Source organism: Lemur catta, chromosome 17 (genome assembly GCF_020740605.2).
Source record: "Lemur catta isolate mLemCat1 chromosome 17, mLemCat1.pri, whole genome shotgun sequence".
In the NCBI taxonomy this organism is placed as follows: domain Eukaryota; kingdom Metazoa; phylum Chordata; class Mammalia; order Primates; family Lemuridae; genus Lemur; species Lemur catta.
In genome coordinates this window covers 40804944-40911023 of record NC_059144.1, presented here as the reverse complement: position 1 = coordinate 40911023, position 106080 = coordinate 40804944, and the positions used below count along the sequence as shown (strand labels likewise).

The 106080-nt window shown below is 46.3% G+C and overlaps 2 protein-coding genes, 2 long non-coding RNA genes and 4 other non-coding genes across 9 annotated transcripts; 2 read left to right on the top strand and 6 right to left on the bottom strand.

Annotated features, from left to right (window-relative positions):
• Positions 1–10007: 10007 nt before the first annotated feature.
• LOC123622703 lies at positions 10008–18572 on the bottom strand. The gene is made up of 3 exons (XR_006729609.1): positions 18128–18572; positions 16402–16713; positions 10008–10415 (listed from the first exon to the last, which is right to left on the bottom strand). It is a non-coding gene; the product is annotated as an uncharacterized LOC123622703 (long non-coding RNA).
• A 25721-nt stretch (positions 18573–44293) lies between these two features.
• Positions 44294–48217, bottom strand: LOC123622702. 2 transcript variants are annotated; one of them, XR_006729608.1, is made up of 4 exons: positions 48139–48217; positions 45976–46041; positions 45413–45534; positions 44294–44520 (listed from the first exon to the last, which is right to left on the bottom strand). It is a non-coding gene; the product is annotated as an uncharacterized LOC123622702 (long non-coding RNA). The 2 variants fall into 2 exon arrangements; XR_006729607.1 differs by lacking the exon at positions 48139–48217 and adding an exon at positions 47660–47770.
• Positions 45629–45716, bottom strand: LOC123622961. The gene has a single exon (XR_006729698.1). It is a non-coding gene; the product is annotated as a small nucleolar SNORD12/SNORD106 (small nucleolar RNA).
• LOC123622962 lies at positions 46114–46204 on the bottom strand. Its single transcript, XR_006729699.1, has one exon. It is a non-coding gene; the product is annotated as a small nucleolar SNORD12/SNORD106 (small nucleolar RNA).
• Positions 47845–47936, bottom strand: LOC123622960. Its single transcript, XR_006729697.1, has one exon. It is a non-coding gene; the product is annotated as a small nucleolar SNORD12/SNORD106 (small nucleolar RNA).
• Positions 48218–48723: 506 nt separating the features above from the next.
• ZNFX1 (zinc finger NFX1-type containing 1) lies at positions 48724–75489 on the top strand. Its single transcript, XM_045529244.1, has 14 exons — positions 48724–48893; positions 50911–51025; positions 53442–55250; positions 59970–60101; positions 61423–61571; positions 62567–62716; positions 63900–64014; positions 65722–65969; positions 67454–67593; positions 68611–68765; positions 69518–69663; positions 70491–70601; positions 70917–71012; positions 71986–75489. Exons 2-14 carry the CDS (start codon positions 50965–50967, stop codon positions 74422–74424), a joined length of 5751 nt encoding a protein of 1916 aa, XP_045385200.1. The 5' UTR covers positions 48724–48893; positions 50911–50964; the 3' UTR covers positions 74425–75489.
• On the top strand, positions 56682–56743 carry LOC123622938. The gene has a single exon (XR_006729677.1). It is a non-coding gene; the product is annotated as a U7 small nuclear RNA (small nuclear RNA).
• Positions 75490–77055: 1566 nt separating the features above from the next.
• DDX27 (DEAD-box helicase 27) lies at positions 77056–95744 on the bottom strand. Its single transcript, XM_045529242.1, has 21 exons — positions 95559–95744; positions 94532–94678; positions 92349–92408; positions 91930–92095; positions 91311–91360; positions 91101–91187; positions 89870–89975; positions 87492–87665; positions 86716–86866; positions 84665–84764; positions 84387–84528; positions 83401–83554; positions 82642–82723; positions 82356–82533; positions 80796–80902; positions 80505–80607; positions 79057–79151; positions 78839–78962; positions 78368–78455; positions 77677–77751; positions 77056–77558 (listed from the first exon to the last, which is right to left on the bottom strand). Exons 1-21 carry the CDS (start codon positions 95646–95648, stop codon positions 77540–77542), a joined length of 2298 nt encoding a protein of 765 aa, XP_045385198.1. The 5' UTR covers positions 95649–95744; the 3' UTR covers positions 77056–77539.
• Positions 95745–106080: the final 10336 nt, after the last annotated feature.

The window sequence follows — 106080 nt, the reverse complement described above, 5'->3', positions numbered from 1 at the left end:
CTTTCAGCCAGGGGTCGGGGAAAATAAAGATACAGAGTTTTGTCCTATGCAAATTCACAGACCCAGATTTCAAACTCCCGCATTTAGGGGCTTTGAAATCTGTTTCATGGGTAATGACCAGCACTTTATTAATGAAAGGATGAAACAGACTGGAGTAGAATAGAATGGAAATCAGCATGTGTTATTCATAAAAAGGTAAGTACAGGGGCCAGGTGTGGTAGCTCACGCTGTAATCCCAGCACTTCGGAAGGCCGAGGTGGGAGGGTTGCTTGAGGCCAGGAGTTCGAGACCAGCCTTAGCAACATAATGAGACCCTCTCTCTATTAAAAAAAAATAGAAAAATTAGCCAGGCGTGGTGGCACATACCTATAGTCCCAGTTACTCGGGAGGCTGAGGCAGGAGTTTGAAGCTGCAGTGAGCTATGATGACACCACAGCACTCTTGCCTGGATGACAAAGAGAGATTTTGTCTCAAAAAAAAAAAAAAGGTAAGTACAGATTCATGAAACTTTCGTTTCAATTGTGTGTGTGTGTGTGTGTGTGTGTGTGTGTGTGTGTGTGTGTGTGGGCTCGTGCTACAGGTCATGATGGAAAATATGCTTCTTCCTGCAAGTCATAGTCCATCAGCTTTGCTTTGTCCCCCGGCTGCCCTCCTGCCCATGCACAAGTACGCACACGAGATTCAAGCTCAAAAAAGGTTATGCTGTCAGTGGCTGCGCAGCCTCCCCCCTCCTCCGGGAGAGGAGCAGGTGTGGCGATGCCCATGTCCTGAGCTCATCGCCTGTTTGGGGACCTGCCCCTCCTAATGGCCCCATGGCCCCACAGCAAATATTAGGAGGCCTGTTTGTGCAGAGCCAGATAGTAGCATGTCTGCAGGTGCCAGGCTGCGAAGATTTGGGGGTAATGGAAGGAAACCGCCTCTGATGAGACACCCGTAGGGAACTAAGGCAGGCTAGACACTTCCGTGCCTTGTCTGTGCACGTGTGCATTCCTCTCATTCTCATTCCTGGCTGTTAAAGGGGTAGTCTGGGAGAGGAGATTGGTATCAGAAAAACAAAACTTCTAAGGGAGTCAACAGCCAGTCTCCCAAACGGAAAGGAGTTTGACACGCTACAGATGGGAGGGGAAGGACAAATGATTCCATTGTCAAATTAACCCTGTGCTAACAAGCAGGAAATTAATTAAGGGGAAAGATGGGCTTTGGGGTGGGGGTTTCAGACTGCCGCTCAGCCTAGTGGCTCAGAACAGAAACTCTGGGGTCTGAAACATGACAGTTCAAATTCGGGCTATACCACTTCCTCACTGTGTGACCTACGGCCAGTCATTTTCACTCTCTGGAACTTGGTTTTCTAGTCCATAAAATAGGAAAATAATAGCATCTGCTTCAAGGGGCTGCTGGGGACATCAATGAAAAGATGTAGTCAGTCCCAGCTACTCTGAAGGCTGAGGAAGGAGGATCGTTTGAGCTCAGGAGTCCGAGGCTCCAGTGAGCTATGATTGTGCCACTGCACTCTAGCCTGGGCAACAGAGCAAGACCCTGTCTCTAAAAAGAAAAAATATATATATATATATATATGTATGTATAATTCTGAGAAGGCAATCTGTGGGTTTCATTGGACTTCCATTATCTAGTCATATTAGTGACTTTGGAGATGTCCCTTGTTCCAGGCATGGGGCATGTAGAATCCTTGGAGCCAAGGAAGGAGAGGAGCTGGGATTTGAACCCAGGCCCCGGAGCCCAAGCTCTTAAGCACTGCATCACTCCACTAAGCTCAGGGAGTTGGTCCTTGCAGCATTAAGGAGAACCTCAAAATTGCAAGCACGAAACTGCCCAAAAATGATGGATAGCGCTGCCTCTCCCTGGAATAATATGCATTATTTAAAATTTTAACTGTGGATAGTGTGGAGCTATTAAAAATTCTTAAGCTGTAATGTAAAGTTAAAAATAAATAAATTCTAGACACAGCTAAGGCACTGCGTCTTCCAGGAGGCTTTGCTCATCCCTTCCCTCGTCAAAGGCTAGATCGGGCGCTTCCTCCAGGCTCCCACAGCCGCCAGCGCCGTCTCCATCACAGCTTTCACGGCACCAGGCTCTAACTTCCTGTGGCCTCGTGAGCTGGTTAACCCAGCAGAGGTGGGAGCCGGGTGGCCTGGGCTCAAATCCTGGCTCCTCTATTTTCTAGCTGTGTGACCTTGGGCAAGCTATTTCACCTCTCTGCGCTTCATGGACTGGTACAAGTAACAGCTGGTTGCAAGGGCTATAGTTAGGATCAAAGGTGGTGTCTCTTATAAAATGCTTGTCACACTCAATAAATGTCGGTTGCTGTGGTGTGTTCCTCTCTGTCCCAGACCACAGAGGCAGCAATCTCGTCTTATTCTTGCCTGTGTTCCAAGCACACAGCACGGGGCCTCGCACGGAGCAGGTGCTCCGACAGGGTTTGCTGAATGAGTCCAGGCATTCATTCCACAAATACCTACGGAGCACCTTATCTGTGCCAGATCCTAGGGAGACAAAGGTGAATGAGACAGATGTAGTCTGTGCTCTCGTGGGACTTATGTTCTCCTTTGGGGGAGGGGGAACAGCCAATAAATAAGTAGGCAAATAAGCAAGAAAACATAGGCTCAGCGCTACGGAGAAAATGAAACAGGTGCTGTGACACAGACTAACTGGGAAGTGTGACTCCAGATGGCAATCAGGGAAGGCCTCCCTGAGGTGGTGACTGTGAGACAAGACCTGATTGGCAGGAAGGAGTTAGCCACGGGAAGAGGCAGGAGAACAGCCTTTTGGGCAGCGGGCACAGCAAGTGCAAAGGCCCTGAGGCAGGAATGCTCTCGGGAAGCCAGTTAGGCCGGGGGAGGACAAGTGAGGAGAAGAGTGGTGAGTGGGAGGGGGAGCACAGCAGAGCCGCGTCACGCGCACCTCGTCAGCAGGATAAGCAGCCTGGAGTTTACTCTGAGACCAGTGAGCAGCCGTTGCAGGGGTTTAAGCCAGGGGCAACAACCCCATCCCTGCACCCAGGAGCCCCCACACAGTGGGGACTGTCCCAGCCGAAATCTGGAGGCATCTGCTTATCAAGGCAGCAGCCGACCTCAGCCTGGAGGGCTCAGCCCCGGAGTCGCTACTATCCATCCTTGTCTCGGCCTCCTCGCGAGTCAGACTCAAGGCCCATTAATATAAATGAGGCCTTTGCTGACTCAATTTCCAAATGAGTCCAGACGTTCAAGATCTCTATTCCAGGAAATGTGAAATTTATGTAATGAAAATTAAAAGAGAAACTGGGGAAGCGGCTCCTTAAGTGCCTGCTTCCCGGGTAAGTGAACCAGCTCTGTGCCTCTGGCAGAAGATGGATGAACGTGCCATGAAGGGCTGCTGGGAGCTGTAGCCGGCAGGAGGCAAGCCGCACGGTGGCGGGGGAGCCCCCCGGGTCCCCTTCTTTCCCTCGAGAAAAAAGCCACGATAATAATCACTCACGTTCCTTGCTGCATGCTTAGCCCTGTTCCAAGTGCTGTACTTACATGGATTATCTCACTTAACACTCACGACAGCATCATGGGGTCGGTATTACTATTTTCCTCATTTTACAGATGGGGAAACTGAGGCTCAGATTGGAGAAATGACTTCATCATAGTCACACAGCAAAATAGTGGCCACAATGGGACTTGGGTCTCTTTCATTGGTACTTCCACAGACCCTCTTGTCCAGAGCTCAGACCGTGTGAATGGCAGAGTCAGAGAGACCTGGGTTCAAATTCAAGCCCCAACTATGGAGCTGCTGTGACCTGGACAAGCCATTTACCTCCCTCAGTTCATTTATAGTCAGAGCCCCCTTGCCACAGGATTTATCTCTGAATTAAAGGAGATAATGTACAAAGATGTCACGCACAGAATTTTAACTGCCCTCTCAGACTGGTTTTTAAAAAGAAAAACAGTTGCAAACTCATAGAACTGAAAAGTCTTAGGGTAACTGACTTCAGGCATGGCTGGATCCAGGAGGCTGTAAAGCCATAAAGTCATAAGGGATCAGTTTCATGATCTAAAGTCTTATGGAATCAGTTTTTCTCTCTCTCCATGTAATTAATGGACCCTGTCTAGGAGTTCCGGAGCTACGTCATTCTTACAGCTAGAAATCTTGCCGGAAAGAGAGCTCTTTTTCCCAACAGGGCAACAAAAGTCCCAGGATTCACTCTGATTGGACCAACTTGGGTCATAGACTCATCCCATAACCCATCTGTATAGCCAGAGGGATGGGCTGTGCTGATTGGGCCACTTGAGTCACACGCCCACCTCTGGAGTCTGGGGGAGGGGTGCAGAAAGTCCAGGCAGCACCACTTGGACTGTGAGCGGAAGAGCGTAGGGTCCCTAAAGGAAAACTGGGGTGTTATTACCAGAAAAATAGAGAATGCATACCAGGCCAGCACAGCTGCCAGATGGTGCTCATGGCACATAGTAGGCCCTAAATAAACCTATGTTCAATTGAAAGAACAAATATCTACCCCCAGAGACAGTTGTAAAGATAAAATGAACTAATATATGCAGAGTCTCTGGCATACAGTCAGCACTCAATAAATCTCGTCTTAAAGGAACAAAATGTGCTCAAGCAGCGTTTGCATTCTGGTCATGTGCTAAGAGCGTGGATTACATAGATTACAGAAGGAACCCGCAGGAAGGGCTTCCCTCATCCAGCCCAGCCTCCCTCACATTGCCCCAGGGCAGCGCTGGGACCAGCTTAAGGAGAGCCAAGCTCTCGCCTCGGGTATAGAATGTAAGGAGGCACCAAAAACTGAGTAATCAAGATAAGTAATATCTCAGTGCAATATTTTTAAAATAAATATCAATGCAGAATCCCATGACAAACAAAATATCAACGTTTCAAATAAAGACACCCACATACAACATTTGCATATCAATTATATTTAAATATCCAGACATGCACAATATGAGCATTTTCACAGAGACATTTATATATATTTACCTAGATGTGTACACAGGGCCACTGCATTGCACAGCTCCAGGAGCTCCCATTTCATTGTAGTCTGCATGAAGGGCACCCCTGAGGGGTAGGGGTAGCCTCTGCGGCTGAACACGGCGGCCCTGCACGTGAACGAACATGTGCATACATTGCCACCCATGGGTAAAGGCATAACCACCCATACCACCAAGTGTGTGCCACATAACATCACACATGCAGACACGCCAAGAGATATAGCTGCATGATACCCTCACATAACTGCATGATGCTCACGTTCCCACCTCAGGGCCTTTGCACCTGCTGTTCCCTCTGTCTGGAATGCTCTTACCCCAAATAACCATGGAACTCCCTCTTTCACTTCCTTCAGGTTGCGGGTAGAGGTCACTTTCTTGGTGAGGCCTTCCCCAACAGACTCATATCCCCACCACTTTTTAAAATTGCAACACCCCCACACAGCCCTGCTTTATTTTTCTCCTCAGTACTTATTACCATCTGACATATATTTTACTTTTTATCATATTTAATGTCTGTCTACTCCACTAGAACATCAGCTCTACGTTGGCAGGGATTTTCGTCTGCTTTGTTCGCTGCTGTGTTCCCAGCCTCTAGAACAGTACCCAGCATATAGTAGGTGCTCAATAAGTATTTGTTGAATGAATGAAAGAAGCCAGGAAGACAGAGATTCCTGAGAATGAATGAGACCAAATTTCCCACTACCCCAGCAGGAAGGCAGCCTAGGATCAGATGTAGGTTGATCTCAAGACCTAAGGCACACTACGAAGTACATTCTAAGTGCTGATTATCTCATTTAATCCTCATAACAGCCCTGTGAAGTAGTAATACTACTGTCCATCCTCATGTTATGTTACAGGGAACTAAGGCTCTGAAAGGCTAATTCATTTGCCCAAAATGTTGCAACACAGAAGAGGCAAAGCTGGGATTGAAACCCAGGCAGCCTGGCTCCACACAGCCCGGACTCGCGCTCTCTCTCTCTCTCTCTCTCACACACACACACACACACACACACACACATGCACGTACACACACACACACATGCACGTACACACACACACACATGCACGTACACACGTAGCATCACCAGGCCCTTCCAGTCTTCCAGCAACTCTCAGAAATGACAACTCCCTTCCCCCAGACTGGGTATTTGGGGTCTCCTCCTCTACCAGTGTCCCCCCCACCCCTGCCCCCATTGGCCTCACTGCTTCCCAGTCAAGAGCAAACCTGCGTCCCTGGTGACGCAGGAAGCTGTAGGCTGTCCGGTTGTCATGGCGACAGCCGCCAGCCCCTGTAAACAGTCTCGCCTCCGGCTGCCTGACTGGCTCACTCTCACCACCCTCAGGAGCTGGTCCCCGGGCCTCACCCCACACTTGACCCCTTCTGGGCGGCTGCGTGAGCCAAAGGTCCAGACGCCTAACCTGCTTCCCACCTGAAGGATCACAAGAGGCTTGGAAGCAAAAAACCCTGGGTCCCCACCTCTCTTCCTGCCCCTTCTTGGCTGTGTGACCTTGAGCAGTGTCTTTCCTTCTCCATGACTCGGGTCTCTTGTCCCTGCTTTACAGGGTGGTCATAGGGAGTTAATGCGTTCCTTCCTTCATTCATTCATTCAACAAATAATATTTATCAAGCACCTACCACGTGCCAAGCAATGGTCATGGTGCTGGGATACAGCAATGACCAAGACAGACTAGGACCTCTGGGAGACAAGCCAACACATTCTGGGGAGAAAATATCGGTGAACATGTATGACTGTGGGGAACAGGAGAGGGGCTACTTTTCTTAGGGTGGTCAAGAAAATGTTACCTCTCTATGGAGGTAACATTTGAGCTAGACCAGAATGAAGAGATAGGCTTGGAAAGATATGTGGAAAGAAGTATTCTAGGAAGCAAGTGCAGGACGTGCAAAGGCCCTGAGGCAGGGAAGATGTGGCCTATTTAAGGGACAGAAGGCCCTTCCCTCAAAATAATGCTTATAATTCTAGGAGGGCAGGCCCAAGGTGTGGACTCTGGTGCTGCAGGTGTAGGGAGAGAAAGTGAACATCGACAAGGGATGTTGCTCAAGGTGGCGGGGAGAGGTGACCTCATGGCCAGCTGCTACAGATCTAGCTTCCAGCTCCTAGCGGGACAGTCCTCAGACTTGAGATCTGAGCTTCTGCACCAGGACAGAGTAAAGAATAGCAATAACAATACAAGTTCTAGATGCTTTACGTACATTAACTAGTTTAATCCCCACAACCCTAAGAGAGAGGTTACTGTTACGATGATGGTCATCTCCATTTTACAGACGGTAAACTAAGGCAAAGAGCTATTCGCCAAGTTCAATGCCAGTTGACTGGCACAGGTGGATGAATACACACCATGCTGGATGCTCTGCAAATGAGCAAAGGGACTCGGTCCAAAGCCTCAGGAGTGGTGGGGACAGTGGTAGACGTGCCCTGTGCAGAGGACACCAGCTCCAACCCATTGTGGCAGCGCATGGGACTGCAGACTCATGGTGGCAAGATGTTCTAATTTTCCAAAATAAACCAGACTTTTATGTGACCTCTCCTGGTTTTAAAATGTTGACTCCATTGTTATTTTAAATATGGGGCAGTCAAATAAAACACAGCATCATTCGAGAGCTCTAGGTGGGATCAGCTACACAATTTGCAGGCCCCAGCGCAAAATGAAAATGCAGGGCCCCGTGTTCAAAAGCTGAGAATTTCAAGCCGGCGACAGCAGAATGCTGAGCCCAACATAGGTCCCTTCTGAGCGTGGGGCCCTGTGCAAATGCCCAGGTTGCGCGTGCATGAAGCCAGCTCTGCCTCTAAGGTGGGCACTTCCTAATACTTGCTGAGTCAAGTGGAAAGGAGGGGAAAAGGGAGGAAAATGAACAAGGATCCAGCACCTCCTATGTATCAGACGTCGCTTTACATTAATAAAATAGCGAACACTTATAAAGCACTCACCACGTGCCAGGCACCACATGTATTAGTGCATTTAAAGCTCACACCAGCACCAGAAGGTGGGGCCAGTGGGATTCCCGTGTACCGGATGCAGAAATCGGGGCTTGGGGACGTGAAGTCGCTTGGTCATTGCTAACACTTGAGAGAGCAGACCTGTGCCGGCCAGGGGTGCAGGAGAACAAGTGGGGAAAGCAAGAGAGAGCAAGGCAAGGGGAAGAGGAGCCACCCCAGGCCTACTTCCCAAGCTGGGCTGCACTCAGGTCTCTGCCAAGACCGTGTGGAATTTGGGGAGGCCGCCGCACCCCGGAGAAGGGCCCGTGGCATTTCTGAATCATGGTGCCATCCGCCCCGGGTTGGCTCCTCTCCGGCGATCCAATTACTAAATGTAGCCGCATTCTTTAAAAATGTCTTTCCTCTTATGTAATGCAATAGTGACAAACGCCAAACAGATGGTGCTGTGACAAGCTTTTTAAAAGTTGATTAGGAGCTCATCTTTCAAAATTAATGTATGGGCATTTAAACGAGCTTCAGCTGGCCACAGAACTCAATCAAGGATCCATATGGGACAGATTGCTTGACGGACTGGCCGCCCTCACCTCCTTCCTGGCCAGGGTAACTGGCGTGAAAGTTTGCGGAATGTTAATAGCCTAGGTCAGGCTGACCTGTGAGCAATTGTCAGAAGACACCTGGTTTGGACAGAGTGGAGAAATGCCCTGGGCCTCCCAAAAGCCCAAGAAGCTGGAGCCTCCTCCATCCACCTTTAACCAAGACCTTTTTTCCAAACTTCTACATCGTCTTGGAGAGAGCGGACCGTCTCTCCCTGCTCCGGGAGGGAAGCAGGTTAGTCACAAACTATGTCAGATGCTGCCAGCGAGCTGCTTCCCCCCACACCCTTTCTTCCTCAGTGTTCAGGGATGAGCTCATTTCATTCGGAGCCAATTATAGATGGAGAATGCTGGGGATGTGCAAAGAAGCCTTCTCAGAGCCCTTCTCTCCCACCGTCACAGGCTGTTCCCTGCCGGGACAGGCAGGAACAGGAGACTGGGTGTCCGGCCCCAGGTTCAACCCCAGGGTTTGCATTCCTAAGCCACAGCTTGGATCTGTCAAGCGAGGAGGCTGGGCTGTCAGCTAGATGAAGCCTGTTGGCCTCGAGAAGTTCAGAGCTAGATGAGCCCTTAGAGATCATCACTGTTCAGGTGGGGAAAATGGGGCTCAGAGAAGGGAATCGGCTTGCTCAAGGTCCCAGAGCAAGTTGGTGGCAAAGCCAGAGAGGTGGATGGTAGGTTCTCCACCTCCCATGAGGACACCTTTTGTCTGGAATCTGCCCAGCCCCCATTCCTGCTGCTTCTGATGCCTACCCCTGACTTTTCCTTGGAGAATCGACCCTGCCCGACTCAGTCCATGTGGCTCGAGTAGGACTGACCCCCTCCCCCACTTCCAAGGATACCCACCTGCCCCAGCCCAGCCAGTCAGAGCATTTGAATAAGGAGCTGGGATTTCATGCTCTGCAGCTGGGCAGGCAACAATACCTAGCCAGACTTGTTTGGTTGCCATTGCGTTTATTTTTCTGATTTTCTTCTTATTATGGCAACTGATTATTCACTGATACATTCTTTTTAATTCAACAAATATGTATTGAGCATTATTATTGTGTGTCAGGCACTGTTTTATGCCCAGGGACACACAGACGAAAATCCCTGCCCTTGTGGAGCTGACATACTAGTGCAGGGAACCTAAGCAGTAGGCGCAGTGGGTGTAGCTCATGAGTTCGATTCCCCGCTCTGCCACGCACTAGCTGTGCAATCTCAGCCACGTGGCCTAACCTCTCTGAGCCTCAATTTTCTCACTTGTAAAATGGGGATAATAATCACACCTAACTCAGGACCCAGTAACTCAATATGTGTAAAGCACCAAGACAGTGCTTGGCACTCTGTAGGTGCTTAATAAGTGTTTGCTATTCTTATTTATTTTCATTTATAATGGTGATAAAATGTTTCCTGTTTAAGCACATACACTTAAGTATAAGTTTTCTTTTAAAATAAATTTATTGAAGTTAAAAAAAAAAAAGCAGGGGGGTTGGAGAGTCAATTTAAAAAATTAAGTGTACAATAAGGAGAACAGGTCAAAGGCCAGAGAGTGTGTTTAGATGAAATCTGGGAAGTCCTGCCCTGGAAGGACATGTTAGTAGGGCTGTGACTCGGCTGGCACTTAGCGGAAACCTAAAGCTATTTTCAGTGTCAACATGACGACAAGGCTTTCTCCTTCAGTGTCAAAATTGCAGACTTTCTCCCCGCTCGCTCGTCCTGCGGGTTTCCCTGCCATCTCCGGAGGCTTTGGGAAGAGGGCTCAGGACAGCTGGGGGCGCAGATGCTAGATGAAGACGAGGCTGTGGACGGTGGGGCAGGAACAATCCCGGAGCTGCCCCAGCCTCTCCCAGGTCCCTCGGCACCGGGGGTGGCCGGCCGCGTGCCACAGCAACAGCTTGTTCCTGCGAGAGACGGGGCTGGTTCAGGCGAATTAGGACTTCCTGAGCTGCAAGGACACGTGCCTTTGTGGGCCCTCCCCCCACGCTTTCTGACCGCCTTGTATAAAGATGAACACAATCCAGGCAGGATTCATTATTATTGTTATATAGGGTTTTTTCTTCTGGTTTTTAAAAGACATTAAAATTAAAATGGTTTTGTGGGCACTGGGGTCTGGGGGAAGCCAGACTCAGGATGGCCACAGAGCTGCCGACCCTCAAGGCCACATGGGGCGATGCAGAGTCAGCGCTGAGGGTCACCTTGCTGGGCAAACCTGGGCAAGTTGGTTAACCTCTCTGTGCCCCCTTTCCCTCCTCTGTTGGGAGGCAACAGAGTGGAGTGGCTAAGAACACAGGTTCCGGCATCAGGTGGGGTTTGCGACCTGGCTCCCAGGAGCCTCCATCTCCTCAGTGAAAAACAGAGATACCAATAATCTCCTCCTCTCTGAGGTGTTGGGCAGGTTATATGAGATGCTGTATGCAGAGAAAATAATAATAATAATAATAGCAAACCACTTCCGCAACAAGAATAAACACTGTAATGCTACAAATGCAACCACATGGGTGAACCTTGCAAACCTCATGTTAAACAACATTCCAAAGGGCACACCCTGCATTATTTCATTTGTGTAAAGTTGGGGGGGGAATTAAACCATAGTGTTTAGGGACCTGCACCGAGGTGAGTAATGCTCTAAAGGAAACTGCTCAGTGGATTACCATGAAAGTCAGGATCGTGGCTTCCTTTATGGGGAGGAAGGGGCTGAGGTTAGGAGGGGACCCAAGGGGATCCGGGGGGCTAGCCGGGTTCTGTTCCTTGCCTGGGAAGTGACTACCCAAGTGTGTCTCCTTCCCAAACATTTGTTAACCTGTTCATATATTTTTTTAGCCAATTTTCTGTAGATATAGTTCAAATCTTTAAAAAATAACAATACCCCAGGTAGAGTGCAGTGGCATGATCATAGCTCACTGTGACCTCAAAGTCCCGGGCTCAAGTGATCCTCCTGCCTCAGCCTCCCGAGTAGCTGGGACTACAGGCATGTGCCACGACACCAGCTAATTTTTCTATTTTTAGTAGAGATGGGGTCTTGCTGTTGCTCAGGCTGGTTTCGAACTTCTCAGCTCAAGCAATCCTCCCGCCTCGGCCTCCCAGGGTGCTAGGGCTACAGGCGTGAGCCACCGTGCCCGGTCAACTGTTGTAAGCTTCTAAGCACAGCACCCGGCACATGATAGGTGCTTCATAAACTATAGCACTTAAAGGTATATTATTATTGCCATCATCATTACATAAAATGGAATTAATGTCCCTTGTCTCAAAAGGGCTTGTGAGGCCTGAGAATACGTGTGTAAAGCACCTCCTTGGTGCCCGGCACACAGTAGGTAAGCGGCTCATGGCAGGTGTTCCCTCTGCTTGTCCCAAACTCAGAGACACTTCCTGGGCTAAGTAAACCCTCCTGCAATCCCAATGGACAAGCTAATCCCTCTCCGGGCCCATGCCCTTTCCGTGCCCGCTCTTGCCAGCTGCCCACGGAAAGAATCCGGCTGGCAGCTCTTCTCCCTCCTCGCTTTGATCCCCCCGCTCTTCCCAGTCCTTCCTGGTGAGCTCATGCCCCAATCGGACCTCCTGTCACCTGTTCTGTGAGCCTGGCCCCGGGTGGGGAGCGGGTAGAGCTGCCTCTCTCTGACACAGCCCTGGCTCTCTTTTCCGTTCCTCCCCCTCCCCGGTGGAGGCCGGGGTCTCTGAGACCCCCATCTCAGCCTCACAAAAGCGCCATGTTTCACAGGCCAGAGTATTTGCGTCTAAAGAGGAATTTGGGATTAAGCCAATAGGCTGAGAAGTGGTAATATTATTGGACATTTATTTATTGGGCATCTACTATGTGCCAGGTTCATCACACCCGTTAGGTCTCGTTTTCACAAAGTAGGTTTTGTTACACCTATTCAGAACAGACATGATGACAGCAGCCACCGTTACTAAGTATCTACAAGGGGTCAGGTGCTGTGCAAAGGGCTCAGGATCCTTCCCACACTCCTACGTGGTGGGGACGATCAGAGTCAGGTGGAGGCCTGGCCCAGTGTCACACAGCTGGTAAGAGACAGAGGTGGAATTTGAACCCAGATCTGCGCAGCCCCCGTGCCTCTTGTCCAGATACATCTGTTCCTATCGCCCCACCTGCAGGCCCTGCTCTAGGGGTGCAGCAAGCAGGACAGCTTAGTTTTAAAAGGAAGCAAATGGTCAGGGCTGTCTCCATAAGAAAAGGGACCACAGCTGCTTTGCCCACTGCAGTCCCCCCAGTGCCCAGAACACTGCCTGACACACATTCCATAACGAGTGCTCAACAAACACTAAATGAATGAATGAATGAATGAATATAAAGAGCTCAGAATAATTCCCAGCTCATAGTAAGCACGCAATCAATGTTTGCTATTTTTATAATTAATACGTGAAGTGCTTCCTGAGACGCCCTGCCCTTGTGGGAGCAGCCTAGGGGGCTGATGTCAGCCAAATCCGGGTCAAATCCTGCTGTGTGACCTTGGCTAAGTCGCACTGCCTCTCTGAGTTGGATTCCCCATCTACAAAATGAGAGCAACCAAACTTGGCTTTTAAGGGCCTTGTAAGCATTTAATGATGAGGCCAGCTCCCTTTTCTTGAGTGCTTTCTGCATGCCAGGAGCAGTGCTAAGTCCTCAGCTTGCACAATCTCACTTAGCCCTCGCCCCTGCCCCTGGGGAGGCCATCTTATTACCTGCATTTTCAGATGAGGCACTTGGGGATCAGAGAGGTTATGAGATTTGCCCAAGGTTACACTGCTGGAAGTGGCAGAAGCTTGGCTCCTAACTAGCTCGGACACTAGGACCAGGATCCTGCTGGGCCCTGCCCTGGCCAGGGAACAGCTTCTGTCTCCTTGGGCACCGTCTCAGGCAGCAGAGAAGCCCCAAGCTCTCCAGCCACACCCACCCATGCCCGAGTCCCACCGCTCACTCTCTGGCCTCACCGCCGTCCCCATAGCAGCGCCGGCTCCTGGCGTCCTGGGCAGGCCATTCACACTTCACACAGACCGTGTGGCCCTGGGTCAGATACCTTGTCCACTGGGCATGGGGTGCCTTCACCTGCCCACAGCTCCCTGGAATGGACCCCAATCGGAACTGGACACAGTACCTACAGCCACGCAGGGAGACACCAGCCCAAGCACCCGTGAGCATTTATAGAGCACTTACTATGTGCCCAGCTCTGTCTAGGCCCAGGTGGATACGATTTCTCCCTGATACAGAAACCTTTTGGGCAACTCAATTCGCATCAACATGTTGCATACAACAACACTCAGCTCCTGCTTTTAAAGTGAACATCACTGAGGGCTCACCACGTGCCAGGCAGGCCCTGTTCTAAGCACTTTTTCCAAAAGACTATATTTCTCCTCTGTCTCCCCCATTAGAATCCCAGCTCCAGAAAAGCAAGAATTTTCCATTTGTTTCGTTTATTGTTGGGTCTAACTCCTAGAATTGTACCTGGCTCAGTAAAAGTTTGCCAAAAAATCATTTGGTCCAATGGAATAGGGGAACCCCATGAGGCGGGTGTTGCCCCAGCTTCCAGATTAGGAAACTGAGGATCAGAGAGACAATTCACCCAAAGTCACCCAAAGTCATACATGGTGGTGCCTGAAATGGAACCACTTAAATTGAAAAAAGCCTAAATGGACACTGCTAAGCACCCCATTACATTTTTCAAAAGACCCCATTTTTTAAAGTATTTACCATGAGAATGATTTAAAAGGGAAGCTCCCTATTCTAGAGTGGGGAGAGGTACAATGAACAATATTTGGGTGACAGGCACTCTTATAACCATGACTCAAGCATGATAAAAGCGATTCATGTAACCAAAATTCTTTGTACCCCGTAATACTTTGAAATAAAAAAAGAAAAAAAATTATCCCAAATTAGTGCTTTCATAAAATAAAATTTTGAAAACAAGTATTTTCAACAACAATTTAAAATGTTTAAAAATAGAGTGGGGAGAGCTTATTTCTCATTCTGAAATAAGATCCAATTTGCCAAAATTTTACTTCTACCCGACTTTTTCTACAAGCAGCGGTAAATAGCGCCCCCTGCTGGGACAGCCGCATCTTGTCAAGGACACGGGGATGACGCTGTGTGGAGCTGCTGCCCCCTGGTGGCCGCAGCCTCTGGGAGGCCAGGGGAGCCCACAGCTGGCTTCTTCCAGGGGCAGCCCAAAAACCTGTGCCCAGTCCCTTCCTCCCTGGGCCGCCCCCGTAAATCCTCAGGAATCTGTCCCCTACCAGAAGCCTGTGACAACTGGAAATTTTGTCTTCCCAACACATTTTCTCTTCCCCTTTTGGTGGTTTATTTGGGGGAATCTTGCTCTCATCCTAGGAGGTTCTGGAGGGGCAATCACTCAGGGTGCCTGGTCCTGGCCCCACACCTGCCACTACAGTGGGCAGATGATTGGAGTTGACCAATCGGAGTTCTCCATCTTCCTGGGCACAGTGATTGGCTCAGGGATGGGCTGAGGATCCAGGCAGGACCAACCAGAGTCTCCTCTGGAAATGATGCTCTGAGACTGGAGAGAGGAAACCTTTGGGGTTGCTAAGGTGGGGGCATGTGGGGCTGCTTCTCCCCACAATATCCCCAAGGTGACCATCTTGGCGACTACAGGAACACAGCCTGCTTGAGAATGAAGCCAATCCACGGAGAGAGTGAGGGAAATAGAGAGAATGAGAGCAGATCCCAACATTAGGTGCACTCTTGGCGCCAGCCATGCTTGAAATGATACTATTTCAGAACTTCCTTCCCAGTTATGTAAACCAATAATTCTCCTTTTCACTTGAGGCAGTTGGAGCTGAGGTTCTGTCACTTGCAATCAAAAGGATCCTAACTAACATAGTTCTTCTGTCCCTCTCCATTGCTGCTGACTCAGTTCAGACCTTATTCTTTCAATTGATATTTACTGAGTACCTATCACGTGCCAAGCATCGTCCTGGAAGCTTAACCTCATCACCCCCATCCTGCAACATGCTGGTCTGTCCCCAGTCCCTGCAGTCTACGCTTCAGAAGGCAAGAGGGCTGCCACCATGGTCCAAACCACCTTCAACTCTAGCCTGGACCACTGCAGTTGCCTCCTCATTGGTCTCCGGATTCTCCCCTTGCTTCTCTGCAATCTATTCTCTCCCCACACAGCATCCGAAGGGATCCTGTGAAAACCTAAGTCAGATCATGTCACTCCTCTGCTCAGAACCCTGCCATGACTCCCATGTCATAAAGGAAAGTCCCCAACCCCTTACCACAGCCTGTAAGTCCTCTGTGATCTGCACCCCCTAACCCTCCATTATATTTCTGACCTCATTTCCTACCTCTCACTCTCCCTGCACTCCAACTACACTGGCCTTGCAGATCCTCAAACACACTAGGCATACCCTGCCTCAGGACCTTTGCACTTGCTGTTCTCTCTTCCAGACAAGCTCGTCTCCCAGAGATCCTCCTCCAGATCTTAGTTTAATTGTCACCTTCCCAGTGAGGATGTCCCTGACACCCCCACTCCCTTCCCCGCTTTATTTTTGTTTTCTTTTTTTATTTATAGCACTTAGCAGCATGTGACATGTTATTTATGTGTTTGTTGTATTCCTCCTTCCACTAGACCGTCCATCCAATGAGGGCAAGTATTTCTGTCTTTTTTTGTTCCTTGGTGTAGCCCCAAGGCCTAGTACATACAGTGTCTGTCCCATTGTAGGCACTCAATAAATGTTCAATGAATGAAATTGAACGGAGACCAATTATTGAAGACTTTAATATCCATGTTCATGAGCTTACAGATGTAACAGGGTAAGAAATGGGGAGATATTGAAGTTATCAAAGTGAGAGAGAGACATGGGAAAGGAAATTTAGTTCAGAGAAAAATGTTCACGAATTTTAGTTTGACCTTGGGTTCACTGGCTTCCACTTACCCTCCTGTGACCTGCTTCTTGGGAACACCTGGCTTTCCCCGCTCTTTCCCATGGCTTCCTGTGGTTATCAGAGCAGGGACTGTGGGCCAAGGAGAAAACAGTTAGGCAGGACAGCACCCCAGGCTGTGGCACTATGGGACACCAGGGCCGGGTACCCCTGGCATCCGAGTCACTTACTTGACAGCCTGAATGAGACTGTGAGATCTCAGAACCTGGCAGGTGGTCCCCACAGAGTCTTTTACAGTGTTGGAAGTGGGATCGTATTTATCTCCAACACTTCAGGGCCTGGTGCATGGTGGGTCTCAAAAAAACCTGTTTGAATGATTTGATGAATGAATAAGTGAGTGATTAGGAAAGAGTAGATAAGAGCTGGGCATGGTGGCATGCACCTGTAGGCCCAGCTACTCGGGAGGCTGAACTGGGAGGATCACTGGAGCCCAGGAGTTGGAGGCTGCAGTGAGCTGTGATTGTACCATTGCACTCCAGCCTTGGTGACAGAGTGAGACCCTGTCTCCAAAAAAAAAAAAAAAAAAAAAAAGCATCAATAACTAAATAAATGGATATGGATGGCTGAAATGATGGAAGAAAGAAAAAGAATGGATGGATGGTGGATAGACAAATGGGAAGATGGGAGGATGGAAGGAGAGAGAGAGATGAGTAGAAGAATAGACAGAGAGATGATGAATGGAAAGAAGGACGGATGGAGAGTTGACAGGGGAATGGATGAAATGGATGGATGGATAGATGGGTGGCTGGATGGATGGGAAGACAGAAGGAAGGATGGAAAATGGCTAGATGGATGGGTGGATGGATGGATAGACGGATGGATTGATGAGTGAGTGGATGGAAAGATGGACAGATGGAAGAAAGGAGGTTTGGGGGATGGACTGATGGATGAATAAATGAATAAATAAAATTATTCTATTGGGCCAAATTCCAAGTCTCTCTCTTTCTAGATCAGAGGAGAACATAGAGGAGGAAAACTGATAGTTCACAAGAGGTTGGTAATTCCTTAGGAAAATGAAAAAGCCATAGGAAGGAAGTCTCTACCCCTTCCCATTCCTAGAGTGATTGATCTAAATTAAAGATTTAGTGTTGAGCTAATGCTTGTGACCTAGGGGAGACCACACCAGGGCATCCCAGACTCTTGTCCCTGCTTCTACCACAGGGACAAGACTAAGCCTTTATCATAACACACTGAATACCCAGCCTCCCTCCCTCTTCTCCTCCAATAGCCATAGTGCTCCTTTAGTGCAGCCTAAAACAGTTAGGAGACCCCAGATGAGCCCAGGGTCTAGTCCTGGCTCCCTGCTTATAGCTGAGTGGCCTTGGTCAAGTTACTGCACCTCTCTGAGCCTCATCAGCAAAATGGGGATAATATTGGCAACTGCATCGTGGAGTTATTGTTAAAATTGAATAAGATGATATATGATTTGCACCTGGAACATAGTAAGTGCTCACCAAGTGGCAGCTGAATTACTTCCCTTGCTCACTGTTCCAGCCACGAGGCCCTGGATCTTCATGACTGCTCCCTTGACTCTGCTTTGAGAACCATCTCACCTGCACATTTTAGTGCTTGTCCCTTCAGCATCCTACGAGACTAATAGCTGCATAGGAGTAGCCCACAGTGTCAAGCAACTCGCTGAGTACCTGCCTTGTGCAAGACCCTTTACCAACAACCCCTGTCCACATCGGTGACTAATCCGACCCAAGAGGACAACCTTACCATTCGTATTCTACTGAAGGGGAAACCGAAGCTGAGGGAGGTTGTGAAACTTGTCCGGTCACATGAGTGGTGAGTAGCAGAACCGGGACCCTTAGACCCCCAGCTCCAATTCTGCCATCTTGTCTGTGCTCTTCATTGCTGTATCCCCTGTCCCGGAACAGGCCTGGCAGAGTGGGTTCAGCGCTACCAAGGATCCACTCCAGGAGATGAAGTGAACTCTATGCAATGCCCCAGGCTTGGCCATCAGAGTATTCCACCACCCTGGCCATACAGATTGGTGCAGCAGTGGACACACGACCCAGGTCAGCCAATGAGACTTTATCCTAAGACATTGCTGTAACTATGGGGAAAGAGACCTTCCCTTCCAGCTGCTATGTTGATTGGAGGGAAGCCCGGAGCTATCAGAGACTATTACAGGGGAGAGCCTGCCAGAGAATGGGGCCAACCAGAGGGAAACAGAGCCTAAGACATGGAAAGAGATTCCCAGGCAACATTGTTTGAGCTCCTGGATGCAGCCATGCCTGAATGCAGATCCTGGAATTTTAGTCACATGAGCCACAAGTTTTTGCTCAAGTCAGCTTAGTTTGGGTTTTCTATCACCTGCATTCAAACAAAGTCCTGACTGATTCACACAGAGAATCACTGCAGAAAGAAGACATTGAGAAGCCCAGTGGAAGTCAGAGCTTCTTCACAAGGTGAGGAGAGGGGATCATGGCAAAGGAAGGCAAAGTCCCACCCCAAGCTCAGGCCCCACCAGGAACTCACAGAGGGCCCTGCAGTCCAACCAGACTGTTCCCCCCTGAGTGCCGCCCCTGGGACCCACCCCTACTCACGCAGGGACTGCTGGCACTCCACTCCCTGGTGGCTCCAATACTCCACGCAGCCAGCCCGTTCTTCCAGAGGGGGGCAGGGGACACCCCCATTCCTCGGCTCCTGCAGGACATGCCTTTGGCGAACACGGTAGGAGACCTGGCAGGGCTTGACACAGCGACTCCAGCCACTCCACCCTGCCACAACACAGGAGACCGCTGGAAGAGAAGGTGGTGTCTCAGGGGCGGCTTGCATGGGGTTTGCTGGCCAGTAGCCAGGTTCCTCCAAAATGCCACACTGAGGGCTAGAACTATTGCAAATCCCAGTTCTTGCCTTTCTTGAAAGTTCCCCTATGACAACTGTTGATGCATCCACCTAAACTTAGAATTCCACGTGTCATTTATCCATCCTCCTGCTGACTATCATTTAGGTTGTTTCCATCACTCATTCCTTCAATAAACATTTCCTGAGCATTTACGGCAACTGATTCCAGCTCTCTATGCCGCAGTTTCTTCTTTTGTCAAATGATGACAAGAACAGTATCTACCTGATAGGTAGATAAGGATTCAGCCAGATATGACACATACAGCATTTGCCCCTGGCACATAGCAGGTGCCTAATGAACACAAGCTATTCCTCTACAGCAGGGAAAATGAACCTCGGCCACACCGTCAACAACCTGGAGTGGAAAGAAGCTACTTGCAAAAGGATACACACATCCAGTGTCACGCTACTTACATAATCAGATGCGAAACCTGCAAAAGAGTCCTGTCGTATTTAGGCATTCATACAGCTGTAGTAAATACATACACAGTCAATCCTCATTATTTGCACATTTTGTATTTGTTAATTCACCTATTTGCTAAAATTATTTGTAACCCCCAAATCAATACTTGGAGCACTTCTGTAGTTATTCACAGACAAGGGCAGAGCAGTGAGGGTAGGAGTTTGAGACCAGCCTGGGCAACGTATTAATAGCAAGACCCTGTCTCTACAAAAAAACAGTTTTTTAAAAAATTAGCCAGGCCTGTAGTACCCGTAGTCCCAGCTACTAGGCAAGCTGAGGCAGAAGGATCGCCTGAGCCCAGGAGTTTAAGGTTGCAGTGAGCTGTGATCACGACACCGCACTCCAGCCTAGGCAACAGAGCAAGAGCCTGTCTCTTTAAAAAAACAAAAAACACATAACTACTGTGAATCACAAGAATTTCCTGCATATATTTATATACATAAACACACACACACATACACAAACCCTTCCATGCATGGGTTCCTAAACACCAGAATCAGCACAGTAATCATCTCTGAGTGGGGGAAGAAGGGAAACATGGGTGCTCTAGTGGCATCTGGCAGGGTTTGTCTCTTGGCTTTTCCTCGGGGCTTGCTGTATTACTCTCTGACTGGTGTATGTCCAAAACATTTCCTCGTAATAGAAGTAAGGGTGGGTTCCCTGTCCTTGAGGTACTCCGTGTGCCTACCACAGGTGGTATTTTCTGATGATGTCGCCCCTGGGACCTTCACGTCTTCATTCCAAGTCCACAGTCCCAGGTCAGGGCTGGAGCAAAGCAGACAGGGAGGGCCGTCTGGCAAAAACAGAATCCGTGCACTTCCCCAGCGAAAGAATTTCTGCGGCTGTGCCAGCGTGTCTTGTCAGTGGCACGACACACACATTTCCCGAATACACAGGTGGCTACCAGTGTCAGAATTAATTCGCTCATTCCTCGAATATTTGCCAAGCATCTCCTGTGAGCAGGGTGTGAGAGAGGATGCAGCGGTGAACAAGAAAGGCAAGGTCTGTCTTCAGGACAGACATCGCCAGCTGTGAGACGTGTCCCCATTCCGCTCCATGAAAATGTGAGGGGAAAGAGTGTGGGCCCGAGGTGAGGAAATGGGGTTATTGTATGGTGAAAACAGCGTTGTTTCTGGCACCTCGGGAAGTCGCATACTCTTTGCATAGATCTCAGAGGTTTAAAAATTTCTTTTCTTGGAGCAAACAGTTCTTCAACCTGCCCACCTTGGCAGAGTGGAAATGCTCAGCGGGGAAGAAGGAAGAAAGAGGGAAGGAAGAAGGGGAGGAAAGAAAAAAAGGAGAGGAAATAGGGAGGGAGGGCAGGAAGGAGGAGGAGGGAGGGAAGAAACCAAGTGTGACAACCTGAGAATCATCAGGTGCTGTCATCATCTGCCTAATAATCACTCAATTACGTCTCTGGGGCTGAACCAAGCAAGTCACGTATGTGGCTCCATTTCATCCTCACGACAATCTCACGAGGTTGTGCTCTCTCAGGTCCCCTCTCAGCCCTTCCTCACCCTGCCCTGTGGTCCGGGAAGCCCGCACACCACCCAGCCTCCCTGGCCCCCACTGCCACTAGAGTTGAGCCAATGGAGGGAGGGGACCAGCAGGGATCAGAGGTGGGAGGAGAGTGCAGCCAAGGTGTTTATAGCCCCCACTTGCCGGGAAAGGGGGCCTTGGCCATGGATCCTGCTCTCACCAGGCTCCAGTAACACCACGTCCATCTGCGCTCCTGCTCCTACCTCTGTGAACAGAATCCTTCTTAAATTATCTTCCATTATACCCTCCCGGGGGGACCACCTGTCACCTGCCAGGACCCCAACTGCTAATGTGTTTGCACTGCTGTCAACCCCACCTCACAGATGAGGCACCTGGGGCTTAAGAGGCAAAATCCCTAAATCGAACCAAGGATTTGGAGTCAGACAAGCCTGGATTTGAACCATAGTTTAAAGCAGGGTTGTTGTAATGACAAATGCAAAGCACTGAGCATATCGTAAATGCTCAGTACAATGGTGGTCTCTATGCATTCCTTTGACAACTATTTAGGTCCTACTGTGTGCAGAGCACTGGGCTGGGTGCTGGGAACACAGAGGAGCAAAGCAGGTAAAGCCCCTGCCCTTAGGCGCAGCAGAGAAAACAGACAATGAACAATATAACGTGTAATAACGTAATTTCACCCAGTGCCCCATGCTTTGAGAAACACAGCAGATTAAGAGTGACAAGGGTGGGGTGATAAAAGATTATTTTAGACAGAGGGGTCAAGGAAGACCTCCATGACAAAGGACATGTGGGCAGAGATCCCAAGGAGGTGATGGAGGGAGCTGTGTAGGTATCTGGGGGAAAGTGTTCCAGGTACAGGGAACAGACAGTGCAAAGGTCCTGAGGCAAGATCAAGGTTGGACGTGGAGGGACAGTGAGGAGGCCAGTGTAGCTGCAGCAATATAAGCTGGAAGGAAAGTCGTAGGAGGTGGCATCAGAGAGGGAGGGGGCAGAGAAAGCACGCAGGGCTTTGAGGACTATTGCAAGGAGTTTGGATTTTATTCTAAGCAAGATGAAAAGCCATTGCCGAGTTCTGAGCAGAGGTTTCATTTAAGGTTTCCAAGGATGTCTCTGGCTGCTGGGTAGGGGTGAGCCCAGAAGCACGAGACGGCTACTGCAGTTATCCGGAGAGAGAGGATCACCAAGAGCAGAAGGAGACGCCAGAAGAAATGACTTTTGTTGTCACCGGAAGTGTTCACAGAGCGGCGGGAAAACCTGGCAGGGAGACTGCAGACCAGATTCAGGCACTGGCTGGGCAGCTGGACCGAGCGGGATCACCAAAGCCCTGCAGACGCCACCCTGCACGCGTTCTGCACAGTCACCAAGCAGCATGCGCGTGTGAGAGGGAACAGTCATCAGCTGTCCCGCAGGCCCAGGGTCGCAACCGCGGGACATCTGTGTGATTCTGCGTGCTGTGTCTGCCCCCTCCACTAGAATGCCAGCACAGAGACAGCGTCTTCCTCTGTCCTGTTCCCTGCTGTAGGCCGTCGCCAAGCACAGCGCAAATCTCGCTTTAGCGACAACAAAGGAAACACAACCGCAGGCTGACATTGCAAAAAGGTACCACCAGATGGCGGTGTTTCTCAAAACAAAGCCCGGCTCACTTTTTCTAAGCAAAGGGGAAATTCCAGCTTATCAGCCTAACAGAGGGGCCCAGAGGAGCCCTGGAGACCCAGATAGCATCGAGCCACCCGCGCCTGCTGGGGCGGGACCGAATTTCCGCAGTCGCCTTGGAATCGCTCGCCCCTGCCCGACAGGCCCGGGCTCCACAGGAAATGGCTTCCTGGGCTCCCCAAGCCGCGCCTTCTTCCCTGAACCTCACTGCCCAGCCCCTGGCCACTTGCCCTGCTCACTGTCTACCAAAAGCATTTTCTAGAATACAGGTCTGGCCTGTCACCTGAAATGTTGTTGTTTTAAAATAGAGATGGGGGGGTCGTCTCACTATGTTGCTAAGGCTGGTTTGAACTCCTGGCCTCAAGCGAGCCTCCCTGCTTGACCTCCCAACTGGTGTGAGCCACGGCACCCAGCCCTCTCTTTTAAACATAAATTCCTCAAGGATGCTCCAGCGGTATGGAACGGTAGACGGCTACCCTGAGGTCACTGTCCTCCCTGATATTGGAAAGTTGGATCATACCCACTTTACAGGGTGACGGAATTTAGATTTTTGTCTCCATTGGATATGAAAAATGTACTTCTGGGATTTAAAACAGAGCCCTCCCCACTAGTGACTCAACTAAAACAGCGCCAAATTTCGAGCCCCGGGGGCAACACTCTGGAGCGGCCTTTACAAGGAAAGCCTGGATGCATCCAGTGGCCATGGCTGGCACGGGACCACAGGGGACTTTATCAGGCCCCTCCACCTCCTTCACACCTGCTGGCATTTTAACCTGCTCCCCGCCTCCTAGTTCTCCACCCTCTGGAATCACGTGGCGCTGCGCCCGCCTCCACCCCTGCGCCCACGCCCTCTCCAGGCGTCCGCCCTTCCCTGGGTTCCTCGTCATCCTCTCCGCCTGCCTTGTGACCCCTGTGCCCGCAAGGCAGCACATGCGCCCCCTCCTCCCTCGGCGCCCTCTGTGCCCCACACCGATGCCCCAGCTAGGGTTGCCAGATAAAATACAGGACGCCCAGATAGATCTGAATTCCAGAAAAACAACCAATAAGTTTTAATATAAATATAAATTCAATATTTCGGACAAACTAACCCTAAAGAAGTAATCGTTGTTCATGTGAAATTCAAGTTTAACTGGCTGTCCTGTTTTTTTTGTTGTTGTTTGTTTTTGAGACAAGTCTCTCTCTGTCGCTGGGGGCGGGGCTAGAGGGCAGCGGCCCAGTAATAGCTCACAGCAACCTCAAACTCCTGGGCTCAAGCGATCCTCCTGCCTCAGCCTCCTGAGTAGCTGGGACTACCCGCGCGCCACCGCGACGGCTGATTGTTTTATTTTTTGTAGAGATGGGAGGGTGGCGGGGAGGGCGGGGGGCAGGGTGTCTCCCTAGGTCGTGCAGGCTGATCTCGAACTCCTGAGCTGAAGCCATCCTCCTGCTTCAGCCTCCCAAAGCTCTGGGATTACAGGCATGAGCCACCACACCCGGGTTTGTCCAGTATCTTTATTTGCTAAATCTGGCACCTTACCTCAACCCAAGCGCTTCCCGCCTCCGAACCCTCCAAGCCCCCTGAGCCGCCCCTTACCGCGTGCCCCAGAGGCCCACCCTGGTGCCTGCACCCCACCACTCTCGCCGCCTCCAAGTCCCCAAACGCCCATTTCCCTTCCGGCCCCTGCGTCCCGCACCTGCGCCACAGCCCCCACCCTCACGCCGCCCTCCAAGTTCCCCGCGCGGTCCTTGCAACCCCTTCTCCCAAACACCCCACAACTCCCCAGGCGTCCCTCTCCATTCGAACCCTCAAGCCCTGCAAGCTCAGGTTCATGCCCTGCGCATCTTTCTCCGCCCGCAGCTCCACGGCCCATCTTCCCTGTTACTTCCTGAGCGACTGCGACACCCCCCTTTGCCCGCGCCCCCACCGTGTCCTGCCTGCCCTGCGATCCCTTCCACGCGCCACGCGCCCCTCCCCTCCCCGCCCCACCCTGCCCTCGGCTCGTGTGCCCCCTCCAATTCCACAGCGCCGTGGGTGCGCGGCTCCGGCCGTCCGCGGCACCCCCACGCCCCCAGCTCCGCTCTGCTCAGAGCGCTCCGCGCGTGCCTCGCCCTTCCCGGGCGCACCTGGGCAGACGCGCGCGTAGTCCGCGCAGCAGTCCCGCGCCGCGCCGCACGCCTCATCGCAGAAGCAGCGCCGGGGCCCGTGGGCGAAGCACATGGGGTCGCGCCCTGGGCAGCAGCGGCCCAGCGAGGCGCACCCCTGCCAGGGCGAGAGCACGCCTGGCGGCCCCTGCTTCCAAGCCACCGCGGCCAGGACCAGCCCCAGCGACAGGATCGGCGCCACGCCACACCGGGCCATAGCCGGGCTCAGGCTGGGGACCCTGACGCCAACCGGGACAGATCCTACGCGGCCCGCCCTGAGCTGGGCGGAGGTTCGAGGGCCCGCCCCTCCCCAGACCCACCTCCCACCTGTCACCGAACTGACATCCACCCCCATTCGTACTGTCCAAACTTTGCACAGATCCTTGTGGCGATGAAATACCAAGATAATGATAATAATTACCGCGACAACTTGACAGCTTCCCAGAGTTCGCATTGCCTCCAGGTTCCCGGGAGATAGAGACGATACAGAGGCCATCAAAGCAATATACTATATTATGATAGATAACAGTAGTGTGTTGATATAGCAGTAATAACAGTAATGACCACTATGCTATAATTGTAATAGCAATAATGTCTACAATAACTGCCAATATTATTAAAATAGTAGTAATAGCTATAATAATTGCCAAGTAAGACTATACAATATGTATATGTACTAGAATTCAGTTTGTGGCCCTAAATCTATTAAAATAAAAAATATATATGAAAAAATAATAATCGCCAGGTAAGGAGCCAGGGAGCCAGGCTCTGTGTCATCAGTGTTGCCCAAACCTGAGTCCCTTAGATATCCCTTCAGTTTTTTGCCATATTCCTACGACCTTGACTGTTGTTTCCTGGATAAGTCTCTTTAAATGGACTCACTTTTTTAAACTTAAAAAGATTTATTCTTTTAAAAAAAAACCCTGTATCATTCAAGAGAATGAGAAGACAAGCTACAGACTGGGAGAAATTATTGGCAAAAGACACATCTGATAAAGAACTGCTATCCAAAATAGACAAAGGGGTTTTAGAACTTAAAAAAAAAAAGACCCCATTTAAAAAATGGGTAAAAAAACTAAACAGATACCTCACGAAAGAAGACATACAGGTGGCAAATAAGCATATGAAAAGATGCTCAATGTCACATGTCATTAGGGAATTGCAAATTCAAACAGCAATGAGATATCACTACAAACCTATCAGAATAGTTCAAATCCAAAACGCTGGTGAGGATGTGGAGCAACAGGAATTCTCATTCATTGCCAAGGGGGATACAAAATGGCACAGCCATTGGGGAAGGCAGTTGGGCAGTTCCTTAGAAACTAAACAGACTCTCACCATAGCATCTGGCATTCATGCTCCTTGGTTGGAGCTGAAAATTTATGTCCATACAAAAACCTGCACATATGTTTACAGTAGCTTTATTAATGACTGCCAAAACTTGGAAGCAACCAAAGTGTCCTTCAGTAGGTGAATGGATAAACTGTGGTAAATCCAGACAGCGGAATATTATTCAGCACTAAAAAGGAATGAGCTGCCAGCTGTGGTGGCACACACCTGTGATCCCAGCTACTCAGGAGGCCGAGGTGGGAGGATTGCTTGAGCCCAGGGGTTTGAATCTGGCCTGGGCAACATAGTGAGACCTCATCTCATTAAAAAAAAACTAAATTAAATTAAATTAAAAATGTTAAAAAAGAAATGACCTATCAAGCTGTGAAAAGACATGGAGGAAACTTTAATGCATATTACTAAGTGAAAGAAGCCAATCTGTAAAGGCTACATACGGTATCATTCCAACTACATGACATTCTGGAAAAAGCAAAACCATGAAGACAGAAAAAGATCAGTGGTTGCCAGGGGTTGCGGGGAGGGAGGGATGAACAGGCAGAGCACAGAGGATTTTTAGGGCAGTGACACTATTCTGCCTGATATTATAATGGTGGACACCTGTCATTACACATTTGTCCAAACCCATAGAATGTACAACACCAAGAGAGAACCCTAATGTAAACTATGGACTTTGGGCAATTATGATGTGTCAGTGGAAGTTCATCGATTGTAACAAATGTGCCACTCTGGCGGGGGATGTTGATAGTGAAGGGAACTGAGGGGTCAGGGGGCACGCAGGAAGTATATGAGAACTCTGCATATTTTCTGCTTAATTTTGCTGTGAATCTAAAGCTTCTCTAAAAAATGCAGTCTATTTTAAAAAATAAAAGGAAAAGGGCAAAAAGATATCACTACCATAAATGGAAAGCCAGCAATATTTTTCATAAATAAGAGAAGGAAGGAAGGGTAGAAAGACAGGCAAAGAGTTGCAAGGATGAGGCTGTAAGTGAGCTGAATCCTCATGTATTGGAGCAAAAATCGATATATAACATCTAAAGCTGATGAATCAATGAATGGCCACATAAGCACATTAGTTAGCTCTATGGAAATAACAGCTAGAAGAAATAGCTACAAAGGCTAGAAGTGGTTGCCATGACAATTAAGCATAGGAGGATGCTCAGCTTCCTAATAATACATTTCAAACATAAAAGTACAGAGATACATTTCTTACAATTCCATAGTGGAGATCAAAAAGGTTGATTTTTATTTGAATAGAATTGGGGAGGGTGCAGGAAAAGGGGCACTTGAGTATGAAGTTGGCAAACAAGTATTAATACATCAGTGTCATCTCAGTTTGTCAATTCCTATCGAAATTACAAAAGCACGTACTTTTTGACTCAGGAATCCTTACAGATAGAGGCATGGGTGTGCAGGAAAGTATGAGTACAAGGTTATCTGCTTCACTGTAGTATCAAAAGGTTGACATCAACCTCAATGTCCCTCAGTAGGGGCTGGTTAAGTGAGTTATGGTCCATCCCTACAATGGAATATTGTGCCATCTCCTAAAATAATAAAGCACTTATTTGCATACTGATATGGAAGACCTCTGAGATACACTGTTCAGTGAAAAAGCAAGGTGCAGAACAGTACTTGTAGCATGTTGCCCTTTCTATTTATTTATGCATAGCATATCTCTGGAAGGAGATGTAATAATTGGTAAGAGTGTTTGTCTTTGGGGAGAGGAGCTGAAGGGTGGAGGTGGAGGGAGGGAGACTTACTATTTCTCTTTATTTTTATGTACCTTTTGAAATTTTTACATTCCTTGGATTTTCTATTTAAATAAATGTGAAAGAAATATTAAGTGATTATCTCTGGAGAACTACACAGGGAGTGGGAAGGGAAGGATGGTTGCTTTTAATATACAGTTTACATATTAATATGTAATCTACAAAATTTTACAAAAAAAAAGGTTTGCAAACATTTACAAAGTGGGGGAGGGAGAGAGAGATCTGAAAGAGAGAGAAGGTCCCTGTCAACACAAGTGTCAAGTTAGGGTGCGCAGCCCCTCCTAGCCCTGGTGTTTCCCCATATCAAGGCCCAGCAGCTTCCTGTAAAGTTCCCAGCCTCCTTTATCTGATTTCTCTCTGTCCTGCCAGGTTTGAAGCATCCAAGTAACTTGTGACCCAGTTCCCAGAAAATCTCCCTTGCTGTCCTTTTGTAAGGGCCCTAGGGACAGCAGGATACTTGGCAGTTGCCACATCTCCAAACACAAAGAGAAACTATTCTCCTCTCCACTGAGCAGGGAGAGGGGACCTGTCAGAGTGTGAAGGGCTGCCCAGCTGAGGGGGAGCAGTCTCTCTCCGTGGATCTGGGTGAGGGTGTTGGTCAGTCTCCCTTGACTATTCACTTCTTTTCTTTTTTTTCTTTTTTTTTTTTTTTTGAGACAGGGTCTCACTCTGTTGCCCAGGTTAGAGTGCGGTGGCATCATTGTAGCTCACAGCAACCTCAAACTTCTGGGCTCAAGTGATCCTCCTGGCCCGGCCTCCCAAAGTGCTGGGATTCCAGGCTTGAGCCACCATGACTGGCCCACTATGCATTTCTGTCTCAGTTATCTACTGCTGTAGAATGAGCCACCCCAGAACTTAGAGCCTTAAAACAACAATTTTTCATTACTTCTCATAGTCCTGTGGGTTGACAGAGCTCAGCCAGGTGGTTCTTACTTGGTGTCTCATGCAGCTGAAGTCATCGCAAGGCTCAATCAGGTTGGATGTCCAAAATGGCTTCTTCACTCACACGTCTGGTGCCTTAGCTGAGATGGTTGGAGCAACCAGGGGCTGGCTGGGCATCTTTTCCTTCTACATTGGCCTTCCCACATGCCTAGCTTGGGCTTCCTCACATCATGGTGTTCTCAAAGTTAGTCAGACTTCTTTGATGGCAACTGGCGTATCCCAGAGCAGTGTTCCAAAAGACTAAGGTGGAAGCTGCCAGGCTTCTTACAACCTAGCCTCCGAAGTCAGGCTCACCACTTCTACCGCATCCTATTAGGTGTGTGGGTCCACCCAGAATGAAGGTGGGAAGGGCCGCCCAAGAGAGTGAGCAGCCGAGTGTGTGGTTCTCGGTGGGCCATCTACGGAGGACAGTTGTTGCAGTGGTGCTTGTCATTCAACACTTTCTTCTCTTAGCTCTCCTCCTACCTCACCAGCCACTCCTTCTTGGTCTCTTTGGGTGGTTCTTCCTCATCTTCTGGCTTCGTATTAATTAAGTGCCACCCAGCTCAGACCTGGGCAGCTCTCTCTACCAACTCCCTTAGGGAGCTTATCCAGTCTCACGCCTCTGAACACTTGTAAGCTGACAACTCCCAAATTTACATCTCCAGCCTGGACCTCCCCACTGAAGTCTAGACTCCAATCTCCAACAGCCTACTCAACATCTCTGCTTGGATGTCTCACTGGGACCTCAATGTTTGCAGTTCTAAAGCCACCTTTTACCCTAAGCAAAAGAAACACCCCATCTCTACAAAAAATAGAAAAAATTAGGCAGGTGTGGTGGCATGCACCTGTAGTCCCAGCTACTTGGGAGGCTGAGGCAGGAAGATCACTTGAGTTCAGGAATTTGAGGTTGCTGTGAGCTAGGCTGAGGCCATGGCACTCTAGCCTGGGCAACGGAGAGAGACTGTCTCAAAAGAAAAACAAATCATTATTCTGAGTGACAGAAGCCAGGCCAAAGTATACATACATACATGCTGCATGATTCCATTGACATGAAATCTAGAAAATGCAAACTAGTTTATAGTGGCAGGAGTAGTTCAGGGATGGAGGAGATGGCAGGAGGGAGGAATTGCAAAGAGGCACAAGGAAACTTTTGGAGGTGACTGGATTTGTTCTCTGCCCTAATTGGGGAGACAGTTTCATGGGTGTATGTCTAGTGTAGTCAAATTATACACTGTAAATATGTGCCGTGAAGTGTATGTACTTCAGTTATACCTCAATAAAGCTGGGGAGAAAAACTGAATCTAAAGAAAAATCACACACACAAAAAAAACAAACAAGACACATATTTGGAAGAATACACACCAGTCAAGTGTAACGGTTACCTTCAGAGAGTGGGAAAGGAGGCAAGAGCTGTCGCTTGTTACCTTACACGCAGCTGTCTAGTTTGTTTGCAACAAGCATGTATTAATTATGAGTTTAAGGGAAAAAACCAATACAGCTTTTGCCCCCAAGCCTGGGCGTAGCATTCAGGGGAGCTATCACATGCCTGGAAACTGACCAGGTCATTCTGCCAAACAAAGACACCTCCTGGATTGAAGCCAAGGGTTTCTGGGGGCAAATTCCCATCCGAAGACAATGAAAAATGTGCTCCCTCAGAACAAGGACTTTATTTACACCTTATGTCTACCTTCCGCACTGGGGCCCACACAGAACGATTGCCCAGGAAGATAATGGAGTCATTCATCTCTGTCGGGGTTGGGCTCCTCCCACCAACTTCCCATCTGGGTAATCAAACCAGCTGGCAGCCCTGTTATCAGTCTCCGCGGCGTCTGCGGGCAGGGGAGTGGGCACCTCCGGACGCCACACTGGCTTCTCCAGAGAGGCAGGTTCTTGGGTGCCTTCGGGAGGAGCAAACTGAGCCCATGCTGGGGTCCTCAGTCCTGCCCGACTAGGAAGGAGGCCCAAGACTCAGGCCAGGGTGGACCTCCTGGCACGTCAGAGGACTGGGAACAGATGTCTGAGTGTCTACATTTGTGTGGCTGCCCAGGTATGTGCTTCTGTTTTTCTAACTGCACCCTAACAAGATCCCTGGAGATTTGAACGCATTAGTTGACACACCTGGCTGAACATGAGAAATGCATGGAGAAGGTTTTTCATGATACCAATGCCTGAGATCTTCTGCCAGAGATTTTGACTTAATCAATCTGGAATACGATTGGGAGACATCACTGTTTTTTAAGGTATAACATACTCTTATTAGAGTGCATAAAGTGCACAAGCTTTAAATGGATAGCCTGATATTTTTTATACATGTGTACACCCATGGAACCACCACCCAGATGGTGGCATAGAACATTCCTAACACCCCAGAAAGTTCCCTTTTGCGTGGCCAAGGTAGGGTGTATGTAAGACTATGTAGTACTTCAGTGTGTATCAGAATCAGCTGCAGACCTTGTTAAAGCCAATTGCTGGGCCTCACTCTTAGTCTTTTTAATTCAGTAGGTCTGGGGTGCAGCCCCAAATTTGCATTTCTCACAAGGTTCCCAGGTGATACAGGTGCTGCCTGCTGCGGGCCCAGCCCCTCACTTAGAGACTGTTCTGAGCCAATCACAGGCATTCTACTCCCCTTGCCAATGACTGGCTTAGGCTTGAGCACGTGGTGCAGGTCTGGCCAATCAGATTCAAGGAGAGGGTAGGGGGTGGAGCTTGTGAGGCAACGTTCTGGTAAAGCCTATTAAAATGATGCCCATGGACCAAAGGCAGGGGAACTTTTCATGTTGGAAGGCTGAATTAATTTAGCTGTAATTGAATAAGGCCGCATTCAAGAAACTTCAATTAGATATACTTTAAAATGTACATTTTGTGAAAATCTAGGTACTTAATAATTGCAAAAAAATGAAAACTTTGTTAATTTTAAAGTTAATTAACCTTTTAATGACATTGTTGTGTCTGCTTTTTGTTGGAAAGCATTTGAATATTTGGTTACAGCATGGAGGTCCGTAGTTTCGGTTGATCCTCTAGATTTTCGGTCCCCAACCCCTGGGGGGTGGACAGTACCAGTCCATGACCTGCTAGGGACTAGCTGCAGAGCGCAACTGCCCCCACCCCAGCCCTGTCCGTGGAAAAAAATTATCTTCCATGAAACCAGTCCGTGGTGCGAAAGGGTTGGGGACAGCTGCTCTAGATGGCTATCAGTCATTTGTGACTTTAAGGGCATCTTGATTTGGGTTAGGTAGGAGAACATAGATTCACAGCAATAAGTAGTTGAAAAGCAAGAAAGCATTTTTGGGGCATGGTGCTGAAAGTGTGGGTATTTTTCCATATTTCAGTTGGATCTTTCTTAGCATCAAACAATGACTTTAAAATGTCACCTACTGGGAGCTCAATCAATTCCATCTGTAGTTCATTAGATGCCTCGGTGATATCAACTAGGTGAGGCTGAAATGCTAATTTGAGTGTAATGTCATGATTCTCAAAGTCAGTGAACCTTTCATTGTATTCTCTAATTAACAGATCTATAACAGCTGTGTATTTTTCAAATGATTCACATATACCATCCTGCTCCTCAACGACCTTTGCTAACTGGGGAAAGTATTCATCTGAAATTTCCTTTTGAAGAAGTATTTTGAAAAGGTAGCTTTTTTCAAAATTTTTGGATTTTTGCCACATATCATATATAGACTTAGTTTTACTTTGCAAAGAAATATTCAAGTCATTTTGATTTGACATGATATCACACAGAAATCCTGCATTCCTATAGAAATCTTCTTTCAATAATTCACATTGCTGATTCTGTTCTTCTAAAATTTATCTATCTGTTCTCACAGAAATAAAATTTTGGCTAACACCTGTCCCTGCAATAGCCAACACACTTTAGAACGATACACCAAATCCACACCAAATACATCATCATTCAACTTTAGCATGTTACCAAACTGACAATACCATGTTGCATTTGCACTAATATAGTTAACAATACTTATAACTTGTTGCAAAGTGTCACTTAAAACAGTAGCTTTAGCACAGAGATTTTGCTGATGCAAGATACAATGAAAAGAAATGGGAGCATCTGGATCTGTTAATACTTTTTTTTATCTGGTTTTTCTGTCATGGAAGGTACACCATCTGTACATGCACTCACTAAATTTACCAAATTCAGTCCAACTTCACGACATTTATCTTGAGAGCTGTTGAAGATATCTATTCCCTGTGTTCTGTTTGCAAGAGTGCCCAAAGAGAGTAACTCTTTTTTTTTTTTTTTTTTTTGAGACAGAGTCTCACTCTGTTCCCCGGGCTAGAGTGCTGTGGCGTCAGCCTAGCTCACAGCAACGTCAAACTCCTGGGCTCAGGTGATCCTTCTGCCTCAGCTTCCCGAGTAGCTGGGACTACAGGCATGCACCACCATGCCCGGCTAATTTTTTTTTTTTGTATATATTTTAGTTGTTTGGCTAATTTCTTTCTATTTTTAGTAGAGACGGGGTCTCGCTCTTGCTCAGGCTGGTCTCGAACTCCTGAGCTCAAATGATCCACCTGCCTCGGCCTCCCAGAGTGCTAGGATTACAGGCGTGAGCCACCGTGCCCGGCCGAGAGTAACTCTTCATAGCAAAGAAAATCTTCTGTCATGACCCAAATGAAGTAAAACCTGTGCAGAGTCAGAAGTATCACTTGATTCATCCAAAGCAACTGAATAATATATTAACATATTTTCCTTTTGAAGTATTGCATGGAGTTCTGTTAAGTTGAAGGCTAATTCATGCTGCTGATCAGTTATGGTTCTCCTTGAAAGAGGCAGTTGTTTGTACTTTGAAACGTTAGCGGGGTCTAAGCACCCTAGAACTTCAGCAATACATTCTTTCACAATTTCTGCATCACTGAATGGCTTCCTTTTTTTCCCCTGAGTATATAAGCTACTTTATAAGTTGCTTCAGTGACATTATTTCCAGGTCTTATTGCTGCTTGAAAGAATTGCCTTTGCTTTTGCTTTCATCTTTTAATTTCTGCAATACATCCTTTCAAACCTCTCCCTCTAATTTAAAATATTTCTGGTATGGTCCAAGAACCAGCAGGATCCACAACTCCTGGAAGCTTGCTAGAAATGTGGACTCTCCAGCCCCACCCAAGACCTACTGAATCAGAATCTGCATTTTTAACAAGATCTCCACATTAGGATCTGAGAAGCACTGCTTTAACCTACACAGCAGCACATATGCTTTGGATTTTCTGAGCCTTTCTATGAGCCCCATCTACTAATAGCTGCATGAAATCATGTTATTCTTAATCATATGAAAGCAAAAAATCATAGACACAGCATACAGAAGCTCCCCAGCCAATTTTCCCATACATCTCATTGAGCAGAACTAGGTTGTGTGTCTTAGCTGCAAAGGAGGTTGGGAAGGTGAGTGTCTGGCTTCATCTGCTTCTGTCATGGGAGAGTGGCTCTGTCCTCTGCCAGTGAGGACATATGGGAGGGAAAACCAGCTGCTGGGTAGACACCAGAAGTGTCTACATTTCCAGACGGAGGACAAGGCTCAGAGGTGTGAAGTCACTTGCCTAAGGTCACATAGCTAGAAAGTACCTGCCACTTTGTAGGAAAGTGGCATGAATTTTTATAAATAAGAGTGCCCAAGTCAGTTAGTGCCATGAGCTTGAACCCAGATCCCATGAAGTCCAGTATGGTGATCTAGCCACTTCCTCAAGCTGCCTTCCTTTTGCCTTGTGTGTGTGTCTATCTTAGATAATAGGTTTTTTTAAGGACAGAGCTAACTCAGGGAGCAATAAGGTATCCATGTGACTTCCTGTGTGGCTGGCCACAGTCAGAGAGAGGAGATGGATGCTTGATACAACTGGAATTTTCCTAGAGGCCTTTGGATGCCACCCAATTCAAAATGCGTATGGCACCCTCAGACACACAGGCAAATGTGATTTTCACCATGTCCTGCCAAATGTCTGGCTGGCTCCACTGGTAAACGATGAAGTCCAGGGTGGAGCCAGCTGCTTGACTTTCTCTAAGTGGTTAACTTTCCAGCTCAATTTCCCTTCCTGGCAGAGAGTCTGGGAAATTGGAGCCTCATGAATTAGAGATGAGGACAATTTCTGCTAAGCAAATGAAACATGTTGAGTGTTTACAGAGATATGTCTGGAGTCTTAAATTTTTATTCCACCTTAACTCGAGTCCAGGTCTGGTAAGTGTTTGTTTAACTGATGTCAGTTATATATGTCTGGAGCTCAAGTTTATCAGCAGCTAGGGTAGAATGTCGGACCCAATTGTGTGCAGCCTCGCCAAGTTCACACCCATCTCAGAGCTTTTGCACTCTCTGTTCTCTCTCCCAGAATGCTCTTCCCTTTCAGATTTTCTCATGTCCAGCTCCTTTTCGTCCTCCAGCCTTGGCTCACATATCATGTTCTCAGAGAGGCCTTCCCTGAATTTTGTAACCAAAGTAACCCCCCAGTCATTGTCTTTCCCATCTTTCTATTTGATTTCATTTATAGCACTTATTACGGTCTGAAATTACCTTCTCTCTGTATTTATTTGCCTGTTTGTTGGCTGTCTCCCCAACTAGAATGAAAGCATTATGAGATCAGAAGCTGAATATTTCCTGGCTCTATCTGCTGAGAGGCCTAGGAGCAATGACAACCCAGCAGCAAGGAGCACACCTTGCACCCGGATCTTGGCTTTTCCAATAAAACAAACCAGGGCTCCTTGAAAAGATGACTGATTCCAGAGCTGGAATAAGGAAAGTACAAGTGACCCAGTTAATATCAACACTAACAGGACAAATTGATATCATGCACCTCCTGGTATTCTGTACCAAGAAGGACACAACATTTCTATGTATTCTTGAGGCAACACTAGACCTCATGAAATTTACATGGAGGAAGATTCTACAAAATAACTAGCCAGTACTCTAAAAGTGTCAAGATCATGAAAGACAAAATGAAAAGAGACAGGACAATGAAATGTAACATGTGCTGTTAGACTGGATCTTACACTAGAAAAAGGTTATTAATAGAAAAATTGGCAAAATTTGAATGACTTCAGTGATGGGTATATTAGAAGCATAGCCTTCTCCACTATGTGATTCAGCCATGTAACAAAAAAAAAAAAAAACCCACTTGTACCTCCTATTTAAATAACATTTATTCATTTAAATAAAAAATAACCTGGCCAGAAGTGGTGGCTCATGCCTGTAATCCCAGCACTTTGGGAGGCTGAGGCAGGAGGATCGTTCGGGGCTAGGAGTTCAAGACCAGCCTGGGTAACATAGCAAGACCCCGTCTCAAAAATAAAATGAATAAATCTGATTGTCTTTTTTTATTGTTGAGTTGTAGAACTTCTTTAAATATTCTGCATATTAACACACTATGCCCAGCTAATTTTTCTAATTTTAGTAGAGACAGGTTTCACTCTTGCTCAGGCTGTTCTCGAATTCCTGAGCTCAAGCAATCCTCCTACTTCAGCCTCCCAGAGTGCTAGGATTACAGGTGTGAGCCACCACACCCTACTGTGTCTTGATGCACAGAAGTTGTTAATTTTGATATAGTCCAACTTATCTATTTTTACTTTTGTTGCTTAAGAATCACCTTTTATTCCACCTTGTTTTTAAAATTACAATGTGTTAAAAGTGACACTTATAGAAGAAAGTTAGAAAATACAGATGAGCAAAAAATAAATTTTAATTTAAAAATTACCCCCAAATCTAATATATAGATAGATACATACATACATAAATATATTGTTAAGTGTATGGACTAAGACTTATGTGTTCCCAAGCACACATTTTGGTTTTTAATCACCATTACTATTCCCCACTAAAAGAAACCATGGCTCCTTGGAGATAATAGCTGATTTCAAGCCTGGAACAGGGACAGTACAAGATCAGCTGGGACATCTTGGTGTGCCAGAAAATAAGGACACTTTCAAAAATTAATGTGGTTACTCAAAAGGATGTAGGAGCCAGCTTGAAAGGGTCTTTACTGGCCAAAGTTGTGGCAATTTGAGCACCAAAAAAGGATAACGATAAACTAATCCATGTTGTCAGAATTCAGGATAGTGGTTACCTTTGAAGAGGAGGGTGGAGTTGTGCCCTGAGAAGGACCTAAGGGGGCAGTTCTGGTATTCTACTGGTGTTCTTGGTTTTGGGGGGAGTTTTTTTTTTTTTTTTTGGTTTTGGTTTTGTTTTGAAACAGGGTCTTGCTTTGTTGCCTGGGCTACAGTGCAGTGGCATCATCACAGCTCACTGCAAACTCAAACTCCTGGGCTCAAGGGATCCCCCTGCCTCAGCTTCCCAAGTATTAATAGCCGGGACTACAGGTGCACACCACCACGCTAGGATAATTTTTCTATTTTTTGTAGAGATATGGTCTCACTCAGGCTCAGGCTGGTCTTGAACTCCTGGCCTCAAGCAATCCTCCTGCCTCAGCCTCCCAAAGTGCTAGGATTACAGGCATGAAGTGAGCCACCGCACCCAGCCTAGCAGTTCTTAATTTTATGATCCTCATGTTTGCAACACGGATGCATTCACCCTGGGAATTCACCAAGCTGTATGAACTGTGCTTTTCTATATGTCTGTTATACTTCAATAAAAATATTATTTTAAAAAGAATTATTAAATGGGTTAAAACATGCTGAATTAATAGAAATGATGAATCCATGAGTCAAAAATGAGGAAGTCAGAAAAAAACATCATGTGTCCCCATTGAGGCTGATATTAAAGCATCTTACTTTGAAAAGTGATTACTAAGGGGAAAGAATTCAGCATTTTCCCACCCTGCCTTTCCAGTAGGAACCGTATCTCGGAGTAACCAAAATGAATCCAGATGAATCCAGAAGGTGAGATATTCTCCAAGACAAGCCCAGGTGGTGAAGGGGGAAAAAAGGATGATGCTAGATTAGAAGACATTAACTATAGACCTAATTCTGTTGTCATCATTTTTTAGAGCGTTGTGTGTCCACTGGGGGAACCGGACAAAAGCCACAGGACATGGGGCTGTTGACACAGAGGGGACAAGGGTGAGGAAGGGATCCAGAGGCACAAAGGGAGCATCAGCAGAGCCATCTACGTGTAGCTGAGGCAAGTCACTTCCCTGTGCCCAATCTCAGTTTCCTTATCTATAAAATGGGGATAATGTTACCTCCCTGGAAGACTGGAGGTGAGGAATAAATTATTTAAAACATGTAAAATACCTAGCGTGAAGCCTAGTGGGAAATGTTTTAAAAGGCAGTTGTTATTGTTGCAGTTTTTGTTATTATTATAACTCAAGTGGGAGAGAGATCAGGCTTAGGGAGGTAAGTTCAGACTTGACTGGAAGGTAGGACAGTGAGAGATCTTTGAGACAGCCTAGCACACACCTATAAAAACACTGCAACAATCTGGGCAGAGCCCAGAGTGACATCCAAGTCCCAGACTGAACATAGGGCCATTTTAAGATCAGGGGAAAAGAATGTCCTCGCCCACTTGGCCCACTCCTTCCCAGCCCTTCCTACCCACACACTGCAGCCGTCTATTTTAGCAAAAGACCATTTGTTTTAAGGAGCCTGCCAAGGGAGAGGATCCAGGTTCCTCCTTTTTTCTCTTTTTAAAAATGCCACAGATATAAATAAGCTCAAGATGTTCTGTTTCTGCCACCTTCTAAAGGGACCTGTGATTAATTAAGATCAGGACCATGGGAGGGAGTGACCCGAGCAGTGGCCAGGTTGGGCCATAAACGCTGCCAACTGCACTCACCCACCCTTTGAAGCCAGTTTGGAAACCAGCCACTGGGAAACCCTACAAACCCCAGTTCCCCCCAGACAATCTTGGAGGAAAAACCCAAGTCAGCAGAGAATCTGAAAGTTACTGGGAAGGTCCAAGGTCCACAGAGGCTGCCATCATCCCAAGCCAGGTGCTCCGGGAATGCGGTTGCCAGGGTAAAAAACACAACACACAGTCAAATTAGAATTTGAGGTAAACCAATTATTTTTTACTATGTCCCAAATATTGCATGGGACATACTTATACTAAAAAATTATTTGTTGTTTATCTGAAATTCAAATTTAACTGGCCATCCTGTGTTTTATCTGGCATCCCAGCTCTGGAAGGACAAGGGCAGTGCTGAAAATGACACAGCTTAAGTTACAGGTCTCAAACTGGTGGCCTGCAGGCCACATGAAGCCCACAATGTGTGTTGCTCGGTCTTCACAGTTTATAAAAATTGGAAAAGGTTGCCAACATTTCAAGGATTTCTGGTTTCTTTTAAAATGGGACACTCCAACCATGCTGGGAGTAGTTCCCCCACTATGAGAGCATAATGGAGACATTATGAAGTGAAAGTGAAGTGAAAACTGATTATTGATTTGTTAGGATGGAGAGACTGTGGATAAATTCGTTTTGGGGCTGTTTGTTGCAGGATGAGTCTAGAGGTCACGTGATCAGCAGCCCACACCTGGGGAATGGGCACTCTTGCTGCTCCCCAAAGTGCTGGCTGCAGAGTCTGAAAATCTGGCCCATCTGCAACATCCCTGCCAGGCCCACTTGGACTCCCCGTTTCCAAACCCAGAATGAAGGGATCTCCCCATAGGCTGTAGAAATCAGTGTCCACAGTGCCCCCTGCAGACATAGGCTAGAGCCATGAGTCCTGAGAGGGACCCCACTCCATCTTCTTTGGCAATTGTGTGGCCACAATTAGGAGAGGGGCACATAAAATCTAGGAGGAGAAGAAAGAGAAGCTTGAAAGAAACTAAAAGCAGCAAGCATTTGAGAAGCTCTTTCTATGTTCCAGGCAGAGTTCCAAGTGCTCATTTACTTCCTTAAAATACCCCTGTAGGTAGGTACCATTATATCCCTGTTTTTCAGATGAAGAAATTGAGGCTCAGAGAGATGTGAATCATTGCCCAAAGTCAATAGCTAATATACAGCAGAGCCAGGATTCAAACCCAAGAAGTTCCAGAGCCCTTGTTTGTTTTTAACATTTTTTAAATTGTCATACAAGGCCGGGTACAGTGGTTCATGCCTGTAGTCTCAGCACTTTAGGAGGCCAAAGCGGGAGGATCACTTGAGGTCAGGCATTGGAGACCAGCCTGGCAACACGATGAGACCCCATCACTACAAAAAATGGAAAAATCAGCCGGGCGTGGTGGCACATGTGTGTAGTCCCAGGTACTTGGGAGGCTGAGGCAGGAGGATCCCTTGAGCCCAGAAATTCGAGATTGCAGTGAGCTATGATGATAGCACTGCAAGCTAGCCTGGGTAACACAGGAAGAAACTGTCCTCCACCAAAAAAAATTGTCATACAATAAAATTGACTTTTTCTTTTAATGTACAGTTCTATGAATTTAACACATGTATAAATTCATGTAACCACCACCACAATCAGGATAGCCCGGAAACTTCCCTGTGATATTCCTTTATATCCACACCCTCCACCCATCCCAACTTCTGGCAACCACTATCATCTGTTTCCCACGGTCACAGCTTTGTCTTTCCCAGAATGTCAAATAAATAGAATCATACAGTATGTAACCATTTGAGGCTGGCTTTCCTCACTCAGCATAGCACCCTTGAGGTTCATCCAAGTTGTTGCATGTATTGCTCGTTCATTTCTTTTTACTCGGATGAAGATGGCTATTACTAATTGAGTACTTACCTGTGGCCAAGTGCTACCCTAAGCATTAAATGAGATAATAGATCCAAATCCAACTAGTTACACAGCAGTGAATACAGAGCTCCATAATCAAATGTCTTCTCTTTAATGGTCTTGACATCAGGAACATCCATTAACTAAATCAGCCAACTGACCCTACTTAATTTCTTGCCATGACATTCAAAGCTGTTTTTTGTGGCCCCAGCTTATATTTCCAGACTTTTGTTCCTCTTTGAGTGTTCAATTTAACATGTTATGTCCAAAACTGAATGCTTAACTCTTACACTCCCAGTCCCCACAAGTCTGAGCATCCTATAGTCTTCTTCCCAAGTATTGGCAACACCAGCAGTCTGGTTGCTCAGGCCAAAAACCTTGGAGTCACCCTTGGCAACTTGCTTTTATTCCCCATATGAAATGGCAAGTCCTATTGGTTCTATCTTCTGAAGCTCACCCCCTCTCTACCACCTTCATTGCTACCACCTCCTTGGTCCAAGCCACCATCATCCAAACTTGGAATACACATTGTCCCCTATAATCTGTTCTCCAAATGGCAGCCAGAGTGATCTGTGAAAATGAAGATAACAACTGTTCTTGTTTAGAACACTCTAGTGTCTCCCCAGTTCACACAGTAAAAGCCAAAGTCCACATTAGGGCCTACACGATCTTCCCCTCTTTTTTTTTTTGAGACAGAGTCTTGCTCTATTGCCTGGGCTAGAGTGCCGTGGCATCATCATAGCTCCCTGTAACCTCAGACGCATGGGCTCTAGCAATCCTCCCTAGTGGGGGGGGGTCTCAATTTTGCTCAAGCTGGTCTCGAACTCCTGACCTCCAGCAATCCTTTCTGCCTCAGCCTCCCAGAGTGCTAGGATTATAAGTGTGAGCACCTGGCCCCACTTCTTTTAACTTCTTAGTTTTATTTATTTATTTAAATAGATTTAGGAAGTACAAATTGTTTTTTATTACATGGCTGAATTGCCTAGTGGTGAAGTCTAGGCTTTTAATATACCTGTCACCTGAACAACAGTATACATTGTACCCAATGTACATCCCCCTTCCAGCCCCGCCTTTTAATGTAACAGTCCCTCTTTTTAATGTAAGTATCTCTATTAATAATAACAGTAACAATGGTTAATATTTACTGAACACTTACTACGTGTTTTTTGTTGTTTTTTTTTTTCTTGAGACAGAGTCTTACCCTGTCGCACCGGGTAGAGTGCCATGGCATCATCACAGCTCACTGCAACCTCAAATTCCTGGGCTTAATCGATCCTCTTGCCTCAGCCTCCTGAGTAGCTGGGACTACAGGCGTGGGCCACCACATCCAGCTAATTATTTCTATTTTTGGTAGAGACAGTGTCTCGCTCTTGCTCAGGCTGGTCTCAAACTCCTGACCTCAAGCAGTACCCCCACCTCATCCTCCCAGAGTGCTAGGATTACAGGTGTGAGCTACCACGCCTGGCCCGAACCCTTATTATGTGTTAATCTCAGTGCTTTACGCATAATAAAACATTTATTCTGCCAACATCCCTATGAGGCGGTTTGTATTATTAACAATGCCATTTGACAGTTGAAGGAACAGAGAGGCTCAGGGAGGTAACACTTGCCTAAGGTCACAAAGGTGGTAAGTGGCAGAGCCAGCACTTGAATTCTGTTAGTCTGGCTCTTGCATTTGTAATTCTTGGCTTATTTGCAGCATATTACTTAAATGCAGTCTAATGGATACAGGAAGGAGCTAATTTCTGGCTCTTGAAAGTTCGAATGCTTTTGCTGGACCTCCCTGCTTATGCCCACATGGTTGATGAGACACCGCTGAGGTTAGAAACGGTCCCAAAGGCCGGGCGCGGTGGCTCACGCCTGTAATCCTACCACTCTGGGAGGCCGAGGCGGGTGGATCATTTGAGCTCAGGAGTTCAAGACCAGCCCGAGCAAGAGCAAGACCCTGTCTCTACTAAAAATAGAAAGAAATTATCTGGCCAACTAAAATATATATATACAAAAAAAAAAAATTATCCGGGCATGGTGGTGCATGCCTGTAGTCCCAGCTACTGGGGAGGCTGAGGCAGTAGGATCGCTTAAGCCCAGGAGTTTGAGGTTGCTGTGAGCTAGGCTGAGCCAGGGCATTCACTGTAGCCTGGGCAACAAAGTGAGACTCTGTCTCAAAAAAAAAAAAAAGAAACGGTCCCAAATACCTGCCAGCCAGGGGCCTGAGAAGCTCCCTTAAAAGTTCTCAGCCACCCCCAAGTCTCTTGGTTTTGCTGTTGTTGCTTCTCCGAGCTGTGGGAGCAATGGGAGGCCTCCGGTGCTCAAACCCTTTGCATCCCATCTCCCGAGCTTCTTCTCCCACCACAGTCCCACCAAACATTTGATGCTTCAGTCTCATATTGCCTCTTTGTCCTCTTAGCTGAGGAATCTTGGGCAAATTACTTTACCTCTATAAGCCTCAGTTTCCTTGTCTGTGAAATGGGGTTCATTGAGTGCTTGCCATGTGCTTATATTGTATTAACTATTATTTCATTTAATCTATACCCCAAGCCTGTTGATTATTACTCCATTTTATAGATAGGAAAACTGAGTCTCAGGGAGGGTTAATGACTTACTTGATATACCTTGGAAGGGATGGAGCTGGGATTTGAACCCTATCCTGGGCCCCTAATTGCTGTGCTCTACTGCATTGCAAGGGCTTTTGCTTAAGACCCTTACCAGCTGCATAGATGAAATCATAAGCATTTCTGGGAAGCTGTGGGGATAAATAAGGGATCCACAGAGTGTCTTCCAGAATTTCAGCTGGGAGGTGGTATTGTCTCCCCCACACCTCACTCATTTGCTGGGAACACAGCAGTTTTACAGATGGTTTGGAGCTGGGCTTAGTGCTAGCCTCTGGCAGACAGCAGTAGCATTACCAGTTCTTAGCTCCAGATCTCCCATCTGTAAAATGGGTATAACATTTCCTTCTTCCTGGGGTTACTGTGAAGATTAAATGAGATAATAGATCCAAATGCTTAGGGTAACTAGTTAACCCAAAACTCAGTGGCTTGATGTATTTGCCTCCACTATGGGAAGGATCTGCTTATGAACCCAAAATGGTTGTTGGGAGGATTGTTCCTTGCACACCGATAGTCAAAGGCCACCTTCAGTTCCTTGCTATGCGGGCCTTTTACATGGCAGCTTGCCATGGAGAGTGAGAGTCAGAATTTTATTACCTAGTCTCAGAAGTGACACTAGGTCCAGCCCACTTAAGGGGAAATTTTTTATGAGGACTACTGGAAGCAATTTTAGAAATCCAGAGTCCCAGCTTTCAGAGGTAAGATTCTAAGACCATATTGAAAATCCATGCAATTTCAATGATAGTCATAGTGTAACTTTCCATGATTAAACACTAAACTGATGCTCTACCTGTCCCTGCCCCTGGACTTCTAGCCAAGTGTGCTCATTCTTAGGTTTCCAATACGGAAACCTATCACTAGCATTTGATATATGTACAGTATCATGCCTGTCCACAGAAAGCGATTACCCCCTAGACTGATTCTCCCATCAGGAACCTGGGACCAGTAAATAACCTACATGAAACATGTGGCTACCTGGTTGCTACTTATTAGCCCCATTAATGTTTACCACCAACGGCCAAATACAACAGCATTTTGACTTTAAAGATTTTATTTTCTTTTTCCAAGTAGGAAGATTACAAAGTTAGAAATTTTACCAAGGTCTAACAATAATTGATTTTCCAAAGAATGGGCACAGCCTTTTGAACTCAGGCTGCATACACAATAACCTTGGGCAACTGCTTCACTTTCAGGAGAACAGGGTCAGTCTTTCTTTCAAGAGGCCTTGTCTTGTGTTCCAACTCCAGTTAAAGGAACTTTCTAAGAAGAAAAAAGGTAGATTACAATCAGTGCTCCATTCTGGTCTGAAGTACTACTACTTGCTGGGGGTATGGGTGCATGTGCTTCAGACTGGGTCATCCCAAGTCATCCACTAGGTGGATATACAATCTTGTACATCATGCACCAGACCAAGGGAGCTGGGAAACTTTCAAGTGACACAACCCAAGTGCAATGTACAAAAAAGACATTTTAGGGGCAAATGGAGATATTTGAATATGAAATGAATAGCAGACATTAGGGAACTATTTAAATATCTCAGCTGTGAGAACCAGTTACACGGGGACAACAGTCTTATCCAGGGATGGGGGAACCTATGGCCAAGGCTGGTTATCTACACATAAGTTAGTCTTTAGGGATTAAAGGCCGTGAAACCAGCTTGCTTTCAAGTGCTAAAACTACGCACATTTATATACCCAAAGACAAAGTGAATGAGAGCAGTGTCATTAACTACAATTTAATTTCTGCATTTAAGTTTTTCATTAAAAAGCTGTAGAGTGAATTATCAAGAACCAAGTGTATTACAGCAAGCAACAACACTACTCAAGGGGTGGAGGAAAACTGTCACTAGTTTGCTTATTCCCCTTCCATTAATTAAGGACACTAGACAAGTCAGGGAATGACATTTAAAATAGTGATTGATTTGGTAAAAATAGCTTCCCCAGTAGCATAATTCATAAAAAGGTGCATATGTCAAGACAAAGTTCCTTTTTAAAAGATCTATTAGTACCAACAGGCCAACATTAGCCCTCGGAAAGACTTAATTTTAATTCTATCTTATACCCAACATGGAAATGAGTTCTGAAGTTATACCCAAATAGGCAAATAATTTTGCTATGGAAGTTGACAGCTAAAAACAAAGCAGAAGCCTCACCTGTTACAGGACATGCTGAACAAAGCCAAGGGAAGATAAGGCTGACATCAACACACAATGTCACACATGGCTTCTGACTTACAGGACGTTAACAGATGATGCCAAAGTAAACCATCCTCATGCTAAAAAAAAAAAAAAGCCAACAGAGCAAGCTTAACTCTCATATAAGAAGAGAGTAGGCTAGTAGGCGTAAGCAGAAAGCAAGGTATCTCTGTGGCCAATGCATCAGACAAAACTGGCTAATAGTGTAGATCAACAGGGTCGATCTGATGGGGAAAAAAGTTAAGTCATCAGCTGCAAAGGCCAAATTTCAGTCCGAGTAGAAAAAGAAAAGCAAGCTAGGCATGTTGATGCATGACTGTAATCCCAGCTACTAGGGAGGCTGAGGCGGGAGGATCACTTGAGCCCAGGAATTTGAGGCTGCAGTAAGCTATGATCAAGCCACTCAGCCCGGGAGACAAGAGACCCCATATCTTAAGGGAAAAAAAAAAGAAAAGCAGCCCCTCCCCCCCCAACAGATCCTATGTCTATTCAGCCAAGGAAGACATGTGGGCACCACTTACCAATCCTTTCCCACATCCAGACTCATCCTGGTCCATTTAAAAGTCTAGTTTCTGCCAACAGCAAACCTGAGATGAAAACAGAGATGAGCTCCCATCAGCTAGATACCCAAGGGAGCAGGGTGTGGAGGAGCTGCTCAAGCTGGCATATCAGACAGAAACTGGCTTAAGGAAGTTAGATCAACATGGTCGATCTGCAGGGGAAAAAAGTTCAGTCATCATATACGCCAGCAGGAGGCTCTTGAGCCCTAGAAACCCTGAGTGAGGAATAAGACTTAGTTGGTATGCTTCCATAGCTGCAAATTCATTCAATATTTGAGAACTTCTGTGTTGTATACTGTTGTTGGCAGTGATATAACAGCCAACACACCCTTGCCTTAAGAGTTTACACTCTCTATTTGAGTATAGGCCATATGATAACAGACAGCATGGCTGGCAAGTTAATAGTTAGCTTTTACTGAGTTGAGAAGTGACAACAGTTTCTGAGCAAGTGTTAGCAGGTTTTTATCACAAAAACCTGACCAAAGAACAATCTGTGACAACAAGCTTCCAAAAGTGTTCCCAAGAAGTCTAGCCCTTAAGTGCCTCAATCCTAAGCTCCAGCAAAAAAAAAAAAAAAAAAAAAAAGCCATGCAGTTGGGAATTGGCTTGAGTGGCTAGCTCAACAGAAAACCACATTTGGCTTTCCAAAATATGTCAACTCATTATACATACCCTTGGAAAGAAATTTAAGTGCCCAAGGAAACAGACATGAAAGAATGGAATCCAAAATTGTGCTTTAAGTGGCATTAAAAATACATTAAACACCTTTTCACCAAAGTTACGCCACTTCAGTCATTTTCTCTTAAAGCTGTTTTTTCACCAGGAACCTAAGTCCAATAAGTAAATTGTAAGGATAATAAAACAAAACAGGCGGGGCGCGGCGGCTCTGTCTGTAGTAGTCCTAGCACTCTGGGAGGCCGAGGCGGGTGGATCATTTGAGCTCAGGAGTTCAAGACCAGCCTGAGCAAGAGCAAGACCTTGTCTCTACTAAAAATAGAAAGAAATAGCTGGACAACTAAAAATATATAGAAAAAATTAGCCGAGCACTGTGGCACATGCCTGTAGTTCCAGCTACTTGGGAGGCTGAGGCAGAGAATTGCTTGAGCCCAGGAGTTTGAGGTTGCTGTGAGCTAGGCTGACGCCACAGCACTCTAGCCCAGGCAACAGAGTAAGACTCTGTCTCAAAAAAATAAAAAATAAAACATACAGCACACTTAAAAAAATTACCTGGTAAGCCAATAAAAATGAGCTTAATTTGCCTGTTATTCTAACACTTTGGGAGGTGAAGTTCGGAGAATCACTTGAGGCCAGGAGTTCGAGACCAACCTGAGCCAAGACCCCGAGACCCCATCTCTACCAAAAAATAGAAAAATTAGCCAGGGGTGAGGGCATGTGCCTGTAGTCCCAGCTACCTGGGAGGCTGAGGCAGGAGGATCATTTCAGCCCAGGTCACTGAGGTTACAATGAGCTAGGATCAGGCCACTGCACTCTTCCCAGGGAAAGAGTGAGACGGTGTCTCAAAATGGAATAAAAAAAAAAGCCAAATTAGTCAAATCTTCAAGTTTTTTCCCAAGTTTGCCTAAGCTAACTAAGAGGTTCTTCAAAGCATGTGTTTCATACAATAGGTCAGGAGACAAATGCTTACCCTAGAGGTCGGGAGACCGAAGATTGCACATGTCTGCACGTGGCTCCCTTGGAGGCCCAGCGGTCACCCCTGCTCCAATACATATTCTGTACACTCTGACCGCCCTCTAACCTGTGCACCAACAAAGAAAGGGTATCAACCACCACCTTCCCACGGTCAGAAAACAGCGCTAGGTCTTTTTATAGGCCGGTGTATCAGAAAAAAACTGGCAAGTGTTGTAAGACATCAGCATTGTCGATCTGATGGGGAAAAAAGTGAAGTCATCATTTACACCAGCCAAGGACTCCTCAGGCCCGTGCAGAAAGGCGCGGATTTTTCCAGCTCTAACTCATCTTGCCCGCGGCCCTAAGGCCTATCTGAGGTCAGAGGTGGAGGGCCACGGCGAGGGGGAGAGTAGGGCCGACCGCAGCGACGACGGCACAAAGAGAATAAAAGAGGACCAGAAATTTCGAATGGAGAACTGTAGGATTTCCACTCACCACACACAAAGCGGGGTTCCCCGGACTGGACGACATCGTACTAAGCACGGTCGTTAACAGACAAATACACTAACCGCGCTGCAGAAGCAAAAGAAAGAATGGCTCCGGGACTGCCCTTATATAACCAAAGGAGGCTCCGGCGCCTGCGCACTGAGGCCGAGGCGCCCTGCTTCCCGCCCGCACCGCGCGGGGCCCCCTGGGAAACGTAGTCTCCCAGCGGCCCATCCCGGGGCGCTCTAATGGTTGTCAAGGCCGCGTCAAGCCCTGCCCCATTCCCTGTACACAGGAGGCCACCCAGGCTCGTCGGCCTCGCCGCCATGTCGCGCTTCACACGCGCCAAGCGGCCCGCCGGGTCCGCCCTCCTCCGGGGCCGGCTGAGGCCTGCGGCGGCCTTGGGCGCATTTAACCCGCCCGCCGCCGTCCCCTCCTCTCGGCCGCGCTCGCTCGAGCCCGCAGGCCACGCCGCTGGGGGGAGCTAAGGCAACGCCCGCCCTGAGGGCGGAGGTGTCGGCCGTGCCTGGACCCGGCCCCCCGCCAGCCGCCCCGAAACCCCCGCCTGCTCCTTCTCCTCCTCTTCCTCCTCCTCCTCCTCCTCCCTTCACCACCCCTCTGGCCTCCCGCCCGGCTCTTCGCCCCGCCCAGGGCTTGCAGGGAAAGGAAACCGAAAGTGCGCGGCAACGGGCGGGGTCGCCGACCTGTCCCGGCCGAGAGCCCCAGCACCAGCCGGCGGCGGGGAGTGGACGCGCCGGAGCCAGGTGAGTGGCCACCGCCCCGGCCCCGCACCCGCCCCTGCCCCGCGCCGCCCCGCCACTGCCCGCGCTCCTGCCCGTGCACAGAGCCCCGGCGCTCCCTTCACGCCCTCGGAGCCCCTGGCCCTTCTCCCCAGCGCCCCTTTCATCCCCGCAGCCTCTGGCGTTCCTTTCACCCCCCTCGGAGCCCCAGTACTCTCTTTAGCGTCCCCCATCCCCTCAGCTCGCCCAGCACCTGTCACGGCGTCTGCCCATCCCGGCGCCCCGGTCACCCGCTTCTGCCCCTGGCCTCACCATCTCGGTCCCCTGTCCCCCACCCCTGTCTTCTGCCGCCCCCTGCTGCTACAGCCACCCCTCGTCTCTCTCTGGCCTCGCCTCCTATCACCTCATTCATGCCCCATCTTCCACAAAACATCCTCAGCGCCCCAGGTGCTGCCCCATCCCTACTCGAGTGCCCCCCCCGATGAACTGCGCCCCACCCTCTGCTTTCCGAGGCCCCCATACCTCTCCAGTTGTCCCCCGAGTCCGCCGCCTCAGCCTGAGGATGGCACCTTCCTTCACAAGGCACCACAACAGCCTGGCTCTGCTCTCCCTTGACCCCATAATACTTCCCTCAGGAACAGGTGTGCCCCCGCCTCCTCCAGGACCCTGAAGACCCCCCCAACCCAGCTCTTCTGACCTCTTGCCTCCACCTCTGTCATCCTACCCTGGTAACTACCATTCTCCTCTAATCCTGACCCCTGTGCCAGCTTGACCATCACTGATTTTCTTCTTCCTGCCCTTTAGGCCTTGATTCCTCCCCCCCCCAAAAAAAAAAACACTTTAGTCTGTTTTTATCACAGCATTTCCTGTTCCTATACTCCCTTCCTTTCCTTCTTGCCTTTTCTTTCTAACATTTCTTTTTTTTTTCTTCCATTTCTTTTATCCCAGGAAATTTCTAGGTTTCTATTTTAGTATCTTTCAACAAGAGGAAGAAGGAATTTTACCCTCAGAGAATTTTTTAAAACCCCAAACTCTAAATATTGAACCTGGGCCATGAGAGCTGGGTTTGATAAGATGAAGGAAGAGACTCACCAGAAATATTCCCAAAGGGAAGGAAAGGGACTCCTTTTTCTGATGAGGATAAAAGCTACCCCTCATATAATGCCAAATCTATTCACAGTTTCCAAGTATGAATATTTTAAAAAGTGAAGACAGTTTAAAAAATCCAGTTTGCTGAGGACTCTGAGTCACCTACTTTTTCGCTAGCCCTAGGCCACATGATGTTTATGAGTTGGATTGAGAAGTTCCCTTAAAGGGGCTTCCTCTTCCTCTTATAGGACCAGTGTCAAAAATCATCAAGATAGAAGAAAGAGGAGAAAGAAAGAATTGGTGATTTCTAGCTGATCCAGAGAAAACAGCACCTCGCAGATGCCAAGCCTCCCGGTTATTGAAACATGTAATTTCTTTCTCTTAATTCAGTAGAGTGGAGGGCTTAATCATTTGGCTCCGCTCCAAAGAGTAGGATAAGTGATAGCTGCTCACTAATTATTTATAAACTATAGAATACTGCAAACTATAGAGTACCGTGGAATATAAATGCCAGATAGAGTGGTGAGTACATGGTTTGGGGTTAACAAAAATGTACTCCTTTTTGCCCTGACAACAGTATTTGTCTGCTTTATAAGAGAGGAAAATGAAACCTAGCAACCAATTAAGTACCTTGGCTAAAGGCATAAACCGAACAGTAGTTGTGAATGAGAATTGGTGACATTCCCTCTTCCCCAAGAAAGTGCAAGGGTAAAGGGAAGGGGAATTTCACCCTTGGGGAAAATCACCCAAAATTGTGAATTTAATGTTTTGTGTCACAACTGGACATTCACAGAGTTGAGCACTTGTGCTCTTGATTAAAATCTGCATTTAACTCTTAGTTAACAGATTGTTAAAATGTTAATAGAGGCAGAAAGCGCTGGCTTGATGGTGTTTGGGTTTTTGCTGCTAGATGCTGTGTTTCAAGGGCACTGATAACTCTGAATCTGTGCAGTTTTCCAGATAACTGAAAGTAACGTGAACACGGAGAAATTCAGGTGACTCAGACATGGAGGAAAGAAGACCTCATCTGGAGGCCAGACCCAGGAATTCTCATACCAATCACAGAGGTAAGCAAGGTTTCCTACCTAATGAGAAGGAAATTCTAGTAATATGAGAAGAAAATTAGGTTCTGTATGAATGAGCAGGCCAACCTCATATTGCCTGCATCTCTCAAGTAGAGAATTCCTTAGCTATAGTATGAATGACTCTGAAAAACAGACAGACCTCCACTTTCCCTAAGAGAGCTGATGAATGGGTATAGTTACTTTTGCAAAAATAGTAATAGGGTTTCAGAAATGGAAATAACTCTTGGTGTAGAACAGCACTATCCAATAGAAACATAATATAAACCAAAAACAATTTTTTTATTTTCTAGTAACATCATTTTAAAAAGTAAAAAGAGGTAGACACCTTTTTCGGCCTCTACCCGTCTGCACCCAGATGGTCAAAAATAAAAAGTAAAAAGAAACATGTTATTTTTTAATTTAATACTAATTTTAAAAATTTAATACTTTCACGTCTTATTTAACATAGTATAACCAAAATATTATTTTATTATAATTGAATTTATTTCATTATCATAATACTTCAATAATTTTAATAATATTTTTCTTTCTCCCAAATACTCAAGTATTATCATTTTAAGATATTATCAACATAAAAAAATTTTAATGGGTTATTTAACTTTCTTTGGTATTAGTCTTCAAAATCCCATGTGTGTTTTATACATCTTAATTCAAACTAGCCACATTTCACATGCTTAACAGACACATGTGGCTAGTGGCTATTGGAAAGTACAGGTCTTGAGTCCTAGGCATCAAAGCAAAGTTAGTTCCAAGAGCATCACTTGACTAAAGGAATTGTTCTGTGTGCTCAGAACTTGCTAAAACAAAACAACCAAATGCTTTCCTGCTTTCCTTAAGTTTACAACATGTCTTCTGAGTTTTAGCTATGGAACAAATGAGGAAGAACCGTGGGATTTTATTTTATGAGCTATGTGAATGTTGAAAGAATGGGAAACAATACAATTTTCCATTATTTGAAAATATAAAGTCTTCTAATCAGACCAAAATATTAAAAGTAGAACTTCTGATATTTTAGGAGTTTGAAAAGTAAATGTGAAAGTAACAATTATAAAAATTTAGAGTTCAGTTATACAGCATTTATAGTTTACAAAGTATTCCTTTATGTTGTCACATTAAAATTTCTGTACAAAGTACAAAACAAAAAAAATGTACATAAATGGGTTTAGCATCTAACCTCATGAAATGGGTATGATCATCTCAAATATAATGTGCATGTGAAGCTTTCATAACATTCTAAATCATTAAATCATTGTATACAGTCTTACTTGTTTTTAAAATCTCCACATCATTCTTTTGAGTCAGCAGAATCGGTTTTAGCGAAAAGGAAAGTGAAAAAACTGAACTTCAGATATGTTGGGCAAAGTCATTTATGAAATGGTTGGCAGATCAGGGAAGATGAGTTTGGCTTCATCCACAGAGTGATGTTAGCTTTCCTGTGTGTACTGGGTGTGTTCTCCTTACCACTCACCTCCCACACCCACTTCCTGTTTGAGGGTTGGTAATTGATAAGTACTGTTTGGATGAACTCGTGCTCTAGAAAGGAAGAAAGCTTGAGTTTCATTTTTCAGTTTCCTGAAACAAAACTTAAGTTTCATTTTCCAATTTCCTTCAGTCTATTAATTAGCTCAAAAACATCTTGGTAAAGAAAGTCTTACCTTTCCCTTTCCAATTCAGACTTCATTTGCTGATGCTAGGCAAAGTTTAGGTAGTATTTCCCTTTGTGATTTTGTTCCACTTGATGTCTCTATTGCCTGTTATAATTGTTTAGTGGTAGAACCAGTGGCTCCCTTAGAATCAATAGGGTATTCCCAATAAAAGATTATTATTACTGCTACTAAGTAATAACTAACATTTGCTGAGAGTTTTTTGTGTGTCAGGTACTATACTAAGCATTTTGTAAACATGTCATCTTTACAAAAACCCAGAAACTGAAACTTAGAGAAATTATGCAACATGGCCAGGGTTATACAGTGAGGAAGTGACCAAACCAGGATTTGAACCAGGTCTGTTTGGCCCTGGAACTCATGTTCTGACTATTGTTTGGTATTGGCAAGAGATTACAAGCAAAGAGCTAATCTTTTCAACCCTCTGATACTTAAGTCCCAGATTGTGAGGATTAAATGAAATACTATATGTATTCATTCTCTAACATATATTAAGCACTGAATAAATGTTCATTCCTTTTCTCTTTTGCATCCTTTGGAAAAAGTGCTTTCATAATCTATACAGCAACAATAATTATCTTTCATTTATTATACAACTTGGTAGGAATTTTTCTTTCCAAATAAAACCTGAGTTCCTTACTTGTTTTGGAAAAGTAGAGCATGTTCATTGCTATCCAACAGGGTTTCCTTGCCCCTTGACTCCTGTGCTTACCCAGTATTCCATTTGTGTTTAGGGCCTGTGGTTGGAGAATTACCACCAAGAGCTAGAAATCAGGCCAATAACCCACCAGCCAATGCTCTCAGAGGAGGAGCCAACCATCCCGGAAGGCATCCTAGGACCAACAACCATCCTGCTCTTTATCGGCAAAGAGAAGAAAGATTTAGGGCCATGGGCAGGAACCCACATCAGGGAAGGAGGAACCAGGAGGGACATGACAGTGACGAAGCTAGAGGCCAAAGACATGATCAGGAGAATGATGCCAGGCGGAGAAATGGCAACCAGGAGGATAGGAACCACAGACCACCATGGTCCAGTGAAAACTTTCAGCAATGGCGGACCCCCCACCAAAAGCCTGCAGAACAGTCACAGCAGGTGAAGAAACTGGGCTACAAGTTTCTAGAAAGTCTTCTGCAGAAAGACCCCTCTGAGGTGGTCATCACACTTGCCACAAGTTTAGGGCTGAAAGAGCTCCTGTCTCACTCTTCCATGAAACCCAACTTCCTTGAACTCATCTGCCAGGTTCTTCGGAAGGCTTGCAGTTCCAAAATGGACCGGCAGAGCGTTCTCCATGTACTGGGCATATTGAAGAACTCCAGATTCCTCAAAGTCTGTCTGCCAGCTTATGTAGTAGGGATGATCACTGAACCCATCCTTGACATTCGAAACCAGTATCCAGAACACATAAGCAACATCATCTCTCTCCTCCAGGACCTCGTAAGTGTCTTCCCCGCCAGCTCTGTGCAGGAAACTTCCATGCTCATTTCCCTCCTGCCAGCTTCTCTTAATGCTTTGAGAGCCTCTGGCGTTGACATAGAAGAGGAGACAGAGAAGAACCTGGAAAAGGTGCAGACCATCATTGAACATCTACAGGAAAAGAGGCGAGAGGGCACTTTGAAAGTGGATACCTATACCCTAGTGCAGCCTGAGGCAGAAAACCATGTTGAGAGCTACCGGACCATGCCCATTTACCCTACCTACAATGAAGTGCACTTGGATGAGAGGCCCTTCCTTCGCCCCAACATCATTTCTGGAAAATATGACAGCACTGCTATCTATTTGGATACCCACTTTCGACTCCTGCGAGAAGATTTTGTCAGACCCCTGCGGGAAGGCATTTTGGAACTTCTCCAAAGCTTTGAAGACCAATACCTGAGGAAGAGAAAGTTTGATGACATCCGAATCTACTTTGATACCAGGATTATCACCCCCATGTGTTCATCATCAGGCATTGTCTACAAGGTGCAGTTTGACACAAAACCACTGAAGTTTGTTCGCTGGCAGAATTCCAAGCGATTGCTGTATGGGTCCTTGGTGTGCATGTCTAAGGACAACTTTGAGACATTTCTTTTTGCCACTGTGTCTAACCGGGAGCAGGAAGATCTCTGCCGAGGAATTGTCCAGCTCTGCTTCAATGAACAGAGCCAACAGCTGCTAGCAGAGGTCCAGCCCTCTGACTCTTTCCTCATGGTGGAGACAACTGCATACTTCGAGGCCTACAGGCATGTCCTGGAAGGACTCCAGGAGATCCAGGAGGAAGATGTCCCCTTTCAGAGGAACATTGTAGAGTGTGACTCTCATGTGGAGGAGCCAAGGTATTTGTTAAGGGGGGGCAGATATGATTTTGCTCCCTTAATAGAGAATCCCTCAGCCACTGGGGAATCTCTGAGGAATCCTGAGGGCTTGAGACGTTCTGGGATTAATGTCTTAGACCCTAGCCAGTGGCCCTCAAAAGAAGCCCTGAAGCTGGATGACTCCCAGATGGAAGCCTTGCAGTTTGCTCTCACAAGGGAACTGGCAATTATTCAAGGACCTCCCGGAACAGGTAAGACAGAAAATTTTTCAGAGCCCATGACATCTGCCCTATGAGATAGGCAAAGGAGGTTTGACCTGAGGTTTCTAGAATGTCTCATTTAGAAACATTTCCCTGAAATGGGCATAAAAGTTGTTTATAAAGTAGCTGCTTATAGTGATTTTCCAGTGGGGACCCATTGGCATGCATAGTAGTAAACCAAAATCACAAGATTAGAAAAGACTGCTAGAGGTCAAATTTAGGGAGATGCATTATCTGTGCTTCACCAAAGGATATATTAATTTGTTGAATTTCATATTATTTTCAATTAAATAGTATCAAATATATAATACCTATGTGCTAAGCACTGTTTACCTGCTTTATGTATGTTAACTCATTGCATCCTCACAACAACCCTGTGAAGTAGAAAGTAGAAACCATTATTAATACTATTTTATTAATACTAGGCTGAGTGAGGTGGCTCACACCGGTAATTCTAATACTTTGGAAGGTTGAGGCAGGAGGATTGCTTGAGCCCAGAAGTTTGAGGCCAGCCTGAGCAACATAGCGAGACCCCATTTCCACAAAAAAATTTTAAAAATTAGCCAAGCGTGGTGGTACACACCTGTAGTCCCAGCTACTACTAGGGAGACTGAGGCAGGAGGATCACTTGAGCCCAGGGGTTGAGGTTGTAGTGAGCTATGATGACGCCATTGTACTCTAGCCCAGGTGACAGAGCAAGACCCTGTCTCAAAAAAAAACTTTATGTAACAGAATAGTGTAAGGTTTTAAGAACGGAATCCATGGGAGGGGCAGCGCAGTTTAAAGTCAAAGTATCTTTTCTGGTTTTGGCACTAAATGTAAGGTTTTTTTGGATTGGCCAGCGCCAGAGAAAGAAAGATGAGCAGAGTTAAAAGGGATAAGTAAAGAGGCTTTATTGGGACATTTTTGGGTGGGGGTAACAAGTCCCAAGAGAGAGACCTGGGCGAGCTTTACGGGACCTATGGAGTGAGACCAGATAAGTCGTCCCCCCAGAAGTCTGTGTGGGCTTATATATGTTTTTAGGGTTGGGGGATGGGAGTTTTTCTGGAGGGATAGTTTCCGAGGGAAGAGTGAGGAATTTTTTTGTTTTAGTTTTAGGGCGGGTATTGAGGAATAGGAGGGGCTTTTTCTTTTTTCATTAGGGAAGGGAGGGATGCCTGCCACCAGCCTTACAAATAGAAAAGTTCTTTCTGATAAGCAACACCCATATCATGGAAAAATATGCATGATTTAAAGTGATATTTTGAGGGCTTTAAAGGGAATGAGGGGAATGTACCAGCTTATACTCCCACCAAGAATGACTTAGTGTTCCTATTTCCTTACATCTCTTCCAGCATTGTTGTATGGTATTAGTCTTTTTAATTTTTGCTGATCTGAGAGGTTAAAATTTTTGGTTCATTATTAATTTTATGTTTTAATAAATAGTGTTATAGCTCTTTTAGAATTTGTCTAGTAGGTTTTCCAGTCCTCACGGGAAGACCCCCCCCCCCAAAAAAAAAATTTTCTTAAATAAATAAATAAATAATGGTTCATTTTTATTTGTTTGTTTGTTTTGAGACAGAGTCTCACTCTGTTGCCCAGGCTAGAGTGCCGTGGTGTCAGCCTAGCTCACAGCAACCTCAAACTCCTGGGCTCAAGCAATCCTTCTGCCTCAGCCTCCCGAGTAGCTGGAATTACAGGCATGCACCACCATGCCCAGCTAATTTTTTCTATATATTTTTAGTTGTCTAGCTAATTTCTTTCTATTTTTAGTAGAGACAAGGTCTCACTCTTGCTTGGGCTGGTCTCAAACTCCTGAGCTCAAGCGATTCTCCTGCCTTGGCCTCCCAGAGTGCTAGGATTACAGGCGTGAGCTACTGCAGCTGCCCATTTTTTTTTTAAAGGTCCTTATCTCCCTCCTCCCACCATCCTAGTTAGTTCCCTTCCCTAAAGCAAACAATGTTATCATATTCCTGTGTATCCCTCCAGAGATATGCTCTGAATATTCAAACAAATGCATACTTACATTTATTACTTCCACTTTCTTTAAACCTGCTGTGCTCTAAACACTACTCTGCACATTGCTTTGCTCCCCTATAAAATATCTTGGAGATCCTTTCGTATTAATACATATATTGTTTTACTCTTGTTTGTGACTGCATAATATTCCATTGTGTGGGTAGATCACAGTCTATTTAACCAATTCTCTGTGGGAATATTTACTGTTACAATCAGTAGTTTATTGAATAGCCTTTTGTGTGTGAGTCATTTCACACACAAACAGAATATATCCAGGAGAGAATTTCCTAATTGGGTCAAGGAGATATACATTTGTAATTTTAATAGATATTGCCAAATTGTCCCCTGGCAGTGTGTATCACAGTGGTTACTTTGTATTTGTTGAATTAAAAATGAGATTAGACATCCTTTCTTGTGTTTAGTAGCTATTTATATTTCTGCTCCTGTCATATTCTTTGCTTGTATTTCTGGTGAATTTCTTCTTGTTATTGATTTGTAGGAGTTTTTTGTATATTCAAATATGCATATTACAAATAATTTCCAGTAATGTTAGCACTTGAATGAGGACTCTAATTCCAAGTTTAATAATCATTTCATACTGTTGTAAGATACACACGCCTACCTGTGAGTATGGGCGAAAGTAGTAAAGGGGATCATTTTGGGGTGGAAATTCCAAAAAGTATTTTACTGTAAGGGGAAGTAAGCAATGGGACGGGATAGAGTAAATATTGAATTAAAAAAATTTCTTGGCCTGGTGCGGTCGCTCATGCCTGTAATCCTAGCACTCTGGGAAGCCAAAGCAGGAGAATCGTTTGAGCTCAGGAGTTTGAGAGCCCAAACAAGAGCGAGACCCTGTCTCTACTAAATATAGAAAGAAATTAGCTAGACAACTAAAAATATATAGAAAAAATTAGCCGGGCATGGTGGCACATGCCTGTAGTCCCAGCTACTTGGGAGGCTGAGGCAGAAGGATTGCTTAAGGCCAGGAGTTTGAGGTTGCTGTGAGCTAGGCTGATGCCACAGCACTCTAGCCCAGGCAACAGAGCAAGACTCTGTCTCAAAAAAAAAAAAAAAGATTTCTCTTTCCTACTGAGATCCTTATCTCATCCAGTCCTCCAAACTAGAAACCTAGGAGTTATTCTTTTCTGCTCACTCCCCACTCCCCATCCCTGCCAAATTATTACCAGGTTCCAATCAATTTTATCTCTGAAACTTCTCCCCAGTCTACCTGTTTATCTGCTCTCCATTGCTGGAGCCAGGCCTTGATCTTCACTCCGAAGACGGCAGGAGTCTCCCAACCAGTCCTCTCCATTCCCTCTTGCCCACTCTTGCTTAATTGTCACTTCCCCAGGAAAGCCTCTCCCATTGACTAGGCCAGAATCACAGTTATATGTTTTCTTGATCCATATATTTCTCATTTATCACATTTATGATTTTATATTTGTTTGTGTGATTAATTATCTTTCTCCTCTACAAGTCTGTAAGGTCCAGGAGGGGAGAATAAAGAACCATGTCTGTTGTATCTCTTGCACCTATCCCAGTGTCTGACGCCTGGCAGGCACTCAATAAATATTACTTGAAGAAAAAAAACAAAAGGAAGAAATTATTACTTATCATGCTCTTCTGAAATCTGATTTTCTTGTATCACTACCTCACTTAACTTTGGGTTTTTTGAGGACAGTGGTTATTGTACTCAGCCTGACATAATGTTAGAATTTAGCAGTTTGTAGCCTAATTAATTAATTAATGGCCAGTTACTAAAGAACTGATAACTCTAACTCCAATGTTGATTTCTAAGAGTTTTCGCTTCCTATCACAAAGGCAAGTCCACCGTGGTATATGAAAAGCATTTCTAAAGAAGTTGCCCCATAAGATTGGAAAAAAAACATATGTGTCATCAGTAGATTAGTAGGGAAGTGACTGAAAAATACCTACAGCTGTAAAAAAAAAAAAAAGATGAGAGAGAGAGGGGATTTTCTTTCATGTACAGATAGAGAACTACCTCCGAAATAACATTAAGTGAAAAAAACAAAGCAAGATGTAGAACAGGGAAAATAGTCTGCTACTATTTGTATCTCAAAAAGAGGGCCGGGCGCGGTGGCTCACGCCTATAATCCTAGCACTCTGGGAGGCCAAGGCGGGTGGATTGCTCGAGGTCAGGAGTTCGAGACCAGCCTCAGCAAGAGCGAGACACCCCCCCCCCCCCCCCCCCCCGTCTCTACTAAAAATAGAAAGAAATTATCTGGTCAACTAAAATATATATATAGAAAAAAATTAGCTGGGCATTGTGGCGCATGCCTGTAGTCCCAGCTACTCGGGAGGCTGAGGCAGTAGGATTGCTTGAGCCCAGGAGTTTGAGGTTGCTGTGAGCTAGGCTGACGCCATGGCACTCACTCTAGCCCGGGCAACACAGCAAGACTCTGTCTCAAAAAAAAATAAAAGGAGAAGGCTAGAAAAAGAATATATGTTTGTATTTGTTTATATATGCATAGAAAGACTCTCTCTGGGAAGTTATACAAGAAACTGGTATCACTGGTTGGCAGATGTGCAAGGAGGACTTTTCACAATATGCCCATTTGTGTTTCTTGTGTCTTAAACCATCTCAATGTATTTCCTTTAACATTTTTTTTAAATGATTTTGCTCTAAGTAATTAATTACTCCTTTTAGAAAGTTTCTAAATTTTTTTTAACTCCTTTTTTCTTATTTTCTAGGCAAAACCTATGTGGGTTTAAAAATTGTTCAGGCCCTCCTAACCAACGAGTCTGTTTGGCAAATTAGCCCCCAGAAGTTCCCCATCTTGGTTGTGTGTTATACGAATCACGCTTTGGACCAGTTTCTAGAAGGTAATGTCTGTAGGCAAAATTGTTCTCTAGCAAGATGTTTATAGTTGAACCATTGCAACTTTAGTAACTTTCTACTGGTCTTTGAATAAAGTCCACATCCTTATCATGATCTGCAAGGCTGTGTGTGATCTGTCCCAGCCAGACTCTGAACTACATCTCCTATTTCTTACTTTGTTCTCCCTAATTCCAGCAACACTGGTTATCTTTAGTCCTTGAATTCCTCTAGCTTCTCTCTTGGCTGGTGCTGTTCCCTGCCTGGAATGTACTTGTTTCCCTCTCCCTTTCTCTTCATCTTGAGCTCATCCAGCCTGGCTGGTTCCAACTCATTTTTCCAGTCTCACCTTAAATCTCTCTTCTTCAGGTGGACTTTCCCTATTGCTCCAAACACAGTTAAGTCTCCTTTTGTGGTTTTTCTTTTTTTATAGTCTGTTTTATGTGTCTCTACTCTAGATGATAAACACCATAAGGGCTGGTCCTTTTCTTGCTGTATTCACAGATCCTGGCACATACTAGGCACTCCAATGCTAATTGCATTAATGAATAAATAAATACGTGCTTTTCATTTTGCTTAAAATAATTATTTTCCATTCTTCTACACCCCCTTTCACCTAGATAAATCTTCTTTATTCTTAGAGTCTCAGTTTAAATATTAGATCCTCAAGAACAGATCCCCAACCCACACCACCCAGATTAGGTAAGGTCCCCTGCTATCCACTGATGGCATCATGTACCTACAGTACTTACTACACTTTCACTGTTGTAATAAGTTGTTTAATGAGTATCTTCTCTGCTAGACTGTAAGACATGGGAACAAATCAGGAACTGAGTCTGTGTTTTTACTGCTACATCTTCAGAACTTGGAACATCCCTGGAACATATAAGCAATTGGCATATCTGCTGAGTGAAGAATGCTTAAAATTACACTTGCTTTGTGCTGGGCCCTAGCTAAGAGATGTAAAGATATTCTTTCCTTTATCCAGACTATAGCCCTGTAAGGAAGATATTGTTGTCTCCAAATCACAGAGAAACTAAGACTCACGTAACTTGCCCCAGGTTTACACAGCAGTAAGTGGTAGAGCCAAGATTTGGGTCCCCTATTGTCTGATTCCAAAGCCAGTGCTCTTAAGCACTGTGCTTTACTGCTCTGCAGGTCACATCTTCTCTGGGGCCTTCTCGTTCATTAATGGGATACATTTCTTGTAGGCACAAGTTTGTTCCCTAAGGGACCAGCTGAGACAAGATCCCAAACACACATGGCTTTCATCTGAGAGAACCCAGCATAGCTCCTCTCAACCCTACCATACTCCACTTTACTCCGCAGGCATCTACAAGTGTCAGAAGACCAGCATCGTGCGGGTGGGTGGAAGGAGCAACAGTGAAGTCCTGAAGCAGTTTACCTTGAGGGAGCTGAGGAACAAGCGGGAGTTCCGCCGCAACCTCCCCATGCACCTCCGAAGGGCCTACATGAGTGTGAGTCCCAGCTCTGGAATATCTCAAGGGGACCTAAACAAGATAGTGACTTTCTGGGTAGGCAGCCCAGTGTAGATATGGAGGTTCCTCAAAGCTCTGAAGAACACAGGTTCCTTTCAGCATTCCATTCTGCTGGTCCCTTGGCGTGACCTTTGCCATAACAATCCAAGCTGGAGAAAAGACAAAGAAGGGCACAGTGCCCCTCCCCACCCCTGCCAGGACCTTAAGCTCCTTCCCCCAAACCACCCACAGCACTTCTGATTACAGCCCATTGTCAAGGAAATGTGCCCAGCCAAAAATCTGAGTTTTAAATACTAAAGAAAAGAGAGAAGCCAGGCATGGTAGTGCATGTCTGTAGTTCCAGCTATTCAGGAGGCTGAGGCGGGAGAATCGCTTGAGCCCAGGAGTCTGAGGCTGCAGTGAGCTATGATTATGCAATTGCACTCCAACCTGCACAAAAGCGCAAGACCCTGATTTTTTTAAAAAAGAACAGATACTATGAGGCTTGAAGTCTCTGCCACAGTATCCTTGGCCTATTTTTCTGTTGTACATGTTTAGCATCCAAAATGCTCTAAAACCTAAAATTTCTTGAGCACCAGCATGGTGTTCAAAAGAAAGGCTATTGGAGCATTTCAGATTTTGGATTTTCAGACTTGGAACTCTCACCCAGCAAGTATAAATGCAAATATTCCAAAATCAAAAAAATCCAAAATCTGAAACACTTCTGGTCTCAAGCATTTTGGATAAGGGATACTCAACCCGTGTTGTTTCCTTTTCTTACTGATTGGTGGGAGTCTTTTTAGACATTTTGGATACTAATCTTTTGGTTTCAAGACCACAATAATGTGCCTTGGGAAATTGCTTTGTTGACTGATCTATTTATTTATTCTCCGTTCTCACTGTTCCTGTCTTAGCTTTGTTTTCCCTCAAGGCAGGGTCTGAGTTTGGGGGATAACGGCATTTCCTCATCATTTCTTCCCCTCTATTCTTGGCAGATTGTGACACAAATGAAGGAGTCAGAGCAAGATCTTCACGAAGGGGCCCGGACCTTGGAGTGCACCATGCGCGGAGTCCTACGGGAACAGTTCCTGGAGAAGTACATCTCCCCCCAGCATTGGGAAAGCCTCATGAATGGACCGATGCAGGTAGGGGGATGCAGGTAGGGGTCATCCTGGGGGACATAAATATCTCCCTTGCCTCAGGACTAGGGGGGAGCCTCCAGCAGAAACAGCCATCCAAAGCTTTAGTTATTTAGTAAACTGAGGGTGCTACAATGTGAAAAGTTCCCTTTCATGATGAGAGGAAGCTGAGTGTACTGAAATAAGACTCTGGAATTAGATGGCAGGATTTGAGTCCTGGTGTTACTCTGGGCAAGTTATCTTATTTTTCTGTACCTGCTTCCTCTTTATTAAAGTGGAGATAATAAGAATTAAGTGGAACCATATGCAATTGCCAATATTTATAAATCTGACTTACAAAATGGTACCTTCTTACAAATTAGCTTAATTCTTATATGATTATTTGTATAAGTAAGCTAATATTTGTAAACTTCTTGATTTAACCAGTGTGCTATTAGTGTTTGTTAAGTGAAATAAACAAAATTATAACCAGAGGCAACCTAGCACATATAGAGAGCTTGGGAGCTGGGCATAGTGGCTGTAGCCTATAGTCCCAGCTACTCAGGAGGCTGAGGTGGGAGGATCACTTGAGGCCTGGAGTTCGATCACCTGAGGGATAATAGCGAGACCCCCCATCTCAAAAAGAAGAAAGAGAGGTTAGGTTGGGAGTTAGACCTCAGTCATGCAGACTGTGTGACTTGGGCCAGTGTGATCCCCAGCAGTCACATAAGGATAATAATGCCTGCCTCCAGAGGATATTGTAAGAAGTAACTGAGACAATCTCTGTAAAGTGGCTGGCCAGGGACCCAGTGAAATGGTAGTTCTGTTATTGGGTTGGTGATTTCCAGGGTTACAAACCCAAAAGCTTAGAGAGGTCAATCAGGTCCTATAAATAAGTGAAGCAGCCTAGATGTGAAACATTAGGAAGTAGAAAGGAGTATGGCAAACTGGAAGAGGGGTGGCAGCAACCCAGCTCCAGCCATTTGTTGCCATTCACTAATGGAATGGCTCATTGTTGCCATAGCTCCTGATTTTGTCAAGAGAGGCTAGAAACTTAATAATTTTTAAAATTCTGTCAAGTCATGTTAAATGTTCCAGTTGCCCAATGGATGCCAGTTTGCAACCTCTGAATTTTTGATCGTTTAGAGAGACCCTGCCTTCACATTGGTTGTCATAGAATCCTCATGAATGATAATTCTTCCTTCCTCAGGATAGTGAATGGGTTTCTTCCCAGCGTTGGAAGCATTCCATGATGTTGGAGTGGCTTGGTCTTGGCGTTGGTTCTTTTACCCAAAATGTTCCTCCAGCAGGACCTGAGAATACAGGTAAGAAATGCGTGTCTTCCTAGAATCACATCTTAAGGTAGAATATGGTAAAGACCAGAACAGCAGGACTTAAGTGTAATGCCCAGAATACATAAAGAGCTATGAATCAACCAGAGAAAGACAAATAGCTTAACACAAGGAAAACAGAAAAAAGACTTAATAGGCACATCACAAAATAGGAAATCCTACTGTTCAGTAGACATATGAAAAGCGCTCATTAGAAACTAGGGGAATTAAAACCATAATGAGATGAGACCGGTGCAGTGGCTCACACCTGTAATCCTACCACTCTGGGAGGCCAAGGCGGGTGGATCGTTTGAGCTCAGGAGTTCAAGACCAGCCTGAGCAAGAGCGAGACCCCATCTCTACTAAAAATAGAAAGAAATTATATGGACAACTAAAAATGTATATAGAAAAAATTAGCTGGGCATGGTGGCACATGCCCGTAGTCCCAGCTACTTGGGAGGCTGAGGCAGGAGGATTGCTTGAGCCCAGGAGTTTGAGGTTGCTGTGAGCTAGGCTGACGTCATAGCACTCTAGCCTGGGCAACAGAGTGAGACTCTGTCTCAAAAAAAAAAAAAAAAAACCCACAATGAGATACTATTACATGCCCACTAGATTGACAAAAACTTTAAAATTTAATATAATCCCATGTTGATGAGAATGTAGAGCAGTGGGAACTCTGATACATTTCTAGTGGTGATATTTAAATTGGTACAACCACTTTATGATAGCAGGAGAATAGAAAAAAATCAAATGTCCATCAGCATTGATCCATCTACAATGGATGGATCAATTTCAGTCTACTCAGATAATGAAATACTGTACAGTAGTGAAAAAGAATGAATCACAGCATATAGAGCAACATCTATGAATCTCAAAAACATACTGAATGAGGAAGGCAAGTTACAGAAAAATATATACACTAGACAATATGTTATTTAGAGATACGTAGAACGTATGTGGTAACATTATTTTCTTTTAAAAGGGGAAATAAGTAATATAAAATTCAGATTGGAAGGGCCCACAAAGGCCTTCAAAAAAATTTAGTAATTTTTCTTCTTTCTTTTTTTTTTGAGACAGAGCCTTGCTCTGTCACCCTGGGTAGAGTGTAGCAATGCCATCATCATAGCTCACTGCAACCTCCAACTCCTGGGCTCAAGTAATCATCCTGCCTCAGCCTCCCAAGTAGCCAGGACTATAGGCATGCGCCGCGATGCCCGGCTGATTTTTCTGTTTTTAGTAGAGATGAGGTCTTGCTCTTGCTCTTGCTCAGGCTGGTCGTGAAGTCCTGAGCTCAAGCAATTCTCCCACCTCGGCCTCCAGGAGTGCTAGGAATCCAGGCATGAGCCACCACAGCCAGCCTAGTTTTAATTCTTAAATTGAGTAGAAGGTACCTGGATATTGATTTTATGTATTTTTTTTATCCTTTAAATTGTATATTCTCCTTTGTGTATTTGATACAATTAAAACTTTTCTTTAAAAGGCATACATTCATATGATTTTTTAAATGTAACACATGCAACAAAAAGTATTTAAAGAAACCTAAATGTTCCTTCTCCTCTCATTCCTCCCAGTTTTCTTTCCCAGAAGTAACTACTTAAACCCTTGGGAATGTCTTTATGCATCTGAGCTCTTATAGGTGCCCTCTTCCATCCCTTAGCTTCAAGAGTCTCCATCTCTGTCCTGCCTGTTTTCCTTTCTTAGCCCAGGCAGAAGGGGAGGAGGAGGAAGATGGAGAGGAGGAGGCTTCACTGATAGAGATCGCAGAGGAGGCCGACCTGATTCAAGCAGACCGGGTGATTGAGGAGGAAGAGGTGGTGAGGCCGAGGCGTCGGAAGAAGGAAGAGAATGGGGCAGACCAGGAGTTGGCTAAAATGCTTCTGGCCTTGAGGCTAGACCACTATGGCCCCGGGACAGAAGCTGGACAGGAGCAAGCTGAAGGAGAGTGGAAGGTAAATTCACTTCCTTGGGGCCCTTGAAAGCCCCAATGGAATGGGAAACTGGAGTTCACTTATTATTGCCAGGTGGTTGTGGGTTAGACTCTGTTGAAAGAGGCCTGAGAGTATTCTGACCACTTCAGTTTCCCCCCACTTCTAATACAATATATTCACTTCCTTCTCACAATTAGCTAATATACCCATATTACAACCTACCCCCCAGTATAAGATGAGTCTGATTCCCCAGGATATAAAAACTACAGCTCTTCAGAGGGGCCTTGGCAAGAAATGTCAACTTAGAAAGGCAGGAAGCAGGTAGCCAACTGCTTCTCTAGAACTTTTAGAAGACTGTAACACATATGAGTTGGGTCAAACATTTAACGGTCTCAGCGCTTTGTGCCTTCAGGGGTGTTATCTTCTTTACTTCAAATAAGTCTGTGAATGTACATTAAGATTTTAGAGGATTAAAGTAAAACAATGAAGCAAACCCTCCAGGCTGGACGGAATACTCATCCTTCATTCACCCTGGAATTTGATACTAAACCCAGTTGTCCTCACAATTTACCGTGCCATGTGTTACTATGATGATAGAGGACTAGATACTCAAAATAACACTTTGTAAACCTCACTGGCAATTTAGCAACTTTCAAGGGCAACTTTGGATACAGTTTTCACCTGACTGCTGGTTTTGCACCTGATCTAGTTCAGTTCAGCATCACTACATGTGGGCAGAGTCATGATCTCAATCGCTAGAAGCATGGACTAGACATCCCTCTGCCATGTGGCATCAGGAGGGGTGGGTTTGTTTGGTTTTGAAGGAGGGGAAAGTCTTTAATCTGGTGAAATCTGTCTCATATACCAACCCTTCTAAAGGTTCATGGCCTCAGACTCAGTGACAGAGCCAGGAGAGAGCATTTCTCATAAATAGTGCCTTTCACTCTGGCACTGTTGAAGGTACTGTGTTGATATGATGGCATTAGGACCACCATAGCAGGCCCTGTGGCAAGTCCTGTGCTCAGCATCAGTTGTTAGACACTGGTAGTACAGCATTCAACAGGGGAGACCCACCCCGACTACTTTCATGACACATACATTCTAGGAATGAGAAACAGACTGTGGTCAAAAGATGTTTAATGATAACTAGCACCAGCACTATTGTGCTTTCCATGTATTTACTCCTTCAGTAAAGCCAACAATCCTATGAAGAGGTACTGTTATTATTCCCATTTATAGAAGGAGATGCTGAGGGACATAGAGGTTAAGTAACTTGCTTTAGATCCCACAACATAAAGAGGTAGTGTGTGGCTCTGAACCCAGGCAAACTGGCTCCAGAGCCCTGTGTAACCACTCTGCAATGGAATAGCTGTTGGGACAATGAGACACTTGAAGTTCATCAGGCATGGCAGCCTCTTTTCTTATGTGCTGTGGCCCCCACCTTGGGCATAGAACTAGGCCTGCCTCTGCTCAGATGGCACCTTGCCTGCTATTGATGTCTACAGATCCAGCGCAAACAGAAAAAGAAAATGAAGAATAAAGTAAAGGATGAGCTTCGTAAACTGAACGCCATGACCAAGGCTGAGGCTGATGAGATCCAGGATGTCTGGCAGCTGGACCTCAATTCTCGCTGGCAGCTTTATAGGTACTGTGCCCCATGCCCAGCCAGCCCAGCCAGCCCCTGTAATTTCCACAGGAGTTCCTTTTCTGTTCTCAGAACACCCCCTCCCCACTTCCCACACCTTTAGTAATGTTAACTGGTTGAGCACCACCACTGAGCTGAGTGCCAGGGATGCAGCCATGGTTACAAGAGACACTTGCTTTACCTTCCTGGTGCTAAGAGTCATCCAAGGAGATAAATGAGTCACATAATTCCACAGATAAAAAGCTACAAATGGGCATAAACACTAAGAAAGAAAAGAGCAGAGTACTAAGCATATTATGTGGGCACTAAGCTAGTCTGTTACCCAGGAAAGTGGCCTTGGAGGCATCATGGGAAGGATGAGCAGGTATCCTCAAGGCCAGTGGAAAGGGGGAGCAGATGGAGGTTGAGGGGACCACATAGCTAAAGGCCGAGATGGGAGGGAGCCTGGCTGTCTGAGAAACTGAAAGAAGGCAGCCAGCTCAGCCGTGGCGCAAAGAGAGGTGGCCCGTGAGGTCAGAGGAGATGGGAGCAGGGGCCAGACTGGGCAGGGCCTCACATGGCTGAGGTGAGGAGCATGGATTTTACCTAAAAGCAGTAGGAAGCCATTGGAAGGTTTTGCAGCAGAGTAGTGACATTATCTGTTTTACTTGTGAAACGTACTCTGTGGAGAATTAGGCAAGGGGAGGGGACTCAGACAGGGATGGTACAGGAAAAAGTTAATGAGAAATTCTTCCTGAAGCTTTTGAAGTCTTACTCTTTTCCCAATAGTCAACCTTTGCTCTTTATCCCATTCCCTTCCTTAGCTCTTGACTACTTTGCATATTTGTTTTTTGGGCATTTTGGACTTTTGAGTCTCTGTCTATCTGGGTCTCCCTTCTCCTTCCCCACCGTTACTGTGACCTGTGAGCTCCTCAGGGGTTCAGGGTTTAACTTCATACACTGGGCACACTAAAGGGGGTTCCTCCACCTTCTCAAAGAGCACATGTCTTCCTTTCCCTGGTTCTTCCCATTCTCCAGGCTGTGGCTACAGATGTACCAGGCCGATACCCGCCGGAAAATCCTCAACTATGAACACCAATACCGCACATCAGCAGAGAGACTGGCTGAGCTGAGACTCCAGGAAGACCTACACATCCTTAAAGATGCCCAGGTTGTAGGAATGACAACCACAGGTAAGAGAGTGCAGGGAAATTTACCTGTTCCAACCAAGTTCACTGTGGTGCCAAGATTCTGATAGATTATCTAGGACAGTAAATAGAAGCATCTTTAGTAGGTTAGAGGAAAATACCATGAAAAGCTATTGAAAGCAATCCATATTTTGGAAACTCTTGGTGAAATTCACCCACTTGGCTTTGCTGAGTTTGAAACTCCAACAATGACCCATGTGGGTATGATGCTCTAGAGACCACCCAGCACTCATTCTCTCACTTGATGACCACCACAGCCCTGGACAAATATAAGGACTCAGTTGTCACTGACCCAGGTTCAGGAAAGGTACAAAAGGGGACTCCCGACCAGGCGCGGTGGCTCACGCCTGTAATCCTAGCGCTCTGGGAGGCCGAGGCGGGTGGATTGTTTGAACTCAGGAGTTCGAGACCAGCCTGAGCAAGAGCAAGACCCTGTCTCTACTAAAAATAGAAATAAATTATATGGACAGTTAAAAAGTATATATATAGAAAAATTAGCCGGGCGTGGTGGCGCATCCCTGTAGTCCCAGCTACTCGGGAGACTGAGGCAGGAGGATCGCTTGAGCCCAGGAGTTTGAGGTTGCTGTGAGCTAGGCTGATGCCACGGCACTCTAGCTCAGGCAAGAGAGTGAGACTCTATCTCAAAAAAGGGGGGGGGCAGGACTCATGGAGAACCAGTGGCCCTGTGGGTCCTGTGCCTAAGCTCAGAGGACCTCCCTCTTCTTTTCTGACTTGAGGTGCTGCCAAATACCGCCAGATCCTACAGAAGGTGGAGCCTCGGATTGTCATAGTGGAAGAAGCTGCCGAAGTCCTTGAAGCTCACACCATTGCCACGTTGAGCAAAGCTTGCCAGCACCTCATTCTGATTGGGGACCACCAGCAGGTAAATCAGGAGCCCTGGGAAGAGGGGCTGGCTTTAGGGGGTGGGATCAGAAAAAAGACCCTAGCCTCTCTGCTTCAGTAGTCCTCAAGCTTGTTAGTGGCTTTTTATGATTCCTTTCCCTCAACCACGTTCAATCTAAGAACGGGTGCTGTTAGATTTGGAGTGTATTTTAGAGATAGCATCATCTATTTCACCCATTCCCTCTGCTATTTTCCTAGTCACTGTAGCCTCTTAAGTGGGCTGTTACAACAGCATGTGCCTCAGTCTCCCTGCTTCCATTTTCGCTGCCCTCTGATCCACTCTGCATAACAGAGCCAAAAAGTAAAAAAAAAAAAAAGGTAGATCAGATCATGTCACTTCCCAGCTTAAAACTCTCCAGTGGTTTCCCATTGCACTTAATATAAAAATCAAGCTTCTTACAGTGGCCTACAAAGGGTGATGTGATCAGATTTCAGCCTGTTTCTCTGACTTCATCTCATTTGTTCACGGTGTTCCTACCCGCCCAGGACTGGCTTGTCCAATGACTGAATAACTGGTAACTCCCCCCATACTGGTGTCTACTCAGATGTCACTGTTCAGAGAGGCCTAGCTAAAAAACACAACCCAATTTCAGACACTCTGTCGCATCCCCCTTAGTTCTATTAATCCTTAACTCTTGTCACTATTAATCCTTAACCTGTCAGCACCTAGAATAGTGCTTGGCACTGAGAAGGCACTTCAGAAACATTTGCTACATGGATGGATGGACAGATGGTTGGTTGGATGGATGGATGGATGGTTAAAATACGTTTCCAATAGAGAATCCTCAGCCATGTTTCTCCTCTTAGCTGCGCCCCAGTGCCAACGTGTATGATCTGGCCAAGAACTTCAACCTTGAGGTGTCCCTTTTTGAACGGCTAGTGAAAGTGAACATTCCCTTTGTCCGGCTGAATTACCAGGTGAGAAGCTGGGCCTCTGTTATTTCCAAATGCCCAGGAAAAGGCTCCTGGGAACCTGTCAACTGCCAGCAAGAGAGGTCTCATAAAAATAAAACGGGTTTAGTCATGAAATGATTGTCACACTTACTGTTTTCTGTTTTAAAATACCATAGTATTTTGTTGAATTTTTGTTGAAGCTGTTTACATTATGCTTTTCTCCCAATTATTCTTTTCAAATGTGACTGCCCTAGATTTTCTACCAGCAACCTAGTCTTTAGAGAAATTGTCCATTTGTCCTCTGCTCATGTTCCTAATGACGTACATGTGTTGTTTCAGCACCGCATGCGCCCTGAAATTGCCCGCCTCTTGACCCCCCACATTTACCAGGATCTGGAGAATCATCCTTCTGTTCTTAAGTATGAGACAATTAAGGTGAGTCTGTCCTACCTGATTTTTCTTTGATAGTGTCAGCAACCTAGAAGGCTGTATTTTCCTCAAGATGCAAAAAGGCTTTCAGAAGGGAATAGAGGCTGGGCACGGTGGCTCACACCTGTAATCCTGCCACTCTGGGAGGCCAAGGCGGGTGGATCGTTTGAGCTCAGGAGTTCGAGACCAGCCTGAGTAAGAGTGAGACCCCGTCTCTACTAAAAAGAAAATTAGCTGGGCATGGTGGCGCATGCCTGTAGTCCCAGCTACTTGGGAGGCTGAGGCAGGAGGATCGCTTGAGCCCAGGAATTTGAGGTTGCTGTGAGCTAGGCTGACGCCACGGCACTCTAGCCTGGGCAACAGAGTGAGACTCTGTCTCAAAAAAAAAGGAAAAAAAAAAAAAGGGAATAGAGCCAGCTTTTTAAAAAGCTGGTTATTGGGAAGAGGGGTAGTATAGAGATTGAGAATACAGACCTAGGTTTCTGAATCCCAGCTCTGCCACTTAGTAACTGTGTAACCTTTAGAAGTTATATAAGAATTCTGAATGTCAAGGTCTTCTGAACCACAAGAATAATGCCTCATGCCTCACTGCATGACTTCTTGAAGGAGGTAATGTATGTAAAGCAGTCAGCACAGTGCTCACTGCTCAGTGAGTTAGCTGCTATGCCATCAACTTCAGTCATCATAGCAGCTGCTTGTTCCCTTGGCTATAATGTTTGAATTGTGGACAGCTTTTTAAAATATTAACAAGTATCTTAAAAACTAAAATAGACATAAATTCTTTATCCATTTCATAATTTTCCATGGCCTCAAAATAAAGCATATGGTGACTAACTTCAGAATTCAAGACAGTGATGTGGAGGGTACAAAAAAACCTTCCAAGCTGTCTCTGGAGCAGTGGCCGATGCATGTGAAGAAAGGAAGAAAAAACAAGTGCCATGAGTGAACCTTCTAACATGCCAGTTCTTTTCCTTTTCAGGGGGTGTCTTCCAACCTTTTCTTTATAGAACACAACTTTCCTGAACAGGAAATCCAAGAAGGCAAAAGCCATCAAAACCAACACGAGGCTCGCTTTGTGGTGGAACTATGCAAATATTTCCTGTGCCAGGAATACCTGCCTTCCCAGATCACCATCCTCACCACCTACACTGGGCAGCTCTTCTGCCTGCGCAAACTCATGCCTGCCAAGACATTTGCTGGCATAAAGGTCCATGTCGTGGACAAATACCAAGGGGAAGAGAATGACATCATCCTCCTCTCGCTAGTGCGGAGCAACCAGGAAGGCAAGGTGGGTTTTCTCCAGATATCCAACCGCATCTGCGTGGCCTTGTCCCGAGCCAAGAAGGGGATGTACTGCATCGGGAACATGCAGATGCTGGCCAAGGTGCCCTTGTGGAGCAAGATCATCCACACGCTTAGAGAGAATAATCAGATAGGCCACACACTCCGGCTCTGCTGCCAGAACCACCCTGATACCCACACCTTAGTATCCAAAGCTTCTGATTTCCAAAAAGTGCCTGAAGGTGGCTGCAGCCTCCCTTGTGAGTTCCGGCTGGGTTGTGGGCACGTCTGCACCCGTGCCTGCCACCCTTATGACTCTTCACACAAGGAGTTTCAGTGCATGAAACCATGCCAGAAGGTCATCTGCCAGGATGGGCACCGGTGCCCTCTTGTTTGCTTCCAGGAGTGTCAGCCTTGTCAGGTGAAGGTGCCCAAAACCATTCCTCAGTGTGGGCATAAACAAATGGTCCCTTGTTCCATGCCTGCATCAGATTTCTGCTGCCAAGAGCCTTGCCCCAAGGTTCTGAGATGTGGGCACAATTGCAGCCACCCATGTGGTGAGGATTGTGTGCGATTGTGTTCAAGAATGGTCACTGTGAAACTCAAGTGTGGGCATAGGCAGCAGGTGAAATGTGGTAATGTGGAAGACCTAGCATATGGTTTGCCAGTCAAGTGCACTACCAAATGTGGTACCATCTTGGACTGCGGGCATCCTTGCCCAGGTTCCTGCAACAGCTGCTTTGAAGGGCGCTTCCATGAGCGCTGTCAGCAACCCTGCAAGCGCCTGCTCATCTGCTCACACAAGTGCCAGGAGCCATGTATCGGCGAGTGCCCACCCTGCCAGCGGACCTGTCAGAACCGCTGTGTCCACAGCCAATGCAAGAAGAAGTGTGGGGAGCTGTGCAGCCCCTGCGTGGAACCCTGTGTCTGGCGCTGCCAGCACTACCAGTGCACCAAACTCTGCTTTGAGCCCTGCAACAGACCCCCATGCTACGTGCCTTGTACTAAGCTGCTGGCTTGCGGCCACCCCTGCATTGGTCTTTGCGGGGAGCCATGCCCCAAGAAATGCCGTGTCTGCCACGTGGATGAAGTCACCCAAATCTTCTTTGGCTCTGAGGATGAACCTGATGCCCGCTTCGTGCAGCTGGAAGACTGCAGCCACATCTTCGAGGTGCAAGCCCTAGACCGCTACATGAATGATCAGGATGACGAAATCGCCATCAAGTTGAAAGTCTGCCCTATCTGCCAGGTGCCTATCCGCAAAAACCTGAGGTATGGAACCAGCATAAAACAGCGGCTGGAAGAGATTGAAATCATCAAGGAAAAGATCCAGGGCTCAGCGGGGGAAATCACAACCAGCCAGGAGCAGCTTAAGGCCCTGCTGGAGAGGAAGAGTCTCCTCTACCAGCTGCTTCCTGAAGACTTCCTAATGCTAAAGGAGAAGCTGGCCCAGAAAAATCTGTCAGTGAAGGACCTGGGCCTGGTTGAGAATTATATCAGCTTCTATGATCACCTGGCCAACCTGTTGGAGTCCCTGAAAAAGGTGCATGTCTTAGAACAAGAAAAAGTGAGGACTCGGCTAGACCAAGTCCACGTGTGGCTGGCCAAGAAGCGCTTGAGCTTCAGCAGCCAGGAACTGAGTGACCTCCAAAGTGAAATCCAGAGACTCACATACCTGGTGAACCTCCTCACCCGCTGCAAGATGGCACAGGGGAAGGTGACAGGTAGCCTAGCAGTAGAGGTCTCTAGTATCCGGAATATCCTTGAGAAAACATGTAAATTCACCCAAGAGGATGAACAGCTTGTGCAGAAAAAGATGGAAGCTCTGAAAGCCACCCTTCCGTGCTCTGGCCTGGGCATCTCAGAGGAAGAGCGAGTGCAGATTGTCAAGGCCATGGGTTATCCCCGTGGTCACTGGTTCAAGTGCCCCAATGGCCATATCTATGTGATTAGCGATTGCGGGGGAGCCATGGAGAGGGGAACATGTCCTGACTGTAAGGAGGTGATCGGCGGCTCACATCATACTCTGGAAAGAAGCAACCAGCTTGCTTCTGAGATGGATGGAGCCCAGCATGCTGCCTGGTCTGAAACGGCCAACAACCTGATGAATTTTGAGGAGATCCGGAGGATGATGTAGGAAGATGCTGCACAGTGCTGCCTTTTGCCCTGGCCACCATATGGCTGGGGTCGGCTCCCTTATGAAGGAACCGGTTTGTTTTTTATTATTGTCCTTTAGTATTAGCATCTATTTAAGGATCCACTTTTAGGGCTTGCCCACATGTTTCTAGATTTACCCCTGCGCTAGAGTAAGCACTTTACCTCCAGAACTGAGAGCAAAGTTATCAGATCTCACCTTTTTCTCTTCTGCAAGTTAGTGGACAGTCTCCCTGAAACATGTTTGGGGTTTCCACCTGGGGCCACCTAGTGTTATCTCTGGGTCCTTACTTGGTCAGGTATTCTGCAGTGTCCCCCAGGCAGAGCGTGAGCTCAGTGAAGCTGACTGATTCTAATCGCCAGGCCCTAACTTGCAGGCTAACTCTCATTCTAACAGGCCCAGAGGAGTTGTTCATGAACTGCTTATCCCTTCAAGGAGCACAAAAATCCCTCCTGCCCTCCTCAGGCACCCTCTTTCCAGGAGACATGTAATAAGACAAAGACTTTACCAACTCACCCTGACCCAGTTACATACTCAATGAAAGAGGGGAAAGTGGGACTGCCCACATCTGGGAGCTTATGCAGCAGGCCCAGGCTAACTAAGGAGTGACCCCTGTACCCTTTCCTATGACTTGCACTTTGGGATGGTGGAGGTTTCTTTATCTGCCGTAGAAAAGGTTCAATAGCAGTGCTGGTCCCCTGGGCCCTGAATGGAGCTGAACTCACATTCAGTACCAGCAGCACCTATCCCAAGTGTGATCCTTCATCCCAACACCCTCTCTCGCAGCTTTTGCCTGGGCAGGTTTAGCATGCCAGCAGCTTCTGCAGGCCCCAGACCCAAGCCAGAAGCCAGCCCCAGGCCTGCTGCCTGTGTGCGCGTTCCCTTGGTCCAGTGTTCCTTAGAACAGACACTTAGGTATCTCAGGTCCTTTCTAATGTTGGCGAGAAAAAAGTTCCTTTCCTATGTATGCCATTTTTCCTTTTTTGTCTTTACTATGCACTTTAGCCTATAAAGCCAATTAATAAAAATGACGATTGAGAAAAATCATGATCCATGTCTGTCCTCAACTTTTAGAAGCTGAGGCAGCTGAAGACAGCAAGGATGGGGACAGCAGGTGCTACCTACAATGAGACCATTCTTTGTTTTTGTGGCATGGGTTTTTTATTTATTTAGCTAGTGAGTCAATTTCTACCTGTGGTAAAAAAATTTTTTTCGATTTGTACAAAAGGGTATAGTTGATGTTTCCTTCCCCAGAGGCAATCCTGTTAGCTTCATGAGTCCTCCCAGAGATAATCTACGCATGTGCAATGTATACCCCTTAAAAAATATACACAGGCTGGGTGCAGTGGCTATGCTGGTAATTCTGGCACTTTGGGAGGCCGAGGAAGGAAGATCACTTGAGCCCAGGAGTTTGAGATCAACGTGAGTAACATAGGCAGATCCTGTCTCTACAAAATATTAATATAAAAAAATTAGCTGGCTGTGGCGACATGTACCTGTAGTCCCAACCACTTAGGAGGCTGAGGCAGGAGGATCCCTTGAGCCTGAGTTTTAGGTTGCAGCGAACTATGATCACGCTACTGGACTCTAGCCTGGGCAAGCCTGGGCAACAGGGTGAGACACTATCTTAAAAAAAAGTACACAGTTCTGCACTTGGCTTTTTTAGCCTAATGACCTACTTTCTATAAAGTGCATAAAGGCATTAACTCTGAACTGCACTCTATTGTGCAGTTGTGCCATTATTTTCTGAATTGGACCCTCTGTTGGTGACTGTTAGATGCAGCCTGAACAAATAGCTTTGTTTTGTTGTTTTTTTAAATTTCAGAATATTACAGGGGTACAAACGTTTAGTTTACATATATTGCCTTTGCACTGCCTGACTCAGAGCTACAAGTGTGCCCATCCCCTAGACAGTGCACACTGCACCCATTAGGTGTGAATTTACCCATCCCCTCCTTCTCCCTCCCACCTGCCTAACACCGGATGAATGTTATTTCCTTGTGTGCACTTAAGTGTTGATCAGTTACTACCAATTTGATGGTGGAGTACATGCTGAATGAATAGTGTTGAACACACTTTAGTGTCTAGGGTATGTGCTACTGGATAACTATTATAATTTTTAAGCTGCAGGGGTGGAGTCTGTGTACACCCTGAAATTATATATAACATGAACTACAGTTTTCCCAAGGTGTGCTCCACAGCTTTCATCTAATTCTCAAAGGGACCTGTGAATCAGAAAAGGATGAGAACCACCATTCTGCAGGGTAGAAACAGGTTTTTACAGCAAGGAGCTAATTTATGGTGTCAGGGCCCCTTCTGTCCCTCTGAGCTTCCATTTCTCCGGCAGCACTTCCACAGCAGAACAGTAAGAGTCAGGGCATGGGTTCAAGTAGATGATGGTTTCAAAAACCTGAATTGCCAGTTGTGCAACTCTGGAAAGTTAGTCTTTTCTAAGCTTCTCTCTCTTTATTGAAAAGATGGGGATAACACTACCTGCCACAAAAGAGCACAGTGAGTTGAATGAGACACCGCTCAGCGCAGACTGTCTGGCACACGGTTGGTGATGAGTAAATGACAGCTCTTAGTTCTGCAACATCAACAGAAGAGAACTTCTTTTTGTTTTTGTTTTTGTTTTTGTTTTTTAAGAGATGGGGTCTCACCATGTTGCCCAGGCTGGAAGAGAACTTCTAACAAGAATTTCCTCATTCCATACCTAGCCTCTGTGCAAGCGTAAAGATTATGCATCCCAACTGTATGTGGCAGTGCCAAGCTAGTAGACTGGAGGAAGACCTTGTCATTGAAGAAGAGACAGAAGATACATAATTAGATTGGTTTCTTCCTGCCCCACAAAAAAATACAGCTTCCATCTGGTATATCAGTTGTATATGAAAGCTAATCAGCAAGAAGGGACCCTTGGCTGATGGACAGAGATGCTTCAGAAACAGCTACGTACCACCACCACTCCCAACTTTTTTTTTAATGCACAAATGACAGCCTTAAAAATTTTTTTACAGAGAAAAGACAGACCAAGGCAAGATGACTTCCCACAGGGAAGGGATTTAAGGGCTGCTCCACAAACTTCTTCAGACATCCTTGGCTACTTCCTCCTCTTGTATCTATTAAGAAAATCAGCAGAGTTAAGACCAGAAAGAGGACAGAGAAGCTCCTTTTCCATGAAAGTTTCTTCTCTAATCCCAGTCACAACCTCTGGCCCTCCAAAACTGCCAACATCACCTGGATTTAGATTTAAAGTTTCCTCCTCGTCTCTGGTGGGGCAAGCCCATCTGCTTCCTTTCCTCAAAGGAAGGGCTGTGGGAGAGAAGATGAGACGCTGAAACGAGCAAGCTCTTGGACGAATGAGTGATGTCTCACCTACCCCTCCCAGCTCCCACATGAAGCAGCAACGTCACTGGGATGCAGCATTTTCGGGGCCTAAGTCCTAAGCCTTTATGTGCTTCCACTTGGTAACATGAGTTGCTGGAAGTCAGGGCTCAGCTTTAAAACAAGGTTGGAAGAGGCCCTTCTGCGTATAAGACTACTTGGGAAGATGAGTCTGTCCCCACTCCCGGGATGGGGCAGGACAACACATTCCTAAGAGCAAGCCAGGATTCTTTGGGGATCCCCAGGACTGACCCTGAGAGGTAGGAGTTAATCACTCCCCTGAGAGAAAACTCCACTTCTAAACCCAAAAATGTGCTATTTCATGTCCAAGGCAGGAATAGCAGTACCTTAACAGCTCTCTCCTGTTCTCACGCTGGGGTCCACAGATGGGCTTACAGGGAGGTGAGTTGGAGGACAGACAGGTGCCCTTGAATTTATACATTATAAAGCTATCAGTATGTGAGAATTGGGAGTGGGGAAGGAGAGAGAAAACCTATAGCTTCCATTGGAACATCAACAGTTCCATGATCACTTAAAATCCTACCCAGCTCGATACTGTTTCAGGGCTTTCTTGCTCGTGTTGGTGAGTTCTTCATCAAATACAGATTTCTTCCTCTGCTTTTGCTTCTTGGCTGTGCACAGAGAGTATGGGTTAAATATGATCTTCTTTGGCCCAAGCTCCTAAATCCCCTTAAGCTCAGGGTAATGATTCCATATTCAGTGGATGTTCTGGCATCCAAAGACTGCATTTCATTCTACCTTCACTGGTTCCTCCAAGTAGCAGTTAGTAAGGACTTAGGCTCCAGAGTCACAGTTCAAATCCTAGCTCTCCCCACTAACCAACCACGGGGTTTCCCCATCCCCTGGACCAATAAAGGGAAAGCTGTACAGACTGGTACATACTAATTAAAAAATGTGGGTAATTGTCATCATCCCTCCAATTTTGTCCCTAACCATAAGCACAGGATTTAGGGAAAACCTCCTTACAAGCTCTCCCAGCCTTCCATCTGCCTACCAGGGCCTCTTGCTGGCTCCTCTTCGGGCATCGCTCGGGCCCGCTTGGCTCTGCGATTCCTCTTGGCCAGCCGCTCCGCAAACATCTGCGCCTTGAGGATTTCAAACTGGGACCTTTCCTCCGCCTGGTAGGAAAGGGGAGCTCTGAGTGTGGAACAGACCAGGCCACTCTGACCCCTCCCACTGGGTGAGCCCAAACTCCAAAGGAGATGCACTCACTGTCATCTCCCCCTTTTTCTTGGCATCCTTCATAAACTTTTTCCTTTTCTTCTTTCCTCTTAAGGCTAAGTCAAACTCCTGCAGAGCCTTGGCAACTGGGATAAGAAGAAAGCAGATTTTAGAGGCAATTTTATATCTTTTTTAAAACTCACAGTAAGAAGTGCATATATTTTAAATTGGTACATAACAGTGTAAAATGAAAAGCGACAATCACTTTCTCTTCCAAAAATTACCTCCATCTCACCAAATAACATGTTTTTTCAAATATTTCTCACTTAATCCATTTAAGACCTTCATTATCTATTGACCTCCTGTTATGAAAACTGAGGATTTTGGTCACTTATATTTAATACTACTCTACAACTTCCCACCATATAGTTATAACTCTATTTTTAACATAGAAATTTAACATATACACCCTTAGTTTTTTGTCCCATGAATACAGTTTCTGAAATTGGTGATATAACCTCTATTTAGGGAAATTGTATAATCTCTAACAAAATTAAAAATACATATACCCTCTGACCTACAATTCTACTCTTAGGAATTTATCCTGCTAGCCAAATATACTTGCTTAATTATAAAAAGGCAAATGTACAAGGTTATTCATTACATCGCTTGTTCATAATGGCAAACAACTGGATTTGTCCTTCAACAGAGGACTAGTTAATAAATTGTGATCTACCCACATGATGGAAGACCATGCAGACATTAAAAAAAAAAAAGAGCAGCAAAAATGAGTCTATATAAAATGATCTCCAACCTACAAAATTAAGTGAAAAAGTAAATTGTAGAACAATGTGAATTCATTATTGTTTTGGCTTCTAGCATTGGACAGGGAATATATATTTAATATCTCCTGACCTTTTAAAAAATTTCTTATTGTGGTGAAATATATATTATATAAAATTTGCCATTTTACCCATTCTTAAGTGTATATATAATTCAGTGGCACTAATTACATCATAATATTGCACAACCACCACCACTGTTTCCAAAACTCACTGTTTTGGAGGCCGTTCACTGTCGTCATCCCAAACAGAAGCTCTGCGTACTCCCCCAGCCCCCTTCCCCAGCCCTAGGCAATTTCCAGTCTACTGTCTGTGTGCATTTGCCTATCTAGGGGCCACACATAAGTGGAACCAGACATTTATCCTTTTGTGTCTGGATTATCTCATTCAGCCTAATACTTTCACATCCTTATAGCAAGTATCAGAACTTCCTTATGGCCAAATGACACCCCATTGTGTGTGTGTACCACATTTTGTGTATCTATTCATCTGCTGATGGACATAGTTTGTTTCTACTTTTTGGCCATCAGGAATAGTGCAAAGGAGGTATCTGTCTGAGTCCTTGTTTGTAGTTCTTTTTGGTATAGACCTAGGAGTGGAACTGCTGGGTCCCATGGTAACTCTATGTCTAGCTGTTTGAGGAACTCCCCAACTTACTTTTCTCCTTCTTCCTCTCCTCTCTGGTCTGGAACCAGCTCCTCTCGGGCTCTTGGTCTGCTGCCTTCTTCCCCTTCTCCAGGAGCCGCTTTGCTGTATTGATCTGGGGGACAAAAGGAGGCCTGTGGAAGCCTGTCCCTGCTAGTATATGGCATGGCAGCAGCAGGAAGCTGCTGCCTGCAGAAGCCTGGGGCTCTGGTGAGATGGAAACATCAGAAGGGCAGGACCCACAGGGACGGTGCGGTTTGCTTACTGAGCTGCAGTGAGGACGAGAGCCCTTCGTAGCCTCACCTGGGCTTCTGATTGCTGCATCTCCTTTTCCTCGGCCTCCAGTTGCAGAACTGCATACACGTCTTTCTCCATTTTCTCAATCTTGTCCCGGAATTTGAGGATGACGTCTGGAGAGAAGAGAATAAAAAGAACTTAAAAATAAGGGTGACTGGCCGGGTGCGGTGGCTCACACCTGTAATCCTAGCACTCTGGGAGGCCAAGGCAGGAGGATCACTTGAACCCAGGAGTTCGAGACCAGCCTGAGCAAGAGTAAGACCCCATCTGTACCAAAAAGAAAGGGAGAAAAAAAACAGCCAGGCGTTGTGGCAGACGGCTGCAGTCCCAACTACCTGGGAGGCTGAGACAGGAGGATCACTTGAGCCCAGGAGTTGGAGGTTACAGTGAACTTTGATAATGCCACTGCACTCTACCTAGGGCAACAAAAACAAACAAGGCAACTGAACAACCCTCCTGACAACCCTCCAGCCCTTCATATTAAAAAAAAAAATGAAAACAAAAAAGAGGAAAAAAATAAGGGTGACTACTATGTAGCTGATGAAAATAACGAAGCTGCATATTTACTGACGTAGAAAATCGTGTTTAATGTGTGACTTTTGTGCTTCACAGACCCCCAGACTAAGAGTGACCCCTGCCTACCTCTCTGACCTGTGACCCCCTGCTCACCATGTCCTAAGCCCCCTGCCCTTCCTTCCCTTGTACTCACCGCCCGGCTCCCCCGGCTCAGCGTGCCCTGCCCCAGCTCCCAGCGGCCAGTTCAGCTCCACTGCCGGCTGCTCAGAGGCCTTTCCTGAACAGCCTTCCTGTGTAGGCACCTCTCCTATCACTCCCAATCACATCCGCGGTCAGCTTATTTGCTGTCGTTTCCTCCCACCCACATGTCAGCCCTGCTTCGTCCCCCGCGGTGCCCAGCATCCAGAGCAGGACGGACAGCACCGGGCATGGAGCAGTACTCAATGACCGTTTGTGGAGTGAAGGAATAAAATGCAAATGAAGAGAGATCTATGAAGAGACGAAGTCTGAAAGGCTATGTACCTAAATGTTAACAGTGGTGAGCTCTCTGACACACAATTACATTTTTGCTTACTTTATTGACCAATTTCCAACAATGACTATGTATTATTTTTATAACTTTAAAAAAATAATTTTAAAAGAGGATGTGCTTTATGTGATCCTGAAGATCAGAAGAAAAAAAAGAATGAAAGATACCTAAAAAGGATGAGAGTTGATCTCCTCCCTACCCTCAGCCCTCCACCAATAGGAAAGAGAAGGCATTAGTGGGAATTTTGCCCCAAGAAGAGACCTTCTCTTCCCAGTTTCGTATGGGAAAATACCTATGAGTGGGGCTCTGTGTTCACAATTCCACCATTATTCCCTCTCGCACACAGGAAGACAAGCTCAGAGTGGTGAGGCGAGACCTGCCCAGGGTCACTCAGCGAGGAAGGGGCAGAGCTGGGATTCAAATGTGGCTCCCGACTGCAAAGCACCTGCTTGCGGCCCCTATGCTCTGCCCCCGCCCAGCCACCCGCACTGCCCTGCACTGTGGCAGCGGTGCCCACTCACCCTGGGGGAGTATCCGGGCCTTCACAGGGGCCTTGGCAGCTTTTACAATCTCCTTCAGCATCTTCCGCTCCTCTTCACCCACCAGAGAGACGGAGCGGCCAGCCCTGCCGGCACGCGCTGTTCGCCCCACCCGGTGGACGTAATGCTTGATGGTATTGGGCATCGTGAAGTTGATTACCTGCAAGGGCAAAACTGAGCATCAGTCCGACCTGGCAGGGGAAGCGGGGAGCCATGGGGACATGAAAAGACTCCCACCAAAAGTTCAAGGAAAACAGGGCCTGCTCACCGTTTTGACCCCCTCAATGTCAAGTCCACGGGCTGCCACATCAGTGGCCACGAGGATGTCAATCTGTTCATCCTTAAATCGCCTAGAAATAGCCACAAACAGAGCTGTTCCTCCAGACACCCTACCCCGATAATGCTCCACAGGAGCCACAGCTGGCAGAAAACAGAGTAAGATATGTGTCGTCCTTCCCAGTCAGCTTCCTACGGGGCCCCTCAACAGCTCCCACCCTGGGGACCAGTGTCCTAGGGCACAAGGGTCATCTCCCCCGAGACTACAGAGTCAGAGTTCTAAACGCATCTGAGCGGTGACCTCCCAATGTTAGATAAAAAGATTTAAAGCAAGGATTATGCTGTGTCCCCTGCTATTGCTCTAAAATAACACTTGGGGTCCTGTGTTTTGTTTTGTTTAGAGACAGGGTCTGGCTCTGCTGCCTGGGCTATAGTATGGTGATGTCATCATAGCTCACTGCAGCCTCAAACTCCTGGGCACAAGTGATCCTCCCACATCAGCCTCCAGAGTAGCTGGGACTACAGGTGTGCACCACCACACTCAGCTAATTTTTTTAGAGATGGGGTCTTGGTATGTTGTCCAGGCTGGTCTGGAATTTCTGGCCTCAAGGGATTCTCCTGCCTCAGCCTCCCAAAGTGCTGGGATTACAGGCATGAGCCACTGCACCTGGCCTCCAGGTCCTGTTTTTCCCACTATCTGCCCTGCCCAAGAAGGGTGGGTGGGAGCCCCAGTCCCTGCCCCAAATGTTACCGGAGGGCCTCCAGCCGCTGCGTCTGTGACAAGTTGCCATGGAGCTCACCCACCTGCAGCCCCATGAGCCCCAGGAGGATGTGCATGCGGTGGGCCTGCTTCTTGGTCTGCGTGAACAGCATCACGTGGTCCGTGAAGGTTCTCGTCAACAGAGCTGGGAGGGAGAGAAGAGTGAGCCGGCAGCCAACTCTAGGCTCTTATCCTACAAGTACCCCTCGTCATCCAACGTGCCCTGCCTGGCACTGGGGGAGTTGGGCACAGTCCCTGACCCGTGGAGCTCACATTTCAGGGCGGAGACAGAGAAGACAATTCCCAAGGGTGATAAAGGTGAGGAGAGTGAAGGGAGGATGGGGAGGGTGGCTTTAGAGCTGACCCCTCTGAAGAGGTGACATTAGGTTGAATGACAAAGGAAATTATTCACAGGAAGACTGGGGGAAGGTTCCAGGCAGAGGAAAGAGCAAATGTAAAGGCCTGGAGGCAGGAACAAGCTTGGCCACGAGAAAGCGCAGGCAGACACGTGGCTGGAGCCAGGAGCAGCCTACACAGCTGGGGACCCCAGGCAGGCGAGGGCCAGGTTCCGGAGGGTCCTGCAGGGCTCCCGAGGGAGTTTAGCCTGAGAGCAACGGAAGCCAGTGCAGGGTGTTCAAATAAGAACACAAGGAGAGCAAATGTTCTCTTGTGGGCAGTCGTCTTCGGTGGTCTGCAGTGTGGAGAGTCACAGAGGGCTGCACCGAGGCAGAGAGCCGGCCAGAGGCTACGCGATAATCCAGGTGACACACAGCAGCGCTCTGGCTTGCCGGGCCACAGTGGCAGCTGGCGTGGGAGTTCGTCAGGACAAGAGGACAGGCGAGGCAGTAAAGAAAAAGGAGGCTCAGGGAGGAAGGAGGCAGTGGAGGAGCAGCGGTGTGGCCCTGCACGGGGGGACAGCACGCGGAACATGGACAAAAACCAAGCCCACCCTGCCCGGTCCCGCCCTGGGCTGCCACCTGCCACAATGGCTTCCCGGTCCCCTTCCCGATTAGGCCGGATCCGGACAAACTCCTGCCGCAGGAAGGGAGCCACATCCGTGTTGCTGTTCACAAATATCCTGGTGGGATTCTTCAAGGAGACAGAAGCCAGGTCTTTCACCTGCCAAGCACAAAGCCAGGTTTGCTGGGCTCTCGGCACAGAGGCAGGGAAGGAGGAAGCAGCAGCGCTCACCCCGGGCAGCCCGCTCAGGCCCGAGCATGCCTGCCCCCCGCCGCAGAGAAGCCCCTCGGCCCACCTCATCTGTCATGGTGGCCGAGAAGAGCATGGTCTGGCGGTGGTGGGAACACATTCGGATGATCTCCTTCATCTGCTCCTCAAAGTACTCGTCCAGCATCCTGGAAGCAGAGAGAGAAGGGACATGCCAGACAGGGCTGGGGTGCTCTTCTGTCATGGTGAGGGACACCGAACCACACACAGCTCTCGGCTGTCACTGGTTGTGCTTAGGCGTCAACTCACAACTCCTAAGGACAGTGACCTTCTCCTGCATAACAATGTCATCATCACACCCAAGACAAACATTTAAGTGTTTGAATAATACCTAAAGTCCCAGGCCACATTCAAAAGTGTCCCAAAAGTGTCATTTTATAACTGTCTTATGTTTTTGTCCAAGAACCAGAGTTCTCGTACTTAGCTGCCACAGCTCTTCAGCCTCGCCCTTTTCACACACTGGATTTGTCTAATTGTTTCCTGGTCACTGACACAGAAATCGTCATGGGGAGAACACTCCTGGGCAAGGCTGTGCCCCTCGTGTCCACTCCATTAGGACGCAGCGGTGGCCAGTCTGTTGCAGACCTGCGGATGTGCATTTGCTCACTTGGACATGGTGGTGTCTGCCAGGTCTCTCTGCGGCAAAGGGACCTTCTTCTCTTTGTAGATAATAATAATCTATGAGATTACCTCGATTCCGGCACTTCCCCACCCCGGACAGGCTCCGGTCTAGGACCAGGTCTGGCACCGAGCTGTCCTGTCTCCTTAGTCTCCTTAATTTCAACCGCTGCCTCAGCCTCTCTTGTTCTTTCAAGACACTGACATCTTTTAAGAATACAGTTTCCCCTTTAAATCTTCCCCTTTAAAATCTAAGTCAAATCATGTCCCCTTGGCTTCAAATGGTCCCCTTTACCTCCTCCAGGCCTCAGGAATGCTTCATTTGTTCTAGGGGTACCAGCCAATCAGTGTTCAACAAATACTCACTGAGCACCTGCTATGTGCTAGACAGGGCCCTAGGCGCGGGGGTACGGCAGCATCCCCTTCAGGAATACCGTGTCCCAGGAGAGAGGGGGAACACAAACGCTACATGACCCCTCGGTGGCAATGCACTAAGTCAGAGAGGCCCAGCAGCCAGAGGACGCGGGCAGGAGGGGATGAGCAAGGCAGGACAGGGACGGACAGAGTGGGCAGCAAAGGCCCCCTAATGAAGTCACAAGTAGAGCAAAAACATGACGGAGGCAGAGGCTGCTCCAGCTGCGGGATCAGCAAATGCAGAAGCCCCAAGGTGGGGCTGTGCAGACGAGCTTTATCAACGAGTGTGCTGGGGTGTGAAAATGAGACCAGATGCCGGGAATTCCGCCTGAACCTGGCAGGATGGAGCTGCCATCCACTGAGCTGGGAGAGACAGAGGTATTCGGGATCTGATGCTTGTGTAAGGAGCTGCAGAGCCCTGGGGTGCTTCAATCTGAGTGAACCTCCCATGCTCTCGGGCTGTTTGTGACCGACTTGCCTTGCCCTGCTCCCACCCCCATCCCCATCATCGGTCCAGTTCTTGAGGAGTCCATTCTGTTCAGTCACGAAGGAGATAGGTGAGCAGATGGGACCCATGCAGGATGCAGGAGGAGGGAAGGAGGGAGGAGGCATAGAGTTGGGAAGAGGGAGCCCCCCCCAGCCCCCGCCCCATCCCAGAGGCCGTCTGCAGGAGCCTCGCTGGCCTGTCCCCTGCATTACTCCCTGGACCCTCAACACCGTGGGGCGGGTACTGTTCTTATCTCCCATTTACAAATGCCAAATAATTTGCTTTGATAATCTAAACAATGCTTCCAAATGTCAGGAAGTGGCAAAGCTGGCATTTTGACCCACCTTACCTCTTAACCATCATATTACTGAAAGAGAGAGACACACAGGAGAATGTGGGCTAAGGATGGACGGAGGCCCCAGTTTGAGCAGCTGAACTGGCATCACACACCAAAGGCGATGGCCGAGCGCCACGAAGAATAACTCAGGGCGGCAGGGCCACAGCCAGGACATGGGCCTTGGGATCCCAGAGTGCCTGGGGCCCCGCCATGTGCCGTGTACCTGTCAGCCTCGTCCAGGATGAGCACCTCAATGTTGCTCAGGTGGAAGGAAGGGCAGTTGTGGAGGTGATCGATAAGCCGACCCGGGGTGGCAATGAGGATGTCCGGCGCTGCCCGAAGAGCTGCTTCTTGGGACTTCACGTCCAGGCCACCTGCATAGGAGAGCCCCGCCAGGTGGCCAGGTCAGTCACTCGCCAGCATTACCCCAATACCTGCCACCTGCCAGGCCTCGTGCCAGATACAGAGGAAACAGCAAAAAACGAGACTGACAAAGGCCCCACGCTCATAGATATCCCAACACAATGGGATAGTCAGATTATGAAATTGCAATTATGCTAAGTGAGAAAATCAAAAACGGTGGCGACGCAAAGACACTTCAGAGTAGAATGATCGAACCATCTGAGCACTGAGAGAGGAGCTTTGGAAATTGATGAAGTCTTTGTACATGGAGATAAAAATCACTTTGATTTCCAACTGCACAGGGAGGGCAACATCTCCCCAAAATAATATTTAATTCATTATTCACGCTAAGCAGAAATTATATCCTAAATTTATGTAATACTGAGAAAGGCTTTTTTCCCATGATTTTGAGATGTCATTTTTCAAGGTTTAAGTCTCAGTCAAATCCTCCCCCCCATTATGTACTACGAAAACGTCATCTGGTTTTTAAGTGGATTCAATCAACATAAAGGCCGTCACTGGCAGATGGCAGAAAGCGTCCATCCTCTACCACATCGTGGTCTCTCGGGGACCAGCAGCCCTTGGCCAGAAACTCACCCACAGCCAGGCAGGTGGTGATGTTGCAGAACTGGGCCAGCTGCCTGGTGACGGAGTGCACCTGGATGCCCAGCTCTCGGGTGGGGACCAGCACCAGCACGCGGGTGACTGGGGCCTGGAGGGGTTTGTAGATCAGACGCTCCAAGACAGGCAGGGCAAAAGCAGCAGTTTTACCTGGAGGGAGGGCAGCAAGGAAGCAATGAAAAGAGGGTCAATCCTTTCCAGGGTTGGGCTGTCATTTGAGCACAGAAAACCTACAAGTCTGGTCAGGGGGAAATGAAGCAACTTATTTTTCATAGAACATTTTTTATGTTCTTGAATCACATGGGCAGTGTAAAAATCTCTCAGAAATACAAAAAAGCATGAAAATAATAAAAATCACCCATAATCCAGCCAACCAGAAAGAAACATTATTAACATAATGGTATCTATATTACCAATCTTTTTTTTTTACAGACCGAAATATAAAAACACAAATTTTAGTCTTGCATCCTCCCTTTTTCAAAAACTTAAGTGTATATTTTTCCATTTCTTTAAATACTCTTCCCTTTTTTAAAATGGCTGCATAGTATTCTAGTACATTACTATTTCCATTATAGAATTAACTGATCTCTATGGTTGGACATTTCAGTTGTTTTTCACTAATATACAATGTAGTGGTGAACACCCCTTTTATAAAATATTTACTCCTGTGAAGGACCAAACATGGTGGGGCCAGGAGGCCGTGGTCACAGAGATACCCAAGAGGATTAAATGAAGATGACCTTCCCTAGACCCATTGAAACCTGTGACCCATTACTGGACTGAACCTCTTCTCCTGCCCTATTTATTTATTTATTTTTTTTTTGAGGCAGAGTCTCACTCTGTTGCCCGAGCTAGAGTGAGTGCCGTGGCGTCAGCCTAGCTCACAGCAACCTCAGACTCCCGGGCTCAACCGATCCTTCTGCCTCAGCCTCCTGAGCAGCTGGGACTACAGGCATGCACCACCATGCCTGGCTAATATTTTCTATATATATTTTTAGTTGTCCAGATAATTTCTTTCTATTTTTTTAGTAGAAACGGGGTCTCACTCTTGCTCAGGCTGGTCTTGAACTCCTGAGCTCAAATGATCCTCCCGCCTCGGCCTCCCAGAGTGCTAGGATTACAGGCGTGAGCCACTGCGCCCGGCCGGGGAATTTTTTTTACTGTACGCTTTTCTAAAGTATTTGATTTTTGAATCATTACATGTATTATCTATTCAAAATCAGAAATGTTTTAAAAAATTAAAGAAGCTAATTATTACAAATCATAGTTCATAAAACCCTGGTTTTGTCACTTGCTCCAAATACGGAAGTGAGCCAGCCCTCTCAACCTCTGAAAAGTCCATCCTTATTTCTTCAGCATAAATTAATCTAAATAGGTTAACTGAATAACTCACAGTAACACTTTTAAGAGTGAGACAATCTACTGCCAAACTGCCTCCAAAAAATGAAATCATTTAACTTCCTGCCCGCAGCGTGTGAACGAGCAAAGCGTGGCAATTCTCGCTCTTTCCCCAAGATGGAAAGAGGCCAACGCCCAACAAACAAGGAGAGGTCGTCTTTAGAATGCAACGCTGCACACGCTGGGCCACAGCCACGGGCTACGTGGTCTGGGAGAAGGGACCAAGTGCTGCAAAGAATGACCCACGCAAGGCTGAGCACATACACTGCTGTCACTTGTCACTTGTGACCTGAAGAGACAGAACTGAGGATCGCTGACCCATCCCACCCGGGTTCACAGGAAAGCTGATTCCTGGGCTCTGCAGGAACAGGCCAACTCGGCCGACCGTCCTGTTCCTTTAAGCTGTGTATTGGCAGTAGACAGGGTTCTGATTCTGTCTTCATCACAGCATTTTAAGGACTGGACTGTTCACTCCGTCTCTCCCCTCACTCCTGGGTTGTAGAGAGCTAAGACAGAGAGGCAACTTTGTGCTGGGGCCAAGATGGAGAGGCCCCCGTCTCCCCTGCACCCCTATCCCCCCAGCCCCAGCTCTCCTGCCGCTGGGATGGGTAGTCCAGGCTGTGCTGGGCACTCTCTTCTCAGCCACTCCCCCCAAAGAGGACCCTCCCTGTGCCTCCAGTTCCCTCCCACTACAGCCACAGGGAACAGGGAACAGGGCAGAAACTGAACATTCTGTCAACTGCTACTATGAAGACAAAATGGAAGCTGGTCAACTCTAAGTCCTCCCAAATCTTCAAAAGCCATTAAAACCACCAATCCAATATGAATTTCTACAAACGTTTCAAATAGTTCAAAAGCTAAGCATTTTTAGCAAAATTAGCCTTTTGTTAAGTCAACCTAGAGCCCTGTTCTGGATTCAACATCCTTCCGCCCACCCGAGTCCCTGTCCTTTTTACCTGTCCCAGTGGCTGCACAGGCACAGATGTCCTTCCCCAGCAGCCCCACAGGTATGCACGCCTTCTGGATCGGGGTGGGCTGCTTGAAGCCCATGGCTGTAATGGCCTGAGGAGAAAAGATGGGGGGGGGGGTCTCAGTACAACACAAACAGGGCAAGCGTCCAGACAAGTGGTCACTGTGTCAGTCCCTCCCATTCATTCCACAGATGTTTACTGAGTGCCTACTACCTTGGCAGGCACTGAGGACACAGCAGTAAGCCAAAGAAACAAAAATCCTGTCCTCAGGAATCTTACAGTCTGGTGGAAAAGAAACAGACCAAAAACCAGACACATGCCATGTGGATATAGACGCTATGGAGAAAAATGCAGCAGCCACGGGGGCCAGGGAAGGAGGAAGGGGTTCAATACTCAACAGGGCTGTCAGGGAAGGTCTCACTGAGCAAGGGATATTGAGTTGAACACTGAAGGAGGTAGGGAAGCACCCCAACAGATTCCTGGAAGAGTCTACCAGGTAGAGGGAACAGCAAGTGCAAAAGGCCCTGAGGAAGAGGATGCATGACCTGTCTGAGGGCTAGCAAGGAGGCCAGCATGCCAGAGCAGAATGGTGCTAGGAGATGCCATCAGAGGGGACCAGAAGGGGCAGAGTCTTGTAGGTCAATGTAAGGACTTTGGTTTTTAAGCCAACTGAAACTGGAAGCCACTGAAGGGCTTAGAGAAGAGGGACATAATGGAAATGATTGTTTTGGGGTTTCTTTTCTTTTTTTTTTTTTTTCTTCCTTTTTCTGTACCAGTCACACAGAAGTTTTGTGGTTTTTATTTTATTTTTGTTTTTTTTTTTAGAGACAAGGCATTGTTCTGTCACCCAGGCTGGAGTGCAGTGGTGTCAGCATATCTCACTACAGCCTCAAACTCCTGGGCCCAAGCGATCCTCCCACTTCAGCCTCCAGAGTTGCTGGGACTACAGGTACGCACCACCACACCTTGCTAATTTTTTAATTTTCCGTACAGACAGGGTCTCATTCTGTCACTCGGACTGGTCTCAAATGCTTGGCCTCAAGTGATCCTCCCACCTTGGCCTCCCAAAGCATTTGGATTATAGGCATGAGCCACCGCACCCGGCCGGAAATTATTGTTTAAGGGGGTTCTCTGGCATCTGTGTGGAGAGCAGAGCCCAGGGAGGCCAGTTCAGGGCTACTGCAATAATCCCACGGTTGCCCAAGGAAACCGCTACCTTCAGAAGAGGACGGGAAAGGTTCATGTCCTGGAATGAGAGGTTTTCATCATACTCAGAGGCATCTTCAAAAAATCCTCCTGCTTCCTACACCAGAAAATCAAAAGAGAATGAGAAGTCAGCAAAAAAGGCCCAAACAAACCAAATGATCTCAAAATCCTTTCAGGTTGCCAAAACGAGCTGCACACTAAGTTCCAAACCCACGCTCACCTGTCCTTTCTTCTTCTTCTTCTTCTTCCGATCCTTTACTTTGAGTGTATCTATGGAGAAAAACACCGCTGGTGAGCACAGCTCAGACTTACCGAGCACTTGCACTCTGCCGAACACTGCCCTACCCGCTCACACGATGACCGCACTACACCCACACACCAGCTATGAGGGGCCACTGCCACCAGCCTCGTTTCACAGATGTGGACACTGTGTGGCAGTGCAGTGAAGTAACTCGCCTACAGGAGGTAAACCCGGAGAGTCTTGTCCAGAAACCAGACTCTCAACCACTACGCTACAATATTTTAGCACACATTTCTGCAAGAAATACTTACTGAGCACCCACTACGTGGCTGGACCCATCTGATGTGGGGTACCCCAAATAAGTTTGAGTCAGAGGCGTCCAGAGGCTGTGTGGGGCTAGAGAAGGGGAAAGCAAACTGCCTGCAAAGTGTAACATCCTGAACAAAAGCCCAAGAGAGGAGAAAAATCTAAAAGAAAGGAGTTCAACGTAGCAGGCTGGAGATCTTAAATATCAACTGTGCAGAAGAGGGGAGGAATTGCTATAGAATGAAGGTGATGCCTTCCTGTCCCCATTTGACACCCCCACCGTCACACCCACCCGCTTTGGTGAGGATGCTCTCGTCAGCAGAAGAGTAGTCGGTCTCCGATTCCTCATCCTCTGAGCCTTTCTCGTCTTTCCCCTGAAGGTCTCCCTGCTCCTCCGGTTCGGAGCCCTTCTTCGCTTCTTTCTCCTTCTCCGACCCCTGGGACTTGGCTTCTTTATCCTGGAAAAAAATTAAAATAAAGCAAGGGTGACTGTAAACTTTGGGAAATTCAGAACCTAAGAAGAGCAACGTGCAGCTGTACAAAGTGGACAGAACGCCGTGTGGGCCCTTCTCGAAGATTAACAACGAGCGCCCAGAGCAGAGAGCCCACCCCGGGCACACCCCAGCTCGGGCTAATGGAGAAATGGTGGGGTCGTGTGGAGTGAAGCTCAGGGCGTAGCTGCGATGAGAAGTAACTGCTTTTCGTTCTCACCTCCGTTTTCCTTTTCTTTCGAACTTTCTCAATCTTCTCATCTAGTGTAGTGGCTGCCCTCTGCAAATAAAAACGGAGAGATGAAAAAGAAATATACATGTGGGAAAGAGACCAAGCCAGGTTTCTCTGAGGGTCAAGTCTCAAATGTTAATATAGAAAAGGCTTGTCTGTCCTGGGACAGGTTACTCCATCTGCAGATTATTCATGGCAAAAAAAACCCTCAGCATTAAATAATGGGCCTATTCGTGAAGGAACTTTAAATTACCAAGTGCCAATACAAACATCCACATTTTAGTTTTTTTTTTTTTTTTAAGAGACAGGGTCTCAATATATTGCCCAGGCTGGACTCAAACTCCTGGGCCCAAGCGTTCCTCCGCCTCAGTCTTCTAGGTAGCTGGGGCTACAGGTGTGCGCCGCCACGCCTGGCTCACAAACAATCACATTTTAGAAGGTGTTTACTATTTAGAACCATAGAATTACTAAGAGATGCAAGAATTATACGTAAATGATACTTGGGGCCGGGCGCAGTGGCTCACGCCTGTAATCCTAGCTCTGGGAGGCCGAGGCGGGTGGATCGCTCGAGGTCAGGAGTTCGAGACCAGCCTCAGCAAGAGCGAGACCCCCATCTCTACTAAAAATAGAAATAAATTATCTGGACAACTAAAAGTATATATAGAAAAAATTAGCCGGGCATGGTGGCGCATGCCTGTAGTCCCAGCTACTCGGGAGGCTGAGGCAGGAGGATCGCTTAAGCCCAGGAGTTTGAGGTTGCTGTGAGCTAGGCTGACGCCACGGCACTCACTCTAGCCCGGGCAACAAAGTGAGACTCTGTCTCAAAAAAAAAAAAAAAAAAAATTGATACTTGGAAAAACCCTTCCGCTTGCCAATCAGACATAATTAATTCAAATATTGAAATCTGAGCAAATTCAGGTAATGCTGGATCTTGGCAAAACTTCAGAAAGGTAAGTAAATGGTAGGCACCCTTTCTGCACACTCAAGGCACCCTGACCTGCTACGGCACTTACCACAAATGCAATTCACTGTGCAATCATGTGTCTCATTATTTCCTACCCTGCCAGACTGTAAGCGCCATAAGACCAAGTCCTTAATTACATGGGGTCTATATACCAAGACCTGGCAACAAATATAATATCTGTTAAATAAACCTGAAATAAATTTTCATCAAAATAAGGAATAGGAGAATAAACACTTTATAATTAATTTGAAAAAGAAAAATTTCTTTGACATTCTCTGGGAAAAAAATATATATATATATAAAATAAAAAATCCTCTCAAGGTGATCTTAAAAAGGCAATGCTAGTTTATTTAAATCAGAGCAAGGACCATCAGAGTCAGGATTAAACTGTTCTGAGCAGGCAATATTTCTCTTTGAAGTACATGAAATGGAAAATGATTTTGATGCATCCTCTAGCTTGTTAACCAGATTCACAGAAATGCACGGGATCCTGGCAATGACATTTGTGGCAGTTTTGGCTGTGCTGTGTGGGAACCAGGAACCCTGGACGTGATGCCACGTAAGATCACCTGGCAAGTGACAGAGAACAGCAATATCTGTGGGGCAGTCAAGCTTTAAAACACTACCAAGGCTGCCTGCTAAATTGTTCTTTGTTACAAACTGATATAACAAAGATTTCTTTCTGATATTCAAAACAAGAAGTGTATCTAAAAAAGAGACCACTTTAACACATAGGTGTCAAGGAATTTATGTAATGTTTGGTGTTCCTAAACCATGGGGCCAGAATCATCAGATTCCTCTAGGATTTTTTTTTTCTCACATTTTAATGTCTATAAAATCAAGAAGGTATCTCCTAATACTAGACTGAAGTTAGTCTTAGCTCACCATTCCCTCCTCCAGGAAAAGCTGCCATGGATGTTTTATAGTGAGGGAAAGAAGATATTTTTGATACTTCTAAATGTCATCTATAGATCAATGAATGTGTTTGTAACTAAAGTCTACAATTAATCCATTTTGCAACAGTTTCTACTATCAAGACCTCTCTTCCCACCCTCTCAAAACTATACTACCTATCTGCAAAGGGGTTCCAGCATGTGCTGAGTGTAAGCAGAAGGTAAAAGGCAGTGAGGTCAGGGGTAGTCCCTGAAACCCACAGTCCAACCTTTACAGCCCAAGGTCTGGAACTGTCCATCACTGTCAGTCTCACCTTCTTCTTGAGCTGGCTCATGACATCAGCCAGCGCCCAGCTGCCATCATACATCCCCTCCTTCTCAGTGAAAACGAAGTCTGGGTTGAAATCAGCACTGCGGTTCTTCCGCAAGGCTTTCTGCTTTCTGCCCAGCACGATGGGCTCCTGGGAAGAAGGAGAGGCAGGGTGACCATGGAGCTGAGAGGAAAGAACATCTGGACTGCAGGTGTCCAGGCACGAGATGGCAGCGGACTGTACTAGGGTGGGTACAGTGTGAATGGAGAGGAGGGAGAAGCCTGGGAGTCACGAGCCAGCTTGCAGAGCCCTGGAGGGGGTGAGGAGGAAGAAGCTGTCAAGAATGACTCTAAGGTTTCTGGCTTGAGACAGAACCAGGATGGGAGAGTGAGCGAGACCACAGTTCAGCTTTGGAAGAGGTGAATTTGTAGAGGCCATGGGACATCCAAATCAATGTGTCAAGTAGGCATAGGCAGATCAGAGTGCAGAGGGGCAACATCTGGCCTGAATCTTTGAAGGGCAAGCACTTTTTTCACGACACTGATCCCTTTTTACTTGCCGTAACGTCTGTAACCGCCCCCCTCCATGCCACCATGAGCTTCAGGAGAGTGGCGCCCATCTTGTTCATCGCTACGTCCCCAACGCTTAACACTAAGTCTAGCACACGTAAGTGTTCACTCAACACTGTCTCGCTGAATATACGAGTGACGGAGGACCACGGCTCCTGGGGCAGGAACCAGGACTCACCTGGGACCTCTACGATCTCTCTTACGCAGGCCAGTGAATGGAGACCGAGTTCAGCACGGCGAAAGAAATGACACGGGCAAAGGCGTGGAGGTGGGGAAAAGCTAGCGGTGAGCAAACTGGGGAAGATCTCGGGGTCCCGGGGAGACCCTTCTCCGGAAAGCGCCCGGCCTGGCGGGGGCAGCTGAGGATTCGGGGACAGGGGTCTGCGCAGTCACCGGGAAAGGTAGCAGTCAAGGAACCCCAGGGGACAGGAGCCGTGCCCCCAGCCCCGATCGGCTCGTACCTCCTCCTCGTCTGCGGAGTCAGACTCGGGCTCCACCGGCACCTCGTCATCCTCGCCTATGGTCCCGATTAAACCGAGCTCCGCGAGCATGGTGTCGCCGGAGCCACTTCCGGAAGCGATCGCAGCTGCCCGTGCGGCCCTTACTTTTTCGCAGCCTCCTCGTCGTCACTGCGCAAGGCCAGGCTTCACTTCCGTTTGAGCTGTCCCTGCCGCCCTCCCCCTTTCGGCCGCTTAGAATGCGCGTGCGACAGTCTGGGGGCGTGGTTTCGCGTGGTTACGCCGGGGGCGTGGCTTTATTTAGATGAGCAAACTGCCTTGTCTCGGCGGTCGGAAAGCAACGGGGGTCTCTGAGCGGCGCGCGGGGTGAGGGAGAAAGGCTAAGGGGGTGCGTTGGTAAGCTCCTTATGTGCATATTTATGCACAAAAAGCTGTGGAAGAAAATACAACAAGCGGCTAGCAGTGACTGTTCCTGCGTGGTAAAATTGTAAGTGATTTTTAATTTCTTAGCATTTTTTCTACAGTAATCATTTATTTTCATAAAAAAAAAAGAAAATTAAACAAGCACAAGACTAGCTAACACTTATATAACATTTACTATGTGCTAGTACTAATCTAAGTGCTTTTACGTGCATTGACTGATTTAATCCTGACAGCAACCTTAGGCTGGAGGTATCATTGTCACTTCGGTTTTACAAATGAGACTGAGGCACAGGGAGGTCCTGAGGTCACAGAACCAGTTACTAACAGAGCCAAGAATATAACCCAGGCAACAGCTCCTGGTATCTTAGCAAAGTAAGTCGCAGAGCTTTCCAGGAACTTTTCCTCTCTCATTTCTGCTTGTGAAAATCTTACTGTTAAATCTTACTTTCTCGCAATTATCTCCTCTGCACAGCTTTCCCAAAACACCACCTCCTATATGATGTCACTCAGGACTGTCTATCCTTCCTCACAGCTGTTTGCCCCTTCCATAACAACAGTTTCTACTTGCAACAGAGTTGTAGCTGTAACACAAAAGTAGTTTCAGCTGTCTTTTTTTCGCTTGACAGTTTTATTCATTTTTAAGTATACAATTCAATAGTATTAACTGCACTCACAATATTGTTGCAACCTTCACCACTATCTGTTTTCAAAACTGTTTCATCACCCCAACAGAAACTGTGTAATCATTAAGCAGTAACTCCCTCATCCCATTCTCCCCCCAGCCCTTGGTAACCTCTAATCGACTTTCTGTCTTTTTGAAGTGACCTATTCGAGATTTTTCACCTAAGTGGAATTATACAATATTTGTCCTTTTGCATCTGGCCTAGTTCACTTAGCATCAGGTTTTCAAGGTTCATCCACGTTGTAGCATGTATCAAAACTTCATTATGGCTGAATATGTTACATCACATGTATATGCAACATTTTGTTTATCCACTCGTCTGTTGATGGCCCCTTGGGTTCTTTCTAACTTTTGATTATTGTGAATAATGCTGCAAAGAACATTGTCTTACAAAAATCTATTTGAGTCTCTGTTTTCAATTCATGTTGGTATATACCTAGGAGTGAAATTGCTGGGTAGTGGGACAACACTGTTTAGCTTTTTGAGGAATCACCAAACTATTTTCCACAGTGGCTGCACCATTTTGCCATTAGCATATGAGGAGCCAGGCACAGTGGTACACGCCTGTAGTCCCAGGCTAAGGTGGGAGGATCGCTTGAGCCCAGGAGTTCAAGGCAGCAGTTCACTATGATTGCACCTGTGAATAGCCATTGCATTCCAGCCTGGGCAACATAGTGAGACTCCGTCTCTAAAACAAACAAACAAAAAACCCAAATCATACTGCCCTGGTCTCCTGCTTAAACACTACAAATGCTCTTAGAATAAAAGCCTGATTCCTTCCTATGGGCAACATGATTTAGCCCCTGCCTCCCTCTCCAGCTTCACTTCCTACTACTCTCCTCCTTGTACCCTACACTCCAGCCACATTGTCCCTCTTTCTGTTACTCACCAAGTCAATCTCACTCCCACCTTGAGGCCTTTGTACTGGCTGTTCCCTCTGTTTGCAATGCTGTTTCCTCTGCTCAGTGCATGACTGGCTCTTTCCCATCCTCAAGATTCCATTCAAATGACACCTCCTTGGAGTCTCCTTTTGTGACCACCCCCATAAGCCAGCAGCATCCACCTTGCAGTCCCTCTCTGTCCCATCCCTCTTTTATTTACCTCATAGCACTTAGCACTCTTTGAAAGGGTCATATTTATTTATTTGGTGAACTTATTTATAGTCTGACTAGATGTGAGCTCCAGAAGGGTGGGGGCTTGGTGCTGCACCCATAGTGCTTAGTGCAGAGTAGGCATTCAGTAAACCCAGATGAGTTCATGAATGTCCCTGTGTGTTTTTGAATCATTTTCAGATGTAGGTTAAGTCTGTATGTCAATGTTTGCTCAACTCAAATAGACTTTACTTATTTATTTTTTTTAGGAACAGGGTCTCGCTCTGTCACCCAGGCTGGAGTGCAGTGGCACGATTATAGCTCACTGCAGCCTCAAACTCCTGGGCTCCAATCCTCCTGCCTCTCCCTCCCGAGTAGCTGGGACTACAGGTATGTGCCACCACACCCGGCTAATTTTTCTATTATTATAGAGATGGGGCCTTGCTCTTGCTCAGACTGGTCCAGAACTCCTGACTTCAAGCAATCCTCCCACTTTGGTCTTCCAAAGTGCTAGGATTACAGGCGTGAGCCACCGAGCCCAGACTGGATATGCGTTGTTATTGAACATACAGATACCTCCCCACCATCCCCGCTGCATCCTTTCCCCCTCAATGGGACGGTAACTGCCCTGCGTGTTTTCCTGTCTTGTCCTCTCCCCTGTCTTCTCCTTGTGGCAGCCAGGGCAAATTTTTAAAAATATGAATCAGATCCAGCCACTCCTGCATTTAAAACCTCATTTAAGGATCACAAAATCAAGGCCTGATGCTGAATCAAGGACATCAAGACAACGTTACTTCCTTTAAGTCAGGAATTTCTCAGTCTTGGCAATGTTGACATCTGGGACTGGTTGGGGCTGTTCTATGCTCTGTAGGACGTGTGGCAGCATCCCTGGCCTCTACCAACTAGATGCCAGTGGCACCCCCTCACCCATGGTGATGACCAAAATTGTCTCTGGACCTGCTGTGTTAATTAGAGTCTGCAATCTCCGACTGCCCTAGGTCCTTCCATACCCTGGGGGTTGCCACGTGCTTCATACACATGAAGCACGTGCTGCCTGCTGGCCCCAGAAGCATTTTAGTTTGTATATTAGGTTGTGTGGGCGGCTTCAACAAAAGAAATTTATTTTCTCACGGTTCTGGAGGCTGGAAGTCTGAGATCAAGGTCTCCTCCCTTGACTTGCAGATGGCACCTTCTCCGCGTGTCTCCACGTGGCCTTCTCCGTCTGTGTGTGTGTGTGTGTGTGTGTGTGTGTGTGTGTGTGTGTGTGTCTGAGTCCTAATTTCCTCTTCTTATCAGGACATCGGTCACATTGAATTAGGGTCACCCTAGTGACCTCATTTTAATTTACTTACCTCTTTAAAGGCTTTATCTCCAAATATGGTTACATTCAGAGGTACTAGTAGTTGGGACTTCAACATACGACTTTTGGGGAGAAACAATTCAATCCATGACAGTTTGCTACTCCTGCTCGCTTCCAATGCATCACCTTCTTGACATACAAATAAAAGCTTTATTGGGGTATAATTCACACACACTTCACCCATTTAAAGTGTACAATTTAATGGATTTTGGTGTATTCACGGTTGTGCAACCATCACTACAATATAGGTTAAAAACATTCTCATCAACCCATAAAGAAACCCTGTGCCAATCAGTAATCACCCCTCCATTCTCCCCACTTCTGCTGAGCCCTGGGCAACCACTAATCTACTTTCCTGTCTTTATGGATTTGTCTGTTCTAGCCATTTCATGTAAATGGAACCATAGTCTTTGGTGATGTCTTCTTTGACTTAGCATCATGTTTTCAAGTTTCATCCATGTCGTAGCATGTATCAGAACTTCATTTCTGCTGGGTGCAGTGGTGCACACCTGTAGTCCCAACTACTCTGGAGGCTGAGGTGGGAGGATCCCTTAAAGGCCAGGAGTTCGAGGCCTCAGTACATGAGGATCATGCCTGTGAATAGCCACTGCACTCCACTCTGGGCAAGATAGCGAGACCCCTATCTCTAAAAAAATAAAAATAAATTAAAAGAAAACCTCAGGGCCAGGCACTGTGGCTCATGCCTGTAATGCCAGAGCTTTGGGAGGCTGAGGAAGGAGGATTGCCCTAGGCTAGGAATTTGAGACCAGCCTGGATAACATAGCAAGACCCTGTCTCTACAAAAAAACAAAAATTAGCTGGGAGTGATGGTGTGTGCCTGTAGTCCTAGCTACTCAGAAGGCTGAGGTGGGAGGATCACTTGAATCCAGGCGTTCAAGGTTACAGTGAGCTATGATTGTGTCACTGCACTCCAGCCTGGGTAACAAGAGAGAGACCAGGCCTCTAAAAAAAAATAAATAAATAAAAAATAGCTTCATTTCTTTTTATTGATCAATAATAATCCATCGTATGGATATACCACATTTTATTTACCCATTCATCAGTTGATCAATTAAAAGCTTTACTTCTTAAAGGCATTAATTAATATTAATATGCAATGTCAATGAAGATGTGGGAAAATGGACTCTCTCTTACCATTGTGGTGGGAATGTAAACTGGTAAAACATTTCTTAGGGGCAATTCAGCAAAATATAATAAGAACTTTAACGTGGGCATGCTCTTTGACCCAGCAATTTTACTCCTAGGAATGCATACTTTTAAAAAATCATGGCTGTGATGAACACTATTTCTGGTGACAGGCACACCAAGAGCCCTGACTTAAGCATTATACAAGCTATCCATGTAACAAAAACAGTTGTACCTCCTTAATTAATAATTTGAAAAAAATTATTAATTTTAGTTTAAAATTTTTTAAATTAAAAATCAGATGGAACTAAAAGATTCCATTTGAGAGAAATTCTTACACTCAATCACAGAGAACATATTGCATGGAAACGGCATTTGAAATAATGAAAAATTATAAAACACTTAAAACAATTCTTAGGACATTGTAAGAGCTATAAAAAAACTTTGTTAAATAGATAAGCCTAGTGCCCATTAATAGGAGAATAGATAAATAAAATGTGGTAAGTCCTAATCTGAATGCTTTTTAAAATTTTTTATTTTTAATTTTGATGGGTACATAATAGTTGTATATCTTTACAGGGTACATATGATGTTTTGATACAGGCATACAATGTGAATTAATCAAATCAAGGTAATTGGGGTATCCATCACCTCAGGCATTTATCATTTCTTGTTGTTAGGAACATTCCAATTCCACTCTTTTAGTTATTTTAAAGTCTACCGTAACTTACTGTTGATTATAGTCACTTTGCTGTGCTATCAAATACTGTTCATTCTTAACTATATTTTTGCACCCATTAACCATCCCCACTTTATTGCCACCCCCCCCCCACCCTTCCCAGCCTCTGGCAACCATCATTCTGCTCTCTGTCTTCATGAGATCAGTTGTTTTTAATATTCAGTTCCCACATATGAGTGAGAACATGCAAGATTTGTCACTCTGTGCTTGGCCTATTTCATGTGATGTTCTCCACTTCCATCCATATTGTTGCAAATGGCAGGATTTTATTCTTTTCTGTGATGTTAATAATGGTTTAAATGATAGAACTAAAGCTACAGATACCAACATGGGTAGATCTCAAAAACATGATTATGAGTGAAAAAAAATTACAGAAAGATATATAAATAATATAGGAGCTATGATCATGCGTGTAGGCACCATAGCATAATGGTTAAAAAGATGGGCTTTGGAGCTGGGCAGCCTTGGTTCAAAATCCTGCTTTTGCCCCTCACTGAGTGCCTTTGGGTAACTTCCTAGCTTCTCTGTGCCAGTTTGCTCATTTATAAAATAAGGACGCTGTCAGGAAGGATGTACAACAGTTTATTAGTAAGAGGGAAAACCTCTGGGTCAGGAGGATACAAAATGGTATTGAGGATCATAAGTTTTTGTTCTTTGATTCTTTCTGTAGTTTCATCTAATATTTTTCAAATTAATAAACTATGCCAGTTAGTAAGCTACTGTCAGCTTCACGCTAACCCTTCTATACCTGGCTTCGGGTGCTTGGGGCAGGACTGCAAACCCCCTTCACACTTTGCCATCGGCCTCCTCGTTAGGGTCTGCGAGCAGGGGGCGCGCGTGAGGATGGGAGCCGGAGACTGGTTGCTCCAGTTCTGCTTCCGGTCCCTGTGTCACTCCCACGCACTTCTCCCTGGAAGTGGCAATTCATTCTAGTTTGCAGGGTGTTTTGTTGGTTTGTTTGTTTTTGTTTTATCTTTTAACATTCACAGAACTGGCTTTTCTGTACCAGCAACACCCGAGCAGCGCCCCAGGGACCCCGCTGTGGGCCCCCAGACGTCAGCACTGGTTGGGGGGCGCCTCTTCGGAGATCTGAGCTTCTGCAGCGTCAGACCCCATCTCTAAACTTCTTAGTTTTAATAATTGCAGCCTCTTCCTTGTGTTCCCCTGGCCCTTGGGCTACTTCTTGCAATCGTTACCGTCCCTTTTTGTCCTTTAACTTTTCAACACCTATTACAGTCGTTTTAAATTAAGTCCGCAGAGTTTTGATTTCTTCCCTTCAAGGGGTAGAGCTTAATTCCTCTCTTGAGCAGAAGCTGTACTTAGTGACTTGTTTCTAAAGAATAGGACGGAGTTTGACTTTTGAGGGTAGATCATAAAAAACTGGCCTTTGCCTTACTCTCTTTTCTTGCCTCAAATCCTCTGGGAGAAGTTAGCTGTCTTGTCTTGAGGACGTTCAAACAACCTATGTGGAGACCAATGTAATGAGGAATTGAGACCCTTGTTGGACAACCAGTAGGAAACTGAGGCCTCTGCCAACGGCCATGTGAGGAGACACCTTGAAAAGAGATGCCTCAGCCCCAGTCAAGCCTTCAGATGATGGCAGCCTCTGCTGACATATTCACTGCAACCTCACTGGAGACCTTAAGCAGAACCTTGCATGCAGCTCCACCATTTCTGAATTCCTCACCCACAGAAACTAGGACAGTTAAATGTTGATTTTAAACCACTAAGCTTGGGGTAATTTGTTAATAGAAATAAATAGGGCCGGCTGGTCATGGTAGCTCACACCTCTAATCCTAGCACTTTGGGAGGCCGAAGTGGGAGGATTGCTTGAGGCCAGGAATTCGTGAGCAGTCTAAGCAAGAGCAAGACCCCATCCGTACAAAAAATAGAAAAATTAGCTGGGTGTGGTGGCATGCACCTGTAGTCCCAGCTACTTAGGAGGCCGAGGCAGGAGGATCACTTGAGCTTAGGAGTTTGAAGTTGCAGTGAGCTTTGATGAGGTCACTGCACTCTATCCCGGGTGACAGAGCAAGACACTGTCTTTAAAAAAGAGAGAGAAAGAAAAAGAAATAGGGCTAATTCGCCTGGTTAACAATTCTTCACGCTAAAAAAGCATTGTCACTCCAATTTGAGGGGGAAAACACAATGTGAATAAAAGACGTGGTAAAAAGATGTACCAAGAGCTAAGGCAATGTTTTAAGAAAGATATCTGCTCTCAAGAGGATCTTGTGCAATGTTCCTAAGGAAACAAAACTTCCCTGGAAATGCTGCTTCCTTTAGCAATCCTATCATGGGTCTCTCCACCTACAGATAAGGTCTCATCCTCCCCAGCATCGCCGTGATGAACTGTTTGTACTTGTCATAATACGAGGCATGTTTTGCATTGACTTCTGTGTACTTGGCTCAATCCTGGGGCACCAGGCTGTCTTCCAGGAGCACTGTGCTGCTCCTTGCACCACCTGTGGTGCCCCGTGGGCTGCAGCCTCGTTACCTATTTATTAGATGGTTCAAATCCTGGTTACCTTCACATCTTAATTCCCCAAAATGATTTGCAATGGATAAGATATGGGTAGATGTGAAAATGTTGAAAGCCTTGCCCTGGAATGAGCAAGGTCTTCTGTGATCTTTGGAGGTCAAAGGTGTTGGGAGCTTCAGAGATTTGCTTCACCTGCCTATAAAATCCATCTCAACTCTCACCCCCAGCCTACTTCCTTACCACCCCCATATGATTCTTTTTATCTCCCCTCCAAACCAAAGTCTGAAACGTTCTTCTGCCAGTTCAGAAAAAAAAAAGAAGAAGAAGGGGAAAAAAAAGTCTAAAATGAACAGACAGGTGAAAAAACAAGAAAAAAAATTTCTTATTTTTCTCTATGGGGGTTTGACATCAGTCTCAGAACTTTCATTGTGTTTAGGAGAACTAATTTTTCTTCTAAATTCTTTTTTTAATTTTGAATATCTTTTAGAAATGAAGTCCCACTATGTTGCCCAGGCTAGCCTTGAACTCCTGGACTTAAGAAATCCTCTTGCCTCAGTTTCCTGAGTAGCTGGGACTATAGGTGCACACCACCACACCTAGCTATACCCACCAGTTCAAAGCAGGGAGTTTTCAACTGATTTTACTCTTAGAGAATCAAGATGGATGTTATTCAATTAATGTTGAGCAATATTCTACTATTGAGTAGTGGCGCCATCTCAAGATCAGTTTTTTATCATTTTCATTGATTTCACGAATATTATTGAGATCCTACTTTGTTCTAAGTTCTGTTGTGGACACTGTGGATATCACCATCTCGTTTTCCCGTCTACCCCTCCCAAAAGCCAACCATTCTCATGATCTGAAATGTAGCCTTCCTACAGGTGCTAATATATCCCCATTTTCCAGGTGAAGAAACTGAGGCACAAGGAGATGAAGGAACTTGCCACGGTCACAAAGTTGGTGGGTCTCAGAACCAGAACTGACAGGTGATAAGTGAGATGAAGAACAGAAGATAGGTTGACAAGAGGGGTCTGCGGCATGTGGAAACCTCTCTGAGGTGACCACGTTCCAAAGCTGAGACCTGAAGGCAGAGAAAGAGGCAGCAGATGAAGATGTGTAGGAAAAAAGCACGTGCAAAGGCTCCAAAGTGGGAACAAACTTGGATGGAAAGGCCATCGTGCTAGCTGCCATCAGACCAGGAGAATCAGAGTTGTAATAGAAGGAGCCTGAATCTGTAAGGTTTTTAGGGAGAATCTATGCAAGCCTTGGACCACCGATCTTAGACTTCCTCAGACTTCATTTATGAGAAGCCAAATTATCTTCTATGTGGTTAAAACCACTGTTGTTTTGTCTTCTTGTCGCATGCAACCGAATCTAATCCTAATCGATCCATTGTCCCTTCTGTTATGGACTGTTTGTGCCCCCTCAAACTTCATGTGTTGAAATCCTAACCCTAATGTGATGTGTTAGGAGGTAGGGCCTTTGGGAGAGGATTAGGTCATGAGGCTGAACTTGAGTAGCAAATGTGGAGTCAGAGGAAAAGCAGGAAAACTGAGTTCATACCTGGTGCTGCATGGCATGATGTCATTTAATCTTCATAACTCCCTGAGTTACCCCATTTGACAGATGAGGGACCCAAAGCTTAGATAGTGCATAGCTTACCTTTCTAACCACTAAAGGGGGTGGCAGGTGTTTGACTCTAGGACTGTCTGTGTCTAAACATTGTATCCTAGGTATGGCCACAAATCTTCTGATTCAAGCACAGGACAATTGATTATCACTTGGACATTTTCTGTGTTCATTGGGCAAGTCCGATCTGTCTTGGTTTTCAGTTTCTCATCTCGATTTTATTTCGTTGTGTATACCTCACCTTTTGAAAACAGACCTTGATGGTGTTTTTGTCTACTTTGTATGGCTGTTGGGAGGATTAAATAAAATGGCTTAGGTGAGGCTGGATTTATTTCCTCTGATCCATTTGCCTGCTCCCTGAACCTGAATTATGGTTCATGTTAACTACCCTTCAAATTTTCCAATGGGAGTTAATTAATTGGATAAGTAGGTAAGTTTTAAAATACAAGAGTGTTCTTTGTAGCATTGATTATAATCACCTCCAATTAAAGGCAAATGAAACATCCAATGATAAAAGACTGGATACAATAAAATACTGTACATACCTTCAGCAGCTGTGAGCAGCATTGTTAAAGTGTATTTATTGACTTGTAAATATGTTCGCAACATATTGTTAGATGAAAACAAAGTTACAGAACAGTAAGTGCAGCATAGTGCCATTTTTTCCCCAGCAATAAAATATTCATACAAAAGTCTGGATATGCCATAAAATGTTGACAGAACTTATCTCTGGGTATGGCATTGGAAGTAATATTTTTTTCTCTTTAGTGCTACTTCTTAGTTTCTAATTTTGTTCTAATAAACGTTCATTATTTGTGTAACCAAAGGTTTTAAATAAAAGGAAAATTTATTTCCTTTTTATATTTATCTGCATTTTCTACATTTTTCTATAAGGAATAGGCCTTTTCAGTTAGAAAAGTTTAATATTGGCCAGGTACAGTGGCTCGTGCCTGTAATCCCAGCACTCTGGGAGGCC

Excerpts from the sequence above, each read along its gene's own strand:
- ZNFX1 (XM_045529244.1), top strand. The coding sequence starts at position 50,965 with ATGGAGGAAAGAAGACCTCATCTGGAGGCCAGACCCAGGAATTCTCAT. Across the intron at positions 60,102-61,422 it reads TTTGGACCAGTTTCTAGAAG|GCATCTACAAGTGTCAGAAG; the intron begins GTAATGTCTGTA and ends TTTACTCCGCAG. Across the intron at positions 71,013-71,985 it reads TTAAGTATGAGACAATTAAG|GGGGTGTCTTCCAACCTTTT; the intron begins GTGAGTCTGTCC and ends TTTCCTTTTCAG.
- DDX27 (XM_045529242.1), bottom strand. The coding sequence starts at position 95,648 with ATGCTCGCGGAGCTCGGTTTAATCGGGACCATAGGCGAGGATGACGAG. Across the intron at positions 83,555-84,386 it reads CCGGGAAGCCATTGTGGCAG|CTCTGTTGACGAGAACCTTC; the intron begins GTGGCAGCCCAG and ends TCTCCCTCCCAG. Across the intron at positions 82,724-83,400 it reads CAGCGGCTGGAGGCCCTCCG|GCGATTTAAGGATGAACAGA; the intron begins GTAACATTTGGG and ends GGCTATTTCTAG.